Source organism: Engystomops pustulosus, chromosome 7 (genome assembly GCF_040894005.1).
Source record: "Engystomops pustulosus chromosome 7, aEngPut4.maternal, whole genome shotgun sequence".
NCBI lineage: Eukaryota > Metazoa > Chordata > Amphibia > Anura > Leptodactylidae > Engystomops > Engystomops pustulosus.
Genome location: NC_092417.1, coordinates 124,133,541 through 124,277,719, shown reverse-complemented (window position 1 = coordinate 124,277,719; position 144,179 = coordinate 124,133,541). Strand labels below are relative to the sequence as shown.

At 42.9% G+C, this 144,179-nt stretch overlaps 1 protein-coding gene across 4 annotated transcripts; it reads right to left on the bottom strand.

Moving 5' to 3' along the window:
• Positions 1-40,327: 40,327 nt before the first annotated feature.
• PSKH1 (protein serine kinase H1) lies at positions 40,328-124,254 on the bottom strand. Of its 4 annotated transcripts, none has more exons than XM_072117740.1 (4): positions 123,785-123,977; positions 91,783-92,774; positions 41,442-41,533; positions 40,328-41,201 (listed from the first exon to the last, which is right to left on the bottom strand). In XM_072117740.1, exons 2-4 carry the CDS (start codon positions 92,713-92,715, stop codon positions 40,934-40,936), a joined length of 1,293 nt encoding a protein of 430 aa, XP_071973841.1. In that variant the 5' UTR covers positions 92,716-92,774; positions 123,785-123,977; the 3' UTR covers positions 40,328-40,933. The 4 variants fall into 4 exon arrangements, with proteins under 4 accessions (XP_071973841.1, XP_071973840.1, XP_071973843.1 ...); XM_072117739.1 differs by lacking the exon at positions 123,785-123,977 and adding an exon at positions 124,025-124,254 and having other exon boundaries at positions 40,329-41,201; XM_072117742.1 differs by lacking the exons at positions 40,328-41,201; positions 41,442-41,533; positions 123,785-123,977 and adding exons at positions 54,565-57,579; positions 124,025-124,249.
• Between the last annotated feature and the right edge of the window lie 19,925 nt (positions 124,255-144,179).

Sequence of the window (144,179 nt, the reverse complement as noted above, 5' to 3'; positions counted from 1 at the left end):
AGGGGACACCGGAGGTAGGTGTACCCGATGCCAAGGTGCCTGAAGTACGGATCTCGGAGTCCCTCTCCAGGGCCCAGATTCAGGAAGCGAAGGAGTTTGTGCTCCGAAATATGGATGTGTTCTCTAAGTTACCGGGACGTACTTCAGTCATCAAGCATGACATCATAACCGAACCCCACATCCGGGTACACCAAAAACCTTACCGGGTCCCTGAAGCGCGCCGACTTGCCATATCCGAAGAAGTCAGGCAGATGTTAGACCTGGGGGTTATCGAGGAATCTAAAAGTGACTGGTCGAGTCCTATTGTGTTGATTCCCAAACCTGATGGTTCCCTACGGTTCTGCAATGATTTTAGGAAGTTGAACGAGGTGTCCAAATTTGATTCTTATCCCATGCCCAGGGTTGACGAGTTGATAGAACGACTTGGACAGGCTAGGTTCTTCTCCACCCTTGACCTGACGAAAGGGTATTGGCAGGTACCCCTGACTGACAGGGCTAAAGAGAAGACCGCTTTTGTTACCCCTGATGGGCTTTTTCAGTACGTGGTACTCCCCTTTGGGCTACATGGGGCTCCCGCCACATTCCAGAGGTTAATGGATCTCGTGCTAAAACCTCACCGGAGTTATTCCTCGGCCTACTTAGATGACATCATAGTCTATAGTAACGACTGGGAGAGTCATCTAGCCAAAGTACAAGCAGTGGTAGACTCCCTGAGGGCAGCAGGGCTGACAGCGAACCCCCAAAAGTGTGCACTGGGTCTGGAAGAGGCCCGTTACCTGGGGTACCGTATTGGGCGAGGGGTCATCAAACCCCAAGTAAATAAAGTAGAGGCGATCCAGCAGTGGCCACGACCTTTGAGCAAGAAGCAAGTGAGGGCTTTTCTGGGCATAGTGGGCTATTATCGCCGATTTATCCCCGATTTTGCGACAATAGCGGCACCCCTAACTGACCTGACTAAAGGTAGCAGGGCGGTGATGGTAAAGTGGAGTGAAGAGGCTGAGGGGGCGTTTCAGCGACTTAAGACGGTTTTGTGTGAGGGACCGATACTGATCACCCCTAACTTCACCAAGACCTTTATTGTGCAGACTGACGCTTCTGACGTGGGCTTGGGGGCTGTCCTGTCCCAAGTAGTGGAGGGTGAGGAACATCCTGTAACATTCCTGAGCCGCAAGCTCACACCTCCTGAAAAGAACTATAGTATAGTTGAGAGGGAGTGCTTGGCGATCAAATGGGCTCTGGAATCCCTAAGGTATTATCTGGTAGGGCGGCAGTTTACACTAGTGACTGATCCCTCTCCCCTAACCTGGATGAGTCAGGCCAAGGAGAGGAACGCCAGGGTCACCAGGTGGTTCCTAATGCTCCAGAATTTTAAATTCACGGTGGAACATCGAGCAGGAAAGCTGCATGGGAATGCCGATGCCCTATCCCGTACCCACTGTCTGATGGCCAAAAGTGTTCGTCCCCACAGGGTCAAACAGAGGGGGAGGGTATGTGAGACACTGAAGGGGTTAACTGTGGATGGGCGGTATGTTTCCCCTAGGTTTTGCTTCTATGCAAGGCCTTAGTGCTGAGGTGGGTTTGTCCAGCACCTTGGATACAGGTGGTGGGAACAGCCCAATTAGCCTCATAAGGCCGCTCAGCAGAGTTGAAGTTGGTCTCTCTCTGGAAGGAGGCTGGAGAGCACACAGCCCTGACCTCTGTGCCTGGAGCAGCCAAGTGTTTTTTTCCTTAGTGGTGAGTCAGCGAACCAATGTTTAGTTAGCACCCTGACGGGTAGGATATTATTTTGTTTTGGTGCCTGAATGTAAAGGCTGTTTTGTTTTTCCTGCTGCAATAAACGCAGGCTAGACCTGTTTTTGGACTGTATCTTGGTGTCACTGTCTTGAACTGCATCACAGCACCCCGCTACCACAGTCTCTACTGGGCCAAATCTTCCACAATATATATGTTATTTTTTAATATATCTTTGTTTCATTGTTTCTGGAGGGGGGAAATACCCTGTGCCGTTGTTGAGGTCAACCTGTAAGAGTAAATTTGATCTTCCCCTCGTCCACCGCAATAGCACTGACAAGAGGAATGACAAAGGAAATAAATTTAGGGTGGGGCAACAGCAGACAGAACTTTCCTCCAGAAAGAAAGAGCTGGATCAGGATCTAATCTAATTTGTAATGTTTGAAAAAAGTAGAAGGATTCTTCCAGGTAGCAGCCCTGCAAATCTTCTCTATAAATGCTGATGTCTTTCCTTCCAAGGAGATAACAGACTTGATCCATCTAGCTATTGTGGGCTTATTGGCTAAAGACCCTTTGTGCTTTCCTTGAAATTGAACTAGAAGGTGATCCAAGATTCTTTGACATTTTTGGTAGCCTTCAAATATGGTAGAATGCATCTTTTTTTTTGAACATTGGATGATCACAAAAGCAAGGCAGGGTAACTTAATGCTGAAGATGAAACTTGGAAACTACCATTGGCAGAAAACCTGAATTGTGTTTCAGAATAATTCTGTCATCCAGGATAGTATAGTTATATTAATTGCTAGGAGGAAAGCTGTCTTAAAAGAAAGGTGTTTTAGAGAGATTTCCTCCAAGGGTTCAAAGGGACTCTTGGTTAGGTGAGACAGAATGACCGAAAGATCCCAGGGAGGAACAGTGAGACGTAATTGAGGTCTAATTTTTTCTAACACCCTTAGGCGTATGAGTTTCTTATCTAGTCCGTTTTGGAGGAAGTCCAGAATTAAAGCCGTGTTGGGTAAGGGTATTCCAGAGTTCTGTAGAAAACATTTAAACAGGACCTGTCAACCTTAAAAATGGCACTAAGGTACTAAAGTAAGCAGCTCCTAGTACTAGAACAGGCACAGCAGTGTTATACTGCTAGCATTATCGGAAACCTCTGATAACACTAACAAACACTGTTGTGCTGTACACTAGAAACACCGGGCCGCTCTCAAAGCGCTCCAGCGTATTTATGAGGGAGCAGTCAATGCTTACCTATGGAGTGAGCAGGGCGGCCCAGGGAAGAGGTAGAGCCTCGGACCGACCCTCAAAAATACGCAGGACCGCTTTGAGAGCGGTGTAGCAGTGCTGCGTCTGTTTTAGCACTAGGAGCTGCTACTTTAATTAGCAGCTCCTAGTGCCGTTTTTGAGGGTGACAGGTCCTCGTTAAAAGGATTCCATGCACTTCCAATTAGGCACCCGAGCCCCATCAGGCCTATCTTCATAATTTTCTTGAAGGCATGGGTTTTTGCCCTTTTCAAGATATAAATCCCCTTGGGTACAGATGTTGATTTTTCTTCTGGCAGAAAAACATCTGTTCACCGGAGTCCAGAAGAATGCCTCAAAACAAGATTCCTTAAGAAAGTATAGCATTTAATTTTTCTTTTTTCACCAGCCAAACTATGAAACGGTGTTGAAAGTTATTTTAAAATCTTCCTTTAGTTTGTATAGGCTCCAAGCCAAAATCAAGAAATCGTCTCGGTAAGGTGCAATTTGTATGCTCCTAAACCAAAAAAGCTGTCTTGATTCAAAAGTTATTTATCTTTATTCATATTGCATCAAGGACATCACATGGGTTACAACTAATTTGTATGTTGTTCACATGCAAGAACCCCGTGTCCTCTGCTATTACCTGTAAAGACCCTTGGGGCTGCATTGAGACTGAATTGAAGAAGATAAAATTGGAAGGGATAGATGTTGTTGCCCAGTTGTACTGATATTCTCAGGTACTTCTGACAGTCCTGGTAAATTGGCACATGATAGTAATCATCCTGTAAGTAAACAATTATCATAAAAGCATATTTTTTTAAAAAAACACGATGTGGATTTCATCATTTCAATTTTGAACTTTTTGTAGGTCAGATGTGGATTCAACTCTCTTAAATTTATAATGGCGCTGGAAGTCCCGTTTTGCTTTCTTCTCAAGAGGACTGGGGAGTAAAACCCCTTTATCTTTTGGGACTGAGGACACTCACTTTTTTCTCCAGTAACGATGAAATTTCTTTTCCTAGCAACTTTTGGTCTCCTGGTGTCACAATTCTGCTCTGATTCTGCATTCTATTTGCTTTTATCACCTGCTGCATTCCTACAGACAAAGCTTCCTGAAAGCTCCTGGCAGCAAAATCCATCCCACTTTGTGGTGGGCACTGGTGAAGATCAGACTTGTAGGCTCCGCACGCCGGTACTTATAAGTGGGTACTTATTAGGGAAGCCGGCGAAGAGGCATTTCATCCGACCTGCAAGGTTGGTGGCTGTCGGGACAGTATACTAGAGCCGTGAAGCTATGGAGTCTACTAGTGTGCTAGCTGCTGCTGAGCTCCTGCAGCAAGTAATGGAACAGGTGGATAAGCAGGAGTTTAACCAGTAACAACTGCTCCAGTACCTCCAGTAGTTTTCCAAGCTCCTGGACTCTCTCTTTAAATGCCCCAATTGGTCCCGGGTTTGGCACCTCCCACAAATATGCCCCCGACCACACATCAACTCTGTGTTCTGCTCCCGCAAAGTACAACGGGGATTGGCATGCTACGTCTATGCCAATAGTCAAACTGTGGCTCGGTATGTTATCCATTTCTGGACTTTGTCCTTTGAATTAAAGTCACAAATTCTTTTTTAAATTCCGCGGTTTTTCCGAATCCGTCTGGTTGTCCGATGGCCACGCCCCCCAATTTCCGCCACGTGAAAGCCGGTGCCGATGCAACACAATAGTAAATATTCGGGAAACCCAATGAAAGTGCGGCGTTCGGACCCTTAGTAAATGAGCCCTTTTATGTCAGTCTTCTGGGAGGGGTTGTCCGACCCAATCAAATATGAGTTATGCTCTAGGGAATTACCATGACCCAAGATTTACGTATTATGTTTGTTCCGGCAAAGTGGTGTTTTTGGTTTTGGAATTGTCTGCAAATCATGGTGAAATTGTAAGAACAGTTAGACATTGGAAAAGTACAACAGGGAATATGATTCTGCACAGCAAAAGTTCACTTCCAAACACACCATGTTCCATTCCAATAGGTGAGATGACAAGAGCAAAAAGGAATTGTTCCAAACAGGAAGACTGAAACAGAAGCACACCAAATCAAACAGAGATTGGAAGCAAGAGGCTATCCCTAGTGGATGTTAAATAGGGATAAAAAAAGTAGTAGACAAAAAGGATAGAGACATTGGGGCATATTTATCATACGCTGGCGCTGGCAGCTTCTGCCTCTTGATGTATCGGGGAGACGGCTGCGCGAATTTTCACATATGAAAAGTCGCCGGCAGCAGCAAGTGCGCAGGCGCGGGGACAGTAACGCCCCGCGCCGGCCCACTCCCAGCCGGCCGCACCCTCCACTCGCCCAGCTGCGCCCCCCCCCCCTTCACGCCCCTTCATGCTAGCTAGCATTTGCTATTATTTCACTGGTGTGGAGCAGAGGTCCTGATAAATATGCCCCATTATATTACAATACACTGACAATACAACCAATAGACTATGGTCTATGGTCCTCAATTAGAGCAATCAATTTATAGAAATGAAAAAATGAGTACAGTTACATTTACCAATATTACTTGAAGATGAAAAATTAGGAGAAATTCTCAAGGACAGCTGTAATATAGTCTCTAGATGGTCTACAACTATTGGCAATAGGGTATTGCCTAGTCTTCTTACTACTGAAAAGAAACCTCTTGGCTCAGTTATAGAGGTTTTTGTGTTAAACATGGGGATATGCAAAAATTACACAAATGTTCAGTACTTCAGCTAATTCACATACATTTGCCATCAAAAAGTATCTAAATTGCAATAGTACTTTTTTAGTTTATGTGATCAGATTTAGAATGTGCAATAAAAACAATGTGGGTAGTATCAAGCAACCATAAAAGAGATTACTAGAAGATCTGGCTGATATCAACATTAAAATGCCAATAAAACATTAAAAAGCCAATAATGATGTGAATACGGGTGAGAAGATTAAAAAAAAACAACTATCTCCAATGTAGCCAAACATTTTTTTGACCATCATGAAGGGAGGACAAATTATCTTGAAGTCTTTGCTATAGAGAAAATAGAATCTTAAGAGACAGAGAGGCTGTTTGGATATTTCATTTAGACACACATTTTCCATAAGGTTTAAATAATAAAATGAGATGATATTTTATTATTAAGAAAATTGCTTACATTTTCAGAGAAATGCCCCTTTTCAATGCATCTAATAGTTACTGAAAATCACTCATAGATTGATGTCACACATGGCGTTTTTTTCTTATACATACTTGAACTTGAACCAGCGATGCACGTCATGGTGTGGAAAGTATCTACCCGCAGGGACGTACTATAACGTCCAGGTGCAGGTATGGGTTCATCTTTCTGTTGGTGATGGTACTTGCCCAGTGGTGCGTCCGCCGATGTCCGGCATGGCTGTCATACGCATCCGTCGAATAACTTATTCTGCGTTCCGTTTCTTTTGGAAACATATTTTTGCACATTATGCGGGGATCTCTGCACTGAGACACACACTCATTAGCAAGTTATGGCCTTTTTCTCGGGTTGTTGCTTTTAAATTAATAACTTAAGTGCATGGACGACCAGCACTTGTCTTTTGCTCTTGCGAGAACATATGGCCAGCAGTATCATGGTTGTCCCCCCCTTTTTTTTTTTTTTTTTGGTTATTATTGGTATAGTTAATTTAAACTTTTTTTTAATCATTTTTGTCATCAAAATTAATGTTGCTTTTTGTATCCGCATGGTTCATAATTAAATATCTTGCCCAAATATGCTTTTTTAACATACATATTTTATTGAGATATAATTGTTGTTGTACTTTACTGTTGTACGTCTTTTTTTATTATTATTTGGTTTACAAATTCGTTTGAGCATACGGGTTGTTTTTTTTTTTGTCCACTAGGTGTTGCTGCTGCGCCGAGGTGCGCCGGAGTTTACCAACCTCTTCCTGGTGCTTGTAAGTGCATGTCAAGCAACAATTTTTTATTTTTTTTAATATGCCAGTTTTTCCGAATCTGTCTGGTTTTCTGACGGCCACGCCCCCGATTTCCGTCGCAGGCAACCAGACGCCGATGCGACACAATCCGATCGCGTGCACCAAAAACCCAGGCCAATTTGTCAGAAAACGGTAATTTTCGGGAAACCCAACGAAAATGAGCGATTCGGGCTCTTAGTAAATGAGCCACATTGTCTCAACAGGAAAAAGGAAGATTGGGTGATTTTTTTTAAACAAAATATTGTTTTAATATTATTAAATGGTAAATTAGAAAACAATGATTTATAAAATTTTACTCATTGGAAAATGATCTACGTAAACGGTGGAGATCCTGTCGTGATCGTTTTCGTCGTGAGGTTGCACACAACGAGAAAAGTGGGGCATCACAATCTCGCAAGCCCATACCAGCATTTTGAAGAAATGCTTTTTCTGCTTCCGAAACGCTACCTACGTCCGTAAGTTAATTTGATTTTAACATTTAAAACGTGACTTGGAGAGCCAGGTTTGACAAGGGTGATATTTTAAATACGGCGGTTTTTCCGAATCCGTCAGGTTTTCTTACGTTTTTCAAGTGATTCTACATGCTCGCAGTAATCTTTTTTTTTTTTTTTTTTTTGTTAAAACATTTGACTTTCAAATTTTTATTTATAATTTATTACAGTTATTGCAAATTTAAAAAAAAAGGTTTCATTTTTATTTACGAATCTATTTTACCGTATATACTCGTGTATAAGCTGAGTTTTTATGCACAAAAAATGTTCTGAAAACCCTCACCTCGGCCTATACACGAGTTAATGATAAAAAACAAAATTACATACTCACCCACTAGCGCCCCAATTGTTGTCGCGGCACCCCATCCTCGTTGCCGCTCCTGGCGGCTCCTCTTCAGTCTTCTCTCTACTCCATTAGCTGGCAGAGACACTTTCTTGCAATCTGCCAGCCGGCGCAACACTATAATGTCATCGCCGGCAACATTTGCCTCATCATAGTGAGCAGAGAGAAGAAAATAGAGGATCCGCCAGGAGCCGCAGCGAGGATCGTGATCCGCGATGAGCAACAAGGCGCTGGAGGGTGAGTATGTACCGTATATACTCGTGTATATGCCGAGTTTTTCAGCACAAAAAATGTGCTGAAAAACGTCCCCTCAGCTTATACACGAATCAATACTTGTAAAAAATATTTAAAAATGGACTAAAAAAAAAAAAAAACTTATTTACTCACCCTCTGGTGGCCCCGATGCGCAGCGATGCTCCCCCGATGTCATCGCGGCTCCTCTTCTGGCTTCCCGGCTCCTCTTCTTGCTTCTGCGCCATCTTCTGTCTTCTTTAACATCGTGCTGGGAGCCGCCATTGTTCTTCTCCTGTGTGGCGCCTAGTATGACGTCAGCAGCGGCGCGTCATACTAGGCGCTGCACGGGAGAGAACAGTGGCGGCGCCCAACACGATGTTAAAGAAGACAGAAGACGGTGCGGAAGCACGAAGAGGAGCCAGGAAGCCAGAAGAGGAGCCGCAATGACATCGGGGGAGCAGCGCTGCGCATCGGGGCCACCGGAGGGTGAGTAAATAAGTTGTTTTTTTTTAAATTCTGGGCTGACTGTATACTACTGGGGGCACGCTGTAGACTACTGGGGGCACGCTGTATACTACTGGGGGGGTAGGCTGGGGTGGCTGTATACTACTGGGGGCAGGCTGGGGTGGCTGTATACTACTGAGGGAAAGCTGGGGTGGCTGTATACTACTGGGGGCAGGCTGGGGTGGCTGTATACTACTGGGGGCAGGCTGGGGTGGCTGTATACTACTGGGGGCACGCTGTAGACTACTGGGGGCACGCTGTATACTACTGGGGGCACGCTGTATACTACTGGGGACATGCTGTATACTACTGGGGGGCAGGCTGGGGTGGCTGTATATAATGTTACTAAATTTAACACAACTTCAGGAAATACATATAGTCAAAATATGGCTTAAATTATCAACAGTATTCAAAGTGAATCAAATTTGTTAATCTTCAACAGAACACAAGGCAACATTTCTTTTTGGATCAAATAAAATTTTTATTGAAAACCAGCAAAATAGTTTTCCATTTTTTAACATTTAACAGTATAAACAATAAACCAAAGACCTCCAACCCCACCCCCTCCCTTCCCCTGCTTGGTAGGTAAAGTGTCCATGTAGCAGACATGTGCATAGAGTCCATGACTGAAGTCCTCCTTCTGGGGGTGTAGGTTTCAAGAGAAAGTCCATCCTGGATATCCCTAGTTCCGGTCGGTCTCATATTTCACACCATGTATCTTAGAGAAAACAATAATATACATTGACAAAAATCAAGCAGTATTGGTAGAAGAACGATTGCTAATAGTCTGTGAGTCATAGACCTCCGCATGTATTATCCATCACATTATCTTTTAATATGATAGTGATAGCCATTACCTTACGGTGCCTCTAATTACTATCTCTAGTAAGAGTTAGAGGAGCTAATCCTGGGGCATCAAGCCATGGACCCCACATGGCATCAAATATTTTCAGTGAATTTCGTTTTTGGTAAACAAACTTATCTAGTCGTAACAAAAGATTGACCCTAGAAATAAATTCAGAAATTTGTGGTGGCTCAGTACCTTTCCAATGGAAAGCAATAAGTTTCTTGGCTATATATAGCAGTCGCAGCACTGCCAGTCTATGACTCTCAGACAACTGCACCTCAGACACACAACCTAAGATACATATAAGAGGATTACGTGTGGTAAAAGTAGAATACGTCCGATCAATCTGATCAAGAACCTCCTGCCAATAGCGACGTAACCTGGGGCAATTCCACATCAGGTGAATGAGGTCTGCACCAGATCCATCGCATCTTGGGCAGCAATCATCACTTCTATAACCCATCTTAAACAGCCTGATGGGGGTAAAGTAAACTCTATGTAGCAGATATAGGTTAGATAATCTCTGCGCCTCGCTAACTGACACTTTGGGTGCAGATTCTAGGACCTGCTGCCACTGATCTTCAGTAATGGCACCCACATCCTTCTCCCATTTAGACTTTAGTTCAGTAGGGAATTTTTTAATATGAGCGTCTCTTAGGTACAAATAATTAATAGAAATTATACCCCGCCTATCCCCTGCTTTATTTATCATATCCACTACTATGTTATGGGTTGACTTCTTAACTGGTTGAGAGCGTTCTTGCTGAGTAATTGCATGCCTCACTTGAACGAATTGATAAAAACATGAGTGTGGAAGGTTAAACTCAGAACGTAACTATTCGAAGGACTTCATAGTGTTGTCCTCATATAGTTGGGCTATAGTCGTGATTCCCCTACTTATCCACTGAGGAAACGGAGTGAGCTACCTAGTTCAGGGTATTGGACATTTGGCCATATGGGAGTATGCGAGATATATCCCTCCATCCCTAGCAGGCTGCGCATCTTCCACCACTATTTGTCTATGCACTTTAGTGTCACGAATTCCCTATCTACATTTTGGAATAGCCCGCCTTCCAATGCTTCCAATAGATTGTCCTTGTTTAGGATATGGCGAAGCATTTTATGGGAGGACAGACCCCCAGCCGTGTCTCCCCACCCACGGAGATGCTGCAGCTGTGCTGCCATAAAATACAACCACAGATTTGGCAATGATCTTCCTTGGATCTCTGTAAAGTGGCAACCCTAATCCTCGGGATCCCTTTTTTTCCAGAGCAAATCCCGAAAAATACTATTAACCTTGTGGAATAATTTTACCGGTATCCAGATGGAGGAAATATAATAGTTGTGGCATCATAACCATTTTAATGAGATTGGCACGACCAATGACAGTAAGGGGGAGTTTACACCAGTCCTGTACTTTTATTTGAAACTTACAGAACAGGGGTAGAATATTGAGCTCAATAAATTCAGTGGGGTCCGCCGATATTTGGACACCCAGTTATTTAAACACCGACACCACTGAGAGGCCATGCTCAGCAAGTGGTCTAGGACACACCTGTGGGGATAAGGTCATTACTACTGATTTTGTTCAGTTAATAGTAAAACCGGATAGAGACCCAAAAGATTTTATTATATCTATTGCCGCATGTAGAGAAGGGGTCCAATCATCTAGAAAGAGCAACAGGTCATCAGGGTATAATGCAACTTTCTACTGGTGTCTTCCGTACTGGAAACCCTTAACGGTTACTGCGGATCGTAGGGCAGCCGCCAGAGGCTCCACTGCAACCACAAATAGTAGTGGTGACAGTGGACACCCCTGACGGGTCCCTCTATGCAATGGAAAGGAGGAAAGTAGCGAATTTATCTGTAGTCTGGCAATTGGAGAGGAGTATAGTAAGCGCACCCATGCTAAAAATTTTGGCCGAATCCAAGTTTTCGCAGTACTGTGAATAGGTATGGCCATTCCACACTATCGAATGCTTTCGCCGCATCAAAAGACATGACCGCCACATCCGGTAAGCGGCTACGGGAGGCTTGAATGTTAAGATATAGCCGGCGTAAGTTGACAGCTGTGGACATATTAGGCATAAATCCTTCTTGATCAGTGTGTATAACTTACGTGATGACGTTAGACATTCTAGTCGCTAGCATTTTGGCCATTAGTTTAATATCGACTGTAAGGAGTGAAATAGGGCGTTAGGAGTCCATTTCCAGCGGGTCTTTCCCTGGCTTCAAGAGAATTACTATAACCGCCTCTCTCATTGATGGTGACAGTTGGCCCAGGTCTAAAGCCTCATTATATAAAGTTAGTAAGCGAGGGAGGATAATGTCTTTGACCATTTAAAAAATTTCCACTGGAATTCCATCTATGCCTGGGGCTTTATTATTGGCCATAAAATCTAATGCAAGTTCTAGCTCCTCTACTGTAAATAGAGCTTCCAGTGCCATCCTCTGTTCGCTATCTAATTTAGCTAACATAAGACTGTCCAAAAAGCTGTCTAATTGCTCCTGCGTGGGGTTAACCTTAGATGAGTAAAGGGAAGAGTAAAAAAGTTTAAAACTATTTAGTATATCTTGGGTCTGGGTGACTATCTTGCCATCTGAGTTCCTAATTGCTGGTATATGAGTGGCTGTCCTCTGATTAGAGGCCATAATAGCTAGAAGGTGTCCGGCTTTTTCCCCCTCCTCGTAAAACCCCTGCCTACAAAATTGCCATGGTTAATAAATGCTCAGAAAATTGGTTCTGCGCCCCTTCCCATGACAGTTTGTTAGTCTCAGATGGATTAAGAATATATGCTTCTGTCGTTACAGCCTTACCAAGAACTTCCCCAAATTCCCTAGACTTCCGTTTTACTCCAGCTACCTCTCTGACCAGGCTATCCTTAAAACAAACTTTAGTACAATCCCATACTAAGAGAGGAGACGTGGATCCCTCATTACGTTCAAGAAAATCCATAAGCGCAGTTTGTAATTCTATTATACGGCCTTTTTCAGATAACACTGTCAGCCAGAACCAGTCCTCTGGTAGGTGCTAGCAAGGGCCGCAACCGTACTAAGAGTGGGTTTGGTTTCTAAGATCATAGGGATCATTAGTAGACTACCGAGGGCCATATCAATCCCGGATAACGTATTGTGTGATCTGGAGTGACAGGAATATTGTTTGTCCGTGGGGTACGACATGCGGGATACGTCTACCAATCCAATATCAGTTATTGTGCGGCCAAATTGAGTAGGGATGTTAGACATAGATGGAGGGCGGGGGTCGCTAAATTTATCTAAGGCAGCATCAATTACATTGTTGAAATCTCCCAACATTAGTAAGATGATACTCGGATATTTTTCCTCAAAGCATAACAACTGCTCATTAACACTTAATGTCCAACTGCTCATTAACACTTAATTTCTAATCAGCCAATCACATGGCGGCAACTAGGCATGTGCATTTAGGCATGTAGACATGGTCAAGACAATCTCCTGCAGTTCAAACCGAGCATCAGTATGGGGAAGAAAGGTGATTTGAGTGCCTTTGAACGTGGCATGGTTGTTGGTGCCAGAAGGGCTGGTCTGAGTATTTCAGAAACTGCTGATCTACTGGGATTTTCACGCACAACCATCTCTAGGGTTTACAGAGAATGGTCCGAAAAAGAAAAAACATCCAGTGAGTGGCAGTTCTGTGGGCGAAAATGCCTTGTTGATGCCAGAGGTCAGAGGAGAATGGGCAGACTGGTTCGAGCTGATAGAAAGACAACAGTGACTCAAATCGCCACCCGTTACAACCAAGGTAGGCAGAAGAGCATCTCTGAACGCACAGTACGTCGAACTTTGAGGCAGATGGGCTACAGCAGCAGAAGACCACACCGGGTGCCACTCCTTTCAGCTAAGAACAGGAAACTGAGGCTACAATTTGCACAAGCTCATCGAAATTGGACAGTAGAAGATTGGAAAAACGTTGCCTGATCTGATGGGTCTCGATTTCTGCTGCGACATTCGGATGGTAGGGTCAGAATTTGGTGTCAACAACATGAAAGCATGGATCCATCCTGCCTGGTATCAACGGTTCAGGCTGGTGGTGGTGATGTCATGGTGTGGGGAATATTTTCTTGGCACTCTTTGGGCCCCTTGGTACCAATTGAGCATCGTTGCAACGCCACAGCCTACCTGAGTATTGTTGCTGACCATGTCCATCCCTTTATGACCACAATGTACCCAACATCTGATGGCTACTTTCAGCAGGGTAATGCGCCATGTCATAAAGCTGGAATCATCTCAGACTGGTTTCTTGAACATGACAATGAGTTCACTGTACTCAAATGGCCTCCACAGTCACCAGATCTCAATCCAATAGAGCATCTTTGGGATTTGGTGGAACGGGAGATTCGCATCATGGATGTGCAGCCGACAAATGTGCGGCAACTGTGTGATGCCATCATGAGTGTGTAGTTCCCCATATAAACATAGGAAGCGGCCTTCCTTGTCAATCAGTGATTCATGGCATGTGAATGGTACTTGCCTATGAAAAATCACGCTAACCCCTCTAGAGTAAGATGAATACAGCGAATGGTAGCATAGACCAGCCCATTTTTGGGCTTAAATGTTTTGTTGTGTCTTTCATCAAACGAAGAAAGAGAAAAATCCAGCTTCAACGGAACCCACGTGAGTATAAAAATTGAAATTTATTCAGAAACTTCTTAAAAAAGTTGAAATCGGCATACAGAAAAAACGCTCAATTGATGTGTGTACAGGGTAGTGGGGAGACCAACAATCGCCACCTGTCTTTCATCAGGTGCGTTTCTTGTAAGCAGCAAATCACCGGGGTATAATTTTTAAGTGTGTCCAAAATTGCCTGCTTCTTTTTCAGCTCACCAGCTCCTCGTATATTCCACGTAATTATCGCTATAGGTAAAGCCATAGATGTTCAGTAAAATATATGTAATCTAGGCTGGTATACCCTCCATCTCCACAAGAGGGCAGCAACGCTCCACCTATAGGGCCCAAAACGGTCAAATATGCCCAAATGCACTTGTGATGTTCTCTAACCCCCACCAAGCATTCGTCTAGCCCCCCATTCCCCACCCCCCAACCTTTTAACAATAATGAAACAAGAGCATCCCACATATGCCAACACAGTGTGCAACCGCAGTCGCCTAATAAAGTACAGGTCCCGGTAGCAAGGGACCCCCCAGGAGGAAGTATCAACACTTGCGTTGTTTGTGGCGGAAAGCTATCTAGCAGACACTATGGTGCGGGATGAGAAGAACTACACTGCAGCTCTCCTCAGCCCCCAAGGCTACCTAGATAGAGTGGGAGCAAAGTTTAACAACACAATAAACCTTAAATGAAGTTACTGGTAAAGCGGAAACAGTTGAAAAAGAAAAGGAAAACCTTCTGCAAAATAAAAAACTTCAAAAATAGCAGTGAGCAAACCGCTGTGCATACCCCTAGTAACACATGTGTCATATAAAACCTCCACGTGTTAAGTACAGATTGTCCAGGTATAGACCACAACCATAAGTCAGACCATACTCACAGCGCGGCCCCTGAAAAGCAATAGTGAAAGTCCGATATATTTCTGACGCTGATCTGCGCCATTGTTGTCATCTCTTATTTGTCGCTCATGCGTGTCGAGCCATCTGAGCGCATCTTGGGGGGAGTTGAAGGCGTCTCTTAATATCCAGGAACTTTGCTCTTCTTTTCTGTACATCTGCCGAGTAATCTGGAAAAAAGGATATTCATTGACCATCAATTGACAGTCCCTCCATATCTCTGGCCTTGTGTAGTATAATGTTGCGGTCACAATAGTGCAGAACTTTAATGAGCACAGGTCTGGGGGGACCGCCAGGAGGAAATGGCCTAGTAGGGACCCTATGGGCCTGTTCCACTGCAAACAGCGGGGTTAGGGTGTCTTTGCCGAATTTCTCCAACAGCCACTCTTCAAAGAATTCAGTCGGTCGTGTCCCCTCTACTTTTTCGGACACTCCTACCAGACGGACATTATTTCGCCTTAGGCGGTTTTCCAGGTCGTCCTGTTTGGCTAGGATGGTGTCTAGGGCTCTTAAGTGTGTTTGAACATCCCTTTGAAGAGGGAAGAGCTCTGTCTTCCAAAGCTGTAGTGCGCTCTGAGAGCTTTATAAAATCATGACACATTATAGACATATCTTCCGTCATAGACCCCATTTTAAAGTTGAGGGCTGTCAGTGATTTATTACATTGTGAAACAGCCTTGAGAATGTCCTTTAGCGTGGGTTCTTCTGTATCAGAGGGAGAATTATCATGCTGGGCAGTAGGTGAGCGGCTGGTGGTCTGTTCTTCCTCTGCCCCCTCTGTCTCAGACATCTCCTCCTCTCTAAAATGACCCCTGGCTGCTGCTACTCTCCCAGGGGAATAGTAGCTGTGACCAGCCCAGCGATCCCCTCCTTCTTTGGGTCTGTTGCGGGCAAACTGTCCCAGGTGCTCTGCAGCTCCTCTGGCTGCCTCAGCAGCACGTGTAGAACAGGCAGGTGTAGCCTCGGTGGCGCCATGTTGGGAGGCCCTCCTCATCCCCTTACCGGATCTGCCGCTCGGCATAGCGGCTTATGGACGCGGCGTTTCGGGGCTCCGGCAGCTGCAGGGTGGTCTCCCCTGCAGGTATGGTGCTCTGCAGCTGCAGGTATGGTGCCCTTTAACACCGGGGTTCAGGCTGGGCACGTTGGTGTGTGGAGGTAGCCGCGGGAGCTCACTTGCCGCGCGTCCTCTTACATCGCGGTCGTAGCTCCGACCCCCTCCCCCCCCAGGGGGAACATTTCTGACAGACAAACACAAGAAATCCAGGACAGTGACGACAAAGAGCACAGTGGGCCAAATGTATGCCCTGAAACAGCAGATGAGGAGCCACCAGAGCAACCAATGTGTGACTACACTGTGTTAGCGATAGAATAACGTGTAGCACTGTACGTATCAGTATTTGGCCTGGTTATGGCAGCAAAGAGGAACCAAAGGAGTTGAGCAAGAAGCGCTGAAATGATTTCCTATGTGAACAAAAGGTTGACGGTATATTTAGTTGATACCACAGCATGGCGGCGACAGAGTGACCAAGTTCCATAACGTATCTGGTGAAACACCCGAAAAATGAGCCTGACACAGCTAGTTTGCTAAGGGCACGATGGAGACAACGTGTGGAGGCAGCTATGGAGACGGTGTGTGGAGGCAATGGCACCCGAGGTGAACATAAGGAGGAGAGAAAAGAGGAGTGAAAAGATAGATTTTAGAGGTAAAAGGTTATAGGTTGTAGGTTCAAGGTTGCTGCAGTTCAAACGATGTTAGTTGGATCTTGGGATGGAGCTGGCGGTCCGCTGCCAGGCGAGCTTTCGCCTGTCCAAGCCCCTGCCTCTCGGCTCCTCCTCACTCAAAATGGACCTGGGGGCCAGAAGCGTTTACTATGAGAAAATTATCATTTTCAAAGCAGGCGGGGCTACAAACAGCATTTCTAAAAACATTTTGTGTAAGATCAAGTGTAGTACTGTTCTTATAAGTAATTGGCCTGGTTATGGCGGGGGAGGGGACCGTAAACAGATGCGCAAGTAGCGCTGAAATAATATCGGTCAATGATAAAAGTTTGGCGGTATATTTTGAGGATAACACAGCAGGGTGGCAACAGCGTTAACAAGTTTGATGTGGAAGCCGTTATAACAACCCAAAATTTTGCCGGACACAGCTCGTTTGCTAAGGGGAAGATGTATGAAGGCAGCTATGTGGACGACTTTTGGAGGCAGCTATGGAGACGATGTGTGGAGGTAGCAATGGAGACAACGTGTAGAGGCAGCAATGGAGACATCGTGTGGAGGCAGCTATAAAGACGACGTGTGGAGGCTGCTATAAAGACGACGTGTGGAGGCTGCTATAAAGACGACGTGTGGAGGCTGCTATGGAGACAATAAAATTTGGATAGTGCCTGTATGTGGCAGTCCAAAAAGTTTTCAAAACAGAGGAGCGGGTAGGTGGCCCTCCAGAAAAATTAAATAGATAGAGTGCCTGTATGTGGAAGTCCCAAAAATTGTTTAAAACAGAGGACTGGGTAGGTGGCCCTCCAGAAAAATTAAATAGATAGAGTGCCGGTATGTGGCAGTCCAAAAAAGTTTTCAAAACAGAGGAGCGGGTAGGTGGCCCTCCAGAAAAATTTAATACATACAGTACCTGTATGTAGCACTCCGAAAAATTGTTTAAAACAGAGGACCTCCAGAAAAATTAAATAGATATAGTACTATAGCTATAGCCAGTTGGCCCTGGCAAAAAATAGCCAGTTGCTTCTGCTTTAGTGTACTAAAATGAGGAGAAGGAGGAGAATGAGGAGGAGGAGTGCATACATGAGAATTATTCAGATTGAGCTGCTTTCACCTGGTGGAGAATGGAAATCATGAGAAATCCATGCTTGATTCATCTTGATAAGCGTCAGCCTGTCAGCGCTATCAGTCGACAGGCGTGTACGCTTATCGGTGATGATGCCACCAGCTGCACTGAAAACCCGCTCTGACAACACACTAGCGGCAGTGCAGGCAAGAACCTCCAAGGCGTACAGTGCCAGTTCGGGCCAGATGTCCAGCTTTGAAAACCAGTAGTTGTAGGGAGCTGTGTGATCATTTAGGATGATGGTATGGTCAGCTACGTACTCCCTCACCATCTTTCTGTAAAGATCACCCCATAGTAGGCCTGAGAGACCGTGACCGAGGTAGGCCCCACAATCCTTAGCGTCGGCAGTATATGAGCGGCCCCAGGGTCAGACTCGGTCTCAGCCTTCACCAAGTTAACCCAATGTGCCGTCAGCGATATATAGTGCCCTGCCCATCAGCACTTGTCCAAGTGTCCAAGTGGTTAGGTGGACCTTTTCAGAAACGGTGTTGGTCAGCCCACGGATGATATTGTCTGACACGTGCTGGTGCAGGGCTGGGACGGCACATTGGGAAAAGCAGTGTCGGCTGGGGACCGAACACCGAGTGGCGGCCGCCTCCATGAGGTTGCGAAAGGCCTCGTTCTCTACCAGCCTACAGGACAGCATCTCCAGGCTCAGTAATTTGTTGATGTGGACGTTGAGGGCTTGGGCGTGTGGGTAGGTGGAACTGTATTTCCTCTTGCACTCCAGCGTCTGGAGCATAGACAGCTGAACGCTGCGTTGGTGTTTGTGCCAGGGTCCTGAGCAGGGGGCTGACCAGCAGAGGCAGCAAATGACACAGGGGAAGGAGCAGTGGTAGGCCCGGCCGGAGGTGAACGGCGTTGGTTCCATTGAGTGGGGTGTTTAGCATTCATATGCCTGCGCATGCTGGTGGTGGTTAAGCTAGTAGTGGTGGAACCCCTGCTGATCCTGGTGTGGCACAGGTTGCACACCACAGTCCGTCGGTCATCTGCTGTTTCTTTAAAGAACCTCCAGACTTCAGAAAATCTAGCCCTCGCCACGGGAGCTTCACTATGTGAAATATTTGGCGCTGATGCACCAGCTCTGGCCCTGCCTCTCCGTCTGGCCCCACCACTGCCTCTTCCAACCTGTTCTCGTATAGGACTCGCCTCCGTCTCACAAGCAATGTCTTCCCCCGGCCTATCAACCCAGCTTGGGTCTGTCACCTCATCATCCTCCGATCCCCCCTCAGACTTCCTGCCCTGACAACAACTTCACCACTGTCTGACAATCATGTCTCCTCATCATCCGACACCTCTTTACACACTTCTTCCACTACGTCAACACTGTCATCATGACCCACAGACTGCGACCGGTGGAAAACCTGGGCATCGGGAAAGAGCTCAGCAGCAACCTGACAAGTGGTTTGTGATTCTGGGAAGGGTCCAGAAAACAGTTCCTCAGAAAATGCCGGCTCCAGTGCCAAATTTTCCTGGGAGGAGGCAGACTGGGGGGAAGTAGGTTGAGGTGGAAGAACTGGAGGAGTGCTCACTTGGGTAACATGGGTGGACTGCGTGGAAGACTAACTGGTGGACAAATTAGTTGAAGCATTGTCCGCAATCCACGACATCACCTGTTCGCACTGTTCTGGCCTCAACAGTGCTCTACCACGAGTCCCAGTAACTTGAGACATGAAGCTAGGGAGTGTAGCTCTGCGGCGTTCCCCTGCTCCCTCATCAGCAGGTGGTGTCTCACCCTGCCCAGGACCACGGCCACTGACCCCTGCAGTAATTGGACACCCACGCCCTCGTCCTCTACCCCTAGCCCTTGGGTTCAACATTTTAAAAATTAAAGTCTATTTTATAGACAAAACAGAAAAATAAACTGTAAAAAAAATTTTGCGTTTTTTAAATTTATTTATTTATTTTTTATTTTTTTAGTTTTTATAGAACAAAACGTGCAGAAGAAATCAGACAGCAACCACAGAAGATGATTGCTGTTACAGGGGATATTATTCATAACTGGACCCTCTGCTCTATTATTATATATAATACATATAGTGTAAATGGATACAGTATATACTGATAGCAGTCACTGATACTCTGTGGTGAGATGTCAGTGTGTACTGAAGCCATTGGGTCATTAACATATCAAAAGGCTTTGAACAGTAAGAAGCCACCATGAACCAGGTGTGAGATTCCCTGCACACACTGGGGTCTATCCTAAGAGGGTCTTAGGGTGGAGTTATAGGTGGTGGGAAGGGATTACACACAAGGATATTTAAGCATGGTAAAAACAGAAATCACTCTCTTTTGTCTCTTGCTCCTGACCCCCCCCCCCCCCCGGACGTACAGCACTTAACAAAGGTACAGGTCATATATTGTGTGTGCTTTCTGTGTATGTATATAACTTTATAAGAGTAATTATAACATAGTACTTATTATAATATAGTAGACTTTATACGTGTACCTATAGATATTCCAGGTGTTATGTGTTTTACCATATATATACATAGCTAAGTGTTTACAGTGAGTGTGTATATATTAGTGTAACTACATGTATAACCTGTAGCCGTATCCCATTCACACGTGGATCTGTGCCCTGCACGTGTATTGGAGTTGATATATAGATGCTATTGTGCATGAGTCTCTATATGTATATGTACATGTATATGGTCAGGTACTGGATGTAACTCCTGCTTCAGGGTACATCCAGGAGTTTCTGTAGTGTTAACTATATACTGTATATACATACACATTACTGTGTCCGGGAGAGGTCAGGAGAAGGTTTGTCTCTATGTATTTTGTATTGTATTTTATGTAGTTACTTTGTCACATGTATGTTGTTAGTAAAGTCTTTTTGTATATAAGTATCTGCGAGGGTTGTATGTTATTCCTGTGATATATGAAGGACTGGAGTAGGTGCTTATGGTAAATAGCACAGACTAAGGGGCTGGACAGAACCACTGAAACCTAGAGGAACTGAACAGAAACCCAATCCCCAACCCCCCTTTATCAATGGCGAGCCAGGCCCAAATGTCATGATCCATCTATATTAGGATATAGTGGTGAAATTGTTGTTATACGGTGAACTTAGGTTACTAGACTGGGTAGGTTCGGACAGGTAGCACAGTTTCATCTGAGGCCTAGTATGAGTGTGGTTATTGGCAGCGAATCTATATGAGTTCAGTTCTTAGGATTCTGGTTGTTTTCTGTTATCAGACCCTTGTGAGGTGACCCTGGTGTGAGGGTCTTTGCTTTGTATAGTCCTTAGTACAGGAGTAACACAGATCGCAGGGATACAATGACTGGCAAAGTTGAACATGTGACTTTTGAAAAGTTGAGTAAATGTAGTTCGTTTAACCCAGTGTTATCTAAGAAAGAGGAATCTATTGATCTGCTATGGGAATCCCTGTTAGAGCAGGCGAGTTCCTATGATAAGTTGCATATTGCTAAGCGCAGTGTACTGAACCAGACATCTAAGAGGCTCCATATGATGGCCAAGCTTGTGTGTGTATTTGAGGAGGCCATTAGTAAGATGGAGAAGATAGATGGAGACAAAGGATCAAAGGTTCCTGAAGATTTGCATTGCAATTGTTGTAAGGAAGGGGTTAAACGGCTGAACAGCTTAGAGACACAATTGGAACAGCAAATTGATGCTATAAAAGATAGGGATAGCTGGATACACAGGCTGCAGTCTCAGGTAGCTGAGAAGGAGAAGTATTATGCAGATGTGGATAAGGTGTTTATACAGTTATACATGGAAATAACCGAATATAAGCAAAAAGCAGCAACTACTGAGGTGATTATTGACAACTTGAAATGTGAAATAGCAAAAAGGGATGAGATCATCTGTAGCAGGCAGACGTCCATCAAAGAGTCTTTGCCCACGAAACAAGTTTGTGTTTCGAGTGCAAACAGGGGGAGAGATGAGACTGAACCTGCGGCTGCTACAGATCACTCTACATCCCTGCTTGTTAGGCCTGGACTACTGGGCAGTGTAGTAGATGGAGGGACAAGCATTGCTGGTGGGATAAATGGAGGATTAGAGGGCGACTCAGAGACTTCACTGATCAGCCATAACCTGCATGTGTGTGACAGTAATGTACAGGAATCACAATCTTCCCATAAGATGGAGAGGATGCAATATCTGTTGAATATATGTAAATATATCCCCAGCTATGATGAAAATTTAGATCCGTTCACTTCCTGTGACATGTTTGAAGGTTATTGTAAGAAATTTTCTGTTCCAATGGAACATCGCATGGAGCTGTTCAAGCTATGGCTACCAGCACATCTTTATCAAAGATATGAGGCCATAGGGAAAGCAGCCCCCAGTAACGGCCAATTTCATGATGAGGGAGACAGACTTTCCATCCTCATGAAATTGGTAACAGGGCATTTGGATGTCACCCCAGACATACTGGTTAACTTTAGACCAACCATCTATGATGAGCCCTTGTCTCTGTGTGGGAGGTTTGAAGTTATGTATAGAAAGGTGACTAAGAATCATAGTCCAGGAACCCCACAAGGCATGATCCGCATGTTTGTGGAGAAGTTTCCATATCTTGACACCACAATTAGATTGAATGCAGCAAAAGAAGCTTCACTCATGGAGGCTGCCCTGGTGATAGAACAGGTCAGGCAGGATCTACTCAAAGATAGAAGGTCTATAAAGATCAGGAAACAGATAGCAATTCACCCCAGACTGCAAGGAACCCATGTACAAAAGAAAGCATCTCCCAGCCAAATACTGAGGAAGTGGGGGAGTGTTAGGTGTTTTCACTGTTTACAGTATGGACATATAAAGAGGTTCTGTCCACAAAGGGTTAACTTGTATGAACGGGGGATGGTCTCACAAAATGAGGGGCACAAATGTGTGGCTTCACATGGAGCAGGACCACACAACTGTACAACAGATAGCCCTACTGGGAATCTGCTGCAATAGGCTTAAAGTTGGGGATCCATAATATACTTGGCCAAAATTAGTAAAATCTTGGATTCCCCATATAATGGCCAGGATGTGTATTGTAAACCTCATTAGCTCTCATTGCTTGGTGATGAGATTCTATCACCTAGAGGGGGGAGGGAGGAGGTTTACTGTTACTGAACCTGTGTAAATAGTCTGTTTGTAACTAAGTGTTAATGAGGTCCAGTCCTTTTGTTTTCAACAGCTAAGAGAAGCAGAAGTGCAAGGGAAGTGTATTGTTCAGTCATTTATGGCTCAATCCTGAAGTCAGGCCTCTGCCTGTAAAGACAAAGGTGTTAATCGTAAATAACAAATTTGGTCTTTTCTTTATGTTTGCATATTTGTTTGGCAATATGATGGTTCTTAAGCTAATGTTGCACAAAGAACTCTCTGCTCTCAGTGATTGGATATTCACCTGGTAACATGTTGGACAATTACAAAATAATATCCACTAAGATTGGTTGTATATTCTCTCTAATTTCTGGCACCTCAGTAATTAAAATTCGGGTAAAGGGGTGATTACCTGCCCCTGTCTAAGTGCAATAGGTCTCAGGAAAGAAAGTGGTCAACTATCTCTAGGACCTATGGAGCGTACAGTGTAATTCGCCAGCAAAGTCCGCGGCGCAGCCAATAGTCCGTGGGGCATAGCTCTCGCTATTGGGGATTCTGCAGGGAGTGGGTAAAACCACGGTGAACTGCAGAGGCGCATTATGGTACAATGACTGTTCAGTCGGACGCGGGTCTTTTAAGCTGCCGGTCAAAGGGGAAGCACCATAGGAGTGACAATCCCAGCCTTGGTTTATACCGTGTGATCTGAAGGTGCCAGGTATACAGTATATAAAGCTTGCTTTTTGCTAACCAATGTCTTAGTGGTATATCTGAGGTAAAGGCTCTGTCCACAGGGGGAGAACATCATGTCTCCTGATTGATGAGGTGAGAATAAACCATGGTGGATGTACATAGAATAAATGTATTGCAGGTTGCGTTCTGTATCATGTGACAGTCACTGAGGATTCCTCCTCTATTCAGTGTCCTCTTCCATTGATCATTCCAGGTGGGAACACACAGAGAAGCAGCGAGTGTCTGTCTACTGAAGGAAGTGCAACTAGCCAATCCCTCTTCTACAAAGATGGCGTGAAAGCTGGAACCATCCATCCAAAGATTGAGCCAAAGATGTAAATGAACTTGTGATGTGCACTCAAGACCATATGGACTGTGACCTCTAGATGAAATATAATCTTAATGTCTTTCTGTTTTTATTTTACACCCATACATGAAAGGGTGATTTTTGGTTGTATTTGTCTTTATTTTGTACTTAGTTTGTTTTATTTTATGTCAAACATCATCACATAGAAGAGCAGACTCCAGCATAGTGTGTCAGGCGTCTGACATCAGGGGGAGATGTTACAGGGGATATTATTCATAACTGGACCCTCTGCTCTATTATTATATATAATACATATAGTGTAAATGGATACAGTATATACTGATAGCAGTCACTGATACTCTGTGGTGAGATGTCAGTGTGTACTGAAGCCATTGGGTCATTAACATATCAAAAGGCTTTGAACAGTAAGAAGCCACCATGAACCAGGTGTGAGATTCCCTGCACACACTGGGGTCTATCCTAAGAGGGTCTTAGGGTGGAGTTATAGGTGGTGGGAAGGGATTACACACAAGGATATTTAAGCATGGTAAAAACAGAAATCACTCTCTTTTGTCTCTTGCTCCTGACCCCCCCCCCCCCCCCCCCCGGACGTACAGCACTTAACAAAGGTACAGGTCATATATTGTGTGTGCTTTCTGTGTATGTATATAACTTTATAAGAGTAATTATAACACAGTACTTATTATAATATAGTAGACTTTATACGTGTACCTATAGATATTCCAGGTGTTATGTGTTTTACCATATATATACATAGCTAAGTGTTTACAGTGAGTGTGTATATATTAGTGTAACTACATGTATAACCTGTAGCCGTATCCCATTCACACGTGGATCTGTGCCCTGCACGTGTATTGGAGTTGATATATAGATGCTATTGTGCATGAGTCTCTATATGTATATGTACATGTATATGGTCAGGTACTGGATGTAACTCCTGCTTCAGGGTACATCCAGGAGTTTCTGTAGTGTTAACTATATATTGTATATACATACACATTACTGTGTCCGGGAGAGGTCAGGAGAAGGTTTGTCTCTATGTATTTTGTATTGTATTTTATGTAGTTACTTTGTCACATGTATGTTGTTAGTAAAGTCTTTTTGTATATAAGTATCTGCGAGGGTTGTATGTTATTCCTGTGATATATGAAGGACTGGAGTAGGTGCTTATGGTAAATAGCACAGACTAAGGGGCTGGACAGAACCACTGAAACCTAGAGGAACTGAACAGAAACCCAATCCCTACAACCCCCCTTTATCAATTGCTATGGCTAGTTTCTAACCTACACTGACAATACACAAAAGGATTTTGTGCTGTGACTGAGTCTGTCACTTTAACTTTTGAAAAATGCTAAAGTAGCCCTAACAAGGGCTGTTGGGTTCTTGGAGAATCACTCCTGCCTAACAGTAAGGTTCTTTTAGAATCACTCCTGCCTAACAGTAATCTACTAGAACACCCTAACGCTATCCCTGACCAGCAGCAGCTCTATCCCTAATGGCATCCAGACAGAGAATGATCCGAGCAGCGCGGGCAGGGGCTAGTATATTCCAGGGTCACCTGATCAGGCGAGCTAACCACTGCTATCGACATGTAAGTGTTCCACGTGATGCTGGGTGTACTGCAGAGTCTCCTGGCTTGTGATTGGCTCTGTTTCTGTGACTTATGAGAAGGAGCAGCAGGTGGAGCTGTACAGGAGCACAAAGGTGTGGGCCAAGCTCTGAGAAGTGAGTAACAGACATGTCACATGTTGTTTTTTGAAAAGCATCCAAACCAAAGTCCAGCCCCTGGGACTAACCCAGGATTTTGTCAGGGAGCAAGAGTAAGTTATAACACACAATTATATTGTAATGCAAATGCTTAGAAAAGGCAGAAAGGCATATTTGCACTGCAGGTGTAATAACCTTCTGCAACCTGACTTTAGTGAAAATGAGGTCCATGGTGACAGGTTCTCTTTAATATAATTTTTTCTTTAGGAAAAAAATATTTGAATTTTTTCTTATAAAAAAACATATTTGGACCAATTGAGGTTGATAATAATTTTATGCATATGCCGCTGATTTGTCGAATTATTTATTAATAATGATTCGACAAATCAGCGGCATATGCATAAAAGAATTATCAACATTATTATATACTGGAAAACTATTTTGAAAAATGAAGGCGACTTTAAGCATTATGCTATTGTTTTAACCCTTAAGGACGCAGCCATTTCGTAGCTTAAGGCTCAGTCCCATTTTTTGGATTCTGACTTATGTCTCTTTATATGTTTAGAGCTTTTGAACACTGTTATTTATCTAAACGATTCTGAAATTGTTTTTCCCCACATGTTGTACTTCATTTTAGTGGTAAATTTTGGCTGATAACTTTTGCGTTTATTTACAAAAAAAAGGAAAAATTATGAGTTTTTAGAATATTTGCCATTTTTGAAATTTGAAATCATCGCGTTTTCAGGCAGATAGATTTACCACCTAAATAACTTGCTGATTAACATTTCCCATATGTCTACTTTACATTTTCATAATTTTTGAAATGTCTGGATAATTTATTTTGACGTCGCGCGGCTTACAAATAGATTATCGATTTTCCGTATTTTCAGAATTGACTATTTTGGGGATAAATACTGTTTGGGGATAAATACATATTTAGCATTAAAAACCCCTATATAATCCAGTAATTTTCAAATCTACACCCCTCAACCTATCAGAAACATCTTTTAGGAAGATTGTTAACCCCTTGAGATTTTCATAGTAATTGAATCAAAATGGAGGTGGAATTTAGAATGGTCAAATATTGTCGGTTATATGTTCATTTAGCCCTAAAATTTACACATTTGCAAAAGATAAAAATAGAAAACCCACCATACAATTTGTTATGACATTTCCCCCGATTACAGAGACCCCCCAGTCTGGCAGTTACTTGTTTTATGGGCGCACAGGGAGGCGCAGAAGGGAAGAAGCGCTCTGCAGCTGCCAGGATTTTTGTTTCCTCATTGGCCACTTTTGTAGGCTATAAAATTTTTGCTTTTTCGTTATTGGGGCCATGTGATGGCATGTTTTTTGCGGGACGAGATGCTTTTTCCAGTGTTACCATTTTGGGGTTGGTATCCCCTATTGTTGAAAAATTAAGGAACTTTTTTTGAGGTCACGAGTAGAAAAGCATCAATTCTGTACTGGATTTTTTACTTTTTTATTTTTTCGTGTTCACCGTATAACCTTATAATCATGTTATCTTTATTCTATGGGTCGATACGATTACGGGGATACCAGACATGAATATTTTTTCTTATGCTTTCCTAAATTTGCCAAATAAAACCCTAACGTGGGGGAAAATCTATCATTTTTTGCATCACCGTCTTCCAAGTGGCATAACATTTTTACTTTTGTGGCTACAGAGCTGGTTGATGGCTTGTTTTTTGTGGGAGATGTACCGTATATACTCGTGTATAAGCCAAGTTTTTCAGCACAAAAAATGTGCTGAAAAACGTCCCCTTGGCTTATACACGAGTCAATAATTAAAAATGGACAAAAAAAAAAAAAAAATGTATATACTCACCCTCCGGTGGCCCTGATGCGCAGCGCTGCTCCCCCGATGTCATTGCGGCTCCTCTTCTGGCTTCCCGGCTCCTCTTCCTGCTTCCGTGCCATCTTCTGTCTTCTTTAACATCGTGCTGGGCAACGCCATTGTTGTTTTCCCGTGCAGCGCCTAGTATGACGTCAGCAGCGGCGCGTCAAACTAGGCGCCGCACGGGAGAGAACAACACAATGTTAAAGAAGACAGAAGACGGCGGGAAAGCAAGAAGAGGAGCCGGGAAGCCAGAAGAGGAGCCACGATGACATCGGGGGAGCAGCGCTGCGCATCGGGGCCACCGGAGGGTGAGTAAATAATTTTTTTTTTTTTTTTAAATTCTGGACTGACTGTATACTACTGGGGGCACGCTGTATACTACTGGGGGCACGCTGTATACTACTGGGGGCAGGCTGGGTTGGCTGTATACTACTGGGGGCAAGCTGGGGTGGCTGTATACTACTGGGGGCAGGCTGGGGTGGCTGTATACTACTGGGGGCAGGCTGGGGTGGCTGTATACTACTGGGGGCAGGCTGGGGTGGCTGTATACTACTGGAGGCAGGCTGTATACTACTGGGGGCAGGGTGTATACTACTGGGGGCAGGCTGTATACTACTGGGGGCAAGCTGTATATTATAGGGGGCTGGCTGGCTATATACTTGGCTGGGTCTGTGACCAATGCATTTCCCACCCTCGGCTTATACTCGAGTCAATAGGTTTTCCCAGTTTTTGGTGGTAAAATTAGGGGTCTCGGCTTATACTCGGGTCGGCTTAAACTCGAGTATATACGGTACTTTGCAAAAGTACATTCTGGAGTACTTATCTTTTGTTGATCACTTTTTATTGCATTTTTAGTGGGATTCAATAGGTAAAAATCATAATTTTGGGGGGGGTTTTAAAGTTTTTTTTACGGTGTTCATCATATGGGTTCAACGGTTATTTAATTTTATTCTACGGATTGTTACGGATGCGGTGATACTATATATGTGGGGTTTGCGTTATGATTTATGTTTTGGGGCTTATGGGCATTTTTAGTGATTTATAAACTTATTTTTTTTATTGAAAAACATTTTCTTTTTAACTTGTTCCACCATGGGACATGAACAAGCAATCATCTGATTGCTTGTTCATGATAATACTCTGCAATACTTATGTATTGCAGGGTATTAGCAGTGTCAGCCTATGACACTGTGCCTTTAAGATGACGTCACAGACATCTCTGGGGTTCTGATCGGAACCCAGAGATGCCATAGCAACGATAGGCTCCCCCAAAAATGGTGCGGGGGCACCGATAGTGGGGGAAAGACCCTCAGAAGGCATGTTAAATGCCGCGGTCGCATTGACGGCGGCATTTAACGGGTTAAACACTCGCAATCGGAGCTCACTTATCGCTGACATCCCGCGACCCCCCATGCCGGCATCGTCTCTGCACAGTAGCTGTACTGCTCTGAGTGCTATTTGCAGGACTCAGCGCAGTAAAGCTTCAGGCGCAGAGCGCTAAGGGGTTAATAACGCAGAATTTCTAGAGTATGTATTATATATACTATTCTGTCATCTAATGGATGTTATTTTACATGTTTATACTTGTGCACGTGCCCTGCCATTGAACTGTATAGAACTAATGTGAATATTATATTTGTATTTTGAGTGATGTAGACTATATTAAGTAGTTTGATTGTTGAAATGAAAACATAATAATTTGATAATAAAAAAATACAAAATTTTCCATGATATTAAAATTCTTGAAATTAAAATTTGTTAGACAATGATAGAAGGGTTTGTATAAATGCACCCATGTATCCGCCATAACACATTGTTTTGCGTCATCACATCCTTTTTTTTTTAGTTTAAAGAATCTTAAAAAACTGTTGTTAAGAACGATTGAGCATACAATAGCGGCCATTCCTAAATTTTTTGTGTTGTTAAAAAAAAGGTTTATTAAGTTGTATATTTTTGCAAAATAACTAAAAAAACATGATGGGGATATGACAATGCTAATATTCCTTTTGCACTTTAATTTAAAAAAATGAAAATAAGATATTTTAAATTGTCACACATTTGATCTTGCAAACAAATTTGAGCAAAACGTCATATGCAGGAAAATATGTGCTATGGAACATACTATTTAAAAGATGTTTATTTTCAAACTTGAATACTTTCTGTTATTTGCGTTATTTAGTTTTAATAAAAATTAGTAAGTCACACCACAAATTTTTTTTGGTAGAAACCTTTTACAATTGCTCTGCTTTTTATTTCCATAATTTGTTTTACGTTTCCATTTTTTTTACGGATGTGAGAAGGTTTCAAGTTGTAGTAGCAACTTCTCAGATTTACTTGAAATATGAAAAATTCGAAAGTTTGCTGACCAATTCAGTTTGAAAGTGCCCTATAAAGGCTTTTGTACTATATACCCCCACAAGTGACCATTTTATGAACCTAACATCTCAACCTATTCAAATCAGCATTTGAGAAGTCTATTAACCCTTTAAATATTTTTCCGGAATCAAACGAAAATGGATTGGAAATTTAAAAATTTCAATTTTTGATTACAATTTTTCTCATTAAGCCCTAAAATTGACACATTCAGATGGAAGTTGTGGCAAATATACATCCAAAAATTTGTACCCTGCTTCTTCCGTGTACGGCAACACCAGACATGTGGATGTCAATTGCTGTTTGGTCGCACAGTGATGTCCAGAATAGAGTTATAGAACTCTTGGGTTTTTGGAAGGCCAATTTGGCTTCAAATGTTTTGTGGTGCCACAGTGTACTGGAAGAGCCCCTGAAGAAACAGTACAATAAAAAAACGATGTCACGATTTAGGAAACTAGGCCCCTCAAAGAATTCATCTAGGGTTGTGGTGAGAATTTTAACCCCCAAGATGCAGGTCAAAGTTGAATGCAAAGTAAATGGTGCATAGTAAAAATTGTGTTTTTATCTAAAAAATGTCATTTTAGTGCCTAATATATTGTGCCCAACCCACGGGTTGTCCTGAGTACGGCAATATCACACATGTGCTAATTGACAGGTTCCAGTGCAATAGAAACCCCCCCAAAATTATACCATTTTGCAAACTAGACCCCTCAAAGAATTCATCTGGGATAGTGGTGAGAATGGTGCATAGTAAATGTGCATAGTAAAAATTGCATTTTTGTGTCATTGTAGTGACAAATGAAATCAGCCCAACTCATGCCACTGCAGATAAACACCCCAAAAGTCATTCTGCGTGTTACTACAGGTATGGCAATACCCCATGTGTGGCAATAGTCTACAGGCTGGGGACACTGCAGGGCTGAGAAGGGACAAGAAAAATTTAGCTTTTGAGCACCATTTCCACTAGACTGGTGTTGGGGTGCCCCTGAGATACTAGTGCAGTAGAAGCCCACAAGTAGTGACCCAATTTTAGTAAAGGGCACCCCTCAAAGTATTGTTCTAGGGTTGTATGAGCATTTTAACCCCTAAGATGCTGGCCCAAATGTAATACAAAATGAATGGGTCAGTGCAAAAATTGCATTGTTTTCTCAAATGTGTCATTGTAGTGACAAATGAAATCAGCCCAACTAATGCCACTGCAGATAAACACCCAAAAAGTCATTCTGCAGGTTATTATGGGTATGGTAATACCCCATATGTGGCAATAGGCTGCAAGATGGAGACATGGCAGGGCTCGGAAAGAAATGGCATTTGGAGCACAGACATTTAATTTTTTACATCGTAAAACAATTGTGGATGCCCTTAGGGATCAGAACAGTAGAAACCCCTGAGCATGTGTCACACTGGTAGATGGTTTGTTTTTTTATGCCCCTTTTGGAGCATACCCTGCACCTCTTCTGTGTCCTTCCCTTGCTGGCTGTTTGGGGAACTTCTCCTGGAAAGTGCTGCCCTGGTACAATCCGTGATGTGGCCTCGCTTCCAGACGTACTAGCACTCCCCCCTTCCTGGTCTCTAAAAATCAACTTCTGGACTACCACCTCTTGAAATTCCAGGAAAGTTCCCCTCTGGCCGGCACATTGATGTAACAGGTAAGCATTATACAGTGCCATCTGCATGATGTGCACGGCCAGCTTCTTGTACCACACCCTCGACATCTGCATGGCATTATATGCCTGAAGCACCTGGTCCGACAAATCCATCCCTCCCATGTACCCATTATAATCCAAAATACAGTCCGGCTTGGGGGCTTCTGCACTGGTACCTTGTGGTGGTGTGCCCATGTATTGTTGTTAGTACAAGGACATCCTTCTTGTCCTTGTACCTAACACACAATACTGGGTCGCTGCTTAGTGCTTGGCTCTAGTGTCTTCTTAGCTTTTCCCCTAGCAGCAACTTAGGGAGACCTCTCTGATTCCTATTCCTTCTAACAGTGCCGCAGTTTGTCTGGAAGTGAGGCACTTGAACAGGGTAACACTGGTATAAAAATTATCCAGGTAGAGGTGGCAGCCCTGTTCCAGTAGTGGGTGCACTAAATCCCACACTACTTTTCCAGCAATTCCCAGGAAGGGGGGGCATCCAGGGAGCACTTTTTTGGAATCCTTCCCTTCATATATCCTGAACTTATCAGTGTACCCTGATGCACTCTCACACAGCTTATACATAACTTGCTCTCTTATTGGGCAGGTACTGGCGGATCTGAAGTCTCCCTTTGAAATGGACCAGGGACTTGTCTATCGATAAATGCCTCTCTGGAGTATACACTTCCATAAATTGGGCATTTAAATAATCTAATATGGGCCAGAACTTATACAACCTATCAAAACTGGGGTCATCTCTGGATGGGCACTGTGCATTGTCGGCAAAATCCATAAACTTATGGATGGCTTCAAAGCGCATCCTATTCATCGCCATGCCATCGGGGTGTGGTACAGTACACCTGTGCTCCAATAATCCCTGATTGATGGCTTCTTTACTAGTCCCTTAAGAAGGGCTATGCCACAAAACTTCTCTATCTCTGCTGCACTAACACGGGTCCACCTGTGGGGTTGTGAATGAAAAGAAGTGCGGTTTTAAGCAATATATTGTGCAGCGTAGAGATTGGTCAGGGACAGACCAACTAGGTCCTCACTAAAAAAGAACTTAAAAAAGTCCACTGGCCCGAGCCCTGCCGTGTCTCTGCTTATCCCAGGACTGGCCGTAAAATCAGGGACCTGAGGAGCATAATTACTGGGGGTCAACCATGTGGGGTCAGAAGTTCCAGGCACTTCAAGAGAAGTCCCGGGCATTCCATCAGCCTCGGCTTTGTGAGGATGAGGTAGACAAATAAAACGGACATTCTGAGAAGTGTGCTGCAGTTTGACATTGGTATATATCTCTGATTGCTGAATCATTTTTCACCCATCTACTGTTTCTTTAAATCCAGTCTCACTCTCTGCAATGGTATATATCTGTTAATTGCACTAGTATTGCATGTGTCTGTTTCTTTCTGTAACATTTGACCCTTTTCTGTCCTACCTGATTTAATGTTCATCTATGCCCCTCAATGAGTTTGTTTTTCTCTGTTTAGAACTTGATCGACATGTGTTAAGTCTCCTAGTTTAATTGTTTTATGAGCTAAACGAGGGCCTGGTCTCTTGTCTTCTCTGGGTATAAATTTAGTGATAGTATAGGATGCTTGTCTAAAAATGTCTTCCATTTTCTCTCTGTTTGCTATGGTTGTTTTACTTGCCTTCCGTCCATCTATTTCACCAGTACCAACTATCCATATCAATATAGAAATTCAAAAGACTTGTGAACGCGGCACATCCATAAAAACTTGGAGCTTTATTAAAGATAAAATAAAAGCATAGCAGTATGAGACGGGCTACCGCCTACGCGTTTCGAGCAGTCTCATGCTCTTAGTCATGGCACAGTAACAATGAATCGAGGTAAAACTTTAAAGGAAAACGTCTACCAATGCGCTTTCTGTGGGGCGTATACCTACATCATGTGATACAGCGTGTTACCATGGAGAGGCGTCCTGGGACCGGAAATGGCGTAAGTGAATCAAACGCTCCGGATTAGAGAGGAAAATAAAAATTATATACGGGAGGCCGCATCCAAAGGAGCACGCGAAGCACACGAAAACAGTAAGTAAAATTTAAAAGATCATCCCCCAAATTTTTGTATCAAAAATGCTTCTTAGTTTACAAAATACATAAAAGGTTATAGATAGATGTTACACATATGAAAAAAGCCTGAACTACTAAACGAGTAAACAAGTATGCCAGGATTACTTTTTGATCAAAAAATGTACACTGGCAAAGGATATATACAGTACTAGAAATGATTATTAATTTGACAAATGCATAAAGGATAATATACAGAATAATATACAGGGCAAATATACTGGACAAGATAATGTGCTAGAAGCTGAATATTGTATAATATGAACTATTCCTCAAAAGAAGTAAGAGAGATCAGTTCTACAATTTAAACCTGTCAGCAAACGTGTGCCCAAGCGGAAAATCCACAGAGCTTCTCTCTGTAAGAGGATTTTTCTTTTATCTCCACCCCTTTTCGGTGAGTAGATTTTTTCTATACCAAAAAACCTGAAGAAAGATAGATCTCCAGAATGTATACTTGAAAAATGTCTAGACGCACCTGACATATTATGTAATAGATTTTTTGTGCTATCCCTTAGATGTTCAGCAATCCTAGTTTTCAATTTTCTAGTTGTGCATCCCACATACAGAACAGTTCAGCTGGTACATTCAATAACATAAACCACATAAGTGGAATCGCAATTAATGAAAGATTTTATGGTGTAATTTTTTGAGCCATCTGCTGTTTGGACATGATTGGCATGCCTAGTGTAAGAACAAACATTGCAACGCGATGTGCCACAGCGGTGGAAGCCTTTAGTATTCAGCCACGTACTCTTGTTGGATTCACCCCTCGTGAATAAGCTAGGTGAGAGTAAGGAACCCAAAGACCTCCCTTTTTTGGATACAAAATTGCATCCTTCTTTTAGAATAGCATAAAGTTTGTCATCCTGATATAGTATAGGCAAATTTTTCTTGAGTATATTTACAACCTGATAATAATCTGTTCTATATTGTGTGGAAAAGGTGACTTTATTCTCTCTGGGATATGCGTTGAACCTGCTTGATCGCCCGAGTGACATTTTGTTGGATGACAAAAGATCAGAACGATCCTTTTGGTTATTTATCTTAAAAGCTCTATTTATCATCCATTTGGGATAATTACGGGCAGACAATCTAAAGTTCAGTGTTTCTGCTTGTTGTAAATAAACTTCCTCTTTTGAGCAGTCTCTCTTTAGTCGAGTGTATTTGCCTACAGGAATCAATTTGATTGCATGTATAGGATGACTGCTGGAGGCATCTAATTTGGTGTTGCCCGCTGTTGGTTTTCTATATAGATTTGAAAGAACCTTGCTATCTGTAGGGCAAGCTTCCAACGTGACATCAAGAAAAGAGATTTTATGTTTCTCAACATTATAAGTGAAACCAAGATTAAGGTTATTGTTATTGAGGTAAGTAACAAAGTCTGGACGGCACATCCCCCGACCACACAATCAGTATATCGTCGATGTACCGCCCGTACCAGACAATGTCACCCCTAAAACCGTTCCGATCTGACTAAATATACTCTTCCTCCCACCAGGACATGAAAAGGTTCGTCAATGAGGGTGAAAAACGAGCCCCCATTGGCGAACCTTTGGTTTGCAAGAAAAACACATCATCAAACGAAAAATAATTATGTGAGAGTAAAAATTTAACTGTATCGATAATAAATTCACATAATTCTTCTGTATAAGTGCTGGATTTGTACAAATGATGTGCTAAGGCTATTATGGCCAGGTCGTGAGGGATGGAGCTATAAAGGGCATTGACATCACATGTAATCCACATGTAATGATTTTGCCATGAAAATGATTCAAAAGAACGGAGCACTTCCTTACTATCTCTAAGATAGCCTGGTAATGTTATTACCAAAGGTTGAAGTAACCTGTCAACCCACTCACATAATTTTTCATTGAGTGAACCTATCCCAGATATAATTGGTCTTAGTGGGGGAGGGAAGATGTCTTTATGGATTTTGGGTAGTCCATGAAAAATGAGTATAATCGGATTAGATGGACATAGATAATCCCAATACTTTTCAGATATAATTCCTAAATTAATGCCCTCCTGTACAATAGATTTAATTTGTTCCTTGAAAATTGGGGTGGGATCAGAATTCAATTTTCTATATGTATTTTCATCCTGTAGGATGTTCATAGACATGACTCTATAAAGATCCCTGTCAAGAGCAACGACCTTGCCCCCCTTGTCCGCCATCTTAATAATGATATTGTTGTTGGTTTTTAACATATATAAAGCAGATCGCAAATTGGGGGCAAGGTTGTTGTCTGAACATGAAGACTGTAAGTCATTAAGTTTAATCAGATCACGTTCGACTGAGGATTGGAATTGATCCATAGCAGGTACTCTGGAATTAACTGGATAGAATTCTTTATTAGATGCATGTATTGGAACTGAATGTATATTTCTCTCTGTGTCTGATCTATCTTTCATACTATTCAAATTCAACAAAACACATTGGTGCCTGAAATCCAAATCGCTATATTCATTTGTCACATGAGAAATAGATTCAAATCTATTGTCCGAATCCTGACTGCATTCAAAAAAATGGCGTTTCAATGTTAGGGACCTGACGAACCGGTTGACATCAAGAACTGTGTTGAATAAATCAAAACGTTCGGTCGGTACGAATCCAGATCAATGCCTCCCTTCTTCACTCACCTTTCTTTACTACTCACACTTTCTATACGTTATGTAACCATACTAACTTATCACAGTCTTCTGCTGTGAAGCAAGAAATAACTTCTTATAAATCTCTAAAGCATCTTTTGTCTCTTTTGTCTCTTCTCTTTCTCCTTCTGCTTGCAGCGGACATCTCTCCTAACCCAGGCCCACCTTCTGCTTATTTTAACACTTCACACAGAAACCCTGCTAACCTTTTAAAGATTCAGTGTATCCCCTCTTCTCCTCCTCCACCCGTAACCCCTTTTAAATGTGCCCTATGGAACGCCCGCTCTGTGTGTAATAAACTAGAATCAGTTCATGACCTCTTTCTTTCTAAGTCTTTTGACATGCTTGAAATTACGGAAACATGGATCCAGCAGGATGACTCCGCCTCTGTTGCGGCATTGTCTTATGGCGGTTTACACTTTTTGCACTGTTCCAGACCTGAGAATAGGCAGGGAGGTGGGGTAGGCATACTCCTCTCTCCACAATGCACTTTCCAGGTCATTCCTCCTGTACCCTCTCTTACTTTCCCATCTTTTGAGGTCCACACCCTTAGACTTTTCCACCCGTTCTCTCGAGTGGCTGTAGTATACCGTCCTCCTGGCTCACCCTATCAGTTCCTTGACCACTTTGCCTCTTGGCTCTCTCACTTTCTATCCTGTGACATTCCAACCATCATCATGGGAGACTTCAACATCCCTGTTAACACTCCCATTTCCCCTCCTGCCTCTCAGCTTTTTGCACTAACTACTTCTCTAGGTCTTTCACAACTCTGCGTTTCCCCCACTAATAGTGAGGGAAACATCCTCAATTTAATCTTCTCCCGACCATCTTTAATATCTTTCAACTTTCAGACCATAATCTCCTTTCTTTAACTTTCAATAATCCTTCACCTTCTCAGAATCCTTCCACCCATGTGCAATAGATACTCATCAACTCACAGAAAACTTACAGTCTGCACTATCCCCCATATCCTCTTTAAGCTGTCCAAACCTGGCTACTAACGACTATAATCACACTGTCAGAAGCGCACTAGATGAGATGGCACCACTCACTATCCGAAATTTTCAACACATATACAGGCAACCTTGGCACACTGAACAAACTCGTTTCCTTCGGCAGTGCTCAAGGATTGCTGAACGTCTGTGGAGGAAATCGCGCACATCTGCAGACTTTCTTCACTTCAGATTTATGCTAAAAATGTATAACTCTGCCCTTCACTTTACTAATCTCATATCCTCTCTATCTAACAACCCCAAAGGCTCTTTGATACCCTTCACTCCTTACTAACACCAAAGGTACAGCCACCTGTCACAGACCTTGGGCCTGAAGATCTGGCCACCTATTTTAAGGATAAAATTGTTTGTATTTACCAGGAAATAATTGCTCAATCCATTCACCCCTCCAATCCCCTTCCCTCCGGTACCTTATTTTGTTCACTCTCTTCCTTTGAGCCAGTCACAGAGGAAGAAGTGTCCAGGCTCCTTTCCTCTGCTCGCCCCACTACCTGCATCAGTGACCCCATCCCCTCACATCTGGTACAGTCTCTCTCCCCAGCAGTCACTTTTCACCTCACCAAGTTCATGGAACGCTTGGTCTATTCTCGACTAAGCCGCTATCTCTCAGCTAACTCCCTCCTTGACCCCCTGCAATCTGGTTTCCGCTCTTTGTATTCCACTGAAACTGCTCTTTCTAAAGTCTCCAATGATCTCCTCACTGCAAAATCCAAAGGTGACTATTCTCTCCTCATTCTCCTGAGGAAGAACTGGTGGCCAACAGTATCGAACGCCGCTGCAGGGTCCTTTAGGCCAATGGAGCGAAGCATCCTAAGGAAGAACTGGTTGTCAACAGTATCGAACGCTGCTGCTATCAGCAGCGTTCGATACTGTTGACCACCAGTTCTTCTTTAGGATGCTTCGCTCCATTGGCCCAAAGGGCCCTGCACTCTCTTGGTTTTCTTCCTATCTCTCTGATTGCACTTTCAGTGTCTCCTTTTCTGGATCTTTCTCTTCTCATCTTCCTCTCAGCGTCGGGGTTCCTAAGGGCTCAGTCCCAGGTCCTCTTCTCTTCTCCCTCTATACTGCCCTCATTGGTCAAACTATCAGCAGATTTGGTTTCCAGTATCATCTTTATTCTGATGACACCCAGCTATATTCTTCTGCATATAACATCACCCCTGCCTTCATCCAGAACACAAGTGAATGTCTCTCTGCTGTCTCTAACATCATGTCCTCTCTCTTTTTGAAACTTAATCTTTCTAAGACTAAACTTCTTGTCTTTCCACCATCTACTAACCAACCCAACCCTGACCTCTCCATCTTGTTCTGTGGCATCACTATAGCATTGAGGCAGCAGGCCCGCTGTCTTGGGGTTGTGCTGGACTATGACCTCTCCTTTTCACCATATATTCAATCTCTTGCTCGCTCTTGCCGGATGCATCTCAGAAACATCTCCAGAATCCGACCATTTCTGACATTTGAAATTTCTAAAATGCTAATTGTTGCACTTATTCACTCCCAACTAGACTACTGTAACTCCCTACTAATCGGTCTTCCACTTGCTAAACTCTCTCCTCTTCAATCTATTCTTAATGCAGCAGCCAGCCATCTTTCAGGCCAAACGCTACACAGATGCTAATCATTGCACTGGCTGCCTGTCTCCTTCCGTATTCACTTTAAAATAATAACCCTAATCCACAAAGCTCTAAATAAAAATGCTGCACTTCCCTATCTCTCATCTCAGTCTATCGCCCTTCCCGTGCTCTTCAATCTTCCAGTGACATTAGATTAATCTCTACCTTAATTTGAACCTCCCATGCACGTCTCCAGGACTTCACCCAAGTTGCTCCAATTCTCTGGAATGCCCTTCCCCGGACTCTCAGACTAATACCCACCCTCCAAAGCTTCAAACATGCTCTTAAAACCCATCTCTTTAGGCAAGCCTATCACACTCGCTAACTGCATGAAATGTCAACTCTCCCTTTACTAATCCATCCTATGTCCTATCTCCCATCTGTTATCCGGCAACGAACACTTGTCCCCACTAGCTGACTCCATATCGGAGGCCATATAACTATATACCTGCAAGTCAGAATATGTATTCTGTGACATGATGGGGGGGATAGTATAGAACCTACACTACACTACACCTACTCCACTACACGACACCACTACATCTACTCCACACAACTCCTGCTCCACCACATTCCACCTTCTCCTCTACACAACGCCTTCTCCTCCACCCAATGCCTGCTCCTTCACACAACGCCTGCTCCTCCACACAACGCCTGCTCCTCCATGCTACTCCTACTCCTAGTCATGTACGTTACTCCTCCAACTCCTAACAGATCACACTGAAAAATGCGGCTGTGGGGGATAGGGAAAACGTACAATGGTGGGGGGGGGGGGGGGTATTTGAGTATTTTTGGGATACAGTAAAGGGACAGCTCTCTAGCACAACTCTCTCTAACAACTTCAACACCAAAATGGCGCTAGAGAGGGTTGTGCTAGCTAGATAAGCCCCCCAGCGTAAGAGATCGCTGTCATTGGCCAATCTGAATCGATTGGCCAATGGCCGCAATCAACATCACAGGACCATTCACATTGGTCCTGTGATGTCATCGTGGGGTGTTGGCAACCGATGCCGACACATCCCACCGACGTGTCAGCCCATCAGCGTCACGGATCGCTATCATTGGCCAATCATGATTGTGTGCCCGATATCCTGCATGTGTCGCTTCCCCGCTCAGGTCCGCCGGAGTTCAACATCTTCCTCTCGGTGTATGTAAATGCCTCATATGCAACACAATTTTAAAGTTAAATGCCGCGCTTTTTCTGAATCTGTCAGAGGGCCCGCCCCCTGATTTGTTTTGCATGAAAGCCAACGCGATTGCGACACAATCAGATTGCGTGCGACAAAAACCCCTATTATGGGGCCAAAATGCAAATCAGCGGGAAACCCAACGTTTGTGCGGTCCGCGAACCCTTAGTAAATGTGCCCCAATGTGTCTACATAAAATATGTGACCCATTTTTTGTACTTTAAACATAATAATCACATTTATAAAAAATGTAAATATAAAGAGTAAAGCCAAAGTTTAAACATAAACAAGTTTATTGTCCTGCAATTAATACAAAATATGCAAAATGAGAAATCAACCCCCCCCCCCCAAAAAAAAATTAAAGTTGGCTATACTGCCAGGTCACTGCACCTGCCTCACTGCAAAAATATTGCGTAAACTCGTCCTGAACACGGCAACCAGAAACAATGTGACAATTACATATGTTCTGGGTTTGTTCTTTTATAGGCTACTCTGTATGTAATTCAATCAAACTTTGGAAATGTGGGTTACGCATGAAATTATGCAGAACATAGCATGCTTTCACCAAGCTATCTACATTATCAACATGCACACAAAGAGATCCCCGAAATATGCGCCACTGGTTTGACAGTATCCCAAAAGCACATTCAATAACCTTACGTGCTCTGGATAATCTTGCATTAAAGATGCGCTTACAATTAGTAAGGCCTCTATTGCAAAATGGACGCATCAAATGTGAAGAAAGCCCAAAAGCCTCATCTGCAATAAACGTGATTGCAGATTAATGTGATTTAATATCAAGTTTTTTCCCATTGAACTGGTCTCCCAAATTTGTGAGTCATTGGTGCTCCCATATGACCCTGTCTCTATAGCAATAAAATGAGAGTCTGCATCAGCCAAAGCAAACAGAAAAATACTTTTTATAATTAAAAAAATTGTGAACCAGAATTGGGGGGCTGGGTGAAGCATATGTGTTTGCCATTGAGTGCACCAATACAATTTAGAAAGTCATTTTTTTCCAAAAAATTATTAGAAATGAATTCAAATGCCTGAATATTTGGAAATGGCATGAATATCGGCTGCAGCTTTTCCCAAATGACACATACAGTTTCTTTCACAATATTAGATATAGTGCTTTTGCCTGTCAAAAATTCCAGATGCAGGGAGGCATAGCTTTCGCCAGTTGCCAGGAACCTGAAAATGAACGAGAAAAAAAAATGTTAGAGGCTAAAACATTTTTTTTAAAAACTACCGCAAAGTAACTAATAAACAATCTGTGGCAGAAATTGGCCAGCACATAACGGTTTCTTGCTTTGTTAGATCAGAAATACACAACTGCAGTAAAATGTCAAACTGCATGACATTCAGACGACAAAATGACTTGAATTTATGAGGACACCTGTATTAATAGAAAAGTTTACAGGGCAAAATTACCTTTGCAGCTCCGCAAATAATATACAGAAATGTCCATGCGTATCCCTTATCTGGAGAAGAGGGTGAATCCATAAGCGTTTGGGTTGCAGACTCTGTAAAAATGGTAAAGAGTCTAAAACTTACATTTAGACAATGTTTGGAAAAAATATCACATTATGAAAAACATATTACAAACAAATTCATAAGGGGAAAACAAATACCTTGAGAATTCTCCTTCTCCCTGACGCCATTCCCATAAGAATTGCAACTCCCCCAGAAAATAAAGGATGCATGGCGGACATCAAAACAATTGGGAAGGTAAAGATGAAAAAAGAATGAAAAAAAAATGATCAAAAACACACTTCTCCTTTAAGTACACACTTGCAGGACCAGACGCATCCAGGAAAAAAAAACAAGCGGTGCGTTCGCAATAATATATTGGCTAAACAGCTGTTTAAAATAAGAAACAAATGAATGCATGCATTTGTAAAATAAAAAATGCATGCGATAAAAACGCACATGCAAAAAAACCCACATGCGATCAAATTGAAATGAAAACGAAACCAAAGCCCAACGTGTGAACGCACCCTGAGGGTGCAGTCACACATCACGTTTAACGCATGCATTAATGCAAGCTTTAACATTGCGTTAACAAGCGCATGTGTTAACACATGTTACCATTGTGTTAACAGTTGTGTTTTGTAAACACAATGTTAACAGCTGTTCAATTAGGCAAATCTCACTTCAGCTGTTGCAATGCGTTTTTAAACCCATGTTGAATGCTATCAAGGAAAATGACAGCTCATGACACAAAAATAAACCTCAACTAGCTCATTCAGTGGGAAACATTTTGGATTAAGCACTTTTTCTCTTCTCAAGAAAGTATCGTATTAGTATTGAGTATCATGATACTTTTCAAGATATAGTATTGCACTTAATTCTGGTATCGGTACAACCCTAGTCCAAACGGAATAAAACAAGAGTGCAGTAAGCACAGACTCCTTGAGGATCTGTCTGGCTGCTGTACAGAGGAGAAACTGAACGCGACACTAGCGCACAGGGGGAGGTCCTCGACCCGAACGCACATGCGTTTCAAGGGAAACGCATGCGATTGTTAAGCCGATCGTATGCGTTTCTATGGAAACGCATGTGCATTCGGGTCGTGGACCTCCCCCTGTGCACTAGCGTCGCGTTATGAACGGACGCCTTGCGGTACGTGTGACCACGGCCTTAGGAGAGACTATAACTGGGGACAGCAGGGGGGGAGGGACTAGAACTGGGGGCATGATTGGGGGACTAGAACTGGGGGGCAGGAAGGTGGAACTAGAACTGGGGGCAGGAGGGGGTGGCTAGAACTGGGTCTTGTGTTACTCACGGACCATCTGGCACTCTTGTCTCTTGTATTCTCTCCTTCGATACTACAAGTGTGTAATGTTTCCTACGGCGTCCTGGTTTCTCTACTACGCATGCATGGTACCAATATGCTTTTTTTCCTCGAGAGCTCCGTTCTCTTGTAGGTATGGTTCCTTTAGTGCATGTAGTGAGTAGCCTCTTCGGTTTGTAATGGAGGCGTCATCATATTTCTAAATGTTGATCTCTTAAGAGAAATACAATTCTTTCTTGTCCAGCAGCAATTGAAAAAGAAGGTATAACCTTCGAAACGCGTTTAGCGACTGTGTCTATATATTTGGCACATGGGAATAGTGGTACTAAACGCATTACAACAGCTGAGGAGAGGTGATTTACCTCATTACATTACTGTTAACATTTGTTAACGCGGTATTAATGCATGTGTTAACTTATTGTTACCGCATGCGTTAACATCACGGTTACAATGCGTTTTATAAACGCAAATGTTAACAGTAATGTAATAAGGCAAATCACCTTTCCTCAGCTGTTGTAATGCATTTTAAACGCAATGAAAATGCAACCAAAGCGCAAAGTGTGAACGTGTTCTGAGAGTTCCCTCTGTACTGACTTTGTTATTGAGACCATGCTCAGTGTTGCGAATGAAACACCATTATCACAGCAGCCATCTTCATAGATTGCAGCAAACACTGTACCAAACCCTCAGCTGTGCACAGCTTCATTGAGTGGAGAGCAGGTGGCACAGCAGTCAGAAATGGACACTGTACAGAACCCTCAGCTATGCACAGTGTGAGTGAGTGGGGAGCAGGCTGCACAGCAGTCAGAAATGGAGACTGTATAAAACCCTCAGTTGTGCACAGCATCAGTGAGTGGGGAGCAGTCTGCACAGTAGTCAGGACCAGCGCAATCATCTGAGGAGTGGTTCAGCACTGAACTATCAGCACAGGACACTCTTCTCCAATGTCACCAGGCGAGCTAATCCCCCGCCACAGAAGAAGAAGAATGTTATGATTATATACACAGGCCCAGAAAAGTACATCCCCTCCAGACTCTACATTGGAATAGATCTACTGAAGGACTTTATGGGGTTTGATTCATCTGAGATCTATGCCCTGATCCACGTTCCCTTCAGCAGAATATGTGAACTTCAAACTTCAGTACCATCTAGACTTATTCTGGGGTCTAAAACTCCTGCTGTAAAGAGTAAAGTACCATCAGTGGAGGCAGCACTACAAGTACCAGCAATCACAGAAATTACATCCAGAGCTAAAAGCAAAGTGCCCAGAACCCTTGCAACAGAGACTGATGTCTCATCTGTAGAGGCTGCGCCACAGGTACCGGCAGTCACTGGAAAGTCAGTTCCTAACACAGCTAAAACATCCTAAAACTTCCTTCTAGTAAACTAAACTATTGTCATTTACATTGGTTTCAGAATACAAAAAATGGGACCAGCACTGCACAAAATGAGGTCAGGTAAAGAGTCTACAGGTCAATGCATGTAAAAATAGCTCAAACCACAAGGCAAAGAAAGGATACATGCCAAGTGACCAAGACAATACATTCTTTATTCATATATAAAAAAAAAACACCACAACACAAGAAGAGAATAAAAACCATTAAAAATGTGAACAATCACAGAATAATCTACCACAGGAAGAGCAAACATGTGATAGTGTTAGTGATCCTGGGACCACCAGCTCCCCCTGAAGACTAAAGCCTTATGTAACACAAAAAGATACAACAATATTATCCTATAATTGATTACACATTGGGCTAGGGAAAATGCAGTACCAATATATAATGTAAGCAGATTGCAAAAAAGTCACAAAAAAAGGGGGGTATTTTTTGTATAGAGCATGAGAGTATACAAGCAAAAGTAAATAAATATATGGTACCACACTGCTAACCTAAGTCAAGATATAAGCAAGTATTACCTGTGCGGCAAACATACACACAAGAGGGAGCTGGGGATGACCGCCCCACGCGTATCGCCACCTGCTGTGGCTTCCTCAGGGGTCACCCCTCACCCCTGAGGAAGCCACAGCAGGTGGTGATAGGCGTTTTTGTTGAAGTCCATATTAAATGTTTTTTTACTTTTCATCTGCAACGATAGATCGCTTCTGATTTTTTGAAACTGTCGTTTCACCGTCATGGGTCATAATTCTCAAATTAAGAATGGCAAGAAATATCTATTTATATTGATAATTAACAACAGGAGACTTACCTGAAGAGTAATGCCCATGTGTATGCAGCTAAGAGAGACTGCAGACACGGGCCGCACTTCTGGTCCTTTGGCCTAGAAAGGAATGATGGTGTGGGAGTTCTCTTCACTGACATGGACATCCAAGTGGAGCGAGTCCTGGAGATCTTCCCCGGCCACTGCTTAATGCTGGACTTTATCATGAACACTGTACATTGTAGAGTTGTGAATGTATATGCTCCTCAGACTAGAAAGGATAGAAGGGAGTATCAAGCCATATTGCTTTACATCTAGAGTGTTTATGATGTGTGGTGTGACTATAATAGCATCTCCTGTAACTTAAATTCCAGTAGTAAATGAGAAAACCCCAGCACTTCGAGGTAGGTGAAAAATAAACGTTCTTCTTTATTTAGCAAAACAAAATGTAACACTCAATAGGAAAACACGTTTTTTCCGCTCCGCCTGAGACTTCATCAGTGCTGTGAATGTCTGTGTGTTGGGAAGCTTCTTCCCTCCCAGTAGAAATCTGTAAAGACTTAATGAACTGACGGCCATTGTCTCTGCTTAATACGGATTATAAAATCCTGGCTAAGATTTTATATTTCAGGCTGAGTGAGGTGGCGGCTGAGCTGATCATTGCCAACCAGATATGTGATGTGAGAGGTCCAACTATAGAGGGCTCATTACTGCTGGTGAGGGAAGCGGCCTATGTCAAGCAGCATCATGTTGGGGCATACATTGTCAGCCTAGACCAGAGTAAAGCCTTTGATAGAGTTCACCATGGCTACTTGTACCAAGTGCGGTTGGAGTATGGCCTTCCTCCGCATTTTGTCCAGTGGCTACAGCTTCACTATAAGGAGGCAATGAGCCAGCATTTAGTTAATGGTCACCTTGGAGACCCTTTCTGGATCATGTCGGGTGTGAGACCAGGCTGTCCCCTCAGACCCTTGCTATATGTCTTCAGTTTAGACCCCTTTCTAAGAAAACTGTTTGGCAGTAAGGAATTTACAGGATTGAAGTGTCATTTGCAGAGTAAAGTTGAGGTGGTAAAGTTCTGTGCCTATGCAGATGATGTGACAGTCTTCATGGAGACAGCAGCTTTCTCCAAGGTGTCTAGCACAACCATGAACATGGGGAAAAGCGAGGCTCTGTGGCTGGGTGATGAAAATGGGGTCTTCTCTGTTCTCTTCAGGACAGTAGAGGATAAAGATTCTGGGAGCTGTGTTTGGAGCTGTAGCTGAAGGGAAAGTAAACTGGGATGAGAAGCTGGCCGTGTGTGAGCAGAAGATGCGGAGCTGGGGGCACAGGAAGCTGACGTACCATGAGAAGGTCAGAATGGTGAGAACCTTCCTGCTCCCCATCTTCTTGTATGTCAGTGTGGTGTTCCCTGGGCCAGACAATTTACTTTAAGACTGACCAATGTTTTCATCTACTTTTTGTGGGGCAGTACAGTCATTGTGGTCAGGAGGAACATGGTCTGTCTTCCTCATAAAGAGGGTGCTCTCTCCATGCCATGTCCAGAGCTTTTCTATGATCTAATGTTTTTGATGAAAATTCATTTTCTCAAATCTGTTTAAAAGCCATATCCAGAAATTTGTGTCTATGTGGTCGGTCAGGGACCTGATAAAGAGGGTGACAGCCCCGTAAAGCGTAACATTTCCTGTTATGGGGTCCATATCATCGGTAAGACCATTAGATGGAAGATCTTGTATGAAAATGTTAGACAGCTTTCCAGAAAGCAGTTATAAGAGTTATACAATGATCTTCTAAGGTCTAAGTTTGGTGTCCAAATACAATTATGTGGAGCTCTGACACCAGATTTGAAACAGGCTTCAAAAACCCTAGAGGACCCCAGAGTCCACCCTCATATGAGGGATGTGTCACCAGGGACCTCATTTTTGCTAAAAATAGGTTGCAGAAGCTTATTACACCTGTAGTGCAAATCTGCCTGCCTTTTCTAAGAATTTGCATTACAATATAATTGTGTGTTATAACTAACCTTGCTCCCTGACAAAATCCTGGGGTAGTCACAGGGGCTGGACTTTGGTTTGCATGCATTTCAAAAAACAACATGTGCCTTGTCTGTGTCACTCCCTCCTCAGAGCTTAGTCCCAAACTTTGTGCTCCTGTCTAGCTCCACCTCCTGCTCCTTCTCAGAGGTCACAGCCTGGTCAGCCTGACATCAGTGGGGGTGGGACAGAGCTGTATAGGAGAACAAAGATGGAGGCAGCCTGCAGCTCAGACAAGTCACATGTTGTTTTTTGAAATGCATCCAAACTAAAGTCCAGCCCCTGTGGCTACCCCAGGATTTTGTCAATATTCAAGAGTAAGTTATAACACACAATTATATTGTAATGCAAATGCTTAGAAAAGGCAGAGAGACATTTCAGCTCTGTAGGTGTCATGGGCTTTTACAATCTGTCTTTGGTGAGAGGTTCCCTTTAAGTGCAGGAATGTGTCCTAGGGAAGAGTACCAGTAGGAGACCATGCAGCATCATCTGCTGGAGTGTCATTTCAGTGTGTCAGTGTGGGAGGTTGTGTCCAAGTCCTAACATCTACCACATCTAGTGGGGCAGCCGTACGCACAGCTACTGTATGGGCTTTTCCGACCAGAACTCAGCAGATACAGTAAGAGTTCCCTATATGTGATAAATATGGTGACCGTCTACCATCTGTGGTGTGCCCGCTGCTGCCTGGTCATGAGTAAGGAAGTCCTGACCCGGGCTACAGTAACACATAACATCATAGATAGTCTGAGGAGCGTCTATAGAAAGGATATGACATCCAATCCCAGTAATATGTACTGGAGGAACATCCATATGTCAATAATTGTGTGATGTTTGTTATATTATTCATGTAAAATTACTTTCTACTTGCATTCTTTATTTTATGATTTTATTGTGAATTTATTGTAATATTTTGATGCAAGTTTTTAAATAAAAGATCATTATAATAGTTACATTCTTGTACATAGGGGGCAGCATTATAGTAGTTTTATTCTTGTACATAGTGGGCAGTATTATTGTAGTTATATTCTTGTACATGGTTTGGGGTCACCACAACATAAGGAACTGTATTGCGGGGTCACGACATTAGAAAAGGTTGAGAACCACTGATATAGAACAATACATATGATCCACTAACAGTTACTTCTATACACTTACAGTCTGTGGTGGAGACAGAAATCTTCTTAAGGTATCCTAGATATCTCATGATAACAGTGACAGTGGTCTGTACAGAGGAATCTGCACAGGAAGCTCAGTGTCTGCTCTCTGTGCAGTATCCTGGCAGACATGAGCTGGATCCCCTCCACCATCCTCACACAGTCGGCGACTGCATGAGAGAGTGGGGCACAGCTTCACCAGCCTTTGCGGCTCGATCCCGGGAGACTTGGTGTCAGGACATGTGTCCAGAGCATCAGTAGTGTACACACAAAGGGGCAGATCCCGCGGTGCGTTGTCTGACGAGGATTCAGATCTGCCGCGATTCACTAAGGTCGTGCGTCCAATTTCCTGCGCGCTGAGATCCACCGGAGTTCACCTTCTTCTTCCTGGAGCATGTAGTGCTTCCGTTTTTAAATTCTGCGCTCTCTCTGAATTCGCCGGGTTGTCCGACAGCACAAACCCCGATTTCTGTTGCATGCAAGCCGGCGCTAATGCACCATAATCCGATCGCATGCGCCAAAAACCTGGGGCAATTCGGTGCAACATAGAAATATTCGGGAAACCCAAAGAAATGAGCCCCAATTACTGGCTCCGGTCACATGACCGTCCATCGGGACTGCCAACTGCAGTAATGAAGTGTCTGCAGCGTGGCCAGGACTGAAGGAAGGGGTAGAAAAACCCCAAAGCGTAAGGTTTATTTTAACCGGTTCGCGACCGCCCGCCGTGTATTCACGGCGGCGGTCGCGTTCCGATGCACCGGCACCGATCGCGGGTGTTTTCTTGCAGAACGCCGCCGGCAAAGCTGCCGGCGGCTTCAAACAGATGGCGGCGCATGGGTGCCGCCATCTTTCTGAGGATCGCCGCTCCCCGTGACGTCATCGGGGAGCGGCGATCCGTTGCCATGGTAGCTTCGGGTCTCACGAAGACCCGAAGCTACTTCGGGTTAACCCATTCATTACAATGTGCGATCAGTACATTGTAATGTATGAGGAGTAAAATCCCCATATACTGCCATACTGTAGTATGGCAGTATATGGTAGGATCGATCAGACAACCTAGGGTTAAAGTACCCTAGGGAGCCTGAAAAATAGTAAAAATAAAAGTTAAAAAAAAGTTAGAAAAAAAAAATTCTAATAAAAAAAACCTAAAAATTCAAATCACCCCCCTTTCCCTAGAACTGATATAAATATAAATAAACAGTAAAAATCATAAACAAATTAGGTATTGCCGCGTCCGAAAATGCCTGATCTATCAAAATATAATAACGTTTTTTCACTGCGTTTATCCCCGTAATGGAAAATCGCGTCCAAAGTCAAAACTGGCACTTTTTTGCCATTTAAAAAAAAATAAAAAATTCTATAAAAAGTGATCAAAAGGTCGTACAGTCCTAAAAATAATATCATTGAAAACATCATCAAAAGTCGCAAAAGATGACACCACCCTCAACTCCATACACCAAAGTATGAAAAAGTTATAAGCACAAGAAGACGGCAAAATAAAAAAAAAAATTTTGTTCATGAGGTTTTAATTTTTGTAAATGTATGAAAACATTATAAAACCTATACAAATTTGGTATCCCTGTAATCGTACTGACCCAAAGAATAAATTAGATGCATCATTTGTGGCGTGAAGTGAAAGCCGTAATATCCAAGCCCACAAGAATACGACACAAATGCGTTTTTTCACCATTTTCACTGCATTTGGAATTTTTTTCCCGCTTCCCAGTACATGGTATGTAATATTTAATACCATCACTATGAAGTGCATTTTGTTACGCAAAAAATGAGCCGTCACATAGCTTTTTACGTGTAAAAATAAAAAAGTTATAAATTTTTGAAGGTGGGGAGTGAAAAATGGAAATGAAAAAACGGGAAAGGGCCCGGTCCTTAACCGGTTAAAGGAGTAAATTTGCCTGTATATGCGTCTATAACCCTTGAAAAGACGTTAACACAATCTCTGGTCAAAACAAACTTTAAATCAAAATAGATTTGTTTAATACTGTGAACTAAATTTTTTTAAAGGGAATCTGCTCATCAGGGACCTCATTTTCATTAAAGACAGGTTACAGAATCCTACAGGAGAACAAAAGGGCCAACCCAGATATCACAGGCCCAACGTTGGCTACCGAGGTCAAGGTCGCTTCTTATTTTTCCTCACATCACCCTTGATTGCTATTCCTCTCCTCGCCTATTATACCCATTCCAGGCCCTACCTATAAAGGTTATGACTAGCTTCCTTCCTGAGGTACAATGCTTATTTTCCTGTTCTAGACTACAGAGGTCAATATTATACACAACAAAAGACACTGGGGCCCTGGCATTACCAGACATGATATTACCATGCATCCTACCTGTGTAGTTTATTAGATTGGCAGAAACATCAACTCTCCAAAGCCTGGGTTTTGATTGTACCAAAGGAAGGCAGGATAGTGGAGTCTGAGTGAAGTAGTGGTCAGAGTAAGTGGTAGTGCTCACTTTCCTAACACCCCACTATCAACGCCCCCTTTCTAGCGTAGATAGAGCCTAGGTATATTCTCCGGTGACTAACCCTTTTATGCTGACCATGGGAAATCCAGATTTACCCCCTGGGCTCTCACTCCCGGTCTTCAGACAGTGGGTAGCTTCTGATCACTTCAGAGCCTGTCATTTCATTGTTGATGGTGATTGGTGCAAAGGGGAGACCCCTGTTGCTCCTCCTGATCTTATATGGGCAACCCCTTGTCAGGGTTTACAACTTTCCCACTTTCTATACCTAGTGACTCCCTCCATATTCTCGAGGAGGTATAGAGAGGAAGAAAGCCATGGTTTAAAGCATCATATGAAACTGCGGTATCATGACCACCATAGAAAACAAACATTCATGCCAGAATATGTCCAGTTTGAAGATTGCCAATGACCATCTGGATGATCAAGAGAAGGCATAAGAAAAGGTTAAATTGTCAGGTGAGACCAAAGTACAATATTTTGGGATCAACTTCACTTGCCTTAAGAAGTATGAGTACAACCCCAACAACACCTTCACAATCGTGAAGCGTCGGGGTGAAAGCATCAGGCTTTGGGTCAGCTTTTCTGCAAAAGGGGACAGGATAAGTGCACCATATTGAATGAAGGGTGGAGGTGGCTATGTATCACAAGATTTTGGCAAAATCCTTCTTCCCTTCTTCTTGGCCCAATCGAAAATCTTTGGAGGAAGCTGGAATGTTCAAGCCCTGAAACATTTGGAGAAGATCTGTACAGAGGATTGGGACAATATCTCTGTTGCACTGTATGAAAATTTAGTCATAACCAACAGGAAACATCTGACTTCTTTTATTGCAAACAAAGGTTTCTATGCCAAATATTACATTCAAGTTTTCTATTATATCAAATAATAATTTCAATAGTAGAGTATGATAAAATTACAGACCTCTATGCATTCTTTGTTGGTGGGAAAACTTGCAAAATTGACCTTGTATCAAATACTTAATATCCCCACTGTATTTAGCGTAAATGGTTTGGCATTATCCATAGATACAAAACAGTATGAACAAATAATCCAGTTAAACTGTATAAAAAAATACACAAGTAAAATACTACAGTGATTTTTTTTTATAAAATACTTTTGAAAATTTCAACAGCAATTTCAACTTTCACACTGCACATTTTTTCAGCTATTGTTTTGCCTATTTATCTTTGGCCCAACTTTCACAAACAGATTTAAAAAAAGGCCAAAAAAAAATAAATAAATAAAAATCAATGAATTAGCATTCTCCAGGCTTGTGGAAGGACGTAGAAGACAGCATTTCTGATTTGCAACTTTTTAAAAAGTACATTACAATTGAAAAGTCACTTTACACTTCTCAGGTAAACGTTAGGAAGATGCAACTTTATGATATAAAAGCAAATTTTTATTCTACTTTCTGAAAAAAAATTACAAAACACAGAAGAACAATAAGAACAGATTAAACTGTCAAAACCACAGCGATAAATCCAATAAATATTCAACATAGTAGGTGCCTATTCTTTCCTTTAAACATTCATTACATAATGCTTTATAGAAGAAATGCTCCAGAAACTTGCTAACCAAACATTCAAACTTTTGAATGTTTTACAGATGTTTTTAGGCAGGGTTTCCATGTTCAGGTATATCCATGCAGTTTTTAAAGCCAAAACTAGGTGTCGATCATACTGAGCGGAAACTTATAAATAATGGAGTATTTCACCTCTTTTTTTTAAATTCCATTTCAAATAATAATAATCTTTATTTATATAGCGCCAAATTCTGTAGTGCTTTACAAATCATATACACTAATATGCTTCATTCCTTCATTTGAAAGCAGCACACCTACAATACATGTAAAGAGTAAAAAATAATAACAAACAGTGATAGAAAATGTAAACAATTATTAAATCCAATGGAGATACAAGTAGCACATGGATAAAGTAACAAACAGAAAAAGTATTACACAATGCCCGGGTGTGAACAAGTTGCTATACTAATGAGCCCCTGCTCTACTTATAAAGTGCTGGATATACTGTACCAAAATGTCCTAATTGTGGAACAAAGACGACAAAATACTATGTAAAGAAGGACGAGCTTTCCATCACCGGACCTGGTTGTAAGCCAGGGATAAAGAAGAAGGAAAATGTCTAATTACAACAGATAACAAACCAGCAGGGGAACATGATGAATAAGGGAAACACCACGCTGACATGTGTTTCGCCTATTACGGCTTCTTCTGGGGGAGTGCCAGGAACTACTAGCCATTATCCAATGACATAGCTGTATTTCACAAACCACGTATGGTTAATCACATACCGACCTGGGATAGCAGACCACGATTCCCATCTCCCTAACACTATATTGCATCATAATAGCGTGATACCGGGCTATTATCACGTGACTGCAATGCCTCATCCCAGGGGGCGGAACATGTATGTGATGCCTAACCGCAAGACAAGGATATGATCGGAAATCGCGAGAGAACGGACCCACAAAGGTGAACCCCTTACTCATGCGAGATCTCCACTTAGCAACAGCATCAGGACGCTACAACTAATATATAAATTAGAAAACCCACAATCTGCCACACATTTACATTTAGACGCTATTTCAAAAGTCGTTAGACACAATTGTATATAACATCTCCAAAAATAGTGACCATATGGGAAACAGAGAATTATCGACCTAACACAAAAGAATACAACCCTAAACAGTATGACTAAAGTGACTAAAGTGATTGTAGATTGAATAAATATTACACACATGAAAGTCAATAAACATCAAGTGATAATCCTAACACTATACAAATCAGATTATGAATATAAACCCTAAATACATAGTAAAAAGATTTTTTTTTAAATGATATAAATCTCATATATATTACCAGCACATCTATAGAAAGTGTAAACCCATAGTACAAAAGTATATATAACATGGCCAAATGGTGTAATGTGAAAAACATCCATCCCTATACAGTACAATTATTATAATGACCTTAGCATAGAAACACACTGTACCAAAAATTCATAGTACACATCCCACTGAAATGTGCCCCCTTGTATTTTGTTTTGTGTGGTCACTTTTCACTATCACTTGGGTTGCACTGCATGTCACTTAGTGTTCAGGATTGTATAATTTTGCATCATGGATTCAAAGATTGCTTTACTTATTACATTGTTATGTATATTATTTAATTTTTTTTATATTCACTATTTACTATGTATTGTAGGGCTTATATTTACTGCTCTGCATTTAACATTTGTTTTTATGGACGATAATAAGAGGTTAGGGCACTTGAAGATTTTTTTGGTGTGCGTTTCATGTACTTTGAACTTTCTACAAGGGGGCACATTTCAGTGTGATGTGTACTATGAATTTTAGGTACAGTGTGTTTCTATGCTAAGGTCATTATAATAATTGTACTGTATAGGGATGGATGTTTTTCACATTACGCCATTTGGCCATGTCATATATACTTTTGTACTATGGGTTTACACTTTCTAGTGTGCTGGTAATATATTTATGAAATGTATATCATTTATCATTTTTAAAAAAAACCTTTTTACTACGTATTTAGGGTTTACATTCATAATCTGATTTGTAGAGTGTTAGGATTATCACTTGATGTTTATTGACTTTCGTGTGAAATATTTATTCAATCTACAGTCACTTTAGTCATACTGTTTAGGGTTGTATTCTTTTGTGTTAGGTTGATAATTCTCTGTTTCCCATATGGTCACTATTTTTGGAGATGTTATATACAATTGTGTCTAACGACTTTTGAAATAGCGTCTATATGTAAATGTGTGGCAGATTGTGGGTTTTCTAATTTATATATTAGTTGTAGCGTCCTGATGCTGTTGCTAAGTGGAGATCTCGCATGAGTATGGGGTTCACCTTTGTGGCTCCGTTCTCTCGCGATCTCCGATAATATCCTCGTCTTGCGGTTAGGCATCACATACATGTTCCACCCCTTGGGATGACCCATTGCGGTCACGTGATCGTGACCCATACCCACAATACTATGACACGGAGCACGTTGAGCCCTCCCCACAGATACTGGTGATCACGTGATAATGGCCCCGGTATCGCGATATTATGACGCAATATAGCGTTAGGGAGATAGGAATCGTGATCTGCTATCCCAGGTCGGTATGTGATTAACCACACATGTGGTTTGTGAAATACAGCTATGTCATTAGATAATTGCTAGTTAAATACTGTCTGTTCTATGTTCCTGGCACTCCCCCAGAAGAAGCAGCTTAATAGGTGTAACACGTGTCGGGGTGGTGTTTCCCTTGTTCTGTGGTTGGTATTTATTCATTATGTTCCCCTGCTGGTCTATTGTAATTAGACATTCTCCTTCTTTATCCCTGGCTTACAACCAGGTTCAGGTGATGGTTAGCTTGTCCTTCTTTACATAGCCTTTATCAATGTGCTACTTTTATTTTCATTGGGATTTAATAAATGTTTACATTTTCTACCACTGTGTTTGTTATTATTTTTTACTCTTTATATGTATTGTAGGTGTGCTGTATTATTCTGGAGGGGTTAGCCATTGGCCATATACTTTCACCCCCAAAACCCCCTTTTTAGGTATGGTCCATTTGAAAGTCACACCATAATAACTGTACTAAAATGTGGTGACAGAAGTGAACTTACAGTGGGAAAATTAGTATTTGATTTAGCAAGTTCTCCCACTTACAAAAGAATGAAGAGGTCTGCAATTTCTATCATAGGTACACTTAAACTGTGAGAGTGGTTGTGCTCTTCAATCATCTATATTAATTGAACCTGTCCACATACTTTATCATACTCCAACCTCTCCACCAGACAAGACCAAAATGATGTCTAATGACACCAGGTACAAAATTGTAGACCTGCACAATTAGGGCTGGAATGGTCAACAGGACAATAGAAAATCAGCTTCCAGAGAAGGCAACAACTTTTGGCCTAATTATTAGAAAATAGAAGAAACACAAGATAACTGTCAATCTTATTTTGATTTGGGGCTCTATGCAAGATCTCAACCTTCTTAGAAAGATAAGGCGACAGCTCAGAACTAGATAGGAGGTCCTGGTCAATTACCTAAATTGAACTGGGGCCACAATCTCAAAGATTACTGTTAGTAACACACTATGCTGTCATGGATTAAATACATGCAGGGCAGACAAGGTGCCCCTGTTCAAGTCAGCACATTTCCAGGCCCGCCCTAACCATCAGATGAGACCAAAATAGAACTTTTATTTTTATCAACCCAACTCGTTATGTTTGGAGGAATAAGGAAACTCAAGAACCCGGTTTCAATTGAAAAGAATGGGGATAAATACATCCTACTTTGAGTGGTGCTTGTCAGCAAAGGGGAAAGGACTACTGAACCGCATAGATGTATCGCACTATTTTGGCCAACAACCTCCTTTCCCCAGTAAAAGCATTGAAGATGGGTCGTGTTTGGGTCTTCCAGCATATCAATGACCCAAAACTGACAGCCACTAAGAAGCACTTTTTCAATAGAAGCCTGGAGTGGCTGATGTAATTATTGAAAAGTTTTTTATATTCTGTCTCTCACAGTTGAAGTGTACCTACAAAAATGATAGACTTCTCTGCATAGGTTGGAAAACTTGCAAAATCCTCAATGTATTAAATATTTTTTTTCTGCACTATATGTATGACAACACCTATAGGTCTAGATCTAATGTGACAACATTACCAAACCACTTAAATGCCTATACAATCAAAGTGTCAAACTTGCTACAAGATATGCACCTTTTGCATGCGTCCTGTTTTCTAACTACACTGCCCTTGCTAATACACTAACTGTATTTGGCTACAATAAAAAATTAGGCCACCGGACTATAATCTATGGAATATTCCCCCCTCACAACATGTTTCGCCACAGATATGGCATCCACTAAAGTGCAGGGGAGCCCCGAGGACACCACTTCTGTGCAGAAACTTGTAGGGGGACTATTCCAGAGACTTTAGGCCAACAACATATTTATTTATAGAACACAATTAATTCCATGGTGCTCTACCATCAGTAAGTGGTTCACATACATTACATTAAGACAAATGCAAGTACAAATTCAAAACTACATTGTTCAGGAGACAAATGGAAGGAGGAACCTGCCTGTGAGGGCTCACAATCTATATGTAAGGGAAAATGGAGACACGGGGTAAGGGAGAAAAAGAATAAAAGTTATTGTAGATTGTAGACAATCCTAAACAGATCAACATACTTTACCCCAATATATTGTTCACAAAATTAAATGGTCAAAAGCAAGCATCATGACCATGACTCGGGTATTCTAAGCCTTGTATAATAATCAGGATAATAAATAACTTATTAGTATACTGGGATATGGCACTGAATATAACTAGCCAGCACAGCTTGGCCTCCAGCTATCTGTGTGCTTTCTTGCTAAAGTTTTAAATCCAATCACACCTCGTAAAACATTCTATCCTATACTTCAAAAACTGCATGAAAAGACTTGGACATGTAAACCCAGCCTAACGTTCTTGTTAATTTCATTTTCTTACACACATCAGATGGAGAAAAATATAGTAGTTCAGTTTTAGAAGGTCCACAATAAAAAATAAAATGTGAATTCAGATTTGCACACTGTGCTTATCCATTGTAGTGCTGCTGGTACCGTAAATTGAGTTCTCGCAATTCTCGCTCTCTTACACGCCTAGACTTTGTCGACTTTGTGGATCGGCTGGAACGAACAGACTGTGCAGACTTTGTACTCTGACAGCGGGATGATGCTCGCTTGAGAAGGTTTTGAGAGATGGACCTGTGCAGATTTTTCATAGATGAAGATGCAGCCATACTTACAACCCAGGGATGTTTAAGAGCCTGTGTTGCAGTCATTCTCTCAGAAGGCTCCACCATAAGCAAACGATCAATAAAATCTTTTGCAAGATTTGAGACACTTGGCCATGGCTGCAGATTAAAGACAAAATAGTTTGAGCATTTCATATTGGTCTAAAATGCCATGCAGTCTACAAAAATACAAGTAGAAACCATGTTGATAACCCCTTATCTCTCCCTTGTTCCTGCTAATGAAAAATCTCTTAGAACTGAAACCATATTCCATATTAACCCCACAACATTCTGGCAATTTCGTTTTTGTATTTCCAATGGTCCCTCCCCATGTTCCAAATAAAGGCATAACTTTTTTATTTTTCAGTTTACAGGCATATCTAAAAAACAGATTGGGGCTTATTTACTAAGGGTCTGCGGCCACACTTTCAGAGTTTTTTCCGACATTTTTGGGTTTTGCGCGGCTGTAACAGGTATTTAACGGGATTGTGTCGCGGCTTTCATGCGACAGACAACGGGGGCCGGGCCGTTGGACAATCCGACTGATTCGGACTGAGTGTAGGATTTACCTTCCAAACTGTGTCGCAAAATCAAGCACTTACACGCACCAGGAAGAAGAAGTTGAACTCTGGCAGACCTGAGCGGGGAAGCGACACATGCAGGATATCGGCTACACGATCTTAGTGAATCACAGCAGAGTGAATTCTGGTCGAAAATATGCACTTTCTGGGAACTCGCGGACCGGGTAAATAAATGACCCCTATTGTAACTTAGTACATCGTGCACTGATCCCCAAACTTTTTTTTGTATCTGAACCCAAAATTTTTTCCACAGGGACCGGTTTGAGAGAAAGCTCCTTACAATGGTCCCTGGGAAAATAAATGGGTTTTCCCACAAATACCCCATATCTAGCCCCAACCTATATAATGTGCCATTTCCAGCAGCCCTCGGTCTAAAATGTCTCCTTTTCTGTAGCCCCCTTGCTAATGAAATGTCCACAACAAACCCCCCTTTAATGAAATGTCCACAGCAGATCCCCCCCTCGCTAATAATAATTCTTAATTTATATAATGCACACAGATTACGCAGCGCTGCACAAAGCAAGCCAAATTGGTTCCTGTCCCAAAGGGGTTCACATTCTAAACAATCTACCAGTATGTTTTGGAGTGTGGGAGGAGACCGGAGGCTCGGGAGGAAACCCACGCAAACACTGAGAGAACATACAAACTCTTTGCAGATCCCCCCCCCCTAATTAAATGTCCACAGAAGAGCACCCCTCGCTGATGAAATAACCAAAAAATAACAGAGGCCTCCCCCCCCTTAACCCCTTACGATATGGCCATTTTGCCTTCCAGACATGGATCCTTTTTTATAAATCTGACAAGTCACCATACGTTATCATACCTTTGGAACGTTTTAACATATCCATGTGATTTTGAGAGTGTTTTATCGTGCCACATTGTACTTCATGTTGGTTGAGAAATATAAGCAATATGTTTAGTATTTATTAAAAAAAAAAATTCCATATGTCTGCTTTAACTTTCCATTATTTTTCAAACATCTTTTCCTTTTTATAGGATGTTAGGAGGCTTATAACTTCAGGTGTGATTTTTCAGATTTTCTCTAAAAATCATTAAAACCTATTTTTAGAGAGACTAATATAGTTAGTGACTTTATAAGGTCTATATGATAGCAAACCCCCACTGCACCCCTCAAAATATTCAAAACAACCTTTGGGAAGTTTGTTAATCTTATGAGCGTTTTCATGTGGGTGAAAAATAAATGGAAGTTAAATTATGTAATTGCAATTTTATTTAACAAATATTCATTGAATACTAAAATTTGCACCTTCACAAGGGGTTAAAATGGAAAATACATTTCACAATGTTTAGTGCAATTCCTCCTAAGTTTGTCAATACCCATTTTGTCATTGATCACTGCTGTACGGGCGCAGGGTGGCAACTTGTTTAGTTTTTGGAGGACAAATATGGCTAAAACATTTTTCATGTGTCACGATGCATTTGGAGAGCCATAGTGTTACCAAAACAGAGAAGAACTACAACAAGTGACTTCATTTTGGAAAGTACACCCCTTGAAGAATTTAGCAAGATGTATTATGTGTATTTGCCCTGTGAGACACTGAAGGGGTTAACTGTTGATGGGCGGTATGTTTCCCCTGGGTTTTCCTACTATGCAAGGCCTTAGTGCTGAGGTTTTGTTGCCCAGCACCTGGGACTGAGAGCTGAGAGTGCTGGCTCCGACAGGAGGCTGGAGAGCGCACACAGCCCTGACTTCTGTGTCTGGAGCAGCGACATCTTGTGTTTTAGTGGTGAGTTAGGGGAACTCTGACGGGTAGGGATTTTGTTTATGTTTGATGCATGAATGTGAAGGCTGTTTTATTTTGTACCTGCTGCTGGAATAAACGCAGGCGAGACCTGTTTTGCACTGTATCTTGGTGTCACTGTCATGAACTGCATCACGAATATCTGCTACCACGGTCTCTACTGGGCTAAATCTCCCACAGCCCCTACAGGTGTTTGATACAATTAGGCTCCAAAAAGGAAAAACATTTTGAAAAAAAAGTCACCTTTACCCCTAATTTTTGTAAGCTACAAGGGATAAAAGATGTAAAAATATTCCTCTCAAGTGTAGTAGTAACTCACATGTGCATATAAAACGTTGTATGGGCACTTTACATGTGTCAGGATGCATTTGGAGAGTCTTAGTGGTACAAAGTAGAGGAGAACCCAAAATGTGGGTTGAACGTACACCCTTTGGAGAATTTATCAAGGAGTAATATGTGTATTATCAAATGGTATAGTGAGCATTTTTAACATATTGTTTGTTTGCAAATCTGATGTGCAATGGAAGCCCAAGAAGGAAATTGCAATTATTTCTGGAAAGTTTGGTGCCCATGATGTGATGCCCAGTTTGTGCCACTGAAATGTCGGGTCTCTGATTATCAATAAGGAGATAAAAACAGACAAGAGGCACCAATCCAATAGGTAGATTTAGGAATTTTATTGGTAAAAACCTGGTGTAGTGTAAAGGCCAAGGGTAACGCGTTTCTAGGGAGGATCTCCCTCTTCTTCAGACCCTAAAGGTTCACACATCATATCGTAAAGAAAACATTAGAAAAGACTATATAAATAAGCCAAATAGTATAAAATACAACACTTAAGTTTTATAAATTTTTTTGAACAAGCTGCAGTCGATGCGAATAGTTACATACATTTCCATTTTTTTATATTTTGGGACGCGGCGATACCTAATGTGTCTGATTTTTATTATTTATTATATTTTATATCAGTTCTAGGGAAAAAGGGGGTGATTTTAACTTATAATATTTTATTATTTTTTTTTAATTTTTTAAACTTTTCTTTTTTCACTATTTCTAAGACCATCTAGGGTACATTAACCCCAGATGGTCTGATCATTCCTACCATATACTACAATACAACTGTATTGCAGTATATGGCATTTCTGCTCACTATACATAACAATGAGCCACAGGCTCATTGTAATGGATATGCAGAAGCCATTCAGCCTTGGGTCAAACGAAGACCCGAGGCTGTCAACTGATCGCAAAGAAAAGGTTATCACCCGCAATCGGTGCAAGCACTGACTGCGATTGTTAACGATGGGTCTTTGCTGCGATATGCAGCAAAGCCCATCTCTGTATGAAGAGGGCTCAGCCCGTGAGCCCTCTTCATAGACCCTTCATAGCTACGTGGCAGATATATCTGCCACGGAGCGTGAAGGGGTTAAGGAGTAAAAAGGAGGCAGGTGCTTGGCATCATTGTTTCTCTTCTGTTAACCATGGTTATCGCTAAAGAAACACATGTAGTCATCCTTGCACTGCACAAAACTGGCCTAACAGGGAATAGTATCGCAGCTAGAAAGATTGCACCTCAGTCAACAATCTATCGCATCATCAAGGAGTTCAAGGAGAGTTGCCAAAAAGGCTTCAGGGTACTCAAGAAGGACCAGCAAGCGCAAGGACCGTCTCTTAATGTTTCAGCTTCGGGATTGGGCTACCAGCAGTGGAGAGCTTGCTCAGGAATGGCAGCAGGCAGGTGTGAGTGCATCTGCATGCACTGTGAGGCCGAGACTCTTGGAGCAAGGCCTGGTGTCAAGGAGGGCACTTCATTCCAGAAAAAAACATCGGGGACAGACTGATATTCTGCAAAAGGTACAGGGAGCGGACTGCTGAGGACTGGGTTAAAGTCATTTTCTCTGATGAATCCCCTTTCTGCTTGTTTGGAACATGTAGAAAACAGCTTGCTCGGAGAAGACAAGGTGAGCGATACCACCAGTCTTGTCTCATGCCAACTGTAAAGCATCCTGCAACCATTCATGTGTGGGGTTGCTTCTCAGCCAAGGGAATCGGCTCTCTCACAGTCTTGCCTAAAAACACATCCATGAATCCAGAATGTCCTCCAAGAGCAACTTCTCCCAACCGTCCAAGAACAGTTTGGTGATCAACAATGCCTTTTCCAGCATGATGGAGCACCTTGCCATAAAGCAAAGGTGATAACTAAATAGCTCAGGGAACAAAACAGAGATTTTAGGTCCATGGCCTGCAAACTCCCCAGATCTTAATCCCATTAAGAACTTGTGGTCAATCATCAATAGACGGGTGGACAAACAAAAACCAACAAATTGTGACAAAATGCAAGCATTGATTGTGCAAGAATGGACTGCTATCAGTCAGGATTTGGTCCAGAAGATGATTGAGAGTATGCCAGGGAGAATTGCAGAGAAGTCCTGAAGAAGAAGGGTCAACACTGCAAATATTGACTTGCTGCATTAACTCATTCTAAGTGTCAATAAAAGCTTTTGTTACTCATAATATGATTGCACTTGTATTTCTATATGTGATAAAAACATCTGACACACATAAAAACCAGAGGGCAACAGATCATGGGAAAATATAATATTTGTGTCATTCTCAAAACTTATGGCCATGACTGTATGAGGTGCTCATGCAAGGGTGGACTAAAATCAGAAAGTGCGTGATAAGTGAACAATGGCAGGAGACATGCTTCTAGATAATGCACCATTCATACTTCGTATTCAACTTACTCAGAACGCAGAGTAATCTGGATAGATTGATAGCTTGACCAAAATGCAAACAACCTAACCCAGATGTTTGGCATGGGATATGGTTTAAAGGTATATACCTATGGTATAAAGGTTTTCCTGAACCAAATAAGGAATGTGTCAGACAGGTTAGACACACTACGGCACAAGGAAAAGCAAACTAGAGGATTCTTTAGCAAATGGAAGCAATTTATTGTTTCACACATGACAAGACAATAAATAATAGAGTTAGTTAATCCTTTCAGGCTCACAACATGGTATAATACCGGAATTCTGAAAGGTACACTGGGTGAGTTACAAATATGAGGGCCACAGTGGAGGAAGAAGTCTAGTGTCCATAAAGGAAATCGGACAAAGTATAACACTTTGCATGTACTTATTGTGTAACTCACCAAAACTGTTTAATTTTGATTGTTTTGTGTGCATATTTTCTTCTGAAAATCAAAATGAAATTATTTCAGTGATTTAGGCCATAAGCTCAGGCCAAGGACCTCAGTGAAATACTACATGTACCACACCATAAAATCAGCGGGGGATTAGGGAGGTAAATAAGTGGTTCAAATGTTGGTGTAGGGGCTTTGGTTCATGGAGAACTGGACTGACTTTGCTGTTGGATACAGGCTCTACAGTAGGGATGGGCTGCACCTCAACGTGGGGGTGGAGCCGTTTTGGGGAAAAAATGGCTAGAAGGTTGGAGGAGAGTTTAAATTAGAGACATGGGGGAGGGCAACTATACTTGTTTAGGGAAAAAAAGACAGTGTAGATAGGGAACTGGGAAGAGTCATAGTACATGGGGGAGGAAGGTGGCTGGAATAAGATTGGGGAATAAGCACCAAAGGAATAGGAATAGGGAAAACATGGCTGGACAATAGCTATGACTGGGCTGTTACTATAGATGGTTATAGTCTTAGAAATGATCGTATAAATAAAAAAATGGGAGGAGTTTGTTTATGTGAAATCTTGCCTCAAACTTATCCTGCAAGATGACATCCGTGACGCAAATGGTCAGGGTGGAGATAAGGGGAGAAAAAAGAATAAAATACTACTACGGGTTTGTTATAAGGCTCCAAATAGAATGGAGGCAGCAGAGGAAATGGATGGGGCTTCAAAGCATGGTTTAGTACTTATCAAGTTGGTCCCCTACCCCTGGTGCCTGACAGGTAGCAGGTTTTTGTCAACAACAAAAGACAATTACATGTCGCAACTAGTCCTGGACCCAACAAGAGGTGGGGCACTGCGGGATCTTATCCTAACAAACATTACATGTTGGGGGAACCTGGGAAATAGTGATCATAATATCATTTGTAATATAATTATGCTTTACTATGAATGTTAATGGAAGGGCAATGAATACTCTAAACTTCAGGAGGGCAAATTTTCAGCAAATATGGGAAGACCTTATAGGCAAAAAGTGTGACAATATTCTCAGACAATAGCACCCAAAAAAAGGGACTTTCACAAATATTCTAAAAAAGGCCTGTGAGAAACACATACCATATGTGAAGAAGCATAACAGAAACAAGAAGAAGCTAAATGTGGTAAACTAGTACTGTAAGAAGAGCAATAACTGAGAAACCATTTTATTGAGCATTTAAGATAAGGTGCTAAAAAACGTAGGTAGCAATGAGGCGTTACAGGATTATAGAGAGAAATTCTGTAAAAAGCAGATAAAGGCAGCAAAAATAGAGACTGAAAGAAATCTTGCCAGAAGAGAGTAAAAAAAAATCCCAAATCATTTTTCAAGTATATAAAAAATGGAGAGTGTGGGCCCTCTGAGGAATAACCTGGGAATTATAGTGGAAGGAGATGAGGAAAGGGCCAATCTACTGAATTTTTCCTTCTCGAATGTCTTTACCCAGGAAAATCCCCTGGTGGAAGACATGATGAGGATTAATGTAAATTCTCTTTGTCAACCGTTTAATCGAGGAAGAGGTACGGCGCCACCTCACAACCACTAAGATCGACAAATCACTGAGGCCAGATGGAATACACCGCCGGGTTCTGTGTGAATTATTATTTTTAATATTTGAATATTCCCTGAGGAAAATTCCCTGTTATTGTGGTAACAATGTACAAAAAAGGATCAAAAAGTGATCCTGGAAAATACAGACCTGTAAGTCTAACTTTTACAAATGTAAAAAAGGTACAGTTTTATTCACATAAATAAAAAATACAAATTCATAGTCAATTTATAGGGAATAACAACAAGGGTGCACATTTGAAAAAAATAGTGTTGGGCAGAAACACAACATACACTACAGCTCAAAAGTTTGGAGTCACCCACACAATTTAGTATTTTCCATAAAAACCTCACACTTTATTTTTCAAATGAGTTGCAAAATGAATAGAAAATATAGTCCAGACATTGACAAGGTTTGAGATAATTTTTTTCATTTGAAATTATTTTCTCCTTCAAACTTTGCTTTCATCAAAGAATGCTCCCTTTACTGCAAATACATCATTGCAGACCTTTGAAATTCTAGCTGTTAATTTGGTGAGGTAATCTGAAGAAATTTCACTCCATGCTTCCAGAAGTCCCTCTCACAAGTTGGATTGCCATACAGTCAAGCTGCTCCCACAACAGCTCAATAAGGTTGAGATTTGGTGACCGTGCTGGCCAATGCATTACAGATAGAATATTAGCTGCCTGCTTCTTCCCTAAATAGTTCATGCATAATTTGTAGGCGTGCTTTGGGTCACTGTCCTGTTGTAGGATGAAATTGGCTCCAATTAGGCGCTGTCCACAGGGTATGACATGGTGTTGCAAAATGGAGTGATAGCCTTCCTTATTCAAAATCCATTTGATCTTGTACAAATCTCCCTCTTCACTGAAGCAACCACAGACCATCGCATTATGTTCACCATACTTAACAGATGGCGCTCTTCCAGCTTTTTCTCATTTGTTCTGCAGCTCACAAATGTTCTTCTGTGTGAACCAAACACCTAAAATCCAGTAAATGTGTTTAGATGTAGATCTTAGTGGGCAGCAGGGTGGCTTAGCGGTTAGCACAACAGCATAGGTTCAAGTCCCATCCAGGTCCACTTCTGCAAAGAATTTGTATGTTCTTTCAGTGTTTGCGTGGGTTTCCTCCGGGTCCTCCGGTTTTCTCCCATACTCCAAAACATACTGGTAGGTTGATTAGATTGTGAGCCCCATGGGGACAGGGACTGATTTGGCAAGCTCTGCGTAGCAATATTTAAATAAAGGAATTATCATTATTATCTTTGTATACATGTGTGTATTGATAATTAAATGTTTAATAGAAAGTGTAAAAAAGTTAATAACTTTATCCTATAAGTTCCTTAGCCATTCAGTAAACTATAACCCACTGCATTTACTTTCATGTATTTCATTATTTCTTATCTTTATGTTCCCAGTGTCCCACAAATCAGCCTTTGTGTCAATTTTCCAACTATGTTTGGCCCATCATTACCATGACGCATGTTAAGGAGCTGAAAATCCTAAACCCTTCATTGAATTTTAATGTCGATAGCTTTGCATGAAAGCTAAAAGTCTGGAATTTATGTACATTATATAACTATAGCTTGAGTATGTTTCAGTAAACAAAATAAAGTTTGAGTGTCTCCATGTGATCTGCACTATGTCCTTTCATTTCCACCTATGACTAGGAAGTTCGCTGATACTGCAGAGGAAAATGCAATGACGGAGTCTAAAAGCAGGATCTAGATACTTTTTAGAAACACTACCTTTGTTTGATTCTTATGAATATGAGGTTAACCCCTTAACGACCTGGCCCTTTTTTGTTTTTTCATTTCCATTTTTCACTTCCCACCTTCGAAAATCTATAGCCTTCTTATTTTTGCACATAAAGAGCTCTGTGATGGATTGTTTTCTGCGTAACAAATTGCACCTCATAGTGCCGGCATTTAATATTCCATGCCATGCACTGGAAAGCGGGAAAAAAAATTCCAAATGCAGTGAAGATGAAAAAATGCAGTTGCACCATTTTTTTGCGACTTTTGGTGACGTTTTCAATGCTACCATTTTTCAAACTGTATGAACCTTTTGATCACTTTTTTATAGAAGTGTATATGTATAAGTTTTTAAATTTCTCAAAATGGCAAAAAAGTGCCATTTTCAACTTTATTATATTTTGATAGGGCATTTTCGATGATTTGTACTGTTTATTTATATCAGTTCTAGGGAAAGGGGGGTGATATGAATTTTTTTTTAACTTTTTTCAAAAAAAACCCTAGGTTGTCTGATTGATCCTACCTTATACTACAGTATGACGATGACTTCCCTTTGCTGGCGGCGATTTACGGGATAATACCCGCAAACAGTGCTATGCAGCAAAGACTTACCGGATATGGAGAGGGCTCAGACTGTGAGCCCTGTCCATGAACCTGCATCCGACGTTAGGGGGTTAAAGCTTGACTAATCTTTTGTAATTGTAAGGAGGATAGGTTTGTATTTGTGGAAAAAAAAGTATCTTCGGATTTTTTGAAATAATTTATTTGCAGATTACAGTGGAAATTAAAGACCTGTCGCTAGAATTTTACCACCCTGACAAACAATGCCTGCTGATAAAGGGTTACAAGTCCTGCCCATACCACCTAAAATTAGCTTGACAACGAATCAAAGCACACAGCCATGGCAATGTATGCTTCTTATGGAAGCATTTTAAGGTCCTGGAGTGGCCTAACCAGTCTCCAGTCCGGGTTGCCCAGCAACAATCCCAAAACATCACTGCTCTTGAGAAGATCTGCATGGAGGAATGTGCCAACTTTGTAAGAACTTATAGAAAACATTTGACCTCTGTACTGAGAGGAACTTTCATTGAGAACTTGCACAATTGGTGGCTGACTAAATACTTTTTTCTCCACTGTATAGGATTAGTGGTATACCGTATATATGCGAGTACAAACCGGGTTTTTCAGCACAAAATTTGTGCTGAAAACCCCCAACTCAGCTTATACTCAATTTAAAAAAAAAAAATTAACACGGCAATCACCTTTCCGATGCACCCCGTAGGTCCTCTTCCGATGCTCCGGTCCCTCCTCTGTTCCTTCGGCTCCTCTTCAGGTCATTCCGCTCCTATTCATGACCCCTCGGTATGTCGGCAGCTCACAAACAATGAAGTAAAATGTCTTACGTCATTCTGTGTGCCGGCCAAGCGCGAAAAAACCGCGAAGACTGAAGGACTCGAAGAGGATCCGAAGCATAAAGAAGACCTACGTGGAGTCAAAAAGGTGTTATTTTTTTTTTTTTTTTTTTTTTTTTTTTAACTACAGGGAGGCAGGCAGGCTAAATACTCTAGGGGGGCTGGCAGGCTGTATACTTTAGGGCAGTGATTTTCAACCAGTGTTCCGCGACACATGGACGGGTGTGCCGCAGGGAAAGTTCCCAAAACTATGGTGCCCCCTGTGTTTTGTTTCCCGGCAATGCGCAGTCTCGGCTTCTTACAATGTAGGAGACGTGTACAATAACACATGGGCAAGCTTTGAACAAAATGGGCAAGCTTTGACAAAATGACGTCACCGAGGCCGGCGCATCATCCTGAGAGCGTAGAGACTCTCGCATTTGCCCACCAATAATGCTGACTATATGAGCTTATGCCTGAGTATATGAACTGTTGGTAGAATACTCAGCATATGAGCTGGTACTTTTAGTACTCCAGCAGTATACTGCATATAACAATGAGAAATGTAAAATGAGAAATACTATAGTCATGAGGCTGGAGTACTACAAGTACCAGCTCATATGCTGAGTATATGAGCTGGCACTTGTACTCTGGCCTCATGGCCATAGTACTTCTCATTGTACCCCTTTATTTTGCAGTATATGAGCCACATAATAATCAGCACCATATAATAAAAACAGGGAGAAACTGAGAACTGTTGAGGAAGAGCTTCGTGTGTGTCTTTACACCATTCCTGCCAGGATATCCCCGTTTTGTGTTTATCGAAACAGGCCCAGGTTTCACACTGAGTAAAACAAATTTAGAATCTATATTATTAATTATATGTATAATATGACTGTTTTAGTGTCATTTTGTGCTATTTTGGTTGTTGGTGTGCCCCAGGATTTTCTAAGCATAAAAAGTGTGCCGCGGCTCAAAAAAGGTTGAAAATCACTGCTCTGGGGGGGCTGCAGGCTATATACTCCAGGGGGACTGGCAGGTTATATACAGGGGGGGCTGTGACAAATGCATTTCCCACCCTCGGCTTATACATGAGTCATTAGGTTTTCCCAGTTTTTGTGTTTAAATTAGGCTTATACTCAAGTATATGGTAAATTGTGAAAAAAAAGCATATATAAAACCCGCCCCATTTTTTGGGTTAGGTTTTGGTGCAATTCTACAATTGTTTGATGAAGGTAGAGAACAACCGCATTTTGATTGAATAATAAAAGTAACAGAATATCAGATTACAGTAAAAACTAATGTTTGCAGAACTCATAAATACAGTAATTTGGCTTCGCTGGTAGAATCTTTTGGGTGTTACGAGATATGGTGGGCCAAAAATAAATAGAATTAATCTTGCTTTTCAAAATCCCACTTTTTTAGACATTAGGCATGTTTTTCACTAACTTCACTTCTTCAACTAATAGTCTATGCGAATTAAGGGGTTTTAGACCACCATACTATGATAATCACACTCAAAAATGTTGCAACTACGTGCACTTGGGTATACAACCCATTTCCAAGTTAGATGATTCTTGTGAATAGATATGAATGGTTCTCCCAACAGATCACACATTTTTTCCAGATTAATCATGGTATTGCCTGCTAATATGCCTTGGAAAACTGCAAAGGGCCTGCAAACTGTAAAAAGATCAGATTTATAGGTATTAGAAAGAAAAAAAGAACAGACTTAAAGAATTTTAACAAAAGGTTTACCAGAAAGTGCAAGAATTTTTAGGTGATCCAATATTAAAGGAACAGATACATACATATTACAACAAAATGGTGTTTATGTTAGCTGATTTCATTGGAGGTCTTCCATAGTAGCTTTTTTTAAAATAATTTGACGCTTTTTAAATTCTTTATTGATTAAGAACAACATTAATTAGCTCTAAATCCAAGAAAAAGAAAAGGAAAACTGTTTATTGTCAATATTGTTTTAAAAGAACTTCACATCCTATTATAGTGCTTCTTTTGGTTATAAAAATGCTCCAAACATAGAATCAGTTTAGAAATTGATCAAAACAGTCTTTTTTCGTCTGTTGATTTTTTTACAACTACCTTAACAACTTTTCTTCATACTCACCTTATAGGTAAATCTACACTCACCGGCCACTTTATTAGGTACACCTGTCCAACTGCTCGTTAACACTTAATTTCTAATCAGCCAATCACATGGCGGCAACTCAGTGCATTTAGGCATGTAGACATGGTCAAGACAATCTCCTGCAGTTCAAACCGAGCATCAGTATGGGGAAGAAAGGTGATTTTAGTGCCTTTAAACGTGGCATGGTTGTTGGTGCCAGAAGGGCTGGTCTGAGTATTTCAGAAACTGCTGATCTACTGGGATTTTCACGCACAACAATCTCTAGGGTTTACAGAGAATGGTCCGGAAAAAAAAAAAACATCCAGTGAGCGGCAGTTCTGTGGGCGGAAATGCCTTGTTGATGCCGGAGGTCAGAGGAGAATGGGCAGACTGGTTTGAGCTGATAGAAAGGCAACAGTGACTCAAATCGCCACCCATTACAACCAAGGTAGGCAGAAGAGCATCTCTGAACGCACAGTACGTCGAACTTTGAGGCAGATGGGCTACAGCAGCAGAAGACCACACCGGGTGCCACTCCTTTCAGCTAAGAACAGGAAACTGAGGCTACAATTTGCACAAGCTCATCGAAATTGGACAGTAGAAGATTGGAAAAACGTTGCCTGGTCTGATGAGTCTAGATTTCTGCTGCGACATTTGGATGGTAGGGTCAGAATTTGGCGTCAACAACATGAAAGCATGGATCCATCCTGCCTTGTATCAACGGTTCAGGCTGGTGGTGGTGGTGTCATGGTGTGGGGAATATTTTCTTTGCATTCTTTGGGCCCCTTGCTACCAATTGAGCATCGTTGCAATGCCACAGCCTACCTGAGTATTGTTGCTGACCATGTCCATCCCTTTATGACCACAATGTACCCAACATCTGATGGCTACTTTCAGCAGGATAATGCGCCATGTCATAAAGCTGGAATCATCTCAGACTGGTTTCTTGAACATGACAATGAGTTCACTGTACTCAAATGGCCTCCACAGTCACCAGATCTCAATCCAATAGAGCATCTTTGGGATGTGGTGGAACGGGAGATTCGCATCATGGATGTGCAGCCGACAAATCTGCGGCAACTGTATGATGCCATCATGTCAATATGGACCCAAAATCTCTGAGGAATGCTTCCAGCACCTTGCTGAATCTATGCCATGAAGAATTGAGGCAGTTCTGAAGGCAAAAGGGGGTGCAACCCGTTACTAGCATGATGTACCTAATAAAGTGGCCGGTGAGTGTATTTTATTGAAAACAGTGCAATTTAAGAACATATGTACATACAGTTTGTGTCAAATAACACATTACAACGTACTATAAAAGTAATAAGGTGCAAACTAGTAACTGGAAAGAAAGGGAACACAAGAGAAACACTGAAGAAAAAATGGAAGGGTCTGGGGTACATAGCTGCAAATTGGTCCATTTGGACCAAAGAGAGTGGCAAGTATCATAAAAATCATTATAAATAGTTGAGAGTTCCCATCAGATGGTTGAGACAATCTACGCACTCCACTCTAGAGAGATGAGAGGAAGATCTCTAATGGCGAGGTACGACAGGTCAGCCAGAAAATGTCACAGAAGATCTCTCTTCCCTTTAGAGACAACACAGCCATATCCGGCAATGGAGAAATGTGGCTACCGCTTACTCACGAAAAGAAATACTAAACTGCCTCCTGAAATTTTGGCATAAATGGACACCCCCATTATATATAAAAGTGGGTCCCCAAAAAGAAAGGCATTGCAGGAATGTATCACCTACTCCAGGGAAAAAGCTGTGTACCAAAGTATTGCAACTATACCACCTGGATAAAATCCTAAAACTCCATTCCTGGCACCTCCAAGATACCGAGGACTGATAAGTCAAGGTAAAGATCTTAACCTTTCCCTCATCTGTAAAAGTATTGGTTAAGACTAGTTTCCCATTTGTTGAGGTAAGACAGAGAGGAGATAGAGTGCATCTCTCAGTAGTGCGTAAACTGTGTAGATTGTGTGTGAAGTGGAAGAAAGCTGAACACAAGTCTCTTCAAACATAATTTTGAGAGTGGAAAGAGAAGGAAGTAAAAGGAAGTAAACATTGAGGGAAGTAAATATGAACGGCTACATTGTGAGATACATAAGTAAGTTCCAGACTGGATGTAGGGGACACTGTGGATGTTGTATATCTGGACTTTTCAAAGGCATTTGACACTGTGCCACATAAAAAGTTGATACATTAAATGAGACTGCTGGGACTAGGGGAAAATCTGTGTATTTGGGCAAGTAATTGGCTTAGTGAGGGTCGTCATAAATGGCACATTCTCAGATTGGGTTGACGTCATCTGTGACCACAGGGGTCAATATTAGGGCCACTTTTTAATATTTTTATTAATGACCTTGTAGTGGGTTTACACAGTCCAGTTTCAAAAACTGTGTTAAGCAATTAATACTGAGGTCGACAGCTTAGCATTACAGAGGGATTTGTGGAAGCTTGAGGAGTGGGCAGAGAAATGGTTGATGAGGTGGAATGTAGATAAATGTAAAGTTATGCACTTTGTTTAGAACATAATTATACTTTTTGTTTCCATGGTCAGTCAATTACTTGGTAAAACTGGAGCTGAAAAGGACTTGGGGGTATTGGTGGATGGTAAACTTAATTTTAGTGACCAGAGCCAGGCAGCTGCTGCTAAAGCAAATAAAATTATGGGATGTATCAAGAGAGGAATAGATTCTCATGATAAAGACATAGTTTTGCCCTTATACAAATCGCTGGTCAGACCACACATGGAATATTGTGTACAGTTTTGGGCACCAGCATATAAAAAGGACATAAAACTGGAACGGGTGCAGAGGAGAGCAACCAGGATTATTAGGGGAATGGGGGAACTAGAATACACTGACCGATTACAAAATTTGGGATTATTCAGTTTAGAAAAAAGACGACTGAGGGGAGACCTTATTACAATGTACAAATACCTGAACAGGCGGATCTCTCAAAAGATCTTTTTATACCTAGGCCTGTGACCAGGACAAGGGGGCAACCTCTACGCCTAGAGGAGAGGCGATTCTACTATCAACATAAACAAAGGTTCTTTACTGTAAGAGTAGTGAGACTACGGAACTCTCTGCCGCAGGAGGTTATGTAGGACTCCATGTATATGTTCAAGATGGGCCTGGGTGACTTTCTGGAGAGAAAAAATATCACGAGTTATGGGGAAAAAACATTTATTTAATTCTTAAAGGGATGACTTTATGGATGTCTTTTTTCAGCCTTATAAACTATGACAATGATAAATTAGGACTAAAAGAGATAGAGTTAAGGTTAATCTGATCCCACCAAATTGTGACAGATCAGCAAGGAGTAGCTAATTTGACCATGTTGTCCCCTCTATATAAATTTAATGACTTGTGACCCAAGCTTACTAAAAAGGATCTGGGAATCCCTAGCCACATATTGCATCGGTTTATCAAAGTTAGACAAGAATAAATCCCCAAGGTTAAAATTGACCCCCAAGTACTTGATGGAACTACCTGTATCTTTAAAGGCAAAATGATCAAAAACGGTTTTCCAAAGCTCGGGGGCTCATAGAAACATTCATAACTTCTGATTTATGTGTGTTTACTTTAAAGCAACTTAATGCCCCAATATTTGACAGTTTTTGACAGTCTGCAATTATGAGACCCAACAGAGATGCCCGCAATCTCAAGATTACTTGATAGAGCCATTGCCAAATACTCCATAGTGAGTACATAACGGAGTGGAGAAGGAAGGGGGGGCATGACTGTAGGTTGCCATTCAGAATCTGTCAAAGATACCCATATGAAGCAATAATTCACTGGATCGAAGCAGGGCCTAATCCTATTGACTCTAAAGTGGCTCTAGGAAAGTCCAAACAGATCCTGTCAAGCATCTTCTTGGTATTAATGAAGAACAGGCACCCTGAAAAATAACCTGATCTAGGAGAATCGACCAGCAGGATAAAGTATTGTAATCCAAGCACACTTACATGCTGGTGTGTGCCCCCTTTGGCAGGATCTGATCTTTTTTCAGCTTCTTATTCCCTAGTTTAAAAAAAAAAAAAAAAAAAAAAAAGCTTTAATGCAAATGAGCCTGAGGGGCTCAATTAATAGCTATGGAGCCCGGGGCCACTTTGGAACTCATTTGCATAAATTTAAAAGACTTTTTTTTGTAAAAAAAAAGGGCATAAGGCAATAAAAGAAGAGCAGATACTGCCAGATGGGGCACATACCAGAATGTTAGTGTGCATGGTTTACAATTCTTCATCCTGGTGGTAGATTTCCCTTAATTTGGCTAAAAGGAACTTTAGTCTTTATGCTATCATTATTGAGCATAATTTCAGATGAATGTTGATCAATAAAGTAGGCCTTTAATTGCTACATAAGGTGGGATTCTTCTATGGCGATGTCCATGTAAAATTACCTGCAGCCGATGGCTTTGCTCACAACAGGTAAGTGGTTAACACCTGGGGTCGGTGCCAGCGAGTCTAGTAGGGGTAGGTAAGACTGATTGGTCAGGAAAAAAGGGACATTGGCAGACCAAAGAATGGAATCTATGGAGGCCCTACTGGCAATGTTAAGTAGTGTATGAAGCTCATGTCTGTGACTGTATGAATTATGAGCTGAGAAAAAACATTAGTCATAAGTAATCCCGATCTTGAAGGTGCAGAATTCTCCAAGTGTCCAATAAGAGGCACTTCTGGAATTCTTACCAGAGTCTATGCACCATTGCAAGAAACAAATAGAACTTACCAGAAGAAGTGTCTAGGGAGCAGTCCCAAGTTCAGTATTTTATTATAATTTTTTTCTTACTTTAATTTTTATTTTTACTACTTTTCAGACTCCCTAGGGTACTTTAACCCTAGGTTGTCGGATTGATCCTACCATATACTGCCGTACTACAGTATGGCAGTATATAGGTATGTCCTTCCTCATTCAATAGAATGTGCAATTAGCACATTGCAATGAATGGGTTAAAACGAGACAGCCTCGGGTTTTCGGAAGAACCAAGTCTGTCAAAGCAACGGATCGACGCTCCCCGATGATGTCACGGGAAGCGACTATCCTCGGCAGCAATCAGCTGGATAACACCCACGATCGGGTGTTACCGGTAAGTTTCTGCTACAATATTCTAGCTGTTCCCAAGGGTTAACCAGACACTGACATTTTGGACAATTTCTGTTAGAAATCACAAGGTTAAACAAAGCATCACCTCTTGTGGGATCTTCTACAAGCTGTACCATAAAATGATCCGGCAGAAAGTTGATAAAAATGACTATATTTGGAAAGTTAAAGTCCCCTCCATCATATTGTATAATGTCAAACAGGGAACAGAGACCAGTTTGGGGAAATTTCAGTCTAGCCTTGGCGTTTTATAATAAATTGAAACAGGTAACCCCATCGATATTGGATTTTGCAATAGATCAGTTCCCTGCAGTTTAGGGCGTATGTATGGTCAAATACCTCCAATTTCTATTGGCAGGAGAGCAGGATCACCTAACAGATCTGCAGACAGAAGCTGTGCAACAGAGACCAGTTCTTTTAGATGCACTGACTCTGGCAGCACCTGGTGAGTATCTTATTCTGCCTTTTGTGGTTTTCAATATCTTCTTGTAAGGATAGAAATTCCTGATTGAATATAGTATGAATCACCCTGCAGTGTCTTAGACAGATATAACAAATAAATTCCATGCATAATAAAGGATAATGATAGCTATTGAGGAAGGGGAAAGATGCCCTGAAACGGGTCTAGACGAAAATACCTATATTGGCAGGAGATGTGAGGACCACCAAGGTTACAGGATCTAATGTTCATATAGACATTTTGTACCAAATAACTGAACTGTGTAAATTATACTCTGCACGTTTATAAACAGTTGGCAAGTACCTAAGTGGAGCTGCAGTGGACAAATCACAAGATGGAGATCGGCGGCACTGTGCAATACTGTGCTTTATTGGGTAGGGATTCCAGATGGGAGCGTATATCTCAGTCAATGCTGCAGGCTGATATAGATTAATTACCTTTTCAGATTCTCTTGCACAACTATTCTTTATACTCACCTTAATCCAGCTTTAACCTAAATAATACAGCTACAAATACACTCAGGCCGCTGATGCTCTTGGCACAATTTTGATCCCTACGGGAGCTGCATTGGACTCTAATTGGTGGAGGAAAATTACCTCCATCAATGAGGGGAAGAATTGAAAATCCTAAATCCAAACCAAGACAATGATAGTAGGCATGTAGAATTGTATTGGCTGATTTCACACATTAATACCAACAAAAATTTTTTGGCAAAAGCCTTGGCAACTAGACTAATGGGGATCATTAGAATCACGTGTCCAGCAAAAGAGAATGAACAGAGAATGCAACATTCTTAGTCTTGTTCCTTCGACCTTATATATTTTCTGAAGTGGTGCTCCAACTCATAAAACATGAAAAAGTTGTAATTCACCAATTCCTCTTTATAAAAGTCATTTTCATCATATGCTTTTGAAAACAGAAGTTGATGCAGGGAAGAGGGAATAGAGCAGGGGAACATTTCAGAGACGACGGGACACATTTGTCGCGATCCCCGATCCGGACTCTCCGACGAGGATGAAGTCCGGCGCGATTCACCAAGATCGTGCGCCCGATATCCTGCGTGTGTCGCTTCCCCGGTAAAGGTCCGCCGGAGTTCACCTTCTTCTTCCCGGTGTATGTGAGTGCATGTCTTGGGACACAATTTTAATTTTAAAACCCGCGCTTAGTCCGAATCAGTTGGGATGTCCGACGGCCAAGCCCCCCGATTTGTGTCGAATGAAAGTCGCTGCGATTGCGGCAAAATCCAATTGCATGCGCCAAAAGCCTGTTAAGTAATAGTAGATATGTCCCTATTTTTTTTCACACTATGCACTTCTTCTTGCCTATACAACACAGTATTCTCACCCTACTCTAGGCAGAACAACATTGGACCTGAGAGAAAACTGCAAGCTATACGTCCGAACGTGCTACTAGGTAACCAGACTCTAAAGAGGCCATATCTATACTTTCGGCGGACCCCAGAGGAAACCGCTAAGGTTCTGTGGAAAAAAAAAAAATGATGTGAAATGGAACTTTAAATCCAATTATCTATGCAGTTAAGAATACAAAGGCCATGTTATGTCATATTAAAGGAGGGTGTGTTATTATCTGATAAAGGGGATGATAAAGAATTTAAAGCGTAACTATAACGTTATAATGATTTAACCAAATTGTCATACGTGATTACCCCTTTAAAAACAAACGCAACAATGCTGCTCCATCTTTTCTTTCCAAAGTTAAAGAATTTTGTCAAACACTTTCAGAACAGAAAATGCTATATCACCTTAAGTGAAGTGGGTAGTCTCTAATATTTTTCTGTACTTGCCCTGAAGCTGAGTCCAATTCAATCTGTATATAGATTCCATGATGCCTTGTGTTCTCTCTCTAAAGTAATTTAGCATTAAATCCATTTAGTTTCCCACATGTAGATCCACTGAAATCTGCATAGTGTACATTGAGGATGTATATGGTGACTAGCCTGACACCCCCCTCTTGTGAGATCGTAGATATTTTTATCAGTTGGACTGCAGGTCTTGTAAGCACGGGCAGAAGAAGGGGCTACTTCAGCAAAGAGAAGATCTGAGGGGTAAAGCAAAGAAACTGCTATATGTACCACAGATAATATGACAAGTTGTTCTACAACCTACAGCTACAAGAGCTATTGATTTGTGGGGAAAAAAACTTAGCAGTTTGTCATGGAAAGACTTGTATTCAGTGTGTAGAATTGGCATCTTTTGAAGTGTCCAGACAGCATTTTATGACATCCTGGAGCTTTTACTGCCTAATAAACTCTGACCTGAAGACTGGTCTGTGCAGATATCAAAAGACATTTTGTCAACTCCTGCAAAGAACAAAGAAACTGTTTAAGGCTACATTCACACCGCTACGGTACGGCGGGCAACGGCAGCGTGCGGGGAGAGGAGGAGGAGGTGAGCGGTGCTCACCCCCGCCCCTCTCCATAGGGATGTATGGCGCACGGCGCTGTACTATGGGAAAAGATAGGACACTTCTTGTCTTTTTCCCGGGTACGGAGCAGTATGGTGCCGCACCGTACCGCTCCCGTAGGGCGCCGTGCACCCATTGCCGTCTATGGGGGAAGTATATCGGCCGTATATACGTCGGCCATATATACTTCCTCCTTGTGGCAGTGTGAATGCAGCCTAAATATTCCTGGACTCCTCCTCATTAACACTTTGTCCAATCATGAGAAACAATTTTAAGTAATTAATCAATAGAAGGTCCTGAAACCCGAACCAAATAAAAAAAAAATGTATAAAACATTGCAAGATGCAGGTAAACAGGGTTCACTCTAGGGAAGCTGCCGGACAAGCCTAGGTGTCCCAGGAATTTCTTTAATTAGTAAGTTTCCCTTTTTATTTTATAACTGTTTTATCGTGTTGTGTGTCATTTTATCTTGTAATTCTTTTTGTTTTAACATCCTTTTGATGTTACTTATAGCCTTTTGTAATTAAAGCTTTTACTTTAATTTTAGTCACTGTATGCTCTGCAAACTCATAACCTTGTAAAGTGTGGTTAGATGTGTGACTGTTAGAGTGCAGAGTGTGCATGTCTAGTGGTGTGACAAGGTGACTGCTTGAGAGGCAATAGTGGATGTAGAGTGGGATACTTATTGGTCCCAGTATAAACTCAATAAGTGGTGGCAGCTGATCCCTAATTGTAGTGCTGGAACTGTATGACGTGTGATTTATGCTCAATTTGTGTCCTGAGTGAAAGGTGAGTGCAAGTTTGAGTGGGTTAAATTAACCCGTACAGTCACACCCCAAGTCATGTGACGAGACAGCTGCGCCCTTTTCGTGACACAGTTGTTTTTTGAAACATTTCAGTATTCATTATTGTACAATAATGTATGAAAAAGCAACTGCATTTACTGATGGGCATACTTTTTGTACCAAAATCTTTTATAGGTATATATTTCTAGAGGTTGTTATGTATTCACTTCAACCTACAATGGACACAAACAACATAAAGGAGGTCATAGCAATGCTCCCAGAAAACATAATTTTACGCAGGTATTAACCCTTCAGATGCCGCTGGCAAAACTGCCGGCAGCATTTAAAAGACGGTGGTGCATGGGTCCCATCTTACCAACATTGTGGTCCAGCAATACCAGCAGATTACCACGCAGGGAGAACAGCTTGGTCAAGTCACCGCCATGTTGCAGTAACTGATGGCTACTAGGCAACAGCGCCAAGCTCCTGCGGTTCCTCCTGCTACCCCAGTTAGCCTGCCTGCCGCTAAACCTAGGCCGAGACTCTCCATGCCGTCAAAGTATGATGAGGACCCCAAGTTGTGCAGGAGCATTATCACCCAGTGCTCCCTGCACATTGAACTTATGCCGTCTCAATTTGTCACAGAATGGTCATCATCAGCTTCCTCTCCGGGAAGGTCCTGGCTTGGGCTATTCCTCTCTTGGACAGGGGCGATCCAGTCACTGCTACTCTCACAGCATTCCTTACAGAATTCCGGTCAGTTTTTGAGATACCTGCACGGGTGTCTTCAGCTGAGACTGCCCTGCTGAACCTGCATCAAGGGGACTCATCTGTTGGTGTCTATGCGGTTCAGTTCCATACCCTGGCCTCTGAGCTTACCTCGAATGATGCAGCCCTGACTGTGACCTATAAAAAAGGGACTTTCGGGACCAGTTAAAGCTCTCTGCACGTGACCTGCCATTTACTTTGAGTGAATTCATCTCGCTGGCCACTTGGATTGATATCAGGTTTAAGCAGTGCGCTGAGGAGCAATGCCTCAAACAACTGCCAGTTCGACGTTTTCCTCGCTTGGCACCTGTCTTCCAAAGACCGCTTCAGCCTCCTGCCGTGTCCACTGCAGATGAACCTATGCAAGTGGATAGAGCTTGGCTTTCTCCCCAGGAACAATATGGTACTGCACAGAGCCTATTTTCCTGCAAGTCTGAGCTCTACATAAAGAGAGAAGGTCCTTATATGTGTTGCCTCGTTCCACCTCATCTCTCCTGTTGGGCCTCCCGTGGTTGCAGCTCTACGCACCTGTCCGTAACTGCTTAGTGGTTCCTCATCCATTCTCATCTTGGTCTCTTCCGTAGCTCCCAAGCCTTTATAGGGTCTTCCAGCTTGCTATCAGGACTTTGCTGACTTTTTTTCAAAGAAGCAAGCAGAGACTTGATCTGCTGCCAGGTGAGTCTTCTCCCCGGGGCCAGGTGTACCCTCTCTCTGCGCCTAAAACTGCAGCAATGTCGGGCTATATCAAAGAGAACCTGCAGGGGGTTTATACATAAATCCTCTTCTCCAGCTAGTGCAGGCTTCTTCTTCCAGACCAAGAATGGTTGGTCACATTTGATCCATGCATTGACTAACGCGGTCTTAATAAGGTCACACTATCCATAGCCAATGATCACAGATCTGTTTGACTGTCTTAATGGTGCCAAGGTCTTCTCCAAACTGGACCTTCGTGGGACCTATGGCCTCATCCATACTCGCAAGGGTGACGAGTGGAAGACCGGTTTTAAGACTCCCGATGGACAACTCGAGTATTTGGTAATGCTGTTCTGACTTTGCAATGCACCATCTTCCAAGAATTCTTGACGACATTCTGGTGTTCTCTCTCCGGATCTCGAGTCCCATGTACGACTAGTCCTTAGTCGTCTCAGGACCAATCACCTTTACACAAAACTTGAAAAAGTGCTAGCTTCACCAGCGGAGTCTTCTTTTCATCGGCTATTTTATTTCCGACTGAGGCCTCCAGATGGATCCTGTCTAGCTATCTGCTGTTCTTCAATGGCCTCGTCCTGTAGTATTACGTGCTATACAGAGGTTTCTGGGATTTGCAAAGTACTACCGGCAGTAAATCCCGCACTTCTCTTCTCTGGTGTCTCCTTTTGTGGAGCTCACCAAGAAGGATGACTCTTGCAGCAGAAGAAGCCTTCACTAACTTAAAGCCTTTGCTTCAGCCCCAGTTCTTGTACAACCCGACACAGAAAAGCCTTTCCACCTGGAAGTTGAAGCCTCCTCAGTAGGAGCTTGAGCGGTGTTCACACAGAAAGGGCCCAGAGGCCGAACCCTCACCTTCGGCTTTTCTCTAAGACTTCCTCCTCCGCAGGGAGGAATTACTCCATAGGCGACCGAGAACTGCTGGCAATTAAACTTGCCTTAGAAGAGAGGTGTTATCTCCTGGAGGGAGCTCGTTTCCCGGACGGCATATACAATAACAACAAGAATCTCCTCTATCTCCAGACTGCTCAACAACTCAGCCCACAATAAGGTCACTGGTCACTCTCCTTCTCCCAATTCAATTTCCTTATTCACTTCCCTCCGACTGAAAAGAACATCAAGGCTGACACCCTCTCTCGTGCCTCGGATGTCATTGGGGAGGAGCCGGCTCCGCTGCATGTCCTCCCTCCTGAGCGACTGGTTCTGCCCGCTCCAGTGGACCTTCAACAACTACCTCCTGTCAAGACCCATGTCAGACCAGCTCTACGGAAGAAAATTCTGACTTGGGGACATTGCTCACGTGTGACTGGGTACCCTGGGGTGCAGTGCTTTGTCGCCCTCAAGTGGCTATGGACTTCATTACGGACCTTCCGCTTCCCTCAAGCAATACCGTCATCTGGGTGGTAACTGACCAATTTTCCAGAATGCCCCAATTTATTCCTCTGGCAGATCTGCTGTCTGCTCCACGTCTTGCCAGTCTGTTCTTCCTTCCTTCATATCTTCCGGCTCCATGGATTTCCCCAGCACATAGTTTGATTCAGTTCATCTTTAAATTCTGGCAATCCCTGTGTAACCAGCTAGGAGTAAAGTTGGACTTTTCTTGCGCCTAGCACCGACAGTCTAACGGTCAGGTGGAAAGAGTTAACCAGACTCTGGGCTCATATATCTGCTATTGTGTCGGCCTGTCAGGACGACTGGTCCACTCTGATGCCCTGGGCGGAGTTTTCGAAACGAGCTCCAAGCACATAAGAAACGCATGCCTCCTCCTATCTTCTCTCTGTGAGTCAAAGTCTGGTTGTCTTCCAGGCATGTTCGGCTAAAGATCCCTGGCTATAAACTTGGTACTCCTTGGCTCCCTTCGAGGTGCTGAGGCGCATCAATCCAGTGGCCTATAAGTTGCGCCTTCCTCATAGCATGCACATCCAGAACTCCTTCCAGGTCTCTTTACTCAAGCCTGTCATCCTGAACTGCTTCTCCCGGCAAGTACCTCCTCCTGCTCCTGAGGTTGACTCCACCGGCGTCTTCAAAGGTAAAGGAGATCCTTGATATGAAGATAGTGAGAGGTAAGCGGTTCTTCTTGGTTGACTGGAAGGGGTTCGGGCTGTAGGAAAGATCCTGGGATCCTTGTGTGCTGACAGTGTAAGATGGTTAATGAATATTTAGAAAACCCTTAAAAGTTCAAGTATACTAGCACAGATGAAAACAGATAAGTTGGTTGAGAATCCAGAGCATCACATTTGTTCTATGAAACTCTCACAACGGCCCGAAATTCAACAGTCTATTCTTGTTCTGAGAAATGAAGGCCATTCCATGCAACACACTGCCAAGAACCACCTTCAAAAATCTATAAAACTTTTTTTTTTTTCCACATAAATAGCTCTGTGATGGCTTATTTTTTGCATAACAAATTGCACTTCATAATGATGGTATTTAATATTCCATGCTGTGTACTGGGAAGCAGTAAAAAATTCCAAATGCAGTGAAAATGGTGAAAAAACACATTTGCAACGTTTTCTTATGGGCTTGGATTTTACAGATTTCACTGTGCGCCCCAAATGACATGTCTACTTTATTATTTGGGTCGGTGCAATCATGGGGATACCAAATTTGCATAGGTTTTATGATGTTTACATACATTTACAAAATTTAAAACCTCCTGTACAAAATTTTATTTTTTTTAATTTTGCCATCTTCTGGTGCCAATAACTTTTCATACTTTAGTGTACGGAGCTGTGGGTGGTGTAATTTTTTGCAAATTTTGATGGTGTTTGCATTGCTATAATTTTTAGGGCTGTACAACCTTTTGATCACTTTTTATTGATTTTTTTATATTATCGACGCTTTGGGCGCTATTTTCCATTACGGGGTAAAAGGCAGTGTAAAAACCTTACTATATTTTAATACACTCACTTTATTAGTTACATCTGTCCAACTGCTCGTTAACACTTAATTTCTAATCAGCCAATCACATGGCGGCAACTCAGTGCATTTAGGCATGTAGACATGGTCAAGACAATCTCCTGCAGTTCAAACCGAGCATCAGTATGGGGAAGAAAGGTGATTTGAGTGCCTTTGAACGTGGCATGGTTCTTGGTGCCAGAAGGGCTGGTCCGAGTAATTAAGAAACTGCTGATCTACTGGGATTTTCACACACAACCAGCTCTAGTGAGCGGCAGTTCTGTGGGCGGAAATGCCTTGTTGATGCCAGAGGAGAATGGGCAGACTGGTTCGAGCTGATAGAAAGGCAACAGTGACTCAAATCACCACCCGTTACAACCAAGTTAGGCAGAAGAGCATCTCTGAACGCACAGTACGTCGAACTTTGAGGCAGATGGGCTACAGCAGCAGAAGACCACACCGGGTGCCACTCCTTTCAGCTAAGAACAGGAAACTGAGGCTACAATTTGCACAAGCTCATCGAAATTGGACAGTAGAAGATTGGAAAAACGTTGCCTGGTCTGATGAGTCTCGATTTCTGCTGCGACATTCGGATGGTAGGGTCAGAATTTGGCATTAACAACATGAAAGCATGGATCCATCCTGCCTTGTATCAACGGTTCAGGCTGGTGGTGGTGTCATGGTGTGGGGAATATTTTCTTGGCATTCTTTGGGCCCCTTGCTACCAATTGAGCATCGTTGCAATGCCACAGCCTACCTGAGTATTGTTGCTGACCATGTCCATCCCTTTATGACCACAATGTACCCAACATCTGATGGCTACTTTCAGCAGGATAATGCGCCATGTCATAAAGCTGGAATCATCTCAGACTGGTTTCTTGAACATGACAATGAGTTCACTGTACTCAAATGGCCTCCACAGTCACCAGATCTCAATCCAATAGAGCATCTTTGGGATGTGGTGGAACGGGAGATTCGCATCATGGATGTCCAGCCGACAAATCTGCGGTAACTGTGTGATGCCATCATGTCAATATGGACCAAAATCTCTGAGGAATGCTTCCAGCACCTTGTTGAATCTATGCCACGAAGAATTGAGGCAGTTCTGAAGGCAAAAGGGGGTCCAACCCGTTACTAGCATGGTGTACCTAATAAAGTGGCTGGTGAGTGCAGATCGGGCATTTTTGGATGTGGCGATACCTAATGTGTTTATGATTTTTACTGTTTATTAATATTTGTATCAGTTCTAGGGAAAGAGGGGTGATTTGAATTTTTTTTTTTGAATTTTGTATTTTTTTTATTATATTTTTTTCAACTTTTTTTTTTATTTTTACTTTTACTATTTTTCAGACTCCCTCGGGTACTTAGTCCTTGGTTGTCTGATCGATTCTATCACATACTGCCATACTACAGTATGGCAGTATATGAGGATTCCCCTCCTTATTCATTACAATGTGCTGATAGCACATTGTAATGAATGAATTAAAGCGAGACAGCCTCGGGGCTTTGGAAGACCCGAGGCTGTCATGGCGACGGATCGCCACTCCCCGATAATGTCAAGGGCAGCGACGATCTGCGGCAAGATGGCAGCAACTATTGCAGGCGTTACCGGTAAGCCTTTGCTGCAATATGCAACAAAGACTTACCGGCTATGGAGAGGGCTGGGCCGCAAGCCCTCTCCATGCACCCGGACCCGGTTTGCGCAGAACTAGTCGGGAAGGGGTTAATATGGGCAAAAGAACACAGACATTGGACAGAAAAATATTAGAAAAAAAGTGTTATGGACAGACAAATTTAAGTTTGAGGCGTGGGGATCACACAGAAGAACATTTGTGAGATGAAGAACAATGGAAAAAATGCAGGAAAAGTGCCTGACACCACCTGTCAAGCATGGTGAAGGTAATGTGATGGTCTGAAGTTTCTTCGGTGCTGGTAAAGTGGGAGATTTTGAATTAAGGAAGACTATCACTGCATTTTGCAACGCCATATCATACCCTGTGAACAGAGTTTCATTGGAGCCAATTTCATCCTACGACAGGACAATGAGCCAAAGCAAATTAAAATTCAACCCAAACCAAATTATGTATAAAACTATTTAGGGAAGAAGCAGGCAGCTGGTATTCTATCTGTAATGGAGTGGCCAGCCCAGTCAACAGATCTCAATCCCATTGAGCTATTGTGGGAGCAGCTTGACCGCATGGTACGCAAAAAATGCCAATGTGGGAGAGGCTTCTGGAGCCATGGGGTGAAATTTCTCCAGATTCCTCCTCGATAAATTAACAGCTAGGATGCCAACGGTCTGCAATGCTGTAATTGCAGTAAAAGGAGCATTCTTTAATGAAAGCAAAAAATTTGAAGGGTAAATTATTTTAACTGTAAAAAAAAATATTTCAAACCTTGTTAACGTCTCAACTATATTTTCTATTCATTTTGCAACTCATTTGAAAAATAAAAAGTATGAATGTTTTGAGCGGTAGTGAAGTTTCCAGTTTTTATGGTATTTTTTTATGTACTCAGAAAAAGGACAAAGAATGGACAGATCTTTTATTAAAAAGAGGATATACCCATGCTCTTTTGGTAAAAGAAAGGAAAAATATTTACGTGCAGAACAGATCCATCTATTAAGAAAACAGATAAAGAATGAGATGATCTAAAGATAAGATCAGCCATTTAAAAGAATTAGCATATGATCACATCAGATCCCAATTTGAAGAATGGACCCCTCAATAGCTTTAGACTGAGTAGGACTATAAAAGATCATGTTGTATGAAGCAAACTGCTCTCCATTCGTAAAGAGAAAAATTGGTTAGGAAAAGCAATTACTCGGGGGAACCATAGATGTAGCAGTTTTAACCACTGTACGAATGTGCTCAAAGGCCGTGAGTTGCAGATAGGAGTGGGAGGTATAGATTAAACCATTTCATTACATGTAGGTCAATTTACATGGTCTATATTTTTTGAGCATGAAAAAAAATTTAAATAGGCAAAACTATACTTACACATTGTCAAGACCATAAAAATGTGATAAAAACTGGAAATGGAACGTGGGGATAGACATAAAAGAAGGGAAGCATGGATCATGAGGACCTTATATAGGTAAATGATAAGAATAATATGGGAGCATTTCTACTGTCCTGTGTCTTGGACTTCACTGCTGTGTACGTGTCATCCAGCTTAGGTTGATTAGTCCTACCTGGACAGTGCAGGAAACTCCGTGTATTTGGAATTATTGGGGCTTATTTACCAAGGGTCCCGCAGCAGCATTTCCGTTGGGTTTTCTGACTTTTGGGGCATTGCACCACTAGCACAGGGATTTAAAGGGGATCGTGTCACACGCGATCAGATTGTGTTGCAATCGTGCCGGCTTTCATGCGACACATATCAGGGGGAGGGCCGTCGGGGGATCTGACAGATTTGGGATGAGCGCGGTATTTAACATTTAAATTTGTGTTGCAAGCCATGCACTTGGAGGAAGATGGTGAACTCCGATGGACCTGATCGGGGAAGCAACACATGCAGGAAATTGGGTGCACGATCTTCTTGAATCGTGGCAGATGTGCATTCCAGCAGACATTCCGGATTGGGGATTGTGCATGGACAGATAAATAAATGTGCCCCATTGTGTTTATGTATGGCAATGAGCCTGTACCCAACTTTTCCAAGTTCCTGAAGCACATTGCAGCATAATGATCTGCAGGATACTGGGAAAGCTGGATGACATCACAGGCTGTTGGGAAGGCTAATGGGGGGGTAAGATGAGGAATGCAGACAATAAGATATCCACCAAAACACTAAGTGATGCAAAATATCTCTTTATCAAAGCATTTGTATACAAAATGACACATACCGAAAACTGATACTGTGCATGAATGTAAAGTCCATTAGTAGTCCTTCAAAAGTCCATTAGACTGTATAACAATCCAACTAACGCAAATAAAAGACAAAGAAAAGTGTTACATCTGGTAATTATAGGGTGAAAATGTCACCAAGATGCCCCATCTACTGGTGTAGGGATATTCACTCACAAAATTGTAAAATAACCGAATATGGACAAACTAGATGAAAACATCTATATTCTCTCATATAAAATGTATACTCTTTACCGATTTAAAAATCCCAATACATAAAAATAGATCACTGACTACAGAAATAGCCACTCACAGAGACACTACATCAAAAAAGTAAATAAATGCATCAACTTTGTAGGACTAAAATTACCAGGAAGTGAAAGATATTTTATAAACAAATTATATAGCAGACACAATAACGATAGAAGCCAAAGGGCTCATAAAGTACATAATTCATATAGTCAGGTATTGTTAGAAAAACCACCGGCGCTTCAGGAGTATGGTGCAGCAAAATTCCTTCCTTATTGTATTCCAGTAAAAGCATATCTTTCCATTATGACATATTACATAGGTCTACAAGACACGGCATCCCAGGAGATCGACCTGCGTGTTTCGCTCATGAAAGCTTAGCCATGGTCTACCAACAATGGCAAAATGATTAAATTTAAAAGCCGCGCTCCCTGCTGGCGTGTGACGCCACAAGCACATGACCACCGTCTCTTGACAGACTAAACTCCGCCCGCATCGAGTGCGGCTAACCTTTAGAATACAAAACCCTTTGAAAGTTAAAACGTTATCCTAAATTACTAAGTATAAGAGTACTAACATTCTTAAATATTAATGCCATTTATCTCGTGTAATCAACGGCAAAATGTAGTACAAAAATGAACAAATGCTGTTAAACTCCAAAAAACGGGAGAAAGATGGGTTCTTGTGTTACGAAAGAGGGAAGGTATTTCTTGTTCTTAAAACCATAAGGGCCGGCCATAAATAATTGGATCTTTGGACTTTTGCTTTCCTATAAAGTCAGCTATGTACCCAGCTCCGGACTGTCCAAGCCTATGAAATTATCAACACTACAAATGTAATATGAATGAATAACTGGGATTTGCATACCAAAATGATCTGTGTCAGCAGGCATCTTCCTTAACACAAGATATGTTTCTGCATCAGTGTAGCTACAGCATTCTCAAGGTGCATGTTTGGTTCACAATGCATAAAAACAAATGGTAGATTTCTATTATATTATTGTAATGTTAATGAATTGACTATTTTCACTATATTGAAATATTTGATGTAATAGTACTGCATGGCGGGAGGTGCGTTCCCGCATTTTGCAGTACTGTTAAGTCAGGCTTCTGGCACCGGCTTCTAGCCAGTACCAGAAGCATCATGTGCCAGCTGTATGTTACAGCTGGCACCCGTCTCTAGCACCCGTGGAGTGGAGTTTCCTCTGATTGCAGGCATTAACCCCTTACACGCCGTGGACACATGCACCAAATCGTTGCCCCCCACCCCAATGGCGCTTACTGAGGACGTCCGATCCTCCGCTGGCAGCCCTGGGGTCTGCCAGTGCCCTTGGGCTGCGCGGCTTCTTGCGCAGCATGCTCTGTGTGTAACATAATACAGTGTAATACATCTGAATTACACTGTATAAGGTGAAGAAGGGCTTGAACAAGCGATCAGAATTAAAACATTTTTTAATAAAGAGAATAAAGTTAATGTCCCCTAAACACAAACATCCCCTATACATATCTAATACAGTATAAAAAACACAAAATCACAAAAAAAAAAAAAAAAAAAAAAAAAACCAAACATTTGTGGTATTGCCGTGTCTGTAACAATCTGTACAATAACTCAGAAACATTATGGCGCTCAACAAGCGGGTCCAATAAAAACAAAACCTGAAAAACTAGCCAAAAATGAAAATTTTTCATAAAATCCCTACACAAAAATGATCCAAAAAGTGATCAAATAAGTCATGTGCGCCAAATTGGTACCACTGAAAAGGACAACTCAATACATAAAAATTAAGCCCTAAACCAGCTCTGTCAACCAAAATATATTAACCCCTTATCACCGGCACTAGTTTTCAGCTCAATGACCAGACTCGATTTTTCAAATCTGACATGTCTCACGATAATTGGTTATAACTTCGGAACGCTTTAACATATCCCGGTGATTTTGAGAATGTTTTCTCGTGATACATTGTACTTCATGTTAGTTATAAAATTTAAGTAATACGTTTTGCGATTCGTTCTGAAAAAAAGTGAAAATTTGGCAAACGTTTGTAAAAATTCTTCATTTTCCAAATTTGAAATGTTCTGCTTTCCAGATGGGAAGTAAAACTACCCAAAAAGCTTGATAAATTACATTTACGGAATGTCTGCTTTATGTTGGGATGATATTTAATGCATCCTCTCACTTTTCTAGGATGTTATGAGGTGCAGAACTTTAGGTGCGATTTTTCTCATTTTCATGAAAATTGCCAAAACTCACATTTTGAGGGAAAACTCAGCTTCCAAGTGACTTTGAAAGGCCTAAATAATAGTAAAACCCCATAAATTACCCCGCTATAGAAACTTCACCCCTCAACGTATGTAAACCAACTTCTATTAAGTCCATTAACCCTTTAAGTGTTTCATATGGGTTAAAACAATATGGACCTGCGATTTAGAAACTATGGAATTTTTTTGGAAAATACATTCATTTAGGCCAAACGGACAGTTTCAGAATAAATTACATGATGAAACGCACTGCAACGTTTGATGCCCAATTCCTCCCGAGTGTACTGATACCACATTTGCGGTGGTAAACTGCTGTATGGGCACACAGCAATTATAGAATGAATGAAGGCGCCATTCACTGCAAATTTGTATTGTCACATTGTACTACCTATACATTTTTATTGTTTTTGGTAATGCAAACATATGATAGCTTATTTTTTACGGGATGAGATACAATGTATAGATAATTCATTTAGAGGGTCTATAGCTTATTCATGAGATTTTATTAACTATTTCAAGGGGGACACAAACAAAATCATCAATTTTTATTTATTTCATAATATTTTATCTTTATTCTCTGGTTCACTACGATTGCGGTGATACCTCATTTATATAGTTTTTCTTATCTTTGCTCTATTTTCCTGAGCAAAACCAATATTGGAGAATATCGCATTGGTACTATTGAGGGCTTATTTTTTGCGAAAAGAGTTGTTCTATTCAGTTGTATCATATTATGGAACGTAGCTTTTTTTGATCACTTTTTAGAACATTTTTTGTGATGGTGTTTGATGAAAAATTGTATATTACAGGAAGTTTTTCGTAGTTTTTTTTTTTAATCGTTCACCGAGCGGGTTCAATATTGATTTAGATTTATTGTACAGATTAATACGGACGCGGTGATACTAAATATGTACATTTTTTGTGTGTTTTTGTGTTTTATATACTGTATTTGCATTATATGTGTAACTGGGGAGATTATGGGACTTTATTTTATTTATTTAATTATTATTATAAAATGAATTAATCTTTTTTTTTTTTTTTTTAACTTTCACATATTTTCCACCTTTTGGCTTGAACAAGCGATCATTCGATCACTTATTCAAGCCTCTACACTTCAATACACTTGGCAGAACCCGGCGAGAAGAGGATCTGACAGCCTCGGATCACTCGTCGGGACCCGGGGCAGCGGCAGGAGGGATCGGATCCACCGGTAAGCACACCGGGGGGTGTCCGATCCACGGGGGACACACTTGCACGCCGCGGTCATGCTTGACTGCGGCGTGTAAGGGGTTAAACACCCGGGATCTGAGTTTTTCCGATCCCGGGTGTTAGTGCCGGGTCTGGGCTGTGATATCACAGCCCGACACCGGCACTATACTGACCCAATGTCCCGAAATCTTCTTCTGACGCGGCGCCGTAGAAAGGCGTCGCGTCAGAAGAAGTACCCTTAATGACCGACGTAGATTCCCGATAGGGCGGTCATTAAGGGGTTAAAGTTATGTCTCCAGAAAGATGGCGATACAAAAATAAATGAGATTTTCTCTGTATTCGTTTTTCTTAAGTAAAATTGTAAAAATATATTAAAAACTATATAAATGAGATATCACCGTAATTGTAGTGATCTATACAACAAAGATAATATGTTACTTTTATGGTATGGTGTACGGCCCCCAAAAAAATATAAGAAGAAAGGAAACCAAAGTTTACGATTTTTTTTCCTACATATATTTAAGAGTTAATAATGCATAATCTGCTCTGAATGGCACAGCTTTCCTTCAATGCCCTGGCACGTGCCCATACAGCAGGTTACCACCACATATGGGGTGTTGTTACACTCAGGAGAAATTGTGTATCAAACTTTGTGGAGCGTTTTGGTATTTTATCCTCTGAGAATTTGTACATTTTGTTTAAAAATACATTCATTTAGCCAAAAAGATAGAGATATAGAGATTTTGCAATGTTTCTTCCAAACCCCGCCTAGAAAATGTTGCAGTTTATTTAGTTTATTTTGCACAGAATATAATGCTTTCCCAAAAACCGGTCTAAATTCTCCAATAGGATCTCATTTTAACAAATGCAATGAGAGTATAGTAGACAGTGACGCGGTCCTTGGATATTTATTCCCGTCTTTTCAGTATTAAAAGGTAGCTTGCAGCGTTATCTTCCAGGGAAGCAGGAAGCAAATTTAAAAAATTGTTATTAAACATAAGGTTTTGCATTAATAAAAAAATGGACTTCAAAAGGAAGCCTCCAACTCTTACGTGTCCCCCAAAGCCCTTCTCCCCAATCTCACTGCATGGGAAACCTCAATGCAAAACAGTCTGAAGCAAACTTTCTGACGGGGGGTGGGGGCTAGTGGAAGAAGTCCTTTGAGGAAGGGGGGGGGGGATGGGGTCGTGTAACTTAATAAAGTGTAAGTTTAATAATAGATTTCCTTTAAAGGCAATTATAAACTTGAAAAAACATTACCAACCTCTCCAGAGTAGCTGTATTTTCCCTTTAAAATTTGACGGTACAGACGTGTTCTATTGTCATCCTCAAATGGCATAGTGCCACTCAAAAGTATATAGGAGATGACTCCTAGTGCCCACATGTCCACAGAGTTTGTGTAAGGCTTTCTTACAAGAATTTCCGGAGCAATGTATTCTGGTGTTCCGCAAGTGGTCTTCATTAAACAATCATCCCCTTTTTTACGGGCACTTGCAAGACCAAAATCTGTAATCATAATTTTGGAGTCTGTCCCTGGATGATAATACAGCAGATTTTCTGGTTTTAAGTCTCTGTGTGTAATCCCAAGAGTGTGCAAATATTTCACCCCCTCCAAAACCATTTGTAGTACATGAGTGGCATCCCTCTCCGTAAATGAACCCTTGGCGATTATTCGGTCAAAAAGTTCTCCACCTGTTGCCAACTCCATTACCATATAGACTCTTTCCTGTGTCTCAAACACTTCAATTAGCTTGATAATATTTGTATGTCGAACTCTCCTTAGAACACTGAGTTCAGACTCACAGACCTCCCTACCTTCTCTGTATTTTGTTTCAATCATCTTTATAGCATATGGCTGCTTAGAGGCCTTGTTTTCCACTCTTACAACACGGCTAAAGCTTCCTCGACCAATAAGAGCTTTGATATCATATTTTGCAGTTACTCGTGGATCAAATTTAGCTCTGTATTTCGCTACTTTATGTTTCCTAGGATCAGCGGATTCTGCATTACTCTGTGAAAAACCATTTGAGTAAGGAGGAGCTGGGGAATGAACTTTTGAGTCAATTAGTCCATTGTCTGTAATAAAATGTTTGTATTGGTCATTTTTTAGGGCTAGGTGAGGCTCCACTATTTTGACTAAATCCAGCTGGATGTTCTTCGGAGGTTCTGGAAGAACTTTGCTTGTCCCACAGCCCATCACTCAGTCGTCCATGTGGCATTGTGTTTGAAAATATAAATGAACTGATGTACTTGCACCTTGGGGAAAAAAAAAAATATATATATAAATTCATAATTAAACTTGAATGTAAATAAATGTATGTATAAGAGGAAAGAAATTTGAGAATTAAAAACATTTATAGTACTACATTTCAATTTAATTATAATATGATATAATATAATAGAATATGAGATATATATATAGATAGATAGATAGATAGATAGATATCTTTTTTTTTTACAAGCAGTCCCCGGGTTACATACAAGATAGGGCCCGGAGGTTTGTTCTTAAGTTGAATTTGTATGTAAGTCGAAACTGTATATTTTATAATTGAAGTTCTAGATAAAAAAAAATTCTCTTTTGTCCCAGTGTTTCAAAATTTTTGCTGTAATTGGACCAAGGATTATCAATAAAACTTCATTACAGACACCTTACAGCTGATCATTGCAGTCTGGGACTATTATAAAGCAGCTTCACCAGAGGTCATAGTGGGCAGAGGGGTCCGTCTGTAAAATAATATTATATATATATACACACATACATACATACATACATACATACACACACACACACATATATACACACACACACACACACATACATACATACAACATCCCCCACCGGGGCCTAGCCTTTTCTCGGGGCCTGGAGTCAGCCGGGGCCCGCAGTACCTGAGTGGCTGGCGGTTGCGGCCTAGGCACGCTAGTGTCACGGTGCTTGGTATGGGGAACCGGAGGGCTGTCCTACAGCCTGGCAGGTCTCCAGCAGGGAGGTGTTGGCAAGAAATGATGAGGGAGAGGCGGCTATAGCGGATCTCCCTGGGGCAACCCTTTGGTCTCTAGAGTATGAGTCTCTGTGTGGTGGACAGGGTGCCTGTGATGATGGTAGTTGTAGTAGCAGGGACCAGACCGAGGCAGAGGTTGAACAAAAACAACTTACAGTTCTTTATTGGAACCGACAGGAACTTCAGCAACGTGCCTTTAACAGAGTGATGGAGTACGGAGATGCAGCTGGAGGAAGCCACAGGAGGTAGATCACCAGCCTGGATGCAGAGGGCAGGCTGGGAGGTAGCTGTGTCCTAATAGGAAGCTTCAGCTCGTCCTGGAGTGCTTCAGGTATCACCCTTGAAGGTAGGATGATACCCCTTTCCTCACTATACTAGCTAATCTATTAGCTCCACTCTTCAGAGGCAGGGGCTAGGCTCTTCCTGCTCTTATCTGGTATGCTGGCTGAATAGATTCTGGACTGGGGTACCCAGTCTGCTTCTCTTCTTATCTAAGCTAGGCTGAACTAATCTCTAGCTGGTGTCCTGCAGACCCTCAGGTCTGACCAGGACTGGTCTCTTCTCCCTCCTGGGAGAGACTGCTCTCCTCTCTCTCCTGAGGGAGACTCTTCTAGAACATTCCTGGCCAGGGGTTTTGTAACTCCCTGGTCAGGTGGTGGCTGTTCCTCCAATCACATCTCAGCTTACATTAGACAGAATGCAATACAAGTGATTGGACGACAGATCTAGCATCATACAAAACACTTAACTTCTGCCCTGCCAGGCAGGAGCTACCACTGCAATGTCCCCTGTGTGATGTGATGACATGCTGTGGGGCTTATTCGCAAGCACTCCTTCGCCATTGCATCGGTGAGGGTGTTGCATATATAATATATCATTCACACTAGCAATGCCAGGAATTATTTCCTTTACACCATATGTCTATTTCATTAAAGGGGTTGTGAATAAATATGGCCAGGAGAGGGGAAGATCTTGTACTACTCAAATCCCCCACTTTCCTCCAGCCTCATGCCAATTAGCCTAATGGAGCTAGCTAATACTACAAAGTCTGCAGAGAAACCTCAGAACTACAGGGGGTAGCTATTAACCAACACCTTGTGCAGCCATCGCGTCTCCAAAAGGCTTGAGCTGACCCCCCCCCCCCCCTCAATTTTCGAAAAGGAGACAATGGGGCAGATTTATTAAGTGTCTGAAAGTCAGAATATGCCCATGGCAACCAATCATGGCTCAGCTTTCATTGTACCAGTGCTCCTGAATATTTTAAAGGGGAGCAGTGATTGGTTGCAATTGCAACTAGAAATATTCTGACTTTCAGACACTTGATAAATCTGCCCCAATGAGTCATAAAATTAAATCAATACGTTAATTATGGACAGTTATGGTCCATCTCAACCCAAGGGCAAATAAATTTTTGAAACAATGTATCCCAAGGGTATCATATCAATATATGTCTAAAATGTATAATTAAGTGACCTTGCGTACCCTTCAGAGGTCCGAAATGTCATGGTTTCCCTCACAGGGGTATTCCAGAAGTATGTATAACTTTTATTCAAATGGGTCATTAAAATATAAGCCAACATGTAATTAATGTATGTACTTGAGTGTAGGCTGAGTTTTTCAGCACAAAAAAAAAAACACCATACACCTTACTCTGCTTATACTGTATAAAACAAAAATATTTGTACTCGTCATTCCAACACCCATGAGCAGGTCCTCTCCTTTTATTCGATGCTCCGCCTTCGGCTTATACCTGGGGAAGGGGCTGACTGGCTATGTACTGGGGGCAGGGGCTAACAGGCTATATTGTAGGGTGAATGGGCTGGTTGGCTATATACTGGGGGAGACCCCGACAATGAGTAAGTGGAGGCAACAGAAGACCACCCTGAAGCCTGCGGTACACCCCGCGAACCTCCTCCCTCGTTACCTGCACTCCCGGACAGAGTCTGTCGCCTCCGCCATCATGGCTCCTGCCCCTCAAGCTGTGAGTGACCACCACCGAAGCCCACAGAGGCCAAGAGCCAGATCTGTTTGCGGCAAGTTCGCCGCTGGCGCCTCATCGCCTGGCACCCATGGCTTCCCCGTTGAAGACCTGCGCTATCCCCGCGACTGGTCCATGGAAAGCGGAACCAGGACCAAAACGCTCTCAGGCTGCCGCCCAGACTCAATCGCCCACCTCGCCGAAACATAACCTGTCTGCCAGTGCACGCTTACATGCGAATCTTTTCACTGCAAGAAAACTGGGAGGATGCCGCAAGCCCGGACTTTGAAGACCCGGGATCACATTCCCAGAGTAAGCAGGGCACCCATCTATACAGGCCGCGGGCAGCCACCATCAGGGCTTCCACCCGCAAGCTGACATAACTGCTCGGAGGGAGATTGTTCATCAGGCGCAGGTACATGCTGCACCCCCTGGTGGACAGGAGATAGAGAACATGGTGAATACTGCTCGAGCTGGGCAGGAATCACCCCGCACAAGCCACACACAGGAATACCCATCTACCAGTGGACTCAGGATCGGCTGCACAATGGGGTGCAATGGGGCGTCTTCAGGCCCTAGGGGCAATATTTTGCAGCAGAGTCTTCTGGAGGCTCTGAGAAAAGGGAAAAGATCAATCAATGTAGAGGGTGGAGAGGTTGATCTGTCTTTCTGGATAGAGAGGCATGGCCTTGGAGCCTTCCGAGAAAATAGAGGAGGGACTCCCGACAGCCGGGCCAGGTGGGGTCCGTCTTAGGTGGCGGGGCAGTGATGCGTGTCCTCCTAGAACTAAGGTGGTTGAGCTCCTCCTATAGATGGGCTTCAAGGCAATAGACATCTTTGCCTTGATTCGTCCTTATGACACATCTGAGTTCGATGTCAGTTTTGTTCGCCCAGAGGGACTTGAGCTCTTCTGGGGGAATTATAAGCTGAAATAGAACATGCCTTGTTAAAGATATTACACTGCACTCAGACGCCATCTTACATATTGTCGGACATTTTAAAGATTCAGTATTCATTCCACATAACTTTGTGTAGTGATAACTAAGTTTGGGTGTTTCCCTCTTGAAACAAAGACTTAGTGCTCACTAGCACCACCTAGTGGAAGGTATCCAGGTGGACATCCTTCAAGTTAGTCAATTCCAGCGCTGGACACAGACTCATTTAATTTGAAAGTCACCTTACAATTATTAGGGGTTTGAGCCCCAGATATAAATCTTTAAGAATTGGCGTCTTCCTGGTTGGGCATACTTTTATGGACATCTAACCATCGAGGTGACCTCCGCAAGAGTCCAGGCGGCCAGTGACCAGAACTGACAATGAGCGCTCGTCGGGGTAAGTCAAGTCTATTTTTGTCTACCTTGACTGTAGTTCTGTTTCACTGGCTGAAAGGGACTGGGTAAGGTCATCTCCTTGTGTGATATTATGTACTTTGCCTTAAATGTCCATATATAATAGTATGTTCACGATGATTTCGGCAAAGGATCACGGTGACCGACAGAGACTGGACGTGACAATGTAGGTTGTAGAAAAAGGCCTGCAGTGCCCTCTTGTGAATTGTTGATGTAGTTCAGAAAGTCTGTGATGGTGGAGATTTTGTTCATGTAAGCGCGGATAGAATCTGGAAGTTTGCAGAGACAAATTCTGGCCAAATTTATGTATCGTTCCTTCGGGATTGATGCGGCCCCGTGATGCGGAAAGGACAGTAGAGACAAGAGGGACACTGACGGGAATTTTACAGTTGAGCGTTAACTCCTTGATTTCTGAAATATTGTGTGAAGGTCTCTAATTTGTACTTACTGATAGTTAGCGGGGTAGTCTGGAGCTGTATGTACGGAGGATATCTATAGCCCTTGAACAAAATCAGGTATTCCACAGATTCCACAAAATGGGTAGTGAGCAAAGTAAGACTGTAGCTGGACACTGCAGACCTAAAAAGGCAACTGACATAGTGTAACACAGGAAAGGTAAAGAGTGGGTAAAAGGAAGTTATGAGGTATTGAAGTTTTTGGGTATGTTAGATGATCCCCTGAGTGTGCAGAGGTAGGAGACAGCACTTGATGAAAATGGTGGCTGGCTCAAAGACAAAAAGTGGCACACCCAGGCAGAAGGTTGTTTTGATGTACGCAGAGAGTTAATGACAAAGGAAAGTGGATGGGGTTGATTACTGGAGACTTAGACCAGTGACTACGGATGGACCAGGACAGAGGGACAGGAATCCTAGAGTGCTCATTAAAAAAAAAAAAAAAAAAAATCGTTTGGAATGCAGACCAGCACCCTCTTAGACTCCACCCCCGTATCTGGGGGGTTAGAGAAGATGACACGCCATACCATTTTTCAGTGGCGGCCATCTTAAGATAGTATATTGTTTTCAAGTCCCTGAAAGTTAATTGCCTATGATTCTACACTGTAGGCTGGTTGTAGGATAGCAGCTGAGTCACCCTTGAGGTGTCCTGACGGATGTTTGAAATAAATGCCGGCAGGTGAATATTTTCACCAATTTCAAACATTTGCTAAGAGTCTTGAGTGTGCAACGCTGTTTGTTTATTTTGTTTATTTTATTTTAAAACTTATTTGATCTTGACAATTGCAGAAAAATTACTAGAAAAAGTGTTGCAATGTCTCTGGTACCTGCTTTCTGGAGTTGAAAGAGTTAATCAGGGGGAGATCTCTGTGCAGCTGGGCTTTGCTTTGTCTTATCTATGTCTGTGAGAAGTGTCCTTGAAGCACACAGAAAGCATCTGTGTTGAGTGGGGGAAACAGAGCTGACAATCTAAAAGACTTAAAGGAATTTGCTTGTGATAAGAATACAAAGAGACACACTCTAGGAAACGTAGACGGCCCCAACAGGGCGGGACAAGGGGGGTGGTAATGGACAAGGATGTCAGCAAGAACAGTCCCCCTCTTCTGAAAGCCCCCCCAAATAGTTGGTGCCTTTCATTGTAGAACTCTTCCCTGTTGGCAAATGTTCTCCTCTCTGTGCCCCTACATGAGGATTTCCAGTAAATATTTGCCTTTACCAGTGTAGTAATCCAGTATATCTGATGCAGATTCCCACAAGGGGGGTAAAACTCCCCCAGCCAGTACTCCATACTACACAGCCCTACAGGGAGTAGACTGGCAGACTAGCCCCTTACTGGATGTTCTCCTTTCAGTATGCGGAGGACCTACTATTGTTGTTTGCCAGGATGCATTTATTGACCTTATGTGTTTTCTGTTCCAGAAGGGTTGCAAAGTTTCCGGAGACAAACTCCAGTATTGCCAGAAGAAGGTGGTCTTCCTAGGCCACTGCTTCTCAGCCACAGGCAGACACCTGATAGAGGGAAGAAAGCTGGCAGTCCAGAATGTGCCCCTGCCCTGAGGCCCTAAGCCTCTTCACATGTTTCTAGGACTGGCCAGCTCCTGCGGCCTGGGATAAGGTCTGCTGCCTCCAGCCTGATGTTGCCCCTTGATAATTGAATTGCCTCTTCCCCATTTGCCCTTAGTCAGGAGGCAATTGATGCATTCCATAGCCTTAAGCTGACAAATTCTGTCTGCCCCAGCCCTAGGCACATCCCACTGGATAAAACTTTTGTTTTATTTTGCACTGAGTATCTAGGCCACAGGTGTCTAGTCCAGGAACGTGGTGGCCTTACCAGTGGCCCACTATTAGGCCCGGTTAGACTCAGTCGTGAGGGGAGCCCCTCATGTGTCAGTAGCTCATCTGTCAGTAGCCTGCACCCGACAGTAAGTCAAGTAGCCTACGGACACATACACATCCAAAATGGCCATGCTAGTGCTCATAAACCATAAGTGGTTTGCCCCGGGCATTACTACCCCTGTCACAAGACTAGTGAAAGCCTTTATAGTCTGTGCCCGCCACAACCCGGATAAGGTGGTAAAGACCCCACGGAAGGAGACACCCAAGCCGCTGTATCCCTTCCAAAGACTGCAGATGGATTTTATCCAGCTACCAAAAAGTGGTACGTAGGAGTACGTGCCTGTGTGCATTGATCTCTTTCCAGGGTGGCCAGAAGCTTCTCCCATGACCAAGGCTACTGCCAGAGCTGCAGCCAAGAAGTTGGCGAGTGAGATTTTTCTGCAGGTTTGGACTTCCAGAGACCATAGAGTCCGGTCGCAGAACCCACTTCACTGGACAGGTAAAGACTGAAGCCTTGTCCCTCCTGGGTGTAGAAGAGGCCCTGCACACCCCTTCCCGAAATAGTTGTGGGTTTGAGAGACTAAACAGCACTCTTAAGTTAGAGATCCGGGAGGCCATGGAAGCAGGGAAACCATGGAGCGAATGCTTTCCTGCTGCCCACTATTCAGTTGGGACCACCCCCAACAGAAAGATGGGATTGTCCCCCTTTGAAGTATTTTTTGGCTGTGCACCCAGACTAGGCCTCTACTTCCCATAGACCCTATAGCTGATGGCAGGAAACCAGGTGGAACATGCCACACAGTTGAGCCAGGCCTTGGAAAAGGTCCGCAAAAGTGTTTCTGATTACTTTTTCAGATCCAGACAGAGACCTCAGGACGCATAACCTGAAGCCTGGAGACTACGTGGTGGTAAAGAGACGCACCAGAGAGACAGTCTGGAGCCTCGCAACGACGGTCCTTTCCAAGTCCTGCTGACCAGTGCCACGTCTGTGAATCTAGAGGGAAGTCAGCACGCTTCCACGCTTACTTATTCTTCCTGCTAGCTGGTCTCTTCTGACTGACTGCATGCTCAAGGACACCCCAACCATGACTATCACTGTATCTATACGGGTGACCAGGATGCCCCCAGGGTAGGAGACTTTACCCACGGTTGGTGCAACAAGACAATGACCTTCTATAACAATGACAGCCCAGACAACCCTGTATTAGCAGTGTCTGATGTGTACAGGATTTGTGGGGATAGAAGAGTCAGGTCAGGCCTAGAGGCTGGGAAGGTGAGTGTACGGTGATAAAACTTGTGCATTCCTTCCTCGTGATCCCCAGGGATAAGTTTGATCAGACACATAAAGTAAAGGTAGAGAATCCCAAAGAATTCTGAAGGTCAGAGAGAAGCACCTAGATGACAACGTTTATATAGATACAGTGGGAGCACCAAGGGGGGTCCCAGATGAGTACAAGGCCCACAATCAGATATGGGCAGGTCTAGAATCCATTATTCCCCAGAGAGCTATGAGTAAAGAGGTTGATTGGGTTAACTGGTTGTATTGTAATCAACAGAGATTTGTGATTGTATCCGAGATGCTTCCTAGAACCGCACGGCTTTGGACATGATCCTTGCTGAGAAGGGAGGAGTCTGTAAGATGGTGGGAGTGGCTTGTCGCATGTACATCCCAGATGACATCGCCCCCTATGGATCCATTACCCATGCACTTGAAGAAATTGAAGGACTGTCCAGGGAACTCAAGAGAAACTCTGGGGTGGACACTTTGTCCTTCACTTTGTAGTTGGGGGATTGGAAGGGTTTCCTTTAAGTGGGGGTGATATTGGGGATTGTGATTTTGCTCTCGTCACTTATTGTGTGTTGTGTGGTCCCCCTCATCAAGTTCACCATGTCCCAGATGGCCATCCAGGTGGTAAGAACCATGACAGGAGAAGTCCCGGTGTGGAGGATACCGTCTTGTTGAAGAACCAGCCTGTTAATAAACCCATAAACTATGGAAACACAATTATGTAATTTGAGTATGCAGGCCTGTAACCCCCGAGTGACTGGCCTCCAGGGGATCTGGTGAAGAGTTAACAAGTCCAGCAGGTAAGGGCTTAGCCTACCTGTGGGTACCTGGAGTTTGAGGAGGTCACCCTGGACAAAAGTTACAGGCCATGCAAAGCTCAAAAGGGGGGAAATGTTAAAGATATTACACTGCACTCAGACGCCATCTTACATGTTGTCGGACATTTTAAAGATTCAGTATTCATTTCACATAACTTTGTGTAGTGATAACTAAGTTTGGGTGTTTCCCTCTTGAAACAAAGACTTAGTGCTCACTAGCACCACCTAGTGGAAGGTATCCAGGTGGACATCTGGATATTTGGTTTATGTGAAGTTTCAGTAATTGCATGTAGCCAATAGTATTAGACTCCTTTGTGTGCTTACATCCAATAGTGTTACATTTCCTGGGTGAGAACACCCAATTATAGTTGCTGCTTTCCTAATTACACGCCTTATGTAAAGTGCCTTATGGTTTTCTATAAATGTCGGTACCTCAATAAACTCATCAGTCTTGTTGCTAACTTCCTGCAAGGACAGGTTTTGTCTTTCCTTCAAGTTAGTCAATTCCAGAGCTGGACACAGACTCATTTAATTTGAAAGTCACCTTACAATTATTAGGGGTTTGAGCCCCAGATATAAATCTATAAGACCTGGTTGGCGAGACTTTGCTGTTCAGGCGTGTCTCGCCAAAATCAGGTCAAGAAGGGGACCGTTTGAACCCATAATGAATCACTTTCTTGCTATGACATCATGACTTGGGTGATATGGTGAAGTATTAGAGATGCCAAGAGACAAGCATGGTATCTGGTCAGGAGCCTGGACCTTTATGATGAAGTTAAAGGTTTCAGTTACCTCGGTTGCCCAGATCTTCTACCAGGGTCAGCCGAAGCTGTGCCACAGGTGCGGTGACCCCACACATTTCAGTGCAAACTGCACCGTGCAGAAGTGGGGATGACGGCATCCTGTATGCAGATTCGGTGTCACCTGTGTGGCGACTTAGGTCACCCATTCAGCCATTGTCCTCGTTCTTTTGCGAATGCGGTTCTGGCTCCGGTGGATGAAGGCCATGAGGCCAAATCTGCTAAGGAGGGGACTAGCAGAGGCAGAGGAACTGAGGGGCCAGGGAAGAAAGACAAGAAAGTGACGCCATCACGACAGAGGCGTCAGGAAAGGGACAGTGGAAGGTGGGGGAGTCGCGGGCCACTGCCCCCAGCCCTGTCCTTCAGCCCAATCTTGTTTCTGAGGCCCTGAGGAATGATGAGTTGGATGAGGAGGTCAGGATCCAGAGGGAGGAAGCAGCCATGCTCTCAGAATCCTCCCATTATGAGCGTATGGATGAGGATAATAGGGCGTGGCTACAGGAAAAGCGCAAGGAAAAAGAAAAAGAAGGGAGATTTACAATCTTCTTCAGAATCCTAAGGAAGGTAAAATTAATTCCCCTCTGGTTGGTCTTTCCAACCGGTTCCAAGCCTTTGAAGCAGAGATATTGTCAGAGGTTGAGGTTTCGGAGAGGGCGGGAGGGCTTTCAGGAGATGCAGAGTCTTCCGCTGGGGATGCTTCATCCTCAGAATGGGAGACTGACCTGGAGTCCGGAGAAGAGGAAGAAAGAGCTAAAATGGACACTACAGTGTCAAAAAAGAGGGAAAGGGCCCTCTTCCGAAACTGAGAAGGGTAGTGGGAAAAAGAAAGCCGTTTAACTCAAATCACTCATGATGACGGCACCCACTCCGTTGATGCTGGCATCCATTAATATCGCCAGCATTAAGTCTGATGTGGCTAGATTTGCGGCCTTTGATGTTCTCAGCCACGTTGAAGCCGACATTTTATTTTTTCAGGAGACCAGGCTGCCAAATTTAGCGGCCGTGTTTAAAGCTAAGAGGGAATGGAGACACGGGCCTTCCTATTGGTCTCTTGCGGCCAAGCCGTATAGCGGAGTAGTGGTCCTTTTTACCATACCGGTAGAATGCCGACGAATTATTGAGTTATGAATGGGGAGGAGTCTGATCTTTGATGTCCCCATGAAGGGACAAGAACTTTGCCTAATTAAATTTCTATGGTCCCCAGTCCAAGTGGAACAGAAAGTGTCTCTTTATGAGGATCAAGCCCTACCTTTTTACAAGTCGGCAGGTGGTCTTTGGAGGGGACTTCGATGCCGTCACGAGGCCCCAAGATAGGGGAGGTTCCAGAGACAAGCTGACTTAGGAAAGCGTCGCTCTTAATACTATAGCTAGTGAAGCTCGCCTGGCGGATGTCCACATCCTGCACACCCCAGGATGTCAAAGGGTAAGGATGGCTTCTTTCGGGTGCCCAGCACTGCTCTATTCCAGGCCGCAGTACATTAGTGCTGTGCTTTCTGTCCGGGAGGCAGTGGAGCAGGGCAGGGTTGGCAACTGGAATTGGTACTTGCTGTCCTTGGATCAGGCAAAAGCGTTTGATCGGATTAACCACGAGTACCTCTGGTCTGTCCTTCTGAGGTATGGCCTGCCGGGGGAGTTTGTCAATTGGCTGAAAGTTTTGTATGCAGGGGCAGAGAATTTCCCGCTTGTGAACGGTTGGATTGGCCGCTCTTTTGAGGTTGGGTCTGGTGTTCGCCAGGGTTGTCCTCTGAGCCCACTACTATACGTGCACGCGATTGACCCATTCCTTAGGAGGGTTGATCGTGGACCGTTGGTGGTTGTCTGGATGGACCGGGCGGCTGCGGAAGCCACTCTAAGGGTGGTAGCGTATGCCGATGATGTCACCGTTTTTGTGTCCTCGCGAGGGGAGGCACAATGGGTCATGTCAGAGGTTGACCGCTACTCAGAGGCTTCTGGGTCCAAGATCAACCAGGATAAGTGTGAGAGTCTCTGGCTGGGATAGGGAGATCCAGGCTTTGATCTCCCGGACACTCTTCCAGGGCCCCAAGTCTCTGCCAAAGTTCTTGGCATCGAATTTGGGCAGGGGGATTACAGCATGCAAAACTGGGACAGCAGGCTTAAGATCGCCACCCAGAAAGTGGACCAGTGCAAGGGTTGGTCTTTGACCCTCAGAGAAAAAGTTAATCTGATTAAAACTTACCTGCTCACGCTGCTGATATATCTGGGCAGTAAATGCATCTTGCTGGAAGCTCTCTGGTCTCGGGTCTACAGTCTGTTCTTCCAACTGTTATGGGGGAATAGGCTGAACCTAAACAAGACGGAGGTTACTTACCGTACGAGGAGACAAGGAGGGTTGTGTATGGTCAAACCTGTGGTATTCCTAGTGAATACCTTTCTTAAGATCAATGTAGCAAACTTCTTGAAAGAGAGGGCTCCTCCATGGGTATACTCCTGTGGGGGGTGGTTTCGGCCTTTTTTCCAGGAATGGGAGACAGGAGGGCAAGTGAAGGATCTCCGCACACCGCATGGGCATTTTCCGGCTTACGCTACCCCGGTTCTGAAAGGGATTCCCTGGTGGGGTCTGGGAATGTGGGGGATCAGGACCATGTCGAGGAAACTCCTCGACAAGAGGGTTCTGTTGACCCATTTCCAGCGGCCTCTGGCCCTCAGGGATTGCCCAAGTTGGGATCTGGGGGTGGGTTTAAGTCTTTTAAATTCTATCAGGATCCCTTTGAAGTTTTGGGATGTGACTTCGCGCTGCTTCCATGGAAAGCTGTGTGTGAGGGACAATCTGAAGTATAGGAGCTCTGAGGAAAGGGGTTGTCCCCGGGAGGAGTGCGGTGGCCTGCTGGAGAGCATGGAACACTTCCTGCTTCATTGCCCCTTTAACAAAGAGGTGTACAACCGGGTGGGCACTTCCATCCATTGGCCCGGGTTGGCCGGTCTCTCCTATGCGGAGTGGGCCTATGAAGCATTCAGAGGCCTGGGTGGCCGTGACCGCTCCACGTTATTCCCAGTTAGCCTAGTGGTTAGGTACCACACTTGGAACGCACTGTGTTTAGTATCGACGCAGCGTAAAATCCTCCCGGTGGATGAGGTGTTTAGGAACATTCTGGGTGACCTGGTGAAGGTGCGCTCTCTGGAGTAGGAGAGGCTGGGCACGGGGAGGGCCTCTCTCCTTTGGAGGGGGTTCTCCTTTAGTGTCCCTTAGTCTGTCATCTCCTCTCCTGGTGTTAGGCCGATGCTGCACATTTTTGTTTTGTGTTTTGAGTGTATAGTAATGTAGGGCTTGCAGGCGCCGAACCTGGGCTTTATGTTGTTTGTATTGATATAATTGTAGTATGTTTTCATCATGTTGCAAATATTGTATATATTGTATATAGTGTGGTTTAGTATATAATGTTAGGTTGGGAGGAGGGCGATGGTGGTGGGATTTTTGAACTGGTATTGGACACTGGTCTAGAACTCTTAATGCAAACTTTGGACATTAGACCAGTGTCTGAGGAAGGGAGTGGGATTTGGTTTTAGTGTAGGGCGTATTTTGTGATTTTTTTTTTTTTAATAGACAATGTTTTTTGGATGAGGGAGGTGTTATTTGTGTAGGGTGGTCTTTTATTACAGGGTGGAGGGTGTGTTTATGTTCATTTATGTTAATTTTATGGGTGAGTTATGATGAGGGTGGGGGATGTTGTGTTATTTAATTTGGATGTATATGTTATGTTTTTCTCATTCTTTAAAAAAAAACAAAAAAAAAACGGGTGCTCTGTGTATGGGGCTGGAGCAGTAGGAGAGTTGTTGTAAATATTTTGTGTGTGTATATAGGTGTATAATATTTATATATACATACATACAGATTTTGGTCCATATTGACATGATGGCATCACACAGTTGCCGCAGATTTGTCGGCTGCACATCCATGATGCAAATCTCCCGTTCCACCACATCCCAAAGATGCTCTATTGGATTGAGATCTGGTGACTGTGGAGGCCATTTGAGTACAGTGAACTCATTGTCATGTTCAAGAAACCAGTCTGAGATGATTCCAGCTTTATGACATGGCGCATTATCCTGCTGAAAGTAGCCATCAGATGTTGGGTACATTGTGGTCATAAAGGGATGGACATGGTCAGCAACAATACTCAGGTAGGCAGTGGCGTTGCAACGATGCTCAATTGGTACCAAGGGGCCCAAAGAGTGCCAAGAAATTATTCCCCACACCATGACACCACCACCACCAGCCTGAACCGTTGATACAAGGCAGGATGGATCCATGCTTTCATGTTGTTAATGCCAAATTCTGACCCTACCATCCGAATGTCGCAGCAGAAATCGACTCATCAGACCAGGCAACGTTTTTCCAATCTTCTACTGTCCAATTTCGATGAGCTTGTGCAAATTGTAGCCTCAGTTTCCTGTTCTTAGCTGAAAGGAGTGGCACCCGGTGTGGTCTTCTGCTGCTGTAGCCCATCTGCCTCAAAGTTCGACGTACTGTGCGTTCAGAGATGCTCTTCTGCCTACCTTGGTTGTAACGGGTGGCGATTTGAGTCACTGTTGCCTTTCTATCAGCTCGAACCAGTCTGCCCATTCTCCTCTGACCTCTGGCATCAACAAGGCATTTCCGCCCACAGAACTGCCGCTCACTGGATGTTTTTTCTTTATCGGACCATTCTCTGTAAACCCTAAAGATGGTTGTGCGTGAAAATCCCAGTAGATCAGCAGTTTCTGAAATACTCAGACCAGCCCTTCTGGCACCAACAACCATGCTACGTTCAGAGCCACCTTTCTTCCCCATACTGATGCTCGGTTTGAACTGCAGGAGATTGGCTTGACCATGTCTACATGCCTAAATGCACTGAGTTGCCGCCATGTGATTGGCTGATTAGAAGTTAAGTGTTAACGAGCAGTTGGACAGGTGTACCTAATGAAGTGGCCGGAGAGTGTGAGTGTAAACACATATACATACATATACACATATAATATGTTTGGGTTATGTTTTGTGTTATTATGTTTTATATTATATATTTTAACACCTTGCCGACCGAGGACGAACTATATTGTCCTCTTGCAGCAAAGGGTGTATGGAGAGAGCTCAAGAGCTGAGCTTTCTCCATACACACCGGGTAATGGCTGTATAAATGATATAAATAATGGCCGCGGTCGGTGCTGGCATTGATTGCAGTATATAATATTAGCAATCAGACCCTGCAGGGTTAAATTACCCTGGAGGATCTAAAATAATGTTAAAAAAAAAAAAAAAAAAAAAAAAATAGTAAAAAAAAGTAAATGGTAAAGTTTAAATCACCCCCCTTTCCCTAGAACTGATATAAATATAAATAAACAGTAAAAATCATAAACACTTTAGGTATCATCGTGTCCCATAATGTCTGATTAAAATATATTAGCGTTTAACAGAAATTGGCACCCAAAGTCGAAAATGCCACTTTTTTGCCATTTTGAAAAATATTTAAAAAATTCTTTAAAAAGTGATCAAAAGCCCATACAGTCCTCACAATGAGAGCATTAAAAACATCATCAAAAGTTGCAAAAAATGACACCACCCACAGCTCCGTGCACTGAAGTATGAAAAAGTTATTAGTGCCAGAACATGGCAAAAATAATTTTTTTTTGTACAGAAGGTTTTAATTTTTTTTTTTTAAATGTATGAAAACATAAAATTTGTTATCCTCCTGATTGTACCGAACCAAAGAATAAAATAGACATGTGATTTGGGGCGCTCACTGAAAGCTTTGAAATCCAAGCCCACAAGAAAACGGCGCAAATGCGTTTTTCATCATTTTGAATTTTTTTCCCCACTTCCCAGAACACGGCATGGAATGATAAATACCGTCACTATGAAGTGCAATTTGTTAATCCTTGACCTTCTTCAACTGTTGGAACTTGACACAATAGGGCAGATTTATCAAGTGTCTGAAAGTCAGAATATTTCTAGTTGCCCATGGCAACCAATCACAGCTCTCCTTTAAAATATTCATGAGCACTGGTAAAATGAAAGCTGAGCTGTGATTTCCCCAGAAGAAGCCGAATTGGCGAAACACGTGTCGGGGTCTCTGCTCCTACCTGGGGCAACAGAAATGTAACAGAAAAATAACAGAAATGTACAACTTAAAGTAAATCCTGATTCCCTGGAGGTGGGAGAAATATGGAACATCCAGCTCGTCAGGCAGCCCCCATAAAGTGAACACCATTTCCTGGATCTCAGATTGTTTTATATCTTCTCAGTTTGGTTCAGGTTTCAGAACCTCCCATTCATTAATTAGTACAGAGGGTCATTCAGGATTGGGCAAAGTGTTAATGAGGGGGGGGGGGGAGCGTCCAAGAATATTTAAACAGTTTCTTTGTTTCCAAATCACTAGATGCAAGGGTGGGGGTAGGTGCAGAGAAGAGGTGACCAAATAGCTTTTGAAGTCACCACAGAACATTCTGCAGGTCAGAGTTTATCAGGCTGTTGTAAGCAGTGCCTGGACTCTTCAATAGATGCCAATTTCCATATAGTTCAACAAAGTTACTAATTGCCCAATAGTTCAACAAATCTTACACATTCAAGAATATTTCCTTGACACCCATATATCCAAATTACAAAAAAAATGTAAAATGTGAAAATGCAGATCTGCTCTGAACGGTGCTCCTTCCTTTCTATGCCAGGCCGTGTGCTCACACAGCAGTTTACCAACACATATATAGGGCTTCCCTTTTGCTTTATTTTCCCCTCACAAAAATCAGAACTATGTAATCTATGTAAAACTCTCGAGAAAGGCAAGCAAGCTTGAGATGACCTCGAGACATCGTCACCTAGACTATCCAGATATTAGCAAGAAATCTGGCGATCTTCCCGAAAACCCGCTCCACCGGACTGATCGTGATGTTCGGCCACCATCATGACCCTGAAGCAGTGGCAGGAATGTTCTAAAAGTTTGAATAATTGCCGATTTTGCCACCTGGATAACATTTTTATTTTTCTAGAGATGTTCGGGACTTGTTTCTAGTGATTTTTTTCTCTTCCATTTCCTTTTCTCTCCTTTTTATTTAAAATTATTCCTCTGTACAATAGGATTGGTTTCTTGGTTGCAGGACACACCAGGATTATTGCTACCCCCTATAGGAGCAGTTTGGAGACGGCTGACGTAATAATAGACCCTCTCCTTTCTCCTGGAAAGTTTGATCTTGATGTTTAGTTTTCTTGTTTGTTCTTGTCGGTGTCTTTCCCCATCTTTCCCTTTTTGTGTATATTCCCTTCCCCGGATGGAGATTGTGAGGGTTTTCTTGCGGCTATAAGGAAAGTGAGTATGTACAGGTTTATCTTCTATACTATATTTCCCTACATTTGCTATACACTTATAACCATAGATATGAGTAAGTTTATTTCACATAGTGTACGGGGCTTTAATTTGCCTTCTAAAAGGCATAAGGCCCGAGCCCTGCCGTGTCCCCAGCCTGTAGACTATTGCTACAGATAGGGCATTTGCCATACCCGTAATAACCCGCAGAATGATTTTGGGGTGTTTATCCACAGTGGCATGAGTTGGGCTGATTTCATTTGTCACTAAAATGAAAAAAATTCTATTTTTTATACTGACCCATTCACTTTGTATTGCATTTGGGCCAGCATCTTAGGGGTTAAAATGCTCATACAACCCTAGATTAATACTTTGAGGGGTGCCCTTTCCTAAAATGGGGTCACTACTCGGGGGTTTCTATTGCACTGGTACCTCAGGGGCACCCCAACACCAGTCTAGTGAAAAGGGTGCTCCAAAAGCTAAATTTTTACAAGCCCTGGGATGAACAGCAGAGACAAAAATTTTTAAATGTGTACTGGGGCGTAGGGACCGCTGTTGTACAATAATACAGACCTTTGTGCTGTTCCCCTGTCCACCCACCTCATCCGCCCGGACGGCTCACTCCGTCCGCCCTTTCGCAGCCATCCCACTCTGTACTCAGCCGGTCCACTCGTATCACGGCCTAGGCCACCCGCGGCTGCCTGGTCCAGTGTGTACACAGCTGGCCCACTCTGCCCGGCCTAGTTCATCAGTGGTCCGTGGTCGGCCTACTACTTCTACGGCTTCCCAGGCACGTAGGCCACCTGCCCTCCCGAAGAAACAGCCTCCCTCTGCACAGCAGCCGGTCTGCGAGAAATGCAAGCAAGTCCCTATATATTTATGTATGCTGTATGTATGTATTTGCTGTACAGTATGTGCTGTATGTATGTGTGTATGCTGTACAGTATATGCTGTAATAATTCTTTATTTATATAGCGCACATAAATTACGCAGCGCTGCACAAAGCATGACAAATTGGTCCCTGACCCCATAGGGCTCACAATCTAAACAGCCTACCAGTATGTTTTGGAGTGTGGGAGGAAACCGGAGTACCTGGAGGAAACCCACGCAAACACGGAAAGAACATACAAACTCTTTGCAGATGTTGAACTGGGTGGGATTAGAACCCAGGACCCCAGCGCTGGAAGGCAGAAGTGCTACCCGTGCCGCCCCAGTATATGCTGTATGTGTGTGTATACATGCTGTACAGTATATGCTGTATGTATGTGTGTATGTGCTCTGTGTGTATTTGCTGTATATACACGAGAAGTCGATCTGGAAGGCCAAACAGATGACCAAAACCAGTTCACAACATCAAAAGAAAATGAAAACAATTCACCAGCTAAAAAATTAAACAGGAGAAAATAACCTCATAACAATGCACAGTATACAATATGGAGGATCCCACCAACAGTAATACAAATGAAAAAAAGAATGATCTAACCCATATAGAGGAGCAGGAGCCCATATGGTAGGTTGATAGACAGGGTGTAGCTGCCACAAGAGGTCCCAGACCAGGAGAAGATCGAAGCACTGTTCCAGAGAAAAAACTCCCGTCTTAACAAGGGCAGTACCGCGAAGTCCCTATAAACTGAGACAACCCTATGACTGCCTACAAAAGTCTTCCCAATACGTTTCCAAACCCACCAAGTAGGGGGGCCCTTCATCAGCAGAATATGTGATAGAGTGCATGAAAAATAACACACTTGACACGCCAAAGACAGTGGTCCATAAATAGACACAATGGTGTATACTGATGGCGGCAATGACAGGGTGTGAAGTGATGGTTTTTAAAACAACCGCCCATAGCAGGAGTCATGTCCACCTATGACGTAAACCAATCACACAAATAGGCGGCACCGGGGCCGGTAGCTAGGGAGTGAGAGCTTAGATAGCCATCTGCCAACTGGATAGACATAATGCTGCAATCACAGCTGTGCTACGCCCTTACCTATAACGTGGCTTAATTGTAAACCGGGACATACAGGAGCATGCGTATAACCCAGACGCAGTACTCTCTTCCAATCACACGAGTCAGATGACTGTAACAGGGAGTGACGTCATCATCACATGTGCATAACTAGAAGTGACGTCATCGTCACATGCCCGAAACCAGAAGTGACGTCACATGGTCAGGTCAGGTGTGACACAGTGTCACCTGATTGGTCGAGTATAACGCTGTGTCACATGACCGGCACCTACTACCAAGCGAGGACAACACCTTTTATGACGGAGGCAGTAGGTGTGGCCAAGGGTGTCAACAGCTGTTGGGCACACAGCGATTAAGTGTTCCGGTGCTCGTACACACTGTTTGTGAAGACCCACCAGCAGGAAGGTATGCTATTTCATGCCCAAGATAGACCATATAGAAAGATCAGGAGGACAATTACCAGAAGAGCACATTACACAACCTGGCGTGCACTGGTCAAAACATAGTGTATGGGAGAACACTCAAAATAAAATAAGAAATTAATTAAGGGAGGTGAAGAAACGGTCGTAAAACGATGTAGGTAACAATAATACGATATTCATTCTTTTGCTAAAACAGAGGGACAGGGGACAGAGTATATGCAAATAAAGATGATAAAATATGCAGTATTCCTATATATAAGAACTCATAATATTATACACGATAGAAAGGAGGTAACAGTGAATCTCAAATCATAAAGTACAATAATCCATATTAGAACACCAGACAATATATTTGTGATGTTGACATAAATATAGATGCAAGTAGCACTAGAAAGGGGGGTCTAGACAATTGTGAACGTCTGGTTTTAGACAAAGCAAATGAATGTCACCTCCTCGTTCAATCCCTTGGGGGCGACCGTACTGCACATGTAAATGCATTTTGTTTCCCTTTGGAGAATGGATCTATCCTAGTCCCCACCACGTGGGTTTGAGAGAACAAAATCAATGCCCATGAAGCGTATTGCTTTAAGATCGCCATCATGAAACATGTTCATGTGGCGAGCAATCGAGGTATCCCTGTTGTGTTTGATATCACCGATATGGGCACAGATTCTGCGTCTAAGCTCCAATTTGGTTTTACCAATGTACTCTAAGCCGTAATCACATACGGCTCTGTATATCACACCACAAGATCTGCAGTTGATAAAAGAGTTGATATTATATTTGATGCCGGTGACATTACAGATCTGCATGACTGGACAGGCCACACAGCCACTACACCTAAAGCTACCACATACTGTATTTTCTGGACTATAAGATGCACTTTTTAGTGAGAAAAAATCTTGCTAAAAAGTGCCTGCGTCTTATAGACCAGAGGTCAGGAGGATCCAGCACTGCCAGACCCTCCTGATCACTGTAATGGAGATCGTATGATGCCTTGACATAGCGCTTCATCTGATCTCCCAGAGAGGAGAGCCTCCGTACTGCTCTCCCCGATGTCCCACAGGACCTGCGGTGATGTCAGAAACATGTGACTGATCACATACATGCTGCTTACATCACCACAGGTCTCATACTGCCATGCTGCCCTGGGACAGGGTAAGAAGAAGGGGAATGGGGGAAATATGTGTGTGTGGTTCTATGTATGTGGATGGATGACGCAGAGCTGAGTGTGTATGTATGTGGATGGATGACGCAGAGACCTCTATGGTGACCTCAAACTGACCTCTTTGTTGGTATCTTACTGTACTTTAGCCCTAGGCAATTAAGCTCTAATGTTAATCCTGGTTCTCATGACAACCCAACATTTTTGAAAGCATATTGTCACAGACTAAAAGGATTTTGGCTGGGACTACAATAATAAAATACAATTCCGACTTGCATACAAATTCAAGTTAAGAACAATCCTACAGAACCTATCTTGTACGTAACCCGGGGACTGCCTGTACGGCATAAAAAGAATTTTGAGAATGTTAGTCAGTTGCATTTGGTAGCAATGATTGTATTCTCTGACTAGATGTTTATTTTCTTATATCTTGAGTTCTTTTATAAATTATCTAAAAACTCCTTACCTAGAGATACAATACTTTAAAAAATGCAGTTGAACATCATCTCCATTAATGTAAATTGTCTGAATTCACCCCCCCCCCCCCCCCCCAAAAAAAAAAAAGGTTCCTAGCCTGGTTAACAATTTTCCAATCAAATTGTAATGTAGCATTTCTTCAGAAAATGCATTTACTAGAACAAGGAGCGAAGAGATTGTGTAATGAGAAATTTTTAACAGTATTTTTATTCACATGCAGATTAAAAAAAAAAAAAAAAAGGATTGGGGTTCTGATAGCAACCAGGAACTCCCTCTATTTAAAATAGACAAAAAAAAAAAAAGAAATAGAACCAAAAAGGGAGATATATCATTTTAGATGGAAAAATTCAGAATTTTGTGTGCACATTAGTAAATCTCTATGCGCCGAATAGAGGCAAAGTTAAGTTTCTACGAACAATTTTTTGAATTTTATAAGGACTTAACCAAGCTAACCTAATTATTGGTGGAGATTTCAATAGTGTGATAAATAATGAAAGAGACATTTCAAATCAACAAAACATCCTCTAAAGGCAGGGGTCCTCAAGCTCCACCATGGAGCTGTGAAGGGTGTATGAAGAGGGCTCACGGGCTGAGCCTTCTTCATACAGAGATGGACTTTGCTGCATATTGTTGTTTGCCGCCGGCAAAGTCGCTGGAAGAACTGTAAGCATGGCGGCGCATGGGCACCGCCATCTTACCTCCGATCGCCGCCCCCCGATGAGGTTCGGGGGGCGGCGATCAGTTGCCATGGTAGCCTTGGGTCTCCATTTGACCCAAGGCTTAATTGGGGGGGGGGACAGAAAAAAGTTTAAAAATTTGAAAAATAAAATATTAAAAGTACAAATCACCCCCCAAGAACTGATATAAAATATAATAGTAATACAACACCGCGTATCACCGCATCCCAAAATGCCCGATCTATCAAAATATAAAAATGGTTACGGCCGCCGGTGACCTCCGGAACAGCAAATGGCGCCCAAATACGCCATTAAAATTGTAAAAAAAATAATTATCAAAATGTTGCACCATATTCAAAATGGTAGCAATGAAAACGTCGGCTCATTTCGCAAAAAATTACACCTTCCCCCAGCTCCGTGCACCAAAGTATGAAAAAGTTATTAGCGTCAGAAGATGGCAATTTTTTTTTTTCTTTTTTGTACACAGTCATTTAATTTTTGAAAATGTATGAAAACTCCATAAAACCTATATAAATTTGGTATCACCGCGATCGCACCGAACCAAAGAATAAAGTAGAGATTTTATTTGGAGCCAGAGTGAAAGTCGTAAAAACTGAGCCCACAAGAACGTGACGCAGATGTGTGGTTTTTTTTCAATTTTTCCACATTTGGAATTTTTTTCCCGGCTTCCCAGTACACGGCATCGAATAATAAATAACATCACGGGAAAGTAAAATTTGTTACGCACAAAATAAGCCCTCACACAGAAAAATGAAAAAAGAGTTATGGATTTTTGAAGATGTAGAGCGAGAAATGAGCGAAAATACCCTGCGTCCTTAAGGGGTTAATCTCCTCTTATTATTCAGTGTATACACAGTCTGAGTTTGTATAGTTGTTGACACTAGGTGTCAGTGTTGTCCCTATAACTCGCTTTAACCGGTTCGCGACCGCCCGCCGTGTATTCACGGCGGCGGTCGCGTCGCGCTGCATGGAGAGGGCTCACGGGCCGAGCCCTCTCCATAGCCGGTAAGTCTTTGCTGCATATTGCAGCAAAGGCTTACCGGTAACATCCGCGATCGGTGCTAGCACCGATCGCGGGTGTTTTTACAGCGTGGGCTGCCGGCAAAGCTGCCGGCAGCCTCAAACAGATAGCGGCGCATGGGCGCCGCCATCTTACCTGGGATCGCCGCTCCCCGTGACGTCATCGGGGGGCGGCGATCCGTCTCCATGGTAGCCTCGGGTCTTCCGAAGACCCGAGGCTATTTCGTTTTAACCCCTTCATTACAATGTGCTGATAGCACATTGTAATGAATGAGGAAGAAAATCCCCATATACTGCCATACTGTAGTATGGCAGTATATGATAGGATCGATCTGACAACCTAGGGTTAAAGTACCCTAGGGAGTCTGAAAAATAGTATAAATAAAAATAAAAAAAAAGTTAAAAAAAAAAAATTATAATAAAAAAACCTAAAATTTCAAATCACCCCCCTTTCCCTAGAACTGACATAAATATAAATAAACAGTAAAAATCATAAACACATCAGGTATCGACGCGTCCGAAAATGCCCGATCTATCAAAATATGATAACGGTTTTTCAATGCGTTTAACCCCGTAACGGAAAATAGCGCCCAAAGTCGAAAATGGCACTTTTTTGCCATTTTGAAAAATCTAAAAAAAATCTATAAAAAGTGATCAAAAGGTCGTACAGTCCTAAAAATGATATCACTGAAAATATTATCAAATTTCGCAAAAAATGACACCATGCACAGCTCCGTACACCAAAGTATAAAAAAGTTATTAGCGCCAGAAGTTGGCAAAATCAAAAAAAAATTTTTTGTACAGGAGGTTTTAATTTTTGTAAATGTATGAAAACATTATAAAACCTATACAAATTTGGTATCCCCTTAATCGTACCGACCCAAAGAATAAAGTAGACATGTCATTAGGGGCGCTCAATGAAAGACGTAATATCCAAGCCCACAAGAAAATGGCGCAAATGCGTTTTTTCACCATTTTCATTGCATTTGGAATTTTTTCCCCGCTTCCGAGTACATGGAATGAAATATTTAATACCATCATTATGAAGTGCAATTTGTTACGCAGAAAACAAGCCGTCACACAGCTCTTTACGTGTAAAAATAAAAAAGTTATAGATTTTTGAAGGTGGGGAGTGAAAAATGGACATGAAAAAACAGGAAAGGGCCCGGTCCTTAACCGGTTAAGTGAGAGATCTCTAGTGGTTCAAAGTAATTCAGCTGTGATGATTATATTGCAGGAGACTACACTAAAGTATTAGGTTCTGACTATGTACTTATAGTATTGGCCCTCTCTGTCCGCAGTTAGTCTCCTGCAATATAATCATCACAGCTGAATTACTTTGAACCACTAGAGATCTATCTCAATTAACCCCTTAACGCTCTGCGCCGTAGCTCTACGGCGCAGAGGTATAGGGAATGTATGAAGAGGGCTCACGGGCTGAGTCCTCTTCATACAAAGGTGGGGGTTGTTGCATATTGCAGCAAACCCCCACCGCTAATAACCGTGGTCGGTGCTTGTACCGATCGCGGCTATTAACTCTTTGATTGCGCCGCCATCTTTATTACGATCGCCGCGCCCCTGAACGTCATCGGGGGGCGGCGATCGGTTGCCATGGTAGCCTCGGGTCTTCGTTTGACCCGAGGCTTAATGGCTTCTGCAGATTCGTTACAACACGACATGTTAAAATAAATAACATTACGGGAAAGTAAAATTTGTTACGCACAAAATAAGCCCTCACACAGGTCTGTACACGTAAAAATGAAAAAGTTATGGATTTTTGAAGGTGGAGAGCGAGAAATGAGCAGAAAAACCCTGCGTCCTTAAGGGGTTAAAGAGAGTTATAGGGACAACACTGACACCTAGTGTCAACAACTGTACAAACTCAGACTGTGTATACACTGAATAATAAGAGGAGATTAAAACAACACAGGGTACAAGTATCCAAACCAAGAAACTGACCACAATAATAAATCTCCACACATCGTTGGGTTTTTAATTAACAATTTATTTGCTCAAATTCATTTTTGGTTAATTTTAAACAGTATAAATAAAATTTATATTTTAATAACACATGGAGATGGGAAAACCATTTTTTGCCTTGGGCAATATTCTGTTCTATAAATTACCCTGCCAAGTGGTTTCTTGTTCCCGCAGTTCTGTAAAGGGGCTATAGAAAAAACGAAATCAGTCTGGGTTATGAGAGAGCCAAAGAAACTCCAAGAGCAACAGTCCTTCAGACAAAATGACCAGGTAAGATGAATTACCAAATACCATGCACAGTGGGGGGAGATGCAAGCCATATTACAAAGGTTTTGGCCCCTATTACACACGGACAGAGATATTGATAAAGTGATTCCAAAAAATGCTGCGGTCACCCCTCATAAGACATCTAATCTACATAACCAACTAGTCATGAGTCACTATGTGGCTGACACTTCCAAATACATTTTCAACGGTAGAGGTCATAGATGGGGTTCAATACAATGCAGGGATTGCAGTGCTTGCTCCCTAACGGAAAGACGCAATACACTTTCAGATTCAACAGGGATGAAGGAGTATAACATTGTGCACCATATTACGTGCAGAACCTCTAATGTTAACTATTATGCCCAATGCCCAGGTGGCCTGATATATATTGGAATGACATACCGTGAACTGAGAGTGAGAATCCTTGAGCACGCTAGGGATATTAGGAACGCAGCAGGCATTGTGGATCCAGAACAAATTCAAAAACTGAAAACAATACCGAGACACATTCGTAACTACCATAATAACAATTGGTGAAATCTGAAATTCAGAGGCATCGATAAAGTCTCTTTGAGGTGTAGAGGCGGGGGATCTAAAAAAAAGCCCTGGCTCAACGGGAATTGAAATGCGCTACGCACAGTAACTCCAAGAGACTTGAATGAGATGACCTAATTTGCTCCTTTTCAGGGTAGGTATTGATCTATTACTTAACCAATTTTTACCGTATATACTCGTGTACAGTTTTTCAGCACAAAAAATGTGCTGAAAAACGTCCCCTCGGCTTATACACGAGTCATACAGTCATAAAAAAATCTTTAAAAAAAATAATAAACTTATATACTCCCCCCTCCGGAGTCTTTCTTGAATGGGTAGCTAATCTCTATATGTTGATGTATACTGAGCACGATTTCAACATGGTATTGGCGCTCAGCGCTGTACTCGTACGGCGCTGAGCCAATGTTGGCTCGGCTCTGCACCGGAGCCAAACCGGCATCGGGGGTCATGGGATGTCAGCGTTAATCTCCTGGGTAACACGATCATGGCATTTAAATTACCTTTGGGTCGTCATCTTAAAGGCACAGTGTCAGCCTATGCATGTGCATAGGCTGACACTGCTAATACCCTGCAATACATAAGTACTGCAGAGTATTATCATGAACAAGCAATCAGATGGTAACGGGAATAACCGTTATTAAATTTTAATAGATTGGACATTTTGTCATGCGGCGACACCTAACATGTTTATGATTTTTACTGTTTATTTATATCAGTTCTAGGGAATGGGGTTGATTTGAATTTAAGTTATTATCAAATATGTTTTTTTACCATTTTTCAGCCCCTCTAGAGTACTTTAACCCCAGGTTGTCTGATCCTACCATATACTGCCATTATACACTAAGGCAATATATGTGGATTTACCCCATCATTTCTTAGAATGTTCAAGTCGCCAGAGGCTATTATAGCAACAAATTGTTGCCCCCTCACCGCATGACCTCACAGGAGGTGGCGATTGAATCCAATATGGTGGCGCACATGCGCAGCCGGGACTTAAGTGCCTCTGGCAGCTTTTCATTTACATGATCAACACCTGCTATTGGTGCCACACCGACCGTGAGCGTTACCTGTGCCTCTCATTGTCAATTTTGTTTATAATAAGTAATAATTTTGTTTATTTTCTATAAAATTTGAAAAATGGCACCCAAATTCGAAGACCCATAACATTCTAGTAAAATACATAAACACATAAAGCAGAAATTTGAGAAATGTAAGTTATGAATTAGGGTGCTATAACATCTGCTTGAAAAGTATAAAATTACACAATGTTGCACAGTCCTTAAAATGTTATGAATGAAAACGTGGACATTTCGCAAAAAATTACACATCACAAACACCAAAGTATGAAAAAGTTATTAGAGTCAGACGATGGGAAATTTTTTTTCTTTTTCGTACACATTCATTTAATTTTTGAAAATGCATAAAAACGCAATAAAACCTATATAAATTTGGTATCACCGTGATTGTATTGAACCAAAGAATAAAGCAGAAGTGTTATCTGGAGAACAGAGTGAGAGTCCTAAAAACTGAGCCCACAAGAACGTAAAGCACATGCAGTTTTTTTTTCAATTTTTCCACATTTGGAAATTTTTTTCCCTGCTTCCACGGCATGGAATAATAAATAACATCACGTAAAAGTAAAATCTGTTAAGCACAAAACAAGCCCTCATACAGCTCTGTAAACGGAAAAATGAAAGTTATAGATTTTTGAACGTGGAAAGCAAGAAATTAGCGAAAAAACCCTTTGTTAAAGTAATGGACAAAGGTGCAACCACGACAAAAATGTGGCGCAAGCACTTAAATACATTTGCAAGCTCAAAAGAACTTTTGAGTGCAAACAGACAAAAAAAATTGTCACAGACACAATGATATCTCAGCCACTATCATATTTACAGGGAAACACCAAGATCGTACCAACCCAAGGAAAAGGGGAGTGCATAGTGAGTCCACAATAAAATGAATTGTGCAAATGCATTTTTCACCAATTTCAATGCAATGCAATTTTTTTCCCGTTTGCACTACCAACGAAACACGAAAAGCCCTGTGTAACACGCCTTGCATTGCCCTATTCTGATACAAGTATGATGGAGGCAGGAGAACCTTTATTTTGCTGAAAACGTGTTTTTAGCACCCTCTTCCTCCAACGGCTTCATTTTGGTATCGCTGGAGAAAAGGAGCAGAGCGTTACTGTTTGCACCAAAACACTATTTTCCTACCTGATCCCTATCTGTTTCCCATCTCTTCCCTCCTGTGTGTTTCCTGTGCGATCACCTTGCGTGATTACGTCTTCCGTTTTTCCCATCTCCAAATGCACTTTTCAGTGCGCTGTGTTAGCGTTCTGCACTAGACACACTTTTCAGTGTGCCGTGTGAATAGTGCTGCACAGTATCTTTAGCGGTAATTAGGGCGTCTTAGGGCAAGCTAGGTGCATTTGTAGTGCCTTTTTGGTGCCTGGTATTATTTTATTCCAGAGCACCGTAGGTGTACCCGTAGTTGGGTGCACTTATCTATTTTTTGTGTGTGCCATCTGTGCGGCTTGTCCGTGTAGTTCGGTGCGTATTATTTTTTCTGTGTGTGATTTGTGCGGCTTATCCATGTAGTTCGGTGCGTATTATTTTTTCTGTGTGTGATTTGTGCGGCTTGTCCGTGAGGTTTGGTGCACAGTATTTCTTTTTTTATTGTGTGCCGGCTAGACGATTTATCCATGTAGTTGGGTGCATATCATCAAAATTTTTCTGGTGTACACTCTCTAGTTTTCTTCTGGTGCACATTCTTATTTTTTGTGTGCAATAAGTATTGGGGCATAATACTTCTTATGGGGATTGTAAAGAAGCCCGCAATCAGGGACTACTGGAGCACAGACATTCTGTACCACACCCGATGTTCCGCATGACTATGAGCAGGATGTGCTTTGAAGCCATCCATAAGTTTATGCACTACACCGACAACACACAGTGCCCACCCAGAGATGACCGCAGTTATGATTGTTTGTTTAAGGTCAGACCCATATTAGATCATTTTAGTGCCAAGTTTGCCCAGATATATACCCGCACCTAACATGTGAGCATAGACGAGTCCCTGGTACAATTTAAAGGGAGCCTTCAATTGCGCCAGAACCTGCCCAATAAGAGGGCAAGGTATGGCGTGAAGATGTATAAGCTATGCGAAAGTATATCTGGGTATACCTAAAAGTTCAGGGTATATTAAGGGAAGGACTCCACTTTAGTACCCCCAGAATGCCCCCCCCCCCTTCCTGGGTGTCACAGGGAAGATAGTGTAGGATTTGGTGCACCCACTTGCTGGACCAGGGCTACCACCTCTACCTGGACAATTTCTACACCAGCACTATCCTGTTCAAGTGCCTCACTTCCAGTAATACTGCGGCATGCGGCACTGTACGCAGAAATCAGAGGTCTCCCTAAGTCGCTGCTTGGGCAAAAACTTAAAAGGCACGTTTGTAGGGCACTATGCAGCGACTCTGTATTGTGTGTTTAGTATAAGGACAAGAAAGGAGTCCTTGTATTAATGTATTAAAACATGGGCACACCACCACCCTTGTCCCAGTACAAGGTACCAGTACAGAAACCCCCAAGCCGGACAGTAAATTATAACAAGTACATGAGAGGACTGGACTTGTCGGACCAGGTGCTTCAGCTATACAATGCCATGCGGAAGTCGAGGGTGTGGTATAAGAAGCTGGGTGTGCACATCATGCAGATGGCATTGTATAATGCTTATGTGCTACATCAATGTGCAGGCCAGACCGGAACTTTCCTGGAATTTCAAGAGGTGGCTATAAAGGATTTTCTTTTTGGAGACCAGGAAGGGGGGAATGCAAGCACTTCTGGAAGCGAGGTCACATCACACATTGTACCAGGGCAGCACTGTTTCCAGGAGAAGTTCCCCAAACTGCCAAGAAGGGGAGGACACAGAAGAGGTGCAGGGTGTGCTCCATAAGAGGCATTCAGAAGGACACCATTTCTTATTGTGAGACATGCCCAGAAAAACCAGAACTATGTATGAAAGATTGCTTCCGAATTTATCATACACCTCTGGGTTTTTAGATTACCATGTTGTTACCCAGATGTACTATGCACAGCTTATACATCATGCTGTACCTTCCCTTCTAAGCCCTGCCATGTGCCGAACCTGTACATTATTGTCCCATATGGGGTATTGCTGTTCCCAGGAAAACATGCATCATGATTTTTGGGGTGTTTGTCTCCCATGGCAGGAGCTGTGCACAATATGACATAATGGATATTTTTTACTATGCATTATGCATTTTTGGGGGTCCACCTGTAGGGTTAAAATGCTATCTATACCCCTAGATTAATTCATGGAAGGGTGTAGTTTCCAAAATAGGGTCAGTTATTAAGGGTTTCTACTGTACTGGTAGTTATTGGCATCTACAAATGCATGATGCCAAAAGAAAAAAAATATATATATATATTGTGCAGATTACTGCCACCTATGGAGTATAGCCGTAACCGGTGTAACCCGCAGAATGATTGTTTATGTGTTTTACCATTGGCACGAGTTGGGCAAAATGCTTTTGTCACTACAATGGCATATTTGATAAATTGCAATACAATTTTTACTCTGCACTACTCACTTTGTATTACATTTGAGCCAGCATCTTAGGGGTTAAAATGCTTGTATAACCCTACATACATTCTATGAGGGGTGCCCTTTCCAAAATGAAGTCACTACTTGGGGGTTTCTTTTGTACGGGGTATCCCCAATACCAATCTACAGAAAACAGAGTTCCAAAACCTAAACTTTGCTCCTTTCCTCCTGAGCCCTACCGCATCTCCATTCTGCTGATTAATGCCGCCTATGGGGTATTGCCCTAACCGGTTTAACCCACAGAAGTTGCTACTAAAACATGAAACCTTCTCACATCAAAAAAAAAAAAAAAAACACAACAACACACACACACAACAAATTATGGAAATAAAAAGAAGCCCAATAGCAAAAAAGTGGTGTGACTTTTTCCCAAAAAGTAGAACGTTTGAAAAATTCAAATTTTTTCGATTTTTCGTAAATTATTGAATTTTTACCCCCCCCCCCAAAAAAAAAAAAAGAAACTGAACACCGAAATGACACTACTAACATAAACTACAGTGTCTCACGAGAAAACAGTCTCAAAATCACAGGGATATTTTAAAGTATATGAAAAGTTATTACCACAGGAAGAGACATAGGTCAAATTTTAAAAACGGACTCAGTCTTAACGTACAAACAGGCTGCGTCCTTCAGGGGTTAACACCATTTTAACAACTGCATGACCTTTTTATCAATTCAATTTAAAGTTTTATAGGAGGCAAAATGGTGGCGATTGAGACATGTGGGTGCCATTTTCTGTTACAGGGTTTTACCACCGAAAAAAAAAATGGTTTTTAAATTTTGATAGGTCAGACATTTTGGGAAGCAGTGATATCTAATATATTTATGATTTTCCAAAAGACAAAACAGGTAGAAATGATAATTAGGCAATTAGCAAGACAAACCTTATAAAAGTGGTTGTTCAATAGGTGCCGATTAATATTTGATTGAAAGGTAGTAGAGTTCCCAAAATCGTATGAAGGAAGTTATCAGCTCTTTATGTAAATACACCATACACCAAAGTATAAAATATGTATGGGTGACCCTATTAGGGTCTAGTACTTACCTGAGTAAAGTCTCTTATCAGTGGCCAATCCTTTTAAAACACCCATAACATTTTAGCTGCAGACTTTCCAGATACATTTACTTGCGAAACAAAAGTTATTGAATGGGATTCAACGAGTCAAATTCTCAAGCACAGGTAGGATTAGAACACTGCTAAAGGTTATTGGCTCATGGAAAACTTTAAAGAGATCATGTAGCAACTAGATCTAGATCCCATTTACTTACGTTTTGCAGATATATGACATTCCCACTGCATGAAACAGAGTAGGTGAGCATAAAAAAGGTCAAGGAAAAGGTTACAAAATACTTGTAGAACATACACATTGCAGTGCTCCGAGAACACCGCAGGAAAGGTACCACTGGATTATTAACACACAGAAACAAAATGACAACCGCCTAATGTGCATGACATAACGGGTCGGCCGTGAAGCCTCTGCAACAAGAAAATTAGCAAACGGGCCTCACCTTATAAATCGTCCACACAGCAGCTCATCTAATCGACACCAGCAATTTCTTTAAAATATTAGGTTGGTAAATAAACATGGCATTTCACACAAGTTGCTGTGAACTTTTGCAAACCGGAAGTCGCCTGACGTCAGGTGTTCTCCCACGGAGCTGAACGGAGGCATGGTAACAACACCATAAAGTTCTTAGAGTGCGAAAGAAAGCCCAGTGACGTCACGAAGCTTGGACCTCTGCAATTAAATAGAGCAGCGTCCCGCTATACAAGGTCCGCGAGGAAGGGATGTCTGTTATGGCTGTGTACTGCCTGGCAATGTATTACTACAACCAGGAAAAGTAAATACCACCCTCTGCTTAAGAACTTTAAATGATTGCAGAAAGCATTTACGCCTTTCCAATGAATGCTTTTGTGTGAACAACATGTGGTTCTTTTAGTGTAGTTATAACTACACTAAAACAACATACATCATACAACTACACTAAAACAACATAACATCATTGACAGTCATACTATAAATTAAAAAGTAGGCATATACTAAAAAGAATGAAGAAAAGTATAAAAAAAAATAACATTAAAACTAATTACGGTAATAAAAATAGCTATAACAAGTGAGCTATAACAAGTTCCCCATACAGTACTTCTTAGATAGGGAATGAACAGGTTTTATATGTAGATTATAGTGGAATAAACATATATTACACATATTTAGCAGTGTACAGAGTTCCCTGAGTATCTTAGAGGGGGAATGGACAGGTTTTATTTGTAGAGTTTAGTGGAATGAACATATATTACACATATTTAAGCTGAACATCTTAGATGTGGAATGAACAGGTTTTATATGTAGTTCAATATCAGATCTTCTTATAGGCGGTATGGGCCCTATATATACACGACGCGTCAGTGTTGCGGCCACATGTCATCATAGTTAATGCGCCTGGGCCGGAAGAGAAGAAGACAGAGCCGCAAGGAGAAACCGGAAGATGAGTACAGGCAGTCCCCGGGTTACATACAAGATAGGGTCTGTAGGTTTGTTCGTAAGTTGAATTTGTATGTAAGTTGGAACTGTATATCTTATCATTGTAATCCCAGGCAGAACTTTTTTGGTCTCTGTGACAATTGGATTTTAAAAATGTTGGGCTGTCATAAGAATCAATATTAACACTAAATCTTCATTACATACACCTGTGATAACTGTTATAGCTGATTATTGTAGCCTAGGACTAAAGTACAGTAAATTACCAATATCCAGAGGTCCGTTTGTAACTATGGGTCGTATGTAAGTCGGGTGTTCTTAAAGGGAACCTACCACCCCGATTCTACCTATAAAGGTAGAAGGGGTGGTAGGTGGATGAATGGGACGTGAGGATAGCCCTTTTTGGGCTAATCCTCACGTCCCGGCTATCTTTTAGAAAAGTTTATTGCGGGCATATGCAAATTTATTTATGCGGCTACTGGGGCGTGGAGTAGCCGGACATGAGGCTACTAGTCGCGGCTACTCCACGCCCCAGTAGCCACATTACTCCGCCTACCATTTAATCTTCGGCGCGCAGCTCCTGGTAGCTGCGCGCCCTCGTCCGAGTCCCCCGGCATCTGCGGCCTACTGCGCATGCGCAGTAGCTCTGGCCCCGGAGCCGCGGCTGCGCAGCCAAAGGCCGGGGTTCTGCGCATGCGCAGAACGCAGGGGACTCAGACGAGGGCGCGCAGCTATGAGGAGCTGCGCGCTGAAGATTAAATGGTAGGCGGAGTAATTAATAGGGGGGGGAGAGGAGTTCTGCAGTAGACATTTCTATAAAGGGGGGCTCTCCTGTGGACTTTTTAGTATTGAGGTGCATTTTCTATCCTGAGGCTTATATTCTAGTCAATAACTTTTTTCATTTTTTTTTTTGTGGTAAAATTATTAGCCTTGGTTTACACATGAGTATTCACACTATGAGGGGAGGTTCATCTGAAGAGCGCACAGAGGCCGGGCCAGCCAGGGGTAGCATCCACCTCTTCCACCTACACGGAGCCGACTCCGATCGCGGGTGTTAACCCCTTACATGCCGTGGTCATGCTTGAGATCTTTGTAATTTGATTTTAAGGTATATACATGGGTTCCTGTACGGGTTGTTCTCCAGCGCCAATAGGCGTAGAGTGGAAACAGTATTCGGCTGGGTTCCCCCGGGAGACCCTATAGCCAAGTTTCCATCTTCTCTACTTTTCATTTACAAAGCTCACAGTCCTCATTACTTTGACAATGGTTAAAGTCTTCTCCCTAAATGTGAAAGGCCTTAACTCAGATGCTAAGAGGCGACTAGCACTTAAAGAAATAAGACATGCTAAAGCTGACATAGTCTTTCTCCAAGAGACACATTTCACAGCATCAGGATCTTTCCATTTTGCTAAACATTGGTTCCCAACAGCCTATATGGCACATGCACCCACAAAAAAGAAAGCAGGAGTAGCCATACTAATATCTAGCCACTGTCCCTTCCAAATAGTGGATAGCGAGATTGACCCCCAAGGTCGCTTTCTTATTCTTAGGGGTACTATATATGATATCAGTGTAACCTTATGCAATATTTATGCCCCCAATAACCATCAGACGCACTTCCTCGCTAAAGTCCTTTCCAAACTGTACTTGACCCAGAATGAAATACTTTTACTAGGGGTTGATTTCAATACTATTTTTTCAGACACTGCGGACCGCCTGACCCATCCTGCACGTCCAACGTCACAGAGTGTGAAATCACTCGCACTACGTTTTCGTCAATTAATTCGTAAGCATTCCCTGTATGATCTATGGCGGGTAAATAATCCTACCGCCAAAGAATACACCTTCTACTCCCAACCCCATAGAACTCATTCTAGGATTGATTATTTTTTTGGTAACTACCCTGCCCTAAAAGCCATGCATTTGGCAAATATAGGCCACATTACATGGTCCGATCACGCCCTGGTCGTCATTGATATACAATTAGAGGATGCTCTTTCTAAAACAACGCACTGGCGGCTAAATGATACACTTTTAACGTCAGTACCTTCTAGGGAAACTTTGCGGACAGTCTTGGTTAATTATTTTAAGGAGAACACCCCGAAAGCACCTTCAGTACCGATTTTATGGGAAGCACATAAGACGGTCTTTAGAGGAGAGGCAATATCATTGTCTTCTAAATTAAAGAGAGATAGACTTTTGAATTATTCTAAATTTAAACAGTAATTACGCCAAGCGGAGAGGGATTACACGTCTCACCCCACACATTCTCTACTTAGGAAAATCTTAGTGCTCCAATCGAGGATAAGAGAGCTAGACCTGTTAGATGTTGAACGCATGCTCAAATTCTCCAAACGTAGGTTCTACAATTTGGGAATAAAGCGCACACGATGCTGGCTCACCAGTTACGAAATAAGATGGTTAACCAGACACCATATCACATTAAAGATAGGAACGGCACTCTACACTACCATCCCACTAAGATTAATTAAACAGAGTAATAATGCCAGAAGAGATAGAGGAAGTGGTAAAAGACTTGCTGGGAAATAAGGCCCCAGGCCCGGACGGATTTACTTACCTCTATTACAAGACTTTTTTGCCACTTCTTTTACCTCACATGGTGGAACTGTTTAACAAATTTCTTAAAGGTGAGGCGATCCCCCAAACAATGTTGGCGTTGCATATCACGGTTATCCCTAAGCAAGGAAAAGACCCCTCAGAATGCTCCAGCTATAGGCCTATTAGCTTGTTAAATGCAGATCTTAAGATCTTTACTAAACTTCTGGTTAACAGATTAAGTGAATGGCTTCCGCACCTGATACATAAGGACCAAGTGGGGTTTGTTCGGTATAGACAGGCAGGCGATAACACTCGCCGCACCATTGATCTGATAGATCTGGTGCAGAAAACCAAATCAGAAGCCTTGGTTTTGAGTCTTGATGCTGAAAAAGCATTTGACCGTTTAAATTGGCATTACATGTTCCGGACATTGACCCACTTTGGTTTCCGCGGACCGTTTCTGAATGCCCTGTCCAACCTATTCTTTTCCTACAGCACAAATTAGATTACCGCACGCCCATTCGAATTCCCTGATGATTAATAATGGCACTTGTCAAGGCTGTCCTCTATCCCCTTTATTATATGTTTCAAGCATTGAGCCCCTGGCAGCACGTATCAGAAACAACCCAGACTTTAACCTCTTAACGCTCAGCGTCCGATATATCGGACGCTGAGCGCAGTGACTTAGCGCTCAGCGTCCGATATATCGGACGCTGAGCTGATGCCGGTTCAGCTCAAGATCTGAGCCGAACCGGCATCGGGAAAGACGGGGTGCCGGCTGTGACTGATAGCCGGCACCCCAGTGTAACACCCGCGATCGGAGTTGTCTCCGATCGCGGGTGCTTAACCCGTTAAATGCCGCGGTCAGCGCGACCGCGGCATCTAACATGCAGCTGGGGGTTCTTTCCCCCACGATCGGCCCCCCCGAACCGTTTTCGGGGTGCGCCGATCGTTGCTATAGTAACTCTGGGGTCCGATCTGGACCCCAGAGTTACCTGCAAGAATTGCCAGTAAGATGGCGTCTGTGACGTCATCTTACTGGCACAGTGCCAGCCTATGCAAGTGCATAGGCTGACACTGATAATACTCTGCAATACATCAGTATTGCAGAATATTAGCATGAAGAAGCAATCAGATGATTGCTTCTTCATGTCCCATGGTATAAAAGTGAAAAAGTAAAAAAAAAAGTTATTCAATAAAAAAATAAAGTCATAAATCACTAAAAATGCCCCAAACCCCCAAAACATATAAAGAGACATATAACTCAAAAAAAAAGTCTAAATCATAAGACAAACCCCACATATATAGTATCACCGCGTCCGTAACAACCCGTAGAATAAAAGTAAATCATTATTGAACCCGCACGATAAACGCCGTAAAAAAAAACTGTTATAAACCCTCCAAAAATTATGATTTTTACCTTTTCAATCCCACAAAAAATGCTATAAAATGTGATCAAAAAACCATATGTACTGCGACATGATACTGGTGCAAAGTACAACATGTCCCGCAAAAAACAAGCCATCAACCAGCTCCGTAGCCAAAAAAGTAACAAAGTTATGCCACTTGGAAGACGGCAATACATAAATGATAGATTTTTCCCCACATTAGGGTTTTGTTTGACAAATTTAGTAAAACGTAAGAAAATATATTCATGTCTGGTATCCCCGTAATCGTATCAACCCATAGAATAAAGATAACATGATTATTAGTCTATACGGTGAACACCAAAAAAAAAAGAAGTAAAAAATCCAGTACAGAATTGATGCTTTTCTACTCCTGTCCTCAAAAAAAGTTCCTAAATTTTCAACAATAGGTGATACAAACCCCAAAATGGTAACATTGGAAAAAGCATCTCATCCCGCAAAAAAAATGGCATCACATGGCCCCAATAACGAAAAAGCAAAAATTTTATAGCCTTCAAAAGGGGCCAATGAGGAAACTAAAATCCTGGCAGCTGCAGGGCGCTCCTTCCCTTCTGCACCTCGCTGTGCCCCCATAAAACAAGTCACAGCCACATGTGGGGGGTCTTTGTACTCAGGAGAAATTGCAGAACAAATTGTATGGTGAGTTTTCTCTTTTTATCTTTTGGAAATGTGTAAATTTTAGGGCTAAATGAACGTATAAGGGAACAATATGACCATTCTAAATTTCACCTCCATTTTGATTCAATTACTATGAAGATCTCAAGGGGTTAACAATCTTCGTAAAAGCTGTTTCTGATAGCTTGAGGGGTGCAGATTTGAAAATGGGTTGGTTATATAGGGGGTTTTGATGCTAAATATGTAAAATTTCATTCCAAACTGTATTTATCCCCAAAATAGTCAATTCTGAAAATCCGGAAAAGCGATATTCTTTTTGTAAGCCGCGTGACATCAAAATAAATTATCCAAACATTTCAGAAATTATGAAAATGTAAAGTAGACAAATGGGAAATGTTATTCAGCAACTTATTTAGGTGGTAAATCGATGTGCCTGAAAACGCAATGATTTTGAATTTCGAAAATGGCAAATTTTTCCAAAAATTTATCATATTTTCTTTTTTTTTGTAAATAAACACAAAACTTATCAGCCAAAATTTACCACTAAAATGAAGTACAACATGTGGGGAAAAAACAATCTCAGAATCGCTTTGATAAGTAACAGTGTTCAAAAGTTATAACCGTATAAAGCGACGCAGGTCAGAATCCAAAAAATCGGGCTGAGCCTTAACCTACAAAATGGCTGCGTCCTTAAGGGGTTAAGGGTGTTGAGGTGCGGGACAAACAGTTTAAAATAGCTTTGTTCGCGGATGATGTGCTCCTCACTATCACTGACCCCCTCATATCGCTCCCGAATCTAAACACTGAAATTGAAGAATATAGTAATATCTCTGGATACAAAATTAATCAGACTAAGTCAGAAGCATTACCAGTACATTTATCCCCTACATTATTACGTTCTTTGGAGGACAACTTTCATTATACTTGGAACTTGACCTCCATAAAATACCTGGGGATAAAACTTACCCCATCGTACAACTCACTATACAAAGAAAACTTTCCCTCTTTAATTCAGGATGTGAGGAGGCAGTTACAAAGCTGGCATACTCTAAACCTCTCTATGCTAGGTAAAATAGCGGCTATAAAAATGTCAATACTCCCCAGATTTCTATATCTTTTTGAAACACTTCCAGTGAGGGTGCCAGTTAGCACTCTGAGGCAAGTTCAATCACTGTTCTTGGATTTTATATGGAATTCCAAGAGACATAGGATTTCAAAAACAGTCTTAACAGCACCTAAATCACGAGGGGGTCTGGGACTACCCGATATAACGGTGTACTACTATGCTACTCATAGTATCCTGGACTTCATTGGCGGCCTTCAACAAGTGGACAGAAATTGAGAAGCTCTGGTTGGCTCCCGCCCATCCCGCAGCATTGATATGGGGGCCACCGTTGGAAATCCCTACACATTCCCTTTTGGGTCCCATAGCGTTTACTAGAGATGTTTGGAGAAGATGTTGCATGCGATATTCTCTAGCTACCTTGAAGTCACCTCTTACCCCGTTTCTATATACACCGGGTCTACCCCAAAGTCTCAAACCTGACTTTGTGAGTTTTTCGAGGCTGATGAAAATTTTTCAGATTTAGAACCTAACACATCCAACTACCAAGAACCTCCTTAAGCTATCAGACCTTAGTAGTGCATCAGATCAGTTTGCCTCTGCCGCAAATACGTACCCACAGATTTACCAATATTGTATGTCTATACTACAATCTCCCATAATACCAGACCTTACAGAATTCGAGCAGATCTGTCTAGGGGTTCGGCGTCTAGAGGGCTTATCTCAGATTTATACGTCTTGCTCATGGCCCAGACATATCCGGATTCTGGTAAACATGCATACATGATTAAATGGGAGGACTGGCTGGGCAGGACACTTTCGATATTGGATTGGAAAAAGATATGGGATAAGGCCCCGAAAGGCCCTTTATCCACTATATACAAAGAAAAGCAGTATAAAATTTTGATAAGCTGGTATCATACCCCGGTGCTTCTACACAAAATGTATCCAAACATCCCAGATATCTGCTGGAGGTGTAATGCCCCAGGGGCCACCTTATACCACGTCTTTTGGGAATGTGGGGCTATTCAATCATTTTGGGAGAAGTTCGATTAGTGATAGAAAGGGTACTGGAGATAAGTTTGAGTAGGGACCCAATCGTGTTTTGGTTGGGGATTCCTCCCCCTGAGATAGGTAAATTGCAGACAAAACTGCTCCTCCATATTTTGTGTGCTGCAAAAACCCTGATCTCACTGCACTGGAGACGTCCTACACCACCCTCTATGCTAGATCTCTACTCCCGCATTAGGCATATACGAACACTAGAACATATGACTACCTCGCTACATGAAAATACGGACAAGTTCCTCAAAATCTGGTCCTCTTGGGACACTGTCAGAGACAACCTACCTACACTCACCGGCCACTTTATTAGGTACACCTGTCCAACTGCTCGTTAACACTTAATTTCTAATCAGCCAATCACATGGCGGCAACTCCGTGCATTTAGGCATGTAGACATGGTCAAGCCAATCTCCTGCAGTTCAAACCGAGCATCTGTATGGGGAAGAAAGGTGATTTGAGTGCCTTTGAACGTGGCATGGTTGTTGGTGCCAGAAGGGCTGGTCTGAGTATTTCAGAAACTGCTGATCTACTGGGAATTTTTACGCACAACCATCTCTAGGATTTACAGAGAATGGTCCGAAAAAGAAAAAACATCCAGTGAGCGGCAGTTCTGTGGGCAGAAATGCCTTGTTGATGCCAGAGGCCAGAGGAGAATGGGCAGACTGGTTCGAGCTGATAGAAAGGCAACAGTGACTCAAATCGCCACCTGTTACAACCAAGGTAGGCAGAAGAGCATTTCTGAACGCACAGTACGTCGAACTTTGAGGCAGATGGGCTACAGCAGCAGAAGACCACACCGGGTGCCACTCCTTTCAGCTAAGAACAGGAAACTGAGGCTACAATTTGCACAAGCTCATCGAAATTGGACAGTAGAAGATTGGAAAAACGTTGCCTGGTCTGATGAGTCTCGATTTCTACTGTGACATTCGGATGGTAGGGTCAGAATTTGGCGTCAACAACATGAAAGCATGGATCCATCCTGCCTTGTATCAATGGTTCAGGCTGGTGGTGGTGGTGTAATGGTGTGGGGAATATTTTCTTGGCACTCTTTGGGCCCCTTGGTACCAATTGAGCATCGTTGCAACATCACAGCCTACCTGAGTATTGTTGCTGACCATTATCACCACAATGTACCCAACATCTGATGGCTACTTTCAGCTGGATAATGCGCCATGTCATAAAGCTGGAATCATCGCAGACTGGTTTCTTGAACATAACAATGAGTTCACTGTACTCAAATGGCCTCCACAGTCACCAGATAGAGCAGCAGTCACCAGATAATCCAATAGAGCATCTTTGGGATGTGGTGGAACGGGAGATTCGCATCATGGATGTGCAGCCGACAAATCTGCGGCAACTGTGTGATGCCATCACATCAATATGGACCAAAATCTCTGAGGAATGCTTCCAGCACCTTGTTGAATCTATGCCACGAAGAATTGAGGCAGTTCTGAGGCAAAAGGGGGTCCAACCCGTTACTAGCATGGTGTACCTAATAAAGTGGCCGGTGAGTATATGTCTTAACTAGAGATGAGCGAACATGCTCGTCCGAGCTTGATGCTCGGTCGAGCATTAGGGTACTCGAAACTGCTCGTTACTCGGACGAATACTTCGCCCGCTCGAGAAAATGGCAGCTCCCGCCGTTTTGCTTTTTGGCGGCCAGAAACAGAGCCAATCACAAGCCAGGAGACTCTGCACTCCACCCAGCATGACGTGGTACCCTTACACGTCGATAGCAGTGGTTGGCTGGCCAGATCAGGTGACCCTGGGATAGACTAGCCGCTGGCCGCGCTGCTCGGATCATTCTGTCTCTGGATGCCGCTAGGGAGAGAGCTGCTGCTGGTCAGGGAAAGCGTTAGGGTGTTCTATTAGCTTACTGTTAGGCAGGAGTGATTCTCAAAGAACCCAACAGCCCTTCTTAGGGCTACAATAACGTTCTACTTTTTTTATTTTAATTTGCATCTTTTACCATTTTGTGAGGAATTAGCAGGGGGACTTGCTACCGTTGTGTTTAGCTCTTAGTGGCACACATATCCATAGCAAAGACCGAAGTGGCAAAATTCAGTAGGGGTTGGATTTCTATTAGGCAATAACTCAGTGTCATCTCATCTGGCATAGTAGTGTGCTTCCTTTGATACTTGGCTAGAAAATAGCCATAGGAGAATACAAACAGCTTCTTGAAGCCTACAGTAGCGTTCTATATATTTGATTTCTGGTTGATCTGCTGGTGGCTGTAGTTTCTGCAGTGCATGTACTTGCCAATTCTGAGCAATTTGTAGTGAGACTTGCGACCGCTGTGTTCTGCGCTTAGTGGCGCACATATCCATAGCAAAGGCCGAAGTGGCAAAATTCAGTAGGGGTTGGATTTCTATTAGGCAATAACTCGGTGTCATCTCATCTGGCATAGTAGTGTGCTTCCTTTGATACTTGGCTAGAAAATAGCCATAGGAGAATACAAACAGCTTCTTGAAGCCTACAGTAGCGTTCTATATATTTGATTTCTGGTTGATCTGCTGGTGGCTGTAGTTTCTGCAGTGCATGTACTTGCCAATTCTGAGCAATTTGTAGTGAGACTTGCGACCGCTGTGTTCTGCGCTTAGTGGCGCACATATCCATAGCAAAGGCCGAAGTGGCAAAATTCAGTAGGGGTTGGATTTCTATTAGGCAATAACTCGGTGTCATCTCATCTGGCATAGTAGTGTGCTTCCTTTGATACTTGGCTAGAAAATAGCCATAGGAGAATACAAACAGCTTCTTGAAGCCTACAGTAGCGTTCTATATATTTGATTTCTGGTTGATCTGCTGGTGGCTGTAGTTTCTGCAGTGCATGTACTTGCCAATTCTGAGCAATTTGTAGTGAGACTTGCGACCGCTGTGTTCTGCGCTTAGTGGCGCACATATCCATAGCAAAGGCCGAAGTGGCAAAATTCAGTAGGGGTTGGATTTCTATTAGGCAATAACTCGGTGTCATCTCATCTGGCATAGTAGTGTGCTTCCTTTGATACTTGGCTAGAAAATAGCCATAGGAGAATACAAACAGCTTCTTGAAGCCTACAGTAGCGTTCTATATATTTGATTTCTGGTTGATCTGCTGGTGGCTGTAGTTTCTGCAGTGCATGTACTTGCCAATTCTGAGCAATTTGTAGTGAGACTTGCGACCGCTGTGTTCTGCGCTTAGTGGCACACATATCCATAGCAAAGGCCGAAGTGGCAAAATTCAGTAGGGGTTGGATTTCTATTAGGCAATAACTCGGTGTCATCTCATCTGGCATAGTAGTGTGCTTCCTTTGATACTTGGCTAGAAAATAGCCATAGGAGAATACAAACAGCTTCTTGAAGCCTACAGTAGCGTTCTATATATTTGATTTCTGGTTGATCTGCTGGTGGCTGTAGTTTCTGCAGTGCATGTACTTGCCAATTCTGAGCAATTTGTAGTGAGACTTGCGACCGCTGTGTTCTGCGCTTAGTGGCGCACATATCCATAGCAAAGGCCGAAGTGGCAAAATTCAGTAGGGGTTGGATTTCTATTAGGCAATAACTCGGTGTCATCTCATCTGGCATAGTAGTGTGCTTCCTTTGATACTTGGCTAGAAAATAGCCATAGGAGAATACAAACAGCTTCTTGAAGCCTACAGTAGCGTTCTATATATTTGATTTCTGGTTGATCTGCTGGTGGCTGTAGTTTCTGCAGTGCATGTACTTGCCAATTCTGAGCAATTTGTAGTGAGACTTGCGACCGCTGTGTTCTGCGCTTAGTGGCGCACATATCCATAGCAAAGGCCGAAGTGGCAAAATTCAGTAGGGGTTGGATTTCTATTAGGCAATAACTCAGTGTCATCTCATCTGGCATAGTAGTGTGCTTCCTTTGATACTTGGCTAGAAAATAGCCATAGCAATAGGATAGGATTGTTTGGTTTTAAAAACTCAAAAAAAAACAAAAAACACAAAAAAACACAAAAAAAAACAAAAAGAAGTAAAAAAAAAAAAAAGTTATAACTCTCATTTTAAAAATGTTTAACCCGAGGGCTAGGGGTAGAGGACGAGGGCGGGGACGTGGGCGTCCAACTACTGCAGGGGTCAGAGGCCGTGGTCCTGGGCGGGGTGAGACACCACCTGCTGATGAGGGAGCAGGGGAACGCCGCAGAGCTACACTCCCTAGGTTCATGTCTGAAGTTACTGGGACTCGTGGTAGAGCACTGTTGAGGCCAGAACAGTGCGAACAGGTGATGTCGTGGATTGCTGACAATGCTTCGAGCAATTTGTCCACCACCAGTCAGTCTTCCACGCAGTCCACCCATGTCACCGAAATCCCCACTCCTCCAGCTCCTGCACCTCAGCCTCCTCCCCCCCAGTCTGCCCCCTCCCAGGAAAATTTGGCATTTGAACCGGCATACTCTGAGGAACTGTTTTCTGGACCCTTCCCACAGTCACAAACCACTTGTCCGGTTGCTGCTGAGCAATTTTCCGATGCCCAGGTTTTCCACCAGTCACAGTCTGTGGGTGATGATGACCTTCTTGACGTAGTGGAAGTGTGTAAAGAGGTGTCCGACGATGAGGAGACACGGTTGTCAGACAGTGGGGAAGTTGTTGTCAGGGCAGGAAGTCCGAGGGGGGAGCAGACTGAGGGATCGGAGGATGATGAGGTGACAGACCCAAGCTGGGTTGAGAGGCCGGGTGAACACAGTGCTTCTGAGACGGAGGAGAGTCCTCGACCTGAACAGGTTGGAAGAGGCAGTGGTGGGGCCAGACGGAGAGGCAGGGCCAGAGCTGGTGCATCAGCGCCACTGTCAACTAGTGAAGCTCCCGTGGTGAGGGCTCTTGCGGCGAGGGCTAGATCTTCAGAAGTGTGGAGGTTCTTTAAGGAAACACCGGATGACCGACGGACTGTGGTGTGCAACATTTGCCAAACCAGGCTCAGCAGGGGTTCCACCACTACTAGCTTAACTACCACCAGTATGCGCAGGCATATGAATGCTAAGCACCCCACTCAGTGGCAACAAGCCCGTTCACCTCCGGCCGTGCACACCACTGCTCCTTCCCCTGTGTCAGCTGCTAGTCAGCCCCCTGCCCAGGACCCTGGCACAAAAACCCCATCGTCGCCTCCACGATCCTCCACAGCATCCACCAGCGTTCAGCTCTCCATACCCCAGACGCTGGAGCGGAAACGCAAATATAGTGCAACCCACCCGCACGCCCAAGCCCTTAATGTGCACATCTCCAGATTGCTTAGCCTGGAGATGCTGCCCTATAGGCTAGTAGAGACCGAGGCCTTTCGCAACCTCATGGCGGCGGCCGCCCCTCGGTATTCGGTCCCCAGCCGCCACTACTTTTCCCGATGTGCCGTCCCAGCCCTGCACCAGCACGTGTCAGACAACATCATCCGTGCCCTGACCAACGCCGTTTCTGACAAGGTCCACCTGACCACGGACACGTGGACGAGTGCTGCCGGGCAGGGCCACTATATATCGCTGACGGCACATTGGGTTAACTTGGTGGAGGCTGGGACCGAGTCTGACCCTGGGGCTGCTCATATACTGCCGACGCCGAGGATTGCGGGGCCTACCTCGGTCCAGGTGTTTCAGGCCTACTATGCCTCCTCCTCCTCCCACCCCTCCTCCACCTCCTCCTCCGAACTACCATCCGTGGGCACGGCGCCATCAGTCGGTAGCTCTAGGCACAGCAGCAGTGCCGTCGCTAAGCGACAGCAGGCGGTGCTCAAACTGCTGAGCCTAGGCGACAAAAGGCACACCGCCCAAGAGCTATTACAGGGCATCACGGCGCAGACTGATCTGTGGCTGGCACCGCTGAACCTCAAGCCGGGAATGGTTGTGTGTGACAACGGCCGTAACCTGGTGGCGGCTCTGCAACTCGGCAGACTGACACATGTGCCATGCCTGGCCCATGTGTTAAATCTGATAGTGCAGCGTTTCCTCAAGACATACCCCAATCTGTCTGATTTGCTCACGAAGGTGCGCCGCATCTGTGCGCATTTCAGGAAGTCCAGCCCAGATGCTGCCACTCTCAGGGCAGCGCAGCGCCGCCTCCAACTGCCCGCTCACCGACTGTTGTGCGACGTGCCCACGAGGTGGAATTCAACACTGACAATGTTATCCAGAGTTTACCAGCAGCGCAGAGCGATTGTAGACTGCCAGATGTCAACTTCCACCAGAACTGGTAGTCAGGTCAGTCAGCTTCCTCAAGTCTACAATGAGGAGTGGACGTGGATGTCTGATATCTGTCAGGTGCTGAGTAACTTTGAGGAGTCAACACAGATGGTCAGTGGCGATGCCGCCATCATCAGCCTCACCATCCCGCTGCTTGGCCTGTTGAAAAACTCTCTGGTCAGCATGAAGTCGGAAGCTTTGCGCTCGTCACAAGAGACGGGGGAAGAATATTCCCTTGTTGATAGCCAAAGCACCCTGAGGTCTGTTTCTCAGCGCATATCGGAGGAGGTGGAGGTGGAGGAGGATGAGGAGGAAGAGGAGGAGAATGTTGGCGAGACACAAGAGGGGACCATTGTTGAGTCCTTCACTGTTCAGCGTGTATGGGCAGAAGAAGAGGAGTTGGAGGAGTTGGAGGAGGAGGAAATGGACAGTCAGGCCAGTGAGGGGAGTGAATTCTTACGCGTTGGTACTCTGGCGCATATGGCAGATTTCTTGCTAGGCTGCCTATCCCGTGACCCTCGCGTTCAAAGAATTTATTCCAGCACCGATTACTGGGTGTTCACTCTCCTGGACCCACGGTACAAGCAAAATCTTCCCACTCTCATCCCTGGAGAGGAAAGGAGTGTGAGAATGCATGAATACCAGCAGGCCCTGGTGCACAAGCTGAAACAGTATTTCCCTTCTGACAGCGCTAGCGGCAGAGTGCGTAGTTCTGCGGGACAAGTAGCGAGGGAGAGTAGGCGAGCAGGCAGCTTGTCCAGCACTGGCAAGGGTACGCTTTACAAGGCTTTTGCCAGCTTTATGTCACCCCAGCAAGACACTGTCACCTGTCCCCAGTCTCGGCAGAGTAGGGCTGATCTTTACAGAAAGATGGTGAGGGAGTACGTAGCTGACCATACCATCGTCCTAAATGATCACACAGCTCCCTACAACTACTGGGTTTCAAAGCTGGACATGTGGCACGAACTGGCGCTGTACGCCTTGGAGGTTCTTGCCTGCCCTGCCACTAGCGTCTTGTCCGAGCGGGTTTTCAGTGCAGCTGGTGGCATCATCACCGATAAGCGTACACGCCTGTCGACTGACAGCGCTGACAGGCTGACGCTTATTAAAATGAATAAAGGCTGGATTTCTCAGAATTTCCAATCTCCACCAGGTGAAGGAAGCTCAACCTGAATAATTGATCCACTCCTCCTCCTCCTCCTCATTTTCCTCCTTCTCCTCCTCTTTGTACAGTAAAGCAGAGGAAAATGGCTATTTTTTGACAGGGCCCACTGGCTCTTGCTATAGTACTTCATGCATTTAATTTTTCTGGAGGGCCGCCTACCCGGTCCTCTGTTTGAAACAATTTTTGTGAGTGCCACATACAGGCACTCAATCTATTCCATTTTTCTGGAGGGCCACCTACCCGGTCCTCTGTTTTAAAAAATTTTTGGGACTGCCACATACAGGCACTCAATCTATTCCATTTTACTGCAGGGCCACCTACCTGCTCCTCTGGTTTGAACAATTTTTGGGACTGCCACATACAGGCACTCAATCTATTCCATTTTACTGGAGGGCCACCTACCTGCTCCTCTGGTTTGAAGAATTTTTGGGACTGCCACATACAGGCACTCAATCTATTCCATTTTACTGGAGGGCCACCTACCTGCTCCTCTGGTTTGAAACATTTTTGGGACTGCCACATACAGGCACTCAATCTATCCCATTTTACTGGAGGGCCACCTACCTGCTCCTCTGGTTTGAAACATTTTTGGGACTGCCACATACAGGCACTCAATCTATTCCATTTTACTGCAGGGCCACCTACCTGCTCCTCTGGTTTGAACAATTTTTGGGACTGCCACATACAGGCACTCAATCTATTCCATTTTACTGGAGGGCCACCTACCTGCTCCTCTGGTTTGAAGAATTTTTGGGACTGCCACATACAGGCACTCAATCTATTCCATTTTACTGGAGGGCCACCTACCTGCTCCTCTGGTTTGAAACATTTTTGGGACTGCCACATACAGGCACTCAATCTATCCCATTTTACTGGAGGGCCACCTACCTGCTCCTCTGGTTTGAAAAATGTTTGGGACTGCCACATACAGGCACTATCCAAATTAAATTGTCTCCATAGCAGCCTCCACACGTTGTCTCCATTGCTACCTCCAAAAGTCGTCCATATAGCTGCCTCCATACATCGTCCCTTTATCAAACGAGGTGTGTCAGGCAGAAATTTGGGTTGTTTTCATGGATTCCACATCAAAGTTGTTAACTTTGTCGCCACCCTGCTGTGTTATCCACAAAATATACTGGCAAACTTTTACCATTTAGGGATATTATTTCAGCGCTTCTTGCGCATCTGTTTACATTCCCCTCACCCGGCATATCCTAAACTTATAAGAACGCTACTACACTTGATCTTATACAAAAGGTTCTTAGAAGTGCTGTTTGGGGAGTAGCCTAGAGACAGGGGCTTGGATTGGCGAAAGCTCGCCTGGCAGCGGAACGCCAGCTCCATGCGCATCATGCGCTTCTTGCGCATCTGTTTACATTCCCCTCACCCGCCATATCCCAAACTTATAAGAACGCTACTACACTTAACTTGGTGCAGGCTGGGACCGAGTCTGACCCTGGGGCTGGTCATATACTGCCGACGCAGAGAATTGCGGGGCCTACCTCGGTCCAGGTCTCAAAGGCCTACTATACCTCCTCCCACCCCTCCTCCACCTCCTCCTCCTCCGAATTACCATCCGTGGGCATGGCGCCATCAGTCGGTAGCTCTAGGCACAGCAGCAGTGCCGTCGCTAAGCGACAGCAGGCGGTGCTGAAACTGCTGAGCCTAGGCGATAAAAGGCACACCGCCCAAGAGCTATTACAGGGCATTCCACATCAAAGTTGTTAACTTTGTCGCCACCCTGCTGTGTAATCCACAAAATATACTTGCAAACTTTTACCATTTAGGGATATTATTTCAGCGCTTCTTGCGCATCTGTTTACATTCCCCTCACCCGCCATATCCTAAACTTATAAGAACGCTACTACACTTGATCTTATACAAAAGGTTCTTAGAAGTGCTGTTTGGGGAGTAGCCTATAGACAGGGGCTTGGATTGGCGAAAGCTCGCCTGGCAGCGGAGCGCCAGCTCCATGCCAAGATCCAACTAACATAGTTTTAACTGCAGCACCTTTAATCTACTACTAGTTCACTGCCTCCATACATGGTCCCCTTATCAAACGAGCTGTGTCAGGCAGAATTTTGGGTTGTTTTCATGGCTTCCATGTTAACTTTGTCGCCACCCTGCTGTGTAATCCACAAAATATACTGGCAAACTTTTATCATGTACCGATATTATTTGAGCGCTTCTTGCTCACCTCCTTTGGTTCCTCTCTGCCACCCATTGGTTTGAAGCCTGAGTCCATTTAGGGTATGTCGCCATGCCACTCTCTAGCCTTCCGCTGCTGCCGCTGCCTCTGCATGCCGTCCCCTATAGTGTCAGGGTCAATTATTGGATGTTTTAGATGCTATCTAGCTTCATTCTGTCACTCTGTCATGGCCATGCTGTTGCCCATAATTTTGGCATAATGGTGCGATTAGGCAGCCTCAGAGGCATCCATGCATGCTGCCCCTGCTGTTTCCTGTCCATTTCCGTGGTGTTTCCATCCTTTTCTGAGGTTCCCAGGTGTTTGGCCAAGCTTCCCTGTGCAGAGCCTTGGTCCCCTTGAAAAATGCTCGAGTCTCCCATTGACTTCAATGGGGTTCGTTATTCGAGACGAGCACTCGAGCATCGGGAAAAGTTCGTCTCGAATAACGAGTACCCGAGCATTTTAGTGTTCGCTCATCTCTAGTCTTAACCCCTACAGGACTCAGCATCTTTTGGCCTAAAGGACGCGGCCCCATTTTTCAAATCTGGCCTGTGTCACTATAAGTGGTTATAGTTTTGGAACGCTATGAGATATCCAGGGGATTTTGAGATTGTTTTCTCGTGACACATTGTACTTCAAATTAGTTTAAAAATTTGGATGAAATCTTTTGCGTTTAGTTATGAAAAAAAACTAAATTTGGCAAAAAGTTTGAAAAATTCTTTATTTTCAACGTTCTAAATTCTCTACTTTTGATGCAGATAGTCAAAGCACCCAAATAAATTCAAAACTTACATTTCCCAAATGTCTGCTTTATGTTGGCATGGTTTTTTAAGATTCCACATATTTTACTAGAATATTATGAGGCTCAGAATTTGGGTTCCATTTTTCACATTTTTTGTAAAATCGCCAAAACCTGTATTTAGATGGACCTGCTCAATTTCTAATTGACACTGAGAGGCAGGCTCGGACTGGCCCGAAGGAGCACCGGTGAATCCTCCGGTGGGCGCCCGATACCTCTGCTATGGCAGGGTCCTCCATCCCCATGTGAGGGCCCTACCAGCCGGGTCGCACTGGCCCACAGTGGGCCCCCGGTAACTCCGCTACGGCAGGGGCCTCCAACCCGATCTGAGGCCCCTGCCAGTGAGTGACAGCACAGGTACTCGATGCGGCCGTAAGCGGCCACATCGAGTACTATATCTAATAATTGTGCTGCCCTATCAGATAATAGTGCGTGCGACGCGGCCGTTTTTTTGCCGGCACGCGCCGCACTGTGTTACCCTGATGCGCGGCAGCATGATGATGTACTCACGCTGCCGCGCGGCTTCTTCTTGTCAGTTCCACTGTCGCAAGGTCCGGGAGAAGAGACGCGGTGGACGCGGGAGCGCTGCTAAAGGTGAGTGAATTTTATTATTTTTAACTCGCAGACTATATATATATTATAGGGGGCACAGTAGTAGAGGACCCCATTAAAGTAATAAATATAATTAATGGCCACTAGAAGATAAATACAATATAATAAGGGGGCACCATATGTAATAAGGTGTGGGGGGGGCATTGCACATATATACAGGAAAGGAGTAGTAGTACTGTGTTGTGTCCATACATACAGGATAGGAGTAGTAGTACTGTGCTAATATATACAGGATAGGAGTAGTAGTACTGTGCTAATATATACAGGATAGGAGTAGTAGTACTGTGCTAATATATACCGGATAGGAGTAGTAGTACTGTGCTGTTTTCATATATACAGGATAGGAGTAGTAGTACTGTGCTAATATATACAGGATAGGAGTAGTAGTACTGTGCTAATATATACAGGATATGAGTAGTAGTAATGTGCTAATATATACAGGATAGGAGTAGTAGTACTGTGCTAATATATACAGGATAGGAGTAGTAGTACTGTGCTGTGTCCATATATACAGGATATGAGTAGTAGTAATGTGCTAATATATACAGTACAGGAGTGGTAGTACTGTGCTAATATATACAGGATAGGAGTGGTAGTACTGTGCTAATATATACAGGATAGGAGTAGTAGTACTGTGCTAATATATACAGGATAGGAGTAGTAGTGTGCTGTGTCCATATATACATGATAGGAGTGGTAGTACTGTGCTAATATATACAGGATAGGAGTGGTAGTACTGTGCTAATATATACAGGATAGGAGTAGTAGTACTGTGCTAATATATACAGGATAGGAGTAGTAGTACTGTGCTGTACCAATATATACAGGATAGGAGTAGTAGTACTGTGCTGTGTCCATATATACAGGATAGGAGTAGTAGTACTGTGCTGTGCCCATATATACAGGATAGGAGTAGTAGTACTGTGCTGTGCCCATAGATACAGGATAGGAGTAGTAGTACTGTGCTGTGCCCATATATACAGGATAGGAGTAGTAGTACTGTACATTGTAAATGTATACAGGATAGGAGTAGTAGTACTGTGCTGTGCCCATATATACAGGATAGGAGTAGTAGTGCTGTGATGTGCCCATATATACAGAATAGGAGTAGTAGTACTGTGCCCATATATACAGGATAGGAGTAGTAGTACTGTGCCCATATATATACTGAATCCCACTTTTGAGTCTGATAACTGTATTTACTGACTAACTATCTAGACTATTCCTATAATATCAGTGCCCTGTCTTTTTTATGTGCTGCAGAGAACATATGAAAGAGTTGGAGTGTTATTGGGAAGTTAGTGCTAAGCAAACTGCAGCCGCCGTGAACTCCTGTGAAATAACAAATATTTCTAGGCAGCGGTATGGTGGGCCCCCAGAATCAATTTCTCTGGTGGGCCCCAGGCACCCCAGTCCGACCCTGCTGAGAGGCCTAAATAATTGCGAGACTCATAAATTACCCCATTGTGGAAACTACACCCCTCAACGTATGAAAAACCACTTTTAAGAAGTTTGTTAACCCTTTAC

Bases quoted from the DNA above. Each gene is read 5' to 3' on its own strand.
- PSKH1 (XM_072117739.1), bottom strand. From the start codon at position 92,715: ATGGGCTGTGGGACAAGCAAAGTTCTTCCAGAACCTCCGAAGAACATC. The intron at 41,534-91,782 runs GTTGGTAATGTT...CCATTTTTACAG, and splicing joins AATACAGCTACTCTGGAGAG to AGTCTGCAACCCAAACGCTT. The intron at 41,202-41,441 runs GTAATTTTGCCC...GTTCATTTTCAG, and splicing joins TTATTTGCGGAGCTGCAAAG to GTTCCTGGCAACTGGCGAAA.